The following is a 133,838-nucleotide window of genomic DNA, read 5'->3' on the forward strand; positions in this document are numbered from 1 at the left end:
AGGTCTCCTCACACTCCTGCGGTTTTCCATTTTGTCATAGGTTGCTGGCAGATTACGGGCCTTCCATAGGTGCCACCAGGCCCCAAATCGTCCATGGGCCCCCGTACCGCCTGGTCACGCTGCTGCTGGTCCCACAGTGTGACCTGGGTCCCTGTACGGCCTCCCATTGCTTCCACTCTGCCATGTGCCACTTTGAGGTCTCCTCACACTCCTGCGGTTTTCCATTTTGTCATAGGTTGCTGGCAGATTAGCGGCCTTCCATAGGTGCCGCCAGGCCCCATATCGGCCATGGGCCCCCGTACCGCCTGGTCACGCTGCTGGTCCCACAGTGTGACCTGGGTCCCTGTACGGCCTCCCATTGCTTCCACTCTGCCATGTGCCACTTTGAGGTCTCCTCACACTCCTGCGGTTTTCCATTTTGTCATAGGTTGCTGGCAGATTAGCGGCCTTCCATAGGTGCCGCCAGGCCCCATATCGGCCATGGGCCCCCGTACCGCCTGGTCACGCTGCTGCTGGTCCCACAGTGTGACCTGGGTTCCTGTACGGCCTCCCATTGCTTCCACTCTGCCATGTGCCACTTTGAGGTCTCCTCACACTCCTGCGGTTTTCCATTTTGTCATAGGTTGCTGGCAGATTACAGGCCTTCCATAGGTGCCACCAGGCCCCAAATCGGCCATGGGCCCCCGTACCGCCTGGTCACGCTGCTGCTGGGCCCACAGTGTGACCTGGGTCCCTGTACCGCCTCCCATTGCTCCCACTCTGCCATGTGCCACTTTCAGGTCTCCTCACACTCCTGCTGGTTTCCATTTTGTCATAGGTTGCTGTATGGCCTCCCATTGCTGCTGGCTCCACCGCCACACTGTGGCTCCACACTCTGGTTTTGGCCCCGTGACTGCCCAAATGAGTGAAGTGTGCGGTGATTCTAAGATCGACGGCACTCATCTGCATGTCATACTGACTGACAGTATTATTTCTCTTCCCCAGCAGACTCCAAGGGCATTTAAATTAAAGGTACAGTGTTCTGCACTAATATTAAGTCTCTCTGAAGCCTAGAAACACCCTTTTTTAAGTTAAATTCACAGCGAATTTATTCGACTCGAATCGAATATTGTCCACGAATTCGCCGAATCAGTCGAATCAAATTTTTCATTTCTTCGCTCATCTCTAATAACAAGCATAGGAGAGCAAAACCTACACATAGAAACTACTGTAAATTGCCATATTATATGGCACAGTTTCCACACCAGGGGTGTATGTCCGCATAGCAGTACTTCTGACAAGGAGAGGGGGTACTTTTCTAAATGACATAACTATAGCTAAAACGTTTTTTTTTTTCTTTCATTGTGGACATAGTGAGGGAGGATTATAATCCGTCAGTTTTTTTTTTTTTTTTTGCCATCTGTGTCCCATTGGGAAGATTTACCTTCACTTCCTGTCTCATCGCCAACACAGGAAGTGAGAGATAATCCCTGTAAATTAACCTCCTTAGCGGTATTCCCGAGTGTAGCTCGGGGTAAAGTTTCAGTACCACAAGCGGTAACCCCGAGGTACACTCGGGCTTACCATGCGGCGCTGCTCCGGCATCTGTTCTTCACTTACCTTGTCCTGCGCTCCCGCGATGTCCCTCTTGCAGTGTCCCCGGCAATGTAATCCGGCGGATGCCGGCATCTGTCATCTGGGTTCCGTCCCCTGCGAGCGTCGGGACGTACGGGGGATGGAACGGCGGGAATTTGAAAATGACAAAAAGTGACATTCACTAAATACACTAAAATCACATAGTATAACATTCCTGTATCAAACCATTTCACATACATTTTGTCCCGAGTGCTTTGTCCGGCGCCCTGCCTGCATTTTGACTGTTCTTTCTGCCTGGAAACTTAGAAAAGTCCATGGCGTCCAAAAAGCGTCCCTTTAGGTCAAAAGCGGTTTTAGACCGGCTAGAGAACAGCGATAGTAAATCAGAACCACTTGCAGAATTGAGTGATAATGATTCGTGGGGGAAATTCATCATCAGACACTGAAAACGATTTTGCGACTTTGCTCAGTGATGTGCGAACTTGGCGCTATATTTCACATTTCAGTGTTTTTGGTTTGATATTATGGAATTAAATTTATTATTTTTTATGATTATTTATTATATTATAATTTATGATTTTGTGTTTCAGATTTTATCATATCCGGGATGTTTACTAGACTCTTGTTCGGACAGATTTCAGTGAGTTATTCCTAAAAATTACAGCCTACAATAAAAAAAATACATATTTCCATGCAAAAAAATGTACTGCTTTGAGTCCAGAAATATGGACATAATCAGACCGCTAGGGAGGTTAAGGAGATTCCTTGGGGACCCTCTGGTCACCAGAACTAGTGTCTCCCATGCAAAAATGTCCCCTCTATTACTTTTTGGGGACAACCCAAAATTTAGGGTTTCTTTTACTTTCAATAATGGTAAACAGAACAAATCGAGAGGGTGAGTCTCCATAACGGGGGGCACAGACAGCAATAACAACCTGACATGGGTTCTAATCCATTTTCCACTCTTTCCAAGTCTACAAAAAAAAATTTGCCTTTAGTTATACTTTAAAGTAAACATATCAATAAAAGAGATATGGGGGTGCCATTACTGACTGTTTAAATACTGGTTTCCTAGCTGTTATGCTGACCTTCGAGTTTGAAAAATTCCCGTCACTGACCTTTAACGAGTGTACAGAGAAGGAAAGTCAGACTGAATAGTGATCTAGAACAAGTATGCAGATTCTAGCATTAAAGTATTTGTGGAAGAGGCTCAGCATGACAGTATGAAATACGCAGCATGGTGTACACTATTTTGCCAAAAGTATTGGGGCGCCTGCCTTTACACACACTTGAACTTTAATGGCATCCCAGTCTTAGTCTGTAGAGTTCAATATTGAGTTGGCCCCGCCCTTTGCAGCCATAACAGCTTCAACTCTTCTGGGAAGGCCGTCCACAAAGTTTAGGAGGGTGTCTATGGGAAGGCTGGACCATTCTTCCAGAAGCGCATTTGTGAGGTCAGGCACTGATGTCGGACGAGAAGTCCTGGCTCACAGTCTCCGCTCTAATTCATCCCAAAGGTGTTCTATTGGGTTGAGGCCAGGACTCTGTGCAGGCCAGTCAAGTTCCTCCACCCCAAACTCACTCATCCATGTCTTTATGGACCTTGCTTTGTGCACTGGTGCGTAGTCATGTTGGAACAGGAAGGGGCCACCCCCAAACTGTTCCTACAAAGTTGGATGCATGAAATTGTCCAAAATATCTTGGTATGCTGACGCCTTAAGAGTTCCCTTCACTGTAACTAAGGGGCCAAGCCCAACCCCTTAAAGACAACCCCACACCATAATCCCCCCTCCACCAAACTTTACACTTGACACAATGCAGTCAGGAAAGTACCATTCTCCTTTCACAAGGAGTGGACTGAGGCTGGAGTCAGTGCATCAAGAGCCAGTGCAGCAAGAGCCAGCACACACAGACGGATCCTGGACATTGGCTTCAAATGTCGTATTCCTCTTGTCAAGCCGCTCCTGAACAACAAACAACGTCAGAAGCGTCTTACCTGGGCTAAAGAAAAACAGACCTGGTCTGTTGCTCAGTGGTCCAAAGTCCTCTTTTCTGATGAGAGCAACTTTTGCATCTCATTTGGAAGCCAAGGACCCCGAGTATGGAGGAAGAATGGAGAGGCACAAGGACCCAGAGTATGGAGGAAGAATGGAGAGGCACACACTGCAAGATGCTTGAAGTCCAGTGTGAAGTTTCCACAGTCTGTGTTGATTTGGGGAGCCATGTCATCTGCTGGTGTTGGTCCACTGTGCTTCATTAAGTCCAGGGTCAATGCAGCCGTCTACCAGGAGATTTTGGAGCACTTCATGCTTCCTTCCGCAGACGAGCTTTATGGGGATGCTGACTTCATTTTCCAGCAGGACTTGGCACCTGTCCACACTGCCAAAAGCACCAAAACCTGGTTCAATGACCGTGGGATTATTGTGCTTGATTGGCCAGAAAACTCGCCTGACCTGAACCCCATAGAGAATCTATGGGGCATTGCTAAGAGAAAGATGAGAGACATGAGACCGAACAATGCAGAAGAGCTGAAGGCCGCTATTGAAGCATCCCGGTCTTCCATAACACCTCAGCAGTGCCACAGGCTGATAGCTTCCATGCTACGCCGCATTGAGGCAGTAATTGCTGCAAAAGGGGCCCAAACCAAGTACTGAGCACATATGCAGCTTCTACTTTTCAGAGGTCCGATATTGTTCTATGTACAATCCTTGTTTTATTGATTGCATGGAATATTCTCATTTTCTGAGATTGTGGATTTGGGGTTTTCATGAGCTGTAAGCCATAATCATCACAATGATGACAAATCACGGCTTGAACTATCTTGCTTTGCATGTAATGAGTCTATCTCATATATTAGTTTCACCTTTTAAGTTGCTGCACTGAAAAAATTAACTTTTCAACGATATTCTAATTTTTCGATCTTCACCTGTATATTGGGAAGACCAAGCAACAGCTCTGAATAGGTATTGGAGATCACATCTGTAGTATCAAAAACATTAAAAAGAGTAAAAAAAGATGAAGATAGCCCGATAGTGATGCATTTTGCTGAATTTCATAATGGAAATCCAGATGGCCTGAAGGTAAAGGGAATCTTTCTACTTCATCTTTCAAAAAGACGTGGGAACACTGTCCTTTTGCAGAAAGAAAAAAATGCACATATGTATCGAGTATGAGTTTCGGTGACCACACCCACCAGTTTTCACTTATATTTGTTATGGGTGAGTCAGCAATCATATGGTAGCCGATATTAATATTGGGTGATTTTGAATTTATTCCCTCCTATATCGTCTGTTCAGGCCCTTGGTTAACCTGGTTTACAGACCAGGTCACCAGATGAAAACAGAATGAAGAAAACCAAAAAAAGAAGTCTAATGCAACCACGTTTAGGAATTGGTAAGCTGCAATAGAATTTTTATTTTTATGTTTAATACAACTTCAAATGGATTTGGATGCTCTGGATAGATCACTATCTCCCATCTAATTTTGATTGCACACTGTTGGAACTTTGACAAAGTTGTCATTAATCCCAACATTAAGGCTCTGAGGACCTAACCCGACCCCAACCCCCCACCCTACATGTCTCCAACACTACTTTCTAGAACCCTCTAGATCTCCCAGCTCTCTCCTATCCCTTTACTCTGACTTTCCACTTTTGCCTACCAGTGGTGTCTCACTCACAAGCTTTCCTTTCCTCCTACTTTTGTTTCATTTGGAAACCTCTGAACTTTCATATATTGATCATGTGTCTTCCAGGTTTCAAATATCAGTTCAGCAGAAGCTGTCTTGTTCCGTTACGTGTCTTTGAGGAACAGAGAGGTAATATGCCTGTAATTGGAACAAGGCAGCTTCTGATGAACTGTTATTTGAAACCTCTGACACCGCGTGCATCTCCCAGAAGTCACTAGCTGCTCCAAGTACATCACACTTCCATCCTTAGAAAAAGAGGGGAGCGGCTCACCATAATAAATACCAAAGTGCAAGTTCAATCAGTAATCTGATGCATAACTATGCCACCTGGTACAATGAACGTACACCATGGCTTTTGTTATAGTATGCAGCTTCCTTTTTTTTCTAATGATCTGAGTGCGATATACTTGATCACTGATAATGGTTTTACTTTTGAGGAGTGGGATTTTGTAACCATTTTGAAATGGTTCCCAAAACATTGGAATAGTGGATCGTGGTCTTGTACTGCTCTGTCTCTTTAACCACTTCCTGTCCGGACACTTTCACCCCCTGCCTGACCAAGGCAATTTTCAGCTTTCAGCGCTATCACACTTTGAATGACAATTGCGCGGTCATGCAACACTGTACCCAAATGAATTTTTTACCATTTTTTTTTAGACAGATAAAGCTTTATTTTGGTGGTATTTATTCACCACTGGGATTTGAATTTTTTTTGCTATGTAAATAAAATTTTCAAAAATTTTGAAAAAAAGTGTTTTTTTAAAAAAAATTTGCAAATAAATAATATTTCATCATAAATCTTAGCCAAAATTTATTCCGTTATCTTTTTAGTAAAAAAAATCCAAATTAGTTTATAACCAAAAATTATAATTTTTAAACCTTTTTATTTTTTTATTTTTACATACTGTCACCCTAGCAGTACAGTGTCACCATGGTGACACTGTACTACTTGTGGGGGGTGATGAAGATTTTTTTTTTTTTTTTTACACTGATTGCTTTTATACCCATATAGGATGTAAAAGCAATCATTTCTCTTTCTGTCTGCATTCTTGCACTCATTGAGAAGTACTGAGTGAGCTGTGATTGGTCACAGCTTGTCACATGGTACAAGGCTATTCACAAAAGCCTTGTACCATGTGATCTCTGTGATCATTCACAGATTTCACAGGTAGTAAGCAATGATGTCACAAGTGACATCTTGCTTACTACTTTGCATGTGATCACTGATTGGCCAATCAGTGATCACATGATGAGGTCCCGTCCGACGATCGGTGTTTCACTGTGTCCGGAGGACACAGCGGGCACTGGATCGCGGTGCTGCGCGCTCCCAGGGAGTGCGCACAAGCAGGGGGCGGGGAGGCCGTTTATAAACGGCCACCTGACCCTGCAGTGCCATCGTCCGGCCGTTTATATGCAACGGCCGGTCGGGAAGTGGTTAATGTCTCTAATAAAAATGTATTGAAGCAAAGTAAGATATCCAAAATTTTAGAAGACAGTTTCACTTTATTATTTTGTCAGTATCCGTTCTCGTGTATACAAAATTATACAATTGAAAAAAAGAAAATATACAAAGAAATATATAGTCCAATAATCCATGACTTGCTGCATAGTTCAGAGCGTTAGCATCTTTCAAACACTTTGTACAAGTCTGAAAGGTTAGCAAGCTGCAAAATGCATCGATCTTCTGCAAAGTGTTTTGGAGGCTGCAAATGAGTCCTGAAGGCCTTGTACAAGACATGTTCAGTTGTCCATCTCCAGGAAGGCGCATCTTGTGCCAAATCATCATCCTGCAGATAATAAAGTCTACAAGTTAGGAGATTGGTTTCGTGAGTAAATTTACATGTTGTGACCGGATAATGTGTTTGTTGTATGATTAAAGTATAACTGCAGTTACACCCTACATTTCTCTGAACTTTTCCAAAGTAGACTTCTGCATCTGAGACTTAATCCTACTTCATTGTCGGGCTTGGCCTGTACATTACCAATCATAAAGCACAGATTCCACACTTCCATTCTCCAAACATGTAAACATACAACATCAGCAGTTTCTTTCAAATATGCAGCTCAACTAGTACAGCTCTATCTACACATGACATATGTACAAAGAGTGAGCTGTGGAAGTGATGTGGCAGTTGCATAGCCACCAAACACTTTCACAGAGCGAGCAAGTGGGCGGGCAGTGCGATAATGTTCTGGTGGTTTAATTTTTTTTTTTTGCCAAAAATTAAGATTGTTTTATGTGTGCAAAAAATAAAAAAACTGCCCTAGAGCTGAACTGTTAACCATTTCAATACCGGGCAATTTTACACCTTCCTGCCCAGGCCAGTTTTCAGGTTTCAGCGCTCTCACACTTTGAATGACAATTGCGTGGTCATACAACATTGTACCCAAACTAAAATTTTATCATTTTCTTCACACAACTAGAGCTTTCTTTTGGTGGTATTTAATCACCACCGGGGTTTTTATTTTTTGCTAAATTAACAAAAAAAAGACCAAAAATTTTGAAAAAAAAAAAAAAAGTTTTTCTTTGTTTCTGTTATAAAAGTTTGCAAATAAATAATTGTTCTTCATAGATTTAGGCCGAGATGTATTCTGCTACATGTCTTTGGTGAAAATAACCCAAATTAGGATGTATTTTTTAGTTTGTAGGAAAGTTATAGAGTTCACAAACTATGGTATAGATCTGAATATTGATCAATCCTGAAGTACTGACAGCCAATCTAATTTCTTGAGGTCCAAGAATGTCAGAACAGTACAGATATCCCCCAAATGTCAGGACAGTACAGATATCCCCAAATGTCAGAACAGTACAGATATCCCCCAAATGTCAGGATAGTACAGATATCCCCCAAATGTCAGGACAGTACAGATATCCCCCAAATGTCAGGACAGTACAGATATCCCCCAAATGTCAGAACAGTACAGATATCCCCCAAATGACCCCTTTTTGCAGAGTAGAGAGTCTGACGTACTTCATAAGAGGAATGGCGAGTTTTTTGAAGTTGTATTTTTTTTGTCCTAATTTTTCGGAAAATGAAAAAAATGTAAAAAATTAGTTTCACTATTTTTTTTTACATACTGTCACCAGTGCAGTACAGCGTCATCATATAACTGGCATGGCGGTGATCAGGGACACTGACTGGTGACAGTATGAAGTAAAAAAATATATATATATATATTTTTTTTTATTACATTTTTTTTCTTTTTCATATTTCTCTATGACCAAAGTAGTACAATGTTACCATAGTAACATTGTACTACTTTGGGGAAGTGATCAGTATTTTTTTTTTTACACAATTTGCTTATAGCAAAGAATTACTTTGCTATAAGCAAGCATTTACCTGAATGACATCGATTCATACAGGTTTTTTTTTTTTTTTTTTGTACTTAGCTGTGATTTGACCTCTTTCCTGCATAGTTGGTGCAGAATTCACAACATTTTTCCCCAGAGTTGGGCATTAATATTTGTGTAAGAGGCAGGAAGCAAGTCTGCAGAAAATAAGTCAGAATGACTTCTGTTTAAATTCTATTCAGGTCAATAATTATAGAAACCATTGAATGCAAAAGTATTCTAATGACAGCCAGAATATCAGCAATAGCAGCCTGAACACTTCCTAATACAAGAACAAATATGGTGCAGGATTCAGATTTACTAAAAGGTCAATGAAATGGTCACTGGCTCCAATTCAGCATCACTCCACAAGACGACAGGGGTGGGGCGGTTTGAGGATGGGGTAAGACTCCCCTCAGGAACAGGTAAAGAACCCAGAGTCAATAATCCACATACCTACAATCCATTGAGTCAAACTTCCAAGAGTCACTGATTCACAGCAGAACAAAAATGCGTTTCGTTTCGTAAGCCAAATATTCCCCCACCCCTTCCTCCATTAGGACTTAGGATTTGTTTTACACTTAAGTATTTTGACTGTGCTTAACCCCTTCATGCCTAATGCCTAAGTACAATCTAGCAACTTTGACATGTGTTAGTAAAACCGTACATATCACAACTATCGTATTTTTCGCTCCATAAGACGCACCTGACCCTAAGACACACCTAGGTTTTAGAGGAGAAAAACAAGAAAAAAATATTCTGAACCAATGGACTGCGAACACAGTACGGGGGAATGACCAGAGACTGCGGACACAGTACGGGGGAATGACCAGAGACTGCGGACACAGTACGGGGGAATGACCAGAGACTGCGGACACAGTACGGGGGAATGACCAGAGACTGCGGACACAGTACGGGGGAATGACCAGAGACTGCGGACACAGTACGGGGGAATGACCAGAGACTGCGGACACAGTACGGGGGAATGACCAGAGACTGCGGACACAGTACAGGGGAATGACCAGAGACTGCGGACATAGTACAGATGACCAGAGACTGTGGACACAGTACAGATGACCAGAGACTGCGGACAGTACAGGGGATGACCAGAGACTGTAGACAGTAAAGGAGATTACCAGAGACTGCGGACCTTTGGGGAGGGAGGGGGAACGGGTACCTGAATTTGACAGGTACCCGCTCCCCCTTCCACGGAGTTGTCCTTCCTTCTTCCTGCGGCGGCTTCTGTGACAGCTGGGTGCCTACTGCGCATGCGTGAGAAGCGCTGCACTTTGTGAATGGCCCGGAGCCTTCTGGGACCTGTCATGTGTCCCAGAAGACACCGGACCATTCACAAAGCGCAGCGCTTCTCGCACATGCGCAGTGGGCACCCGGCTGTCACAGAAGCCGCCGCGGGAAGACTGCAGCGCTGGAGCGAGGAACAGGTAAGGTCCTGCAGGAGAGAAGAGCTGAGCGGCTGGCCCGATATTCTGACATGGTGGCGGCAGAAATACCGGACCGGCCGCTTTACATTCGCTCCATAAGACGCACTGACATTTCCCCCCCTTTTTTTGGGGGGAAAAAGTGCGTCTTATGGAGTGAAAAATACGGTACTTTGTACATCCAGGTGAATCATACCTTGTTTTTTTTTCAGGAAAAATTGGGCTTTCATTTAGTGGTAAATGGTAATGGATTTCTCCAGATTTTTTTTTTTATCATCAAAGGAAAACTGGTCCAAAATAGAAAAAAAAAATCATTTAAATGTAGCTATTTGTTACTACCATAACCTACCACCAAAGAACAACCCAAAATAAATTGTCCAGCTCTTGATGATCGCAGCGATACCATACATGTGTTTATTGTTTCTGGAATGTACTGTGGGTACAAACAACAAATAACAGTGTGCATTTTGGATTTTTTTGCCGCAACTGTCCTCTCAGACTAGCTTATAATACTTTACTCAAACGTATCCTTTAAGCTGTTTTTTTTTGCATCTTATAACCACAAAGCAGTATGAACAAAAACAAGCAAACAAAAAAACGAAACAACCCCCCCAGGCAACAACCTTTTGACCATTACCATGTATAACTAACAAATAACACATTCATACTGAGTTTTATCTTTTTCTTGCTATACTGCACCAGAGACATTTTACCTTTAATGAAGAGTGTCCTACATCAAAACTGGCTGCCTTATTGTATAAATCTCTCCTGTTGGATCCTCTGATCAGCTGAAAACGTCTGGCACTGCATAGGTTAAAAGCAGCTGTCTCCCATCGCCTGCCCACCCCTTCCTTCTGTGAAAAACAATACAAGGAGTTTTCTAATGAATGCAACAGGTTTGGTGAATGTGGTGGATGCATGACAGGATACCCTCTTCCACTCAAGAGAATGTGTTGCATTCTGTGAAAACAATACAAAGCGTTTTCTTAATGAAGGAGGGGTAGAAGGGGACGGAAGAGTATGGAGAGGCTTTTACAGTTGCTGTGCGTAACTCATGCTGCGCCAGAGGTTCACAGCTGTGAGGAGGATCCAACATCAATGAAGAGTACCTGTAGCAGTATACAAAAAAAAGAAATGTAACTAAACTTGAACTTTACTGGATATTTTGGGACTATTAATTAATCTAATCATCTTAATACACAAAATCAAACATACCATTGTGAAGGGCCAGAAATAAAAACCTATATACCTCAGGACTAGAAGACTCCTCTAAGATATACTGCTTCCTGATAGAGTAAAACATGGAGCATTCCTTACTAAAACTTCCAAAGCATTCCTTTTCATCATCCCAGTTTACCTGCAAAGGAAATAAATAGGAAGGAAAAAAATTATTTGTAAAATGTACAGTACATTCTATTTTTCATCTCTATACTATCTGTATATTAACTATTATTTGTTTTTTTTTTTAATTTAAATTTTTATTCATTTTCCATATATAATATATTTTTCATCATTATTCTCATACAAGAAAAAAAACCCATTTCCATATCATTAATAACATTTCTTACTATCTTTATTCCCATTTACCTCCCCCCCTCTATCTAATTTCCCCTCCTCCCTTAAGTAAAAACCTCCCTCCCCCCCCTATGAACCCACCCACTCTGCATTATTCTATTATCTCTTTTCCCAACTAGAATATGGGGTATGTAAGTCCTTTCATCTTTCTCACATTACTACTTCATATATTTCACCATAAATTCTTCCCATTTTCTCCACCTCCTAGAGAACAACCCCATCCTGTCTTCCTGCATATAACACAATCTCTCCATCTTGCAAATTTGATTCGTTCTTTCCACCCAGTCCTCTATCTTCGGCACCTCTGGTCTATACCAAAACTTAGGTTATCAAGCCCTTCGCCGCATTCAGGTAGCACCACATACCCGAGTCCTTATATTTATTTACTGATAACTCTGTACTATGTAGTAGACATACATCTGGGTCCAGTCCTAGCTTTATCCCAGAGATATTCTCAATTAGTTGGACAATTTTTTCCCAGAAACCTTGGATCTTCGGGCACTCCCACCATATATGATATAACGTGCCTATTTTTCCACAACCCCTCCAGCACTCTTGTGAATTTTCCCCACATATCTTATACTCAATGTTCGGTGTAATGTGCCATCTCGTTAAACACTTATAATTTACCTCCACCTCTCTCATACTTCTATTCTCGTGTATTAATCTATATATTTTCCTTTGTTTGTCTTCATCTATCTCTATTCCCAAATCTCTTTCCCATTTTATTATATACATTGGCTTTGTGAAAGTGTCTAACTCAGTGAGGGTCTTATAAATCTTTGCCGTGCCCCGCCTCCTGTCACCTCGTGTTTCCAACAACCTCTCAAACAGATTCCAATCCTTTCTCGATCTCAAAGGTTTTGGAAGGTTTCTGACAAAGTGTTTTAATTGGTGATATTTCCATTCATCTATTTTAATGAAAAGTTCCCTTTTATCTTTTTTCAAATCCTTAAGTGTTCTCAATTCCTGTCCTTCCATTATATTTCTCAATTGGATATCTTCTTTTTTAAACCATTTTCCTGTGCTCTCCTCCTTACCTGGAGGAAAATAATCCGTGTTCCTCAGTGATATTAATTGTGAATTAAAATCCCATTTCATAAATTTATGCAACTTATCCCAAACCTTAAAAACATTTAATGTAAAAACACTCGTGGTATCTTTTAACCCTCTATATTGTGCTGGTGCCCATATAATTCTACTCAAGGTAACTCCACTTAATTCATTCTCGATCTGAACCCACCTTTTCCTCGCTTGGTTATGTGTCCAATCATAAATTCTCGCTAGGACTGCTGCTCTATAATACCTCTTAATATCTGGTACTCCCAAACCTCCCTTCTCCTTTTTTCTACTTAACAAGTCATATGATATTCTAGGTTTTTTATTTTTCCATTTGTATGCCTTTCACAAGTAGGACGATCATATTGGTACAAGCATGTTCTGCATTCTTAACAAGCCTCTTGTAATATGTGGCTTCAATCTTTCACTTTGGTGGTTTGAAATAGCCATTTAGGATTAATGCACCAGAGGTTTCTTGAATGTAGCAGTGTGTCATGGAAATGTTCTATTACAGGTTGAACTTTAAATGTGTCATATATTAGTGTTATTCATATGTCTCTCGTGTGGCTTAATTAAAGCTCTGAAGGCTGCAATTGGGCCACGCGCATTTAGAATGTATATATTGCAGTACTCAGCTCGGTAATGGATGAGATGGCAGATCTGCGCTTATAGACTGGCATGTATGCCACCACGGCATTCGATGCAAATGCCGCCGGCCTGTATCCACATATCAGCAGCATAGTACCACATGGACTTCGTATGGCCGGGCAGTGCGCACTCCGCGTGTAGGCTCATGTATATCTCTACAAGCCCCTACCGACCTGAACTGTATCTGGATGGATGTGTTTTAATAAAGATCGTATCGGGCCCATTCAGATACAGACTGGCACTGTTTAATCTAGGGGATGCTTGTACAAACAATGAACATACTGCTGGGAGCTGATAGCATGTAAATAATGGGAAACTTGCTCTCCAGAGAGAGCTTATGGGGGAGGGCAGGAGAACTGGTTTAACTAGTTTTCAGTATAGGTAAGAGGGAACGTTACACTCCGAGCAGGATGGACATTCTCGTATATGGACACTCCCTATACATTGTTCTGTGGGAGGGGATTGACCTGACCCCCGTGCGGGGGGGCGTGTGTTTTTGTAAGATAATAAAACAGGAGTCTGGGGTTAGAGCCAGGCAGAGTGGATTCAAACTCCAACCTGAGAGTGTTGTCTGATCATTCCTGGGTCACGGGAGCTCCATTTTCCCCACATCTCAAGAGAGCTAAACCTTTGCACACCAGTTGGAGGCGCAGGAATCGTGGAGTTAAGCTGCAGTCGCGGTAAGCGAAGTTCGCACAGCTTTATGGGGGATTGCTGCGCATCCAACTGCGGGTACTCACAGTAAGGAGAAATTCGTTGAAAGCGAATTTTCAAGACAAGTGTTAATAGCAGTCTTAAAAATTCAGAAAATGTATTAAAAATTAACCCAGTGTGCATATCAATTGGGAATCCTAAAACACTGCAAATATTGCATGTAGGTACTGCTGCTCCACAAATGCATTACAATTAAAACTTGGTCAATGGGGCCAACCACATTAAAAACGGTCAATGAGCAAAGACCAAGTAGTAGAAAGTATAGGCCATGCTTTACTTTTACAGAAAACCACTTAATATATTCCAAACATATTTAAATCCAATAATCAAAACCACAATATAATCCAAAATAATGCATTAAGCCTGTGTAAAGCTCCACTCCCAACCTACTGATCCTTCTGCCATATCAACCAGCACAAAAACACCCGGCCGATGGAGCCCAGGGTAAGAGGTGATGTCACTTCCTTTGTCCAGAAGCGCCAGATATATTGTGTAGGTTGCAAAGAGGGAAGGAACACCAGGGGACTTGCTGGAGAACGGAATATTGGTAGGACCTGTGTTGACTTGTCAAAGGCAGATTTGTTAATAGTTTATAGTAAAAAAGTTATCAATTAATGGAGGAAAGGGCTTAACAATTCTAAGGTTTTCCTTGAAAATGCTTAAAATCAAAAAGTGTTTGTGATATACCCATTTTTTTCCTTACTAAGGTGTGGAGGAAGCGGAGTAGTTGATTAGACAGAGGATGAAACTGCTAAAATGTTGAGAGAAATAAAGTATAGAGTATATGGATAAATTAACTTACAACTTAGGACCAATGAGTGTATACTGTATAAAGATAAAACACAATATTTTGCCAAAAAGTATTGGGACGCCTGCCTTTACACGCACATGAACTTTAATGGCATCCCAGTTTTAGTCCGTAGGGTTCAATATTTACTTGGCCCACCCTTTGCAGCTATAACAGCTTCAACTCCTCTGGGAAAGCTGTCCACAAGGTTTAGGCGTCATCTATTATCTATCTATGGGAATGTTTGACCATTCTTCCAGAAGCACATTTGTGAGGTCAGGCACTGATGTCGGGGGAGGAGGCCTGGCTCACAGTCTCCACTCTAATTTATCCCAAAGGTGTTCTATCTTGTTGTGGTCAGGACTCTGGGGTGGAGGAACTTAACTGACCTGAACAAACTCTCTCATCCATGTCTTTGTGGGAACAGTTTGGGGTTGCGCCCCCCCCCCTTCCTATTCCAACATGACTATGGACTTTGCTTTGTGCACTGGTGAGGAAAGTTGGGAGCATGAAATCGTCCAAAATGTCTTGCCATGCTGACGCCTTAAGAGTTCCCTTCACTGGAACTAAGGGGCCAAACCCAACTCCTGAATAACAACCCCTCACCATAATCCCCCCTCCACCAAACTTTACACTTGGCACAATGAAGTCCGGCAAGTACTATTCTACTGGTAACCACGAAACCCAGAGTCATCTATTGGATTGCCAGACAGAAGCACGATCGTCACTCCAGAGAACCCATCTCCACTGCTCTAGAGTCCAGTGGCAGTGTGCTTTGCACAACGGCATCCCAGTGGTATATTTTGCCAAATCCTAAATCAGCTGCCCCCATCCCCTGGGAGAGAGCCTGACACCGACCAACACCACCATCCAAACCCCCCTTGCAGAGAGCCTGACATTGACCAACACCACCACCACCCCAAACCCCCCCCCCCCACCTGTGGAGAGAGCCTGACACTGACCAACACCACCACCCCCCAACCCCCAGATCCAATCTGGTCCCCATGCTGCGTGTGCCCCCTCTTCCTCCCTTCTTCCTGGAGTCAGTGCTGCCCCCCCTGAAAAATGCTGCCCTAGGCAAACACCTTGTTTGCCTTGTGGTAAATATGCCCCTGCTGCATCCGACGCTTTCCATTGCACTTGGTGATGGAAGGCTTGGATGCAGCTGCTCAGCCATGGAAACACATTGCATGAAGCTCTCTACACACTGTTGTTGTGCTAAGCTGAAGGCCACATGAAGTTTGGTCTTTAGCTATTGACTCTGCAGACAGTTGGCGACTTCTGAGTACATCAGCATGCGCTGTACCTGCTCTGTCATTTTACTGAGCTGCTGTTCCCAGTTGCTTCCACTTTGTTATAATACCACTAACAGTTGGCCGTGGAATATTTAGTAGCCAGGAAATTTCATGAATGGACTTATTGCACAGGTGGCAACCTATCACGATACCACGCTTGAATTTTTCGAGCTCCTGCGACCCATTCTTTCACAAAAGTTTGTAGAAGAAGTCTGCATGCCTAGGTGCTTGATTTTATATACCTGTGGCCATGGAACTGATTGGAACACCTAAATCCAATGGATTTGGAGGGGTGTCCCAATACTTTTGTCAATATAGTGTATATGCTGGATGTGTGGAGTGTATACTGTGAATAGTATATATTCTTGCCAAATTCATGAACAGAAGAACCTAATATTCTGAGGGGACTTATGAGACTTCTGAACATTGTATTTTGTATATACTCTGCTAGATTTTTCATTTGTTGCTGGGACCCAATAAATGCTTCACTCTGGAAAAGAACCAAAGTTGCCTGGACTTTGCTTGATATAGATTTACCTCTGTAGCTAATCGCAAAATAAACATTGGTAACCCCTCCAGGGGAGGAATGTAGTTGTCTAGTAAGAGTGGTAGTCCTGTAAGATTCCCATCCTGTGATGGATAAAAAAAAAATAGATAAATATTACACAGCCATTTACACAAATGAATTAATTAGTTTACAGCAGCAACTGAACAGGCCATTAGGCAGCTGAGATAACCGGCATAAATCTGTAAAACAAGCAAAGATTTCCAGCACACTTACCAGCTAGCCTGCAAAACACCTAATTGACCTTGTCTAGAAATGTATGTTAAAATCAGAAGGGCTTGCTGGCATGTGCACACACACGCACACACACACACACGTATACGCACACACATATATATATACATACACACACGTATACATAGACACATATACAGTTGCAAGAAAAAGTATGTGAACCCCTTGGGATTATGTGGAGTTTTGCATGAATTGGGCATAAAATGTGCTCTCAATGTCATCTAAGTCACAACAATAGAAGAACACAGTCTGCTGAACATAATACTACACAAACATTAGATGTTGCCATGGTTTAATTGCACATAACATGTAAACATTCACAGTGCAGGGAGGAAAAAGTATGTGAGGCCCTAGCTTAATGACTTCTCCCAGAGCTAATTGGAGCCAGGAGTGAGCCAACCTTGACTCCAATCAGTGTGATGATATTGGATGTGTTGCTGACAGCTGTCCTGCCCTTAAAAAACACACGCCTGTTTTGGGTTTACTGGTTTCAAGAAGCACTGTCTGATGTGAACCATGCCTCGCAGAAAAGAGCTCTCAGAAGACCTACGATCAAGAATTGTTTACTTGCATGAAGCTGGAAAGGGTTACAAAAGTATCTCCAAAAGCCTTGATGTTCATTGTCGTCTGCAACTTTAATTGGCAGTAGCTGATGCTGCTACATCCACCTTGTAAAACTTAGTGAATGTATCAACCCAAAACCAAGAGACCACCTTACAGACCTGTGAAACTGATGCTCGATGGAGGACAGTCCATGGTTCACTTACTGCTCTGGTACAGTACATGGTTACCACAAACAGTGTTTCTTGGCATATGCCTGTACAATGGTTTTCCGGATCCAGCATGAGATTGCAGCAGTCAAAGCTGCAAAGCCCTTACAACTATGAACAGGGCGTCTGTCCTGCTGTGGTATGTTTAGAGCCACTTACATAGTAACACAGGTAATCAGGTTGAAAAAAAGAGACAAGTCCATTTAGTTCAACCAATAGAAAAAAAAAAAAACAAACTTCCTAATGGTGGACTGGTTTAGGTCACATTGATGGACGCACAGGGGTTTATTTACTAAAGCTGGAGAGTCCAAAATCAGACTCCCTTCTGCATAGAAACCAATGAGCTTCCAGGTTTCATTGCCAAAGCTTCATTGAACAAGCTGAGGTTAGAAGCTGATTGGTTTCTATTCAGAAGGGAGTCTGATTTTGGACTCTCCAGCTTTAGTAAATAAACCCCACAGTGTCCTTATTCAGGTGAAAGGCTAATACCACTTTCAGTTAACAGGAGGAGTATTAGACACAGGATGACATTATCCTTGAGACACCAAATGTGGAGGCTTGCAGGACAATACTGCCAGTTCAAATACCCTGCATGTCAAAAATCCCGCCACCTAGAAATGCCACTTTCTGAAATAATGTCAGCAGTGTGATCTCTCGGGTGTTCTCGAAGGGCAGTTTTTAAAAAAATACTAAAGGTCCCACAGTGACAACGGTGGTCTTTCAGGAAGGATAACATGCATAACTCCCTCAAGGCTCTGTCCTCGGGCCCCTTCTCTTCTCCATCTACACCTCCTCCCTTGGCCAACTCATACACTCTCATGGCTTCAACTACCATCTCTATGCCGACGACACGCAAATCTATCTCTGTACCCCTTACCTCACTCCTTCAGTCTCCGCCCATATATCAAGCCTACTGAACGACATATTGGATTGGATGTCACTCCACTTCCTCAAACTAAATCTTTCCAAAACCGAGCTCCTAGTTTTCCCCCCAGCCTGGAAGTCACCCTGATGAAAGAACACCATCCCCAACTGAATCAACTCCATACTAAACTTCTGAATTTGATATAAAATATTCAAGGCTTTGAGATCCAAGCCAGATGATTCGATAGCCAGATGCAAGCTTTTTCACGAAAAGATGAAGATCCTCTATGGGAAAGGGGGGGGTGAATGAAATTTAAATTTGTATCCCAAGGATACCAATTCGCAAACCCAATTGTATGATACATGACCAAGATGGTAGTCTGCAAATGCCAGAAGTCAGTCCCCCACCTTGAGCTGGAGAGGTGGGGGCAAAAAACTGAACTGCCAGCACTTAATGGGCTGAAAATGTAGGCCCAGATTTGAGACAGTTGTTGGCTCTCTTAAAAATGATCCTAAAGTCCTTTTTTTTTTTTTCCCCAACCTCTTCCCATCCGACCCATGCCAATAAATGGCTGAACGGGAGCATTGCCGATGCGGGGGGGACTTCTCTAAACATCCCCCTGCATCCATGGCCTATGCGCACTCCCTGGGAGCATGCAGTGCTGCGATCTGTGCCCACCAGACACAATGGAACACAGATCGTTGTGCGGGGCCGCTGCCTGAGGTCCCAATTCATGTGATCACGGATTGGCCAATCCGTGATCACATGAACAGTAGTAAACAAGATGTCACTTCCTGACATTGTTTACTATTTGTGAATTCTGTGAATGATCACAGAGGTCACATGGTACAAGGCCATTGTACCATGTGATAAGCTGTGACCAATTACAGCTCTCACAGTATTTCTTAATGGCTGCAGGCATGCAGCCAGAGAGAAGGAGAAATTATTGTATTTACAGCCTTTATGGGTGTAAAAGCAAATCAAAGTTTTTGTTTTTTTACACTGATCATCCCCCACAAGTAGTATAGTGGTGACACTATACTGCTAGGGTGATTTTTTTTTTACAAACACATATTTATAATTTTTTTTATATTAAGAACTTTTCTTTACATTTTTATTTTATACTTTAAACGGATTTGATTTTTGTTTTTAACCAAAAAAAGTAGCAGAATACATTTTGGCCAAGATTTAGGAATAAGAATTTTACAAATAAATAATCTAAGAAATCCATGTTTTTTTTTTGTTAATTTTTGGTCTTCCATTTATATATCAAAAAGCGAAAAATCCCAGTAGTGAAAAAAATGCTAAAAATTTAATTTGGGTACAGTGTTTCATAACCGCGCAATTGTCAAATTGTGACAGCGCTGAAGTCTGAAAATTGGCCTGGACTGTAAGGGGGTGAATGTGTCCAGACTTGAAGTGGTTAAACACCACAACATGTTATACTTACCTGCTCTGTGCATTGGTTTTGCATAGAGCAGCCCGATCCTCCTCTTCTCGGGTCTCCCACCGGCGCTCCTGGTCTCTCCCTCCTGTCAGGCGCTCTCCTGACCCACGGCTCTGCATGTTCATTCACACAGAGCTGCTGCTTGGCCCTGCTCCCTCCTAATTGGCTCATTGGCTGTGATTGACAGCAGTGGGAGCCAATGGCCTCAGCCAATTAGGAGTACCGAGGCTTTCATGAACATGGCTGGATCGGGATGGGGATCAGGTAAGTGTTAGGGGGGCTGTTCTACACACAGAAGGAATCATTGGAATCAGAGTGCACTGAGGGAGGATAAGGCAGACATTTTTTACCTGGTCATATCTAGGCACAGCAGTAGTCCAACCACAAAAAGAAATCCTTCCAACATGGTGACAGGAAATCTAGGGATGAGTATGGTAATAAAATGCCAGAGGGTCACAGAGCTGCCCAAGAACAGGAATGATACTGTAGATAACAGCTTGCAGGAATTGCAGAATGGTCATCCTTGCATTGATATACACATGAAACAAAAAAGGTGATCCTTGTTCTGCAGGCCCCAAGGGAGCCCTAATGCCTGCTCTTTGATACCTCACTCCTCAGTGCCACTAAGCCACCAAAATGCATGATTCAGTACCTAGCAGAGGTATACTCAAAGAGCCATAGATCTGGCCCCAGTAGATGGTGACCAGCTGACCAGTAGAGTAAGATAGCAGATGCTACAGTCCTAGACAGGAAAACAGTGGATGTAGTTTCGCCCTTTAAAAACTCTGATTTAAGAAAAAAAAAAAAAAACAAAACAGAAAAGAAAAAAAACTTGGCTTCATTTTAATGTATTCTTAACTCAGAATAGCACGTGTTATTCTCAGCCTCCTCCAAATCTCTGAATTCCTTTTTATTTGCTCTTGTGATCTGACTTCTTGTTAGAGGGTGGCTACATTCTTGTGCTCCTTCCTGAGATGGACTAGGGCAGGCATGTCCAAAGTCCGGCCCGCGGGCCAATTGCGGCCCGCGTTCCAGATTGAAACGGCCCCACAGGTGAGCTACCCAAATATATAACTTACGGCCCCCAGTAGTGATTCCCTGAAAGCTACTGAGGACTCCAGCGATCTCTTGACATCATCAGCTGGCGCAGGAAGGAGAGCCCAAACCTCGCGACGTCCGAGATCTCGTGAGATTTGGGCTTTCCTTCTCTGTGTGCCGGCTGATGACGTAAATTCCCGCTCGACAGATCTCTGGAGTCCTCAGTGGCGTTCGCAGAATCACTAGTGGAGGGCCGTAAGTTATATATTGGGCAGCTCATCTGTGGGGTCCGGAACGTGGGCCGAGGGATCCCAGGTGGTGCGCAGGGAATTACTACTGGGGCTACCATTTACCGTATTTTTTGCTCCATAAGACGCACTTTTTCCCCCCCAAAAAAGGGGGGAAAATGTCAGTGCGTCTTATGGAGCGAATATAAAGCGGCCGGTCCGGTATTTCTGCCGCCACCATGTCAGAATACCGGGCCGGCCGCTCAGCTGTTGTCTCCTGCAGGGCCTTACCTGTTCCTCGCTCCAGCGCTGCACAGTCTTCCCGCGCTGGCTTCTGTGACAGCCGGGTGCCCACTGCGCATGCGCTTCGCTTTGTGAATGGTCATCGCAGTCTCTGGTCATCTCCTGTACTGTGTCCGCAGTCTCTGGTCATCTCCTGTAGTATGTCCGCAGTCTCTGGTCATCTCCTGTACTGTGTCCTCAGTCTCTGGTCATCTCCTGTACTGTGTCCGCAGTCTCTGGTCATCTCCTGTACTGTGTCCGCAGTCTCTGGCCATATCCTGTACTATGTCCGCAGTCTCTGGCCATCTCCTTTACTGTCCGCAGTCTCTGGCCATCTCCTGTACTATGTCCGCAGTCTCTGGCCATCTCCTGTACTATGTCCGCAGTCTCTGGCCATCTCCTGTACTATGTCCGCAGTCTCTGGCCATCTCCTGTACTATATCCGCAGTCTCTGGTCATCTCTTGTACTATGTCTGCAGTCTCTGGTCATCTCCTGTACTGTGTCCGCATTCTCTGGTCATCTCCTGTACTGTGCCCTCAGTCTCTGGTCATCTCCTGTACTGTATCCGCAGTCTCTGGTCATCTCCTGTACTATGTCTGCAGTCCATTGGTTCAGAATTTTTTTTTTCCTGTTTTTCGCCTCTAAAACCTAGGTGCGTCTTATGGTCAGGTGCGTCTTATGGAGCGAAAAATACGGTATAAATTTGGGCTATAATGGATTGGTGCTCAGGATCGCTTGACGTCATCAGACAGTGCAAGGAGAAACAAAGCCCAAATCTCGCGACCTCTGAGATCTCGCGAGATTTGGGCTTTCCTTCTCCCTGTGCTGGCAGAGTGATTTAACACCTGTTTAGATTTGTCATCCAAGTCACAAAATGAAAAGTATGCCGTTTTCAATAAACTTTTGCATAAAATAGTTCATTTGCATTTCATTTTAATGGTTCATCAGAATGTCGGGCAAAATGGTCGGCCCTCGCACATGTTCACTTCATCAAATCTGGCACTCTTCCAAAAACGTTTGGACACCCCTGGACTAGGGACTACATCATGTACAATAGGGACACACTGGCTCTGAAGAAGAGGCGCTTCCTCGAAACGCATCAACCACCAACTATATAGAGGCTCCCAGTCCCCCACCAGACCACCCACAGGGGTTCCTGTACCACTCTGCATCCCTTGTGACATGCTTCCCATGTATATATCTGATTTTACATCACTTTATCTTGTATTTTACTTTTTATCAATAAATCCTATTTTTAAGGTAATGCACTAGGCCTGTGCACCCTCTTTTTGTCTTCTAAACACAGTTTAATTGGATTTCCCTGGTCCGTTGAGGGCAGCAAGGCCTGCATTTCTCTAATCCATGTGGGAATGCCAATAGCGGGGAGTCCACAGTTCAGCGCAGGAGTACATGCATTAGGTTGCTCTTCCTTCCAGTACAATAGCGTGTGCATAGAACAGCACACAGAACCACAACTAATGTGCACTGCTTGTTCCAAACGAACAGAAAAAGGAGAGACTCAGGAGCTCACGGAAGATGTTACGGGGACACGGTAAGAAATGATTTAATGAAAAACAGATGTCAGGGTCATTAAGTAGTGCATGAGTATGGATTATTTTTTAACTACTTGCCAACCGCAGATAGCCGAATGACGGCTACACTGCCCCAGGGGGCGCGCACATGGCGATCTCAGTGATTGCTGTGTCCTACGGACACAGCTGACCACGTGATATGGTAAAAGGCCAATGACACGCTGATCACCGGGACATGCAATTGCCGGTTCTCGGCTGCACTTTCCTAACGCTGTCAGATCGTGAGGAAAGTACTGCCGAGAACCGGCAGTTGTCAGAGCGGGGATCGGCACCGATCATTAGTGCCCTGATGATCGGTGCCCAGCAGTGCCACCCACCTGTGCCCAGCAGTGCGCCCACCTGTGCCCAGCAGTGTGCCCACCTGTGCCACCCACCTGTGCAGCCAGTCAGTGCCCAGCGGTTGTGCCAGTCAGTGTCCAGCAGTTGCGCCAGTCAATGCCCAGCAGTGATGCCAGTCAGTGCCACCTCATTAGTGCCGCCTATCCATGCCACCTCATAGTGCTGCCTATCAGTGCCCATCAGTGCTGCCTCATCAACACACATCAGTGAAGGAGAAAAATTACCTGTTTGAAAAATTTTATAATAGAAACAAAGAAACTTTTTTTTTCAAATTTTTTGCAATTTTTGTTTATAGCACAAAAAGTAAAGCGCCCAGCGGCGATTAAATACCACCAAAAGAAATCTCTATTTGTGAGAAAAAAATTATAAAAATTTCATATGGGTACAGTGTTGCATGACCGTGCAATTGTCATTCAAAGTGCGACAGCGCTGAAAGCTGAAAATTGGCCTGGTAAAGAAGGGGGTAGAAGCGCCCGGTAGGCAGGAAGGGGGTAGAAGCGCCCGGTAGGCAGGAAGGGGGTAGAAGCGCCCGGTAGGCAGGAAGGGGGTAGAAGCGCCCGGTAGGCAGGAAGGGGGTAGAAGCGCCCGGTAGGCAGGAAGGGGGTAGAAGCGTCCTGTAGGCAGGAAGGGGGTAGGAGTGCCCGGTAGGCAGGAAGGGGGTAGAAGTGCCCGGTAGGCAGGAAGGGGGTAGAAGTGCCCGGTAGGCAGGAAGGGGGTAGAAGTGCCCGGTAGGCAGGAAGGGGGTATAAGTGCCCGGTAGGCAGGAAGGGGGTAGAAGTGCCCGGTAGGCAGGAAGGGGGTAGAAGTGCCCGGTAGGCAGGAAGGGGGTATGAGCGCCCGGTAGGCAGGAAGGGGGTATGAGCGCCCGGTAGGCAGGAAGGGGGTATGAGCGCCCGATAGGCAGGAAGGGGGTATGAGCGCCCGGTAGGCAGGAAGGGGGTATGAGCGCCCGGTAGGCAGGAATGGGGTAAAAGTGCCCGGTAGGCAGGAATGGGGTAGAAGTGCCCGGTAGGCAGGAATGGGGTAGAAGTGCCCGGTAGGCGAGGGGTTAAAGAATAAGGATATTGTTTAATGCCACTTTAAGTCTGCAACGTTCTTTATAAAGCCTGGGAAGAAGGCAGTTTGCAGAAACGGTCATGTTGATCACACACATTGGAGAGGCAGTCATATAAAGCCATAGGACCGCCTCTTCCTCCATTCAGTGTTTTCTTTTCCTCTTACGCAGAAACCCTTAACTAACTGGCCACCACAACTCCTACAGGAACCAAACACACAGAACAGGAAACCACTTGCCATAATGTGTACCTTAAAAAGGGACAGATGTCCCAGAAGAACAATGGCCAAACACCAAGCCCAGCAGTAACTCCACACTAAGAGCAGCCCAGAAGCAACCATACAGCCCATGTGGAAGAAGGGGAGGGGAGTATGGGACACAGCCATTATCTGCCATGGTACTGCAGACCATCACCGCTCAGAACCATGGAGCTCCATAGCTGGAACAATGTGGGAACAATGTGACCAATCAGTAGTTTGGCAGCTCATGCATGCCCCCCAGGGCAAAAACCACACCGGCTGACTTAAGAAAAGGACTGTCACAGCCAAACCCACATGGAGCAACTACTGCATGCACTTCATGGTTGCAACAGGATCTTTTTTTATCCAGCCTGTCACCCCGTCAACAACTTGTTTGAAGAAAAGCAAAGGATCTTGGGATTTCCAGGAGGAAACTTTCATGTCCTAACTCTTAGGACATCAAGCTAATATTGGAGTTGTCCATAGCTGTAGAGGGGTTTGGGCCAATATTGGAGTTGTCCATAGCTGTAGAGGGGTTTGGGCCAATATTGGAGTTGTCCATAGCTGTAGAGGGGTTTGGGCCATCAGAAGAGCCCAGCCACAGGCTTGCTTTTATTTTTTAGTGCACCTAGTGTCCTACTTTTGCAGGTAGCAGTATACTGCAGTTGGTGATTATCTAAAGCAGAGCTGTGTCCTCCAATGAACAAAAGAGAAATATATATTCTAGCTACTGGGAGAAATATACAGAATGCAAGCAAGCAAAAATATTTGCTAACTCATAATAAAGAACACACACACCTCTGTACATAGGTAGCAGGATGAAATTATATATTACTAATGCAAATTATGGTTTCACCTTGCCGTTTGTACACTGCTCGGCGGTCTATAAATAATCCTATACAGCTTTCTGTAGCTGTAAGAATATCACATTAACAGCACCGAATGACAGAAGAAAGCCTAACCGGTTCAAATTTCTGCTATGCATGAATGTGGGTTGAAATACTTCAACTGTCACTGTGGAGCGATTCACTAAATAGTGAAGCCAGGATTAAAATGACAACCTTAGAGAGCCTGTGCCTTTAAAAAGTCAGTAGTGACAGCTCTCATATTTTCCATACTAACATGTCTGACTTCATTATTGCTCACCTCAATTTCAAGGGAGAAGTAATCTTTCAACATTTCTGACTTTTTTTGAAGAAACTGAACAATGTATTCAGCAAGACCTTCTTTGGGGCCATCTTCTTCTGTCCACCCACTCTCAGGGCTGTCAAAGGCCAACATCGCCAGATCATATATTGGTGCGGACTCCTAGCAGATACAAAAGATATAAGTAAGTACCCTTCCCATTTACCAAACAATTTTGTCTGTTACATGGTAAATAAATACACATTTTGCCATGCTGATAAATGGTTTCAGTTTACGAATACAAGCATAGAGTCAGCTGTCTACACAAACTAACTGATGCACTACTGTAAAATGAGCTTTTTTTAAAGCAGTATTAACCTCCCTGGCGGTATGATTCTTTCCGACTTTTTGTGCTGAAAGCGGTACCATTTTTTTGCATGGAAATATGTCGTTTTTTATTGTAGGCTGTAATTTTTAGGAATAACTCACTGAAATCTGTACGAACAAGAGTCTATTAAACATTCCGGATATGTTAAAATTTGAAACACGAAATCATAAATTATAATTTAATAAATAATCATAAAAAATATTATAATATAATAATAATACATTTAATTCAATAATATAATCAAACCAAAAACACTAAAATTTGAAATACAGAGGCAAATTCGCACATCGCTGAGCAAAGTCGCAAAATTGTTTTCAGTGTCTGATGACGAATTTCCCCCACGAATCATTATCACTCAATTCTGCAAGTGGTTCTGATTTACTATCGCTGTTCCCTAGCTGATCTAAAACCGCTTTTGATGTAAAGGGACGCTTTTTGGATGCCATGGACTTTTCTAAGTTTCCAGGCAGAAAGAACAGACAAAATGCAGACGAGACAGGACAAAGCACTCGGGACAAAATATATGTGAAATGCATTGAAACGGCAATGACAGCAAAAATGACATTTTTTAAAAATTTCAAATTTCCCGCCGGTTCCGGCACCCGTACATCCCGACGTCACAGGGACCGGAACACAGAAGCCGGATGCCGGCATCAGCCGGAGGAGATGGCCGGGGATGCTGCAGGGGACACATCGCAGGCGCGAAGGACAAGGTAAGTGCTGCAGGGACCCCCAGAGAACGCCGCATGGTAAGCCCGAGTGTAGCTCGGGGTTACCGCTTTTGGTATAGAAATTTTACCCCGTGCTACACTTGGGAATACCGCTAAGGAGGTTAAACCCAAAAACAAAATTATATTGCAGCTTACCATTTCTTAGATGTGACAGATGCATTTGTTTTCTTTTTTAGACTTATTTTCTTCTATTTTCATCTGTTAATTCAGCCAGTAAGTCTTTTGTATTTTAAACAGAACAAGCTCTCCAGCATAATCTATCAGTTACAGAGATGACACAAACCATTTAAACACTGACAGGGGTGATTACAATGATCAGCTTTCATGCAAAACACTTTCCACTTTTTACAATTCTGCTGTCCAAAAGGTGCCCCCTGTGCTCCTTTATCCAGAGTGGAAGCAAATCTAACACAGGTGATGTGTTACTGGCCAGATCACCAGGTTAAATCAGAGGGGAAGAAAGGCATAAGAAAAGAAAAGTGATGCACATCTAATGTTTGGTAAGCTGCAATCTATTACATTTTTGTTTTGGGTTTAATACAACTTTAAAGTGGCAGAAACTTAACCTCCCTGGCGGTATTCCCCAGTGCAGCTCGGGGTTAATTATCAGTGCCAAAAGCGGTAACCCCGACCTACACTCGGGAATACACTGCAGCGTTGCTCCGGGATCCCTCCAGCACTTACCTTGTCCTTCACTCCTGCGATGTCCCCCCTTCAGCGTCCCCGGCCATCTCCTCTGGCCAATGCCGACATCCGTCTTCCGGGTTCTGGTCCCTGCGAGCGTCAGGACGTTCGGGGGGCCGGAACCGGCGGGAAATTTAAAAGGTTTAAAAAGTGACATTCACTAAATACACTAAAATCACAGAGTATAACATTCCTGTATCCAACCATTTCACATACATTTTGTCCCGAGTGCTTTGTCCGGCGCCCTGCCTGCATTTTGACTGTTCTTTCTGCCTGGAAACTTAAAAAAGTCCATGGCGTCCAAAAAGCATCCATTTAGGTCAAAAGCGGTTTTAGACCGGCTAGAGAACAGCGATAGTAAATCAGAACCACTTGCAGAATTGAGTGATAATGATTTGTGGGGAAATTAGTCAGAAAACGATTCTCCGACTTTGCTCAGTGATGTGCGAATTTGGCGCTCTATTTCAAATTTCAGTGTTTTTGGTTTGATTTTATTATTGAATTAAATTTATTATATTATTTTTTATGATTATTTATTATATTATAAGTTATAATTTCGTGTTTCAAATTTTATCCTACCCGGGATGTTTACTAGACTCTTGTTCGGACAGATTTCAGGGAGTTATTCCTAAATTACAGGCCTACAATAAAAAAATACATATTTCCATACAAAAAAAATGTACCGCTTTGAGCACAGAAATATGGACATAATCAGACCGCTAGGGAGGTTAAGAGAGAAAAGATTGGCAGGACACGTATTAAGTCTACACTTTGCAGACTGTTTTTATAGGTTTTTAATCTAGTGAGTTGTTTAAATGTAGCTCTCACTTTCCTGATAGAAAAGGACCAAAAGGATAATGTTTGTTTTCATTTTTTTTTTTTTTTTCTTCAGAACTGCATTCCAGGAATTCAGTCCAGCCCATACTTCGTGGTACATTATGAAAATTGTCATGAATAAGTCCAATAACACAACTTAGGAGGAATTCTGCCCATAAGAAACAAAACACCAAGATCACTGCCCTGCAGCTTCCAAAGCAGGGTGAATAAAAATCAATGATTAAAAAAAAAAAAAAAAAAAAAAAAAAAAAAAAAAAAATCGATTTTTTTTTATTTAAATCGGATTTTTTTTTAAAATAAAATGCTTTTTTGAGGAAAATATATTACCATCCAAAGGTTATTCCATCATGAAATAAAGATTAGTTTTTTAATTATGTAGAATAATGCTGTATATGTTTAATTTTTTTGGTGAATAAATTCCATGAATCCATTCACAATGTCGCTCTCCAGAGGTTTCTGTAAGATTATTGGGCAGTTTCTCTGCCTACAAGATATTATCACAGATGATTGCTTTACTTTTGTAGTTCTCAAAACTGAATTTGACTCAGCGGAGATCACATGCCTCTTCTTCACAGCAAAAATGTTATAACATAAACAGAGTTAAGAAAAAGACCTTCATCCTAACTTCTACAAACCTATGAATACAGAATCAACCCCTTCAGTGCTAAGTTTCAAGAAGTTCAGTGAATAGAATAGAAACAATATTTTTCTGATTGTTTGGAGTGGAATAGATCTGCACAAGAAGAAAGTGAAACTAAGTGTGAGGAGGAAGGGGCTGACAGTGTGAGGAGGGAGGGGCTGACAGTGTGAGGAGGGAGGGGCTGACAGTGTGAGGAGGGAGGGGCTGACAGTGTGAGGAGGGAGGGGCCGACAGTGTGAGGAGGGAGGGGCCGACAGTGTGAGGAGGAAGGGGCCGACAGTGTGAGGAGGAAGGGGCTGACAGTGCGAGGAGGGAGGGGCCGACAGTGTGAGGAGGAAGGGGCTGACAGTGTGAGGAGGAAGGGGCTGACAGTGTGAGGAGGGAGGGGCCGACAGTGCGAGGAGGGAGGGGCTGACAGTGTGAGGAGGAAGGGGCTGACAGTCTAAGTTTCTTCAAATATATATATTTTGTTTAGCCAAATTAGTTACCAAACATGGATGTTTAAGCAAATCACATATGCTGGAATGTTATTGTTTCAGATGAATAAATCTATTTAAATTGTTATTATTAAGGTAATGATTATTTTTCTCCTTCCTGAGTACAACAGAAAAGTTGTCCAAATATGAATGATTAACCTATTAAACTGGGGATAAAAAAACTAATATGAAAAGTTGTTATTCTAAAAATCTTCATCTACTTGCATATTAAAGTTATACCAGCAAGAATTAGTCTTTATGTAGAAAACTAGAATTTACATCAAACCTTACTGACTAGTGATTTAAATCGTGATTTCAATCAAATCCACCCTGTTCCAAAGCCAATACAAACTGATCCCAAAACAGATAAATCCAGTTGTTCAAAATGTAAAATAAGATCTAGCACTTCTGCAAACAGCACAATTCATTTTTTTCTATTTTTCTAGTACAAGATACAGTTTCTGGGTGTGACATCACTATGTATGGTTTTACCATCGGAATCTTCTTCCCTTTGGAGTGACTGGGGCAGGTGCAAAGCAAGGATGTAACATATCATACTTGCAGCTTTGTTGAAAGACATATTGGCATTTGACAGAAAATACTTACAGATAATTTCATAATACCAAAGTTTCCAAAATCATAAACAAGTATTTGATAGAAGAGTTCTTGGCTATTGAAAAAGAAAAAAAAAAAATTACAAACAGCACAAAAAGAAGGTTTATATATTTCCATATTTCTTATATATACATGCAGTGGCAGTGCAGTTTTCAGAAACACTGGATATGCATTGGAGAGTTTCTGGTAATTTTCAGCAGGTACCTTTAGTGACTTGTGAAAGTATTCATCCCCTCTGGTGTTTTTCCCCTTTTGTTGCATTACAACCTGAAATTGAAATGGATTTTGAGGGGCTTTGTACCATGTGATGTACAGTTAGGTCCATATATATTTGGCAACAGGCACAATTTTAGTTTTTTTCAGGTATTTACCAAAACATATTCAATCTATAGTTACAGTATATAATGGATATGGGCTGAAAGTGTACACTCCCAGGTTTAATTTGAGGGTATGTACATCCATATTGAAGGAATTACAGCTCTTAAGAGTAGCCACCCCCCCTTTTTCAAGGGAACAAATCTAATTGGACAAATGAATATAATCATAAATAAAATGTTCATTTGTAATATTTTGTTGAGAATTCTTTACTGGCAATGACTGCCGGAAGTCTGGAACCCAGGGACATTACCAAAGACTGGGTTTCCTCCTTTCTGATGCTCTGCCAGGCTCCAACTGCAGCTGTCTTCAGTTCTTTGTTTGTGGGTCTTTCTGCCTTTAGTTTTGCCTTCAGCAAGTGAAATGCATGCTCAATTGGGTTGAGATCAGGTGACTGACTCGGCCATTGCAGAATATTCCACTTGTCCTTCAAAAGCTCCTGGGTTGCTTTTGCAGTGTGTTTTGGATCGTTGTCCATCTGTACTGTGAAGCACTGTCCAATCAACTTTAGAGCAATACTGTCAGCCCAGATTCAGCCAAATGCAGCAAACACTGCAGAATTCATCTGCCTGTCACATCATCAATAGACACCAATGACCTAGTGCCACTGGAAGCCATCACACTGCCTCCACCATGCTTTACAGATGACTTGTGTTTTGAATCATGAGCTGTTCCAAGCCTTCTCCACACTTTTTTCTTCCAGTCATTGCTTTTTCAGAACTGGTCTGGCTTTTTTAGATGTTTTTTGGCAAAGTCTAATCTGGCTTTTCTATTCTTATGAATGGTTTACACCTTGTGGTGACCCCTCTATTTGCTCTCATGAAGTCTTCTCTTGATTGTAGACTTTGACAATGATACACCCACCTCCTGGAGAGTGTCCTTCACTTGTCTGGATGGGTTTTTCATTACCATAGAGAGGATCCTGCAATCATCCACCACTGTTGTCTTCCGTGAACATCCATGCCTTTTTATGTTGCTGAGCTCACCAGTGCGTTCTTCTTTCCTCAGAATGTACCAGACTGTTGATTTGTTGACATGGCCATTTCTAATGTTACTACTATCTCTCTGATGGATTTGTTTCATTTTTGAAGCCTTACAATGGCCTGTTTTACTTGCATGGATAGCTGCTTTGAACGCATGATTCCAAATGCAAATACCACACTTAGAATCAACTCCAGACCTTTTACCTGCTTAATTGATGAAGAAATATCGGAGTAGCCCACACCTGGCCATGAAACAGCTTTTGATTCAATTGTTCAATTACGTTTGGTCCCTTGAAAAAGGGGGGATGGCTACTCTTAAGAGCTGTAATTCCTAAGCCCTTCCTTTAATTTGGATGTACATACCCTCAAAATTAAACCTGTGCACTTGCAGCCCATATCCATTATATAAATATAGCTGGAATAGGTTTTGGTAAATACCTGAAAAATACTAAAATTGTGCCTGTGTCCAAATATATATGGACCTAACTGTACATGGCATGCCTATGACTTGAAGGTGCACAAATAGGAATTTTGACATACCCGTAAACACCATCTTGGAGTACAGTACAGGATAAACCAAGGGTTATATACCACTACCTTCATGCGACTGGACACTGGCAAAAGCTTTCCTGGGAACTGCACCCCCCCCCCCCCCCCCAGTGTACCCATATAAACACAGAGATCAAGAAGGGAGGGACCTGTGTTCTGTTATGGAATTTATAGATTTGTACAAATTTCTATTACCTTAAAACGTACAGTACAGGTCACAGGAACCAATTCTTAGACCAGAGCAATACATCAAGGGGTGCGCAAAAAACAGCAGCAACAGGCTGACAGGAAAAAGCAAGAAGGGTCAATGGACCCTAACAGACATCTGACAACAGAAGCACCTTGCAGACAAAGCACAGGTCAGGAGAATCTCAAACTACGTATAAAAGACTGTTTTGAAATGTGAACAGAAGAAAACAAAAGACAAAAAAAAAACAAACAAAAAAAAAAAAAAAAGGTAGTGGTGACTTAGAAGGACAGATGCTGGGTGCAAAAAAGCCCAAGAACTATCTTTTTTTTCCCTCTTTGGGAGAATAAGCTAACATAGGAAAAGAGGGACCCGCTCCCTGAGGGCAGAAACCCTAAAAACAAACAGGGTGTAAAATAGCCAGCCAGGGGAGTTAGAGGAGGGAGAGATCCCGTAGAGCACACGTGGCAAACACAAGACCACAGCCTGAATCTGGCCCACCTGGCCTTGTCACGTGGCTCATGCAGTGGTCACCACCACTTTGCTCTCATCCTCTATCCCTGTTGCCCAGATAACTTGTTCTGTGACAGTGGGAACCAAACACTTCCCTCTTCTTGCTCTCAGTGTCTCTCCTCTGTCCTGCCAGCGGTGCCGGCCTTGTGTGTAGCGGTGAGCATGTTCGGTTAGAAACAGAACGGGTCAGTTTGCAAGGATGACGACAGTCCCTATGTTTAATGCTTGCTTACCTGCCTGTCCTCACTGTCCACTGAGCTGAGCAGAATTTCAGCAATGCTGGAATGACTGAACTCCTGCACTTGCACAGAGTAACGTCATCTCAGTCCAGGCGATTACAACAGCCAAGGACCAATACCTGGAAGATGCCAGGCTGAAGATGTCAGCAGAAGTCCCGGGACATTCCTGCGCTGGAGAGAAGCAGAGTATAGCTCCGCTATAAGGAAATGGGGATGCACTTCAACTGCATGCAATAATGTGATAATGTGGGCTAATAGAGATTAACCACTTGCCCTCCTGAAGATTTACCCCCCTTAATGACCACGCCTCTTTTTGCTACTCGGTGCTGCACTAATTCAACTGATAATTGCGCGGTCATGCAATGCTGCACCCAAACGAAATTTACGTCCTTTTTTTCACACAAATAGAGCTTTCTTTTGGTGGTATTTGATCACCTGTGCGCTTTTTATTTTTCACGCTATAAACATAAAAAGGCCAAAAATTTTGAAGAAAAACGATATTTTTTACTTTCAGCTATAAAAAATATATAGTAAACTCAAAGTTGGTTATAAATTTAGGCCAAAATGTATTCTGCTCCATGTTTTTGGTAAAAAAAATCCCAATAAGTGTATATTGATTGCTTTGTGTGAATGTTATAGCGTCTACAAACTATGGTATAGATACTGCAATTTACGCCATTTTTTTGCTATACAGCGCTGCACTAGTTTAACAGACAATTGCGCGGTCATGCAACACGGTACAAAAATGAAAGTTATGTCCTTTTTTTCACACAAATAGAGCTTTCTTTAGGTGGTATTTGATCGCCTGTGCGGTTTTTATTTTTTGCACTATAAAAAAAAAGGCTGACAATTTTGAGAAAAAAAAAAAATATTTTGGACTTTTTGCTATAAAAACATGTCCAGTAAAAAAAATTTTTTACAATCAAATTTCGTCATAAATTTTGGCCAAAATGCATTCTGCGACATGTCTTTGCTTAAAAAAACCACAATACGTGTAAATGAATTGGTTTACGTGAAAGTTATAGCGCCTACAAATGGCGGGAAAGATACTGGAATTTTTAATCTTTTTTTATACTAATAATGGCGGCGATCAGCGACTTACGGCGGGACTGCGGCGGACATTCTGACATGGGGGGGGGGGGGGGGACTGACTTGACATCCCCAGTGACACCAATACAGTGATCAGTGCAAAAAAAAAAAAAACTGACACTGTACTAATGGCACTGGGGAGGAAGGGGTTAACTTTTATTTACTGAAAGGGTTAACTGTGTGAGGGGAGTGTTTTACTAGGGGGTGGGGGTGGGTACTGCAGGGAAGACCACTGATCGGGAGAGATGCACTCTTCTCTCCGGCTCAGCATGTCAGGAGCTGTCAGGGAACTGACAGAAAGCACAGCTACTGCAGCCCTGCTCTCTGTCGGTGATTGCCGCTAATCGGCGAGACACAGCCGGTAACGACCGGCTGTGACCCGGCGACTGACATCTGCGGCTGTGATCGGCGGGCCAGGTAGGGCGGTGGCACGCCTCGCGCGAGCCCCCCTACCTGTTTTGCAAACACACGTTTTAAACCGTGGTTTTGCCCAGCCGTGCCGCCCTTCCAACGTATTTCTACAGTGGCTGGGCGGCATGTGGTTAAAACAAGCAGTGATGTTGCTACATAACACTTCCTCACCCTGTCAAACATGCTTTCAAAAGCAGTCAGCCACTCGATTGCTTCTTCTTAACAGAAAAACTCTGCTACAAAACGTTTGCTAAAATCCTTGTAATGTACATAGATCACCTAAAAGGAAATGTTTTTTTAAACAAAAGTGGAGTTGCATTTTAAATATGTTTCCCTTTAAACCCTTTCACCTTCTAGCCATGCAATGACCCTAAGTATACTGCTAAAGCTGAACTGAATTTTTGTCCCAGTCTCAAATTCTGGAAGACCGAAAACAGGTTTTCTTCAAGAATTTAATGCAGTCTATCTTCAACCAAGACCAGTTTTCCAGCCCCTGCCAATGAAAGGCATCTCTACAGCACAGTAAGATTTTGCCTCCTAACACTTCCACCTTCATAGTAGTGTCAGCCCAACCCCCTGCCCAAATGGCAGTGTCAACCCCTCCCCCCTTAACCTCATCTTCATTGCAGTGTCTACTTAGCCCTCTTTCACCAACTTCGTTAACAAGCTGATAATTGGTTGCTAGGACCAACGTTCTCTCCATTGATGGTCACATGACCTTGGTCATAGGACCTCTTTTGAAGAGGAGCATCAGGAGTTCATGCTGAGCGATCCTTCCCTTCGGCAGAAATCATGTGACCAAGTGCCTAGTCTTTTAAAGGATGCAAGCAGCACTGGAATCCTGGAGTTTACTGCTTATAATTTTGTTATTACTCCAAGTTAGACAAATCCCACATTTTTCAAAAGTGACATTTTCCAAAATTATGTCCACTGGTGCAAGTCCCAGAGTTCTGCCCGCAAATGTTATAAGATCATAAAAACCATCCTGGATCGTTTGCGATCCTGTAATAGCAGAAAGTGGCTCACAAGTTACAACTTTGTTTTTATTTATATGTTATAAGTTTGTACCTCAGCTTTGTAGTGTTAAGCAGATAGAGTTTTGTTTGATATTGAGCCAGTGCCCACTGTGGACCAACACAGCCTACAAAAGAGTGATGACGCAGCATGTCCTGCAGATCTGTAAAACGATCAAAACGTAAAGAAAAGAATATAAGTACAGGCTAGTATAGAGCAATTCAATGACACATTCTGAAGACACTTCATAACAATCAGGAAGAAATAAAAAAAAAAAAAACTGCTGTGGGTGGGAAGCTTTCAAAGAGGGCAATACAAACTAGAAAAGCTACAATTTCTGGGGAAATTGTGTGAAGTGTTCTTGCCTCCACCAGTAGTCTACAACTGGAGTGGGCGGAGTAACTGGGTGGAGTGGGCGGAGTAACTGCTGTGTGGTTGGAGTGGCTGGAGTAACTGTGAAAAGGTTGGACTGGGCAGAGTAACTTTATGGAGTGGGCGGAGTAACTGGGTGGAGTGGGCGGAGTAACTGCTGTGTGGTTGGACTGGGCAGAGTAACTTTATGGAGTGGGCAGAGTAACTGTATGGAGTGTTTGGAGTGAGTAAAGATAGTAAACATGACACTAACCAATTGATTGATCAAATGTAAAGAGTGCCCATGGCAAGCTTGATAGAGTGAGAAATGCATTTCAACTTTTAATTATTTATATAGCACATTTAATTGCAATGTTGTTGCCCAAAGTGCTTCACAGTTACATTAAAACATACATTTATAAAAACATTAGCAGCATTATCAAGCATAGCAGATGAAGGTATGACCACATGCATTTGGGGGGTCTCAGCATCTTGATGTAGAATGGAGGTGAAGGTGTGCTATCTGTTTGATGATAATCAGTATTCACAAGTGATGGCAGTTTAGAAATCATGTCCTGATTTTTCAGCTCCCACTCTAGTTTTGAACATTCCGCCATTCATTCCTATGGAAAAAGTTCACCACAAAAACGGCGATATTTCGTGAACCATTCGGGGAAACGTTCCACAAAGTAATAGCACACCAATCGGGAACAATCCGCACGTTTCGGTATATTACTGTCTATGTAGTGTAAAAACTGTGGGAGGAGTTAGGGGGGTAAATTTGGTTAAAATAATAAGAATATATATGTGAGATAACAGGAAGTGGTCGCCATGCAGGAACACTTAATTATAAGTTGATAAAAAATAAAATTTTGTATATGCCATTGACAAGAGTTCCACAGCTACTCAGATGCCTTCATTAGATTCTGCAGTTATAGAAAAGCAGCGTGTGACCTATATTTTGACCTACAGTCTGCTTGGTTGGGAAAAAAAAAAGTGTAAAAAAATCAGACCATGTGGGAATAAAAAGAAGAAAAAAATGTCAAAGATGAACCCAGGTAAAAGCTAAAGACACAGATGAAGGGTAATACACAAAATCGGGAACTCTGCAGTTAGGCAGAATTTTTGTAGGCCAAGTTTTGACTAGCGACAGTCCTTGACGTCCCCTTTGATCACAGTTGATCGCTTTTCAGAGGTAGTTGACAGACGATGAGGGAGTGATATGTTGCTTCCTCACCACCTGTTTTAACCCCGTATATGCCACACCACCACACTGCACTGCACTTTAGGTACCCGCTCCCCCTCCCTTCCCAAAAGGTCCGCAGTCTCTGGTCATCCCCTGTACCGTGTCCGCAGTCTCTGGTCGTCTCCCGTACCGTGTCCGCAGTCTCTGGTCGTCTCCCGTACCGTGTCCGCAGTCTCTGGTCGTCTCCCGTACCGTGTCCGCAGTCTCTGGTCGTCTCCCGTACCGTGTCCGCAGTCTCTGGTCGTCTCCCGTACCGTGTCCGCAGTCTCTGGTCGTCTCCCGTACCGTGTCCGCAGTCTCTGGTCGTCTCCCGTACCGTGTCCGCAGTCTCTGGTCGTCTCCCGTACCGTGTCCGCAGTCTCTGGTCGTCTCCCGTACCGTGTCCGCAGTCTCTGGTCGTCTCCCGTACCGTGTCCGCAGTCTCTGGTCGTCTCCCGTACCGTGTCCGCAGTCTCTGGTCGTCTCCCGTACCGTGTCCGCAGTCTCTGGTCGTCTCCCGTACCGTGTCCGCAGTCTCTGGTCGTCTCCCGTACCGTGTCCGCAGTCTCTGGTCGTCTCCCGTACCGTGTCCGCAGTCTCTGGTCGTCTCCCGTACCGTGTCCGCAGTCTCTGGTCGTCTCCCGTACCGTGTCCGCAGTCTCTGGTCGTCTCCCGTACCGTGTCCGCAGTCTCTGGTCGTCTCCCGTACCGTGTCCGCAGTCTCTGGTCGTCTCCCGTACCGTGTCCGCAGTCTCTGGTCGTCTCCCGTACCGTGTCCGCAGTCTCTGGTCGTCTCCCGTACCGTGTCCGCAGTCTCTGGTCGTCTCCCGTACCGTGTCCGCAGTCTCTGGTCGTCTCCCGTACCGTGTCCGCAGTCTCTGGTCGTCTCCCGTACCGTGTCCGCAGTCTCTGGTCGTCTCCCGTACCGTGTCCGCAGTCTCTGGTCGTCTCCCGTACCGTGTCCGCAGTCTCTGGTCGTCTCCCGTACCGTGTCCGCAGTCTCTGGTCGTCTCCCGTACCGTGTCCGCAGTCTCTGGTCGTCTCCCGTACCGTGTCCGCAGTCTCTGGTCGTCTCCCGTACCGTGTCCGCAGTCTCTGGTCGTCTCCCGTACCGTGTCCGCAGTCTCTGGTCGTCTCCCGTACCGTGTCCGCAGTCTCTGGTCGTCTCCCGTACCGTGTCCGCAGTCTCTGGTCGTCTCCCGTACCGTGTCCGCAGTCTCTGGTCGTCTCCCGTACCGTGTCCGCAGTCTCTGGTCGTCTCCCGTACCGTGTCCGCAGTCTCTGGTCGTCTCCCGTACCGTGTCCGCAGTCTCTGGTCGTCTCCCGTACCGTGTCCGCAGTCGCTGGTCATCTCCTGTACCGTGTCCGCAGTCGCTGGTCATCTCCTGTACCGTGTCCGCAGTCTCTGGTCATCCCTGTACCGTGTCCGCAGTCTCTGGTCATCTCCTGTACTATGTCCGCAGTCTCTGGTCATCTCCTGTACTGTGTCCGCAGTCTCTGGTCATCTCCTGTACCGTGTCCGCAGTCTCTGGTCATCTCCTGTACTGTGTCTGCAGTCTCTGGTCATCCCTGTACTGTGTCCGCAGTCTCTGGTCATCTCCTGTACTATGTCTGCAGTCCATTGGTTCAGAATATTTTTTTTCTTGTTTTTCACCTCTAAAACCTAGGCGCGTCTTATTATCAGGTGCATCTTATGGAGCGAAAAATACGGTAATCTGTGAAAACCTAGTAAACCAATCCTTTAAAATATTCAAAGAAATATGCCTTGTTTTCCCTAACAAAAATAAAATGGTCTAAAACAAAAAAAAAAAAAAAAAAAAAAAAAAAAAAAAGTGCATACCTTTGTGAGCACGGTCCTCTATTTCCTTCTGCAAGGTCAGTACACTAGTTAGACTGATAACCCTCCTCCTTGGTGTAGAAGCCGCTGTCACAGTTTTATCTGCTTCATCTTCTGCCATCGCAGTGTCAGAATCTCTACGTGGTCTCTTCTTTCTGTCAGAACACATAGAATGCAGATACAGCTGAAGTTGAATTAGGAGCAAAATATACTAAACACCGAACACAATCTGTGCGCTAAGAGCTGAAGTAGAGAACTGGCTAAATTCACAAAGCTTTAACACCAGGATAAGGCTCTTTGACACATACTTGCAATTTTCAGATTTCATTGGACTTAACTGAAATGAACTTACTTTTTTTTTTTTTTTTTTTAATATATTTTAGCCAAATGACTTCAAAACAGCAATACAAATCGTAAACGTGTGCTTCTGGTGAGTGGGCAATCTTTCTATTTCCACACTTGATCGTACGCCACCGGATTTCAAGATCCATACACACGGGGAGATATTTATATTGATCCATTGTTCACCAGTGGGATTAATCACTATCATCTGATTAGCTATTTGGACACTTATTGCATATTGAATTTGAATCTTTTTATGAACTGTTTATTATTTTTATATTATATTGGAGATTATTTGTTTAGCACTGCACTACGTTTATGATTGGTTTATCTGAGAAAGTTTGTTGTTACTTTTTGGTGCATTGGCTGCTACAGTAAGCGCTCGCTTTACACTCTTAAAACAGCAATACAGATTGTAGAAGGAGGAATTTTCTTTCTGCTCTAGCAGGATGCAGAACCCCTGACCTCTGTTTGCATGTGATCAGCACAGGGACAGACAGCCATGTCCACTCACAAAACCCCCCCAAAAAACTCTCTAGCAATACACACCAAACTGAGCATGTGCAGTGTGACTCCACACGATATGCCATATCTGGAGATAAGAGGGGGGCACTGGAAGAAGGGGAGGATCAGAGAAGTCAGGATAAAACCGCACTTACACAAGGCAGAGAACTAACCCCTTAGGTTCCACAGTAAGTATATCAAGCATGCTTTACTTCATATACAGACAGATTTTACTGTTGTGGGTGCAGTAACACTTTAAACAAACATACACATTTCCAACCTGAATATAGAGCAAATATAACCAGAAGGCAACAGCCCTAAAGGGACCAGAAAGCGGACAAACACTGCAGACATATTATAGCAGTTATTAGAAATTGAGGGCATGATGCAAGAGACCGTCAAAGCCTAGAGACATGTTACAGGAGAATGCTAGAGATCACTGCTATTACAGACTCTACAAATCAATGCTTTCACAATAATGCCCCAATGAAATGTACTTGTGCCACATTTAAAAGTTCTCCGAAGATCCATTAAAAAAAAAAAAAAAAAAAAAAAAAGGGAAAGACAGAAGTTGGGGTGTTCTCTCAAACTACCTCAGTTCTCACCTCTGGCTGGAAATCTGCAAGAAAAAAAATTTTAAAAGATAGGACAGGTATCACCTGCTATCCTAGAAATATAATTGCTGGTCTATCTTACATTTTCCAAAATAATTTTTCCATCGATTAGCTGCAGGAGGCAGTGCCATTGAAAGCAATGGGAGGCTGCTGGCTCAAACAGCCAACTGCTACTGTAATTATCCATGCAGCGATCATATGCGAGTGATCGGTCCTGAACACAGACTGCCAGAGTCCAGAGCCGATCACTCGCATATAATTGCATAAGAAATGACATGCGAGGGACTGTGATTAGCTGCAGGAGCTGGCTGCCTCCTGCACATAATTGCAGGAAAGACAACTTATTAGATTAGTTAAAAGGCTTGACCACATGGCCATTCTCCATATCTGCTCCAGCGTACCACCAGCTCTCTGTCCATCTCCTGGATCTAGTTGAATGAAATTAGAGACGTAGAGGGCACTATAAATGTATTGGCAAACATGCCATCTTCCAACAGAATTCCTTGAAGCATTCTGGCTTTTTACTCCTACATACTGGAGTAGCATTTGACTTCCTGAAGCTGCTGGACTGATCAAGTAATTCCAGCAAACGTCTTCGCACATCCACAATATGGTAGGATTCTTCCTCTTAATGGAGGAATTTGTGCACAAGGTTCCCAGGATAATAGCCTGGGAACGGCGAAAATAAGGTGAAAATGGAATTCTAGGTAAGCCATAGTTTAACCGTTTGTGACTGTTGATGGGAGAATGCCTCCCGCAGCTGTATTTTGCCAGCTGTGAAAGCTCCCTGCGGGCAGTAATCACATGCTAAAAATCCAACGGGATGGTTGTACCAAAGTCCGACTTGAGAATAATCAGCCGGGCCAAAGATGGATCTAATCTCGACCATCCGCCGCTGAACTGGACGAGATTTGTTCCATCTATGGCCAGATTAAAGTAAGAGCCTGGGTATGGATTTAGGACTACCCGGTCCACAAATATAGAAAGATAGGGCTCTGGGATGGAAAGCCCCTACAAAGCAGTAACTCGATGGGTCGATTTTACAGCAATTAAAATACTGACTTGAGAAAAAGAAATTTGGTAGATAAGGGCTTGAAAGGCTTTCCTGATAAGAGACTGAAAGAAAAAACGGAGAGATCCCATTTAGGAAAATGCTGGATCTAGACTGGCCTTCATACTTGCCTTCAAGAATCTGGCAATTAGCCAATCTTTTTTTTAAGAAAAAGATCAGAGGGCTGTGGTTTGTACCTGTAAGGTACTGATAAGCAAGGCATTTACCAACCCCATCTTGTAAGAATTTCAGTACTGAAGCAGTGGTAAGAAGGCTGTAGTTTCTCTCACATCAAGATGAAAAACTTAGTTAGACTTACTGGAGACAATACTTCTAGGAGCCTTTCAGGACACCACCTGGAGAGAGCACAGCTTCACCCATAATCACAGGAAACACCGCAATTACAAGTTTGCCGCTTCCACCATGCCTTCAGTTATAGCCGAGTAACCTCTGACATGCTGGAAAACAAACACCATGCCAACCACAGAATTACAGACATAAGATACAGAGAAGGGGGTTAGATGCTGCTGTCTTGAAAGGCTCCATAAATACCGTCACCGGTAAGTCTAAGGTTTTCTCCCCTCGCTTTCAGAAGAGCACATGGAGAAGATAACCCTAGGGTGGGAACACCGCTTGCAGGACCTTCCTACCAAAATACTGGTCTTCCGCAGCCAACAAGTCCACTCTATAATGGCGTATAAATTTGGAAAAGCTGGACCACGTAGCTGCTTTGAAAATCTGTTCCAGAGATGTACCAGCCTTTTCAGCCCAAGAGGCTCTTTTAGAGTGTGCTGCAAGCCCTTCCGGAGAGACTTTGCCTAATGCCCCGTAGGCTTCTTTGATGGCATAATGCCCCGTAGGCCTCTTTGATGGCCTGTCAGAGCCACCTGCTTAGAGTACTCTTGGAGGCTCTCTCCCCTTTGCAATTACCCATAAAGAGTATGAACAAGGAGTTTGACTTTCTAAATTCCTTCGACACCACTAAAGATCGCAAAAGACATCTTCTCACGTCCAGCATATTATTATTATTATACAGTATTTATAAAGCGCCAATAGTTCGCTCAGCGCTGTACATTACAAAGGGAGACAGAACATGTGACAGAACAATACCAATACAATGCAAAACATGAGGGGATCGAGGGCCCTGCTCTTTCGAGCTTACAATCTAGGAGGGAGGGGGTGGTGGCACAGGAGGAGATAGCTGTGGGGGATGGAGTGGTAGGAAGAGTGGAGGAGGGAGGCAAGTTAGCAGGGGGTGGGGTAGGCTTCCCTGAAGAGATGGGTTTTCAGGGTGCGCCTAAAGGAGAGGAGAGTAGGTGATAATCTGATGGGTTGGGGCAGGGAGTTCCAGAGGATAGGTGACACCCTGGAGAAGTCCTGGAGGCGGGCATGGGAGGAGGAGACCAGGGAACTAGAGAGAAGGAGGTCTTGTGAGGAGCGGAGTGTGCGTGCTGGGCGGTACTTGGATATTAGGTCAGTGATGTAGTTCGGGGCAGTATGGTGGACAGCTTTGTACGTCAGCGTTAGGATTTTGAATTTGATCCGTTGCGCAATCGGAAGCCAGTGGAGGGATTGGCAGAGGGGGGTGGCGGAGACAGAGCGGTTGGAAAGGTGAATGAGTCTGGCAGCCGTGTTCAGGATGGACTGAAGAGGGGATAGCCAGCGGCGAGGCAGGCCAGTGAGGAGGGAGTTGCAGTAGTCGAGTCGTGATATGATGAGGGAGTGGATGAGCTGTTTAGTGGTTTCTGGGGTTAGGAACGTGCGGATTTTGGCGATGTTGCGGAGGTGGAGTCTGCACGAGTTTGTTAAAGATTGGACTTGGGGCTGGAAGGATAGGTTGGAGTCCAGAATGACACCCAGTACTCTGGCCTGCAGGGCGGGTTTGATGGTAGCGTTGTTGGACGTGACGGAGAAATCAATGGGGGGTGGTGTCCGGGCATATGCAACGCCTCTTCCCCCAGATTAGCTGGAGCTGTACAGAAACGCCTCTTCCCCCGGATTAGCTGGAGCTGTACAGAAGGTAGGCAATACTATTTCCTGAGTATGATGAAAGGATGAGATCTTTGGAAGAAAATTGGGATCTATTCTAAAAAGGACCACCCGATCCAGAATAACTAAATTAGGTTCAGAAAATCGCCAGCGCCTGGATCTCACTTATCCTTAGAGCTGACATAATGGCAAATAGGAAAATGGTTTTTAGAACTAAATTTCAAACGGAAGCTTCCTCTAGGGGCTCAAATGGTTTCTTTGTGAGGCCTTGTAAAACTAAAGACAAATCCCATTTGGGAAATATTTTAACTGAAACTGGTCTGGTCCTGGTCAAAGTTTAAAAATAAAAAAAAAACAAAAACTAATTAGCGCCTCGTGGGATAACCTGCTCTCCAGGAATGCAGATGAAGCTGCTACTCGAGATTTAAGGGTACTTGCCGCTAGCCCCTTCTCCATGCCTTCATGGGGAAATGCCAGGACTGACAAAACTGTTTACCTGGAAACCCTTCTCTGAATACTAGGAATTATACCTCTTCCATACTTTGATATATCGTTTTGATAGTTACTTCTTTCCTGCTTGAGAGTAAGGTGAGAATAAACGTATCCAATAACCTTTCTCCTTAGGAGATCTTCCTCAAGAACCACGCTGTTAGGTTGAATCACCCCACTTCTGGATGCAGAACAGGCCACTGAACTAGCAAATCTTTCCTGATCGACAGTTTCCAGGGGGGTCTGGAGGATAGGTTCAGAAGCGTCGAGAACCAAGGCCTTTTTGGCCAGTAGGGTGCTATCAGGATTAGATTTGTTGTATCCTGCTTGAACTTTTGAAGTACTAGAGCACAGGTGTCAAATTGGCGGCCTTCCGGCTGTTTCCAAACTACAAGTCCCATGAGGTATTGCAAGATTGACAGTTACAAGCATGTCTCCCAAAGGCAGAGGCATGATGGGACTTGTAGTTTTGCAGCAGCTGGAGGGCCACCAGTTTGACACCCCTGTACTAGAGGAATGAGCTGAAATGGAGGGAACGCGTAGAACAAAGGGTAATTCCAGGGATGAACTAACGCGACCAGGCCCACTGATTGGTCCTCCCTGTGTAGGGAAAAGAACACTGGTGACTTTGAATTTAACCACTAGCCTACCGGGCACTTATACCCCCTTCGTGCCCAGGCCAATTTTCAGCTTTTAGTGCTATCGCACTTTGAATGTCAATTGCGCGGTCATGCAACACTGTACCCATATGAAATTTTTATCAATTTTTTGAGACAGCTAGAGCTTTATTTTGGTGGTATTTAATCACCTCTCGGTTTTTCATTTTTTGCTAAACAAAAAAAAAACCTGAAAATTTTGAAGAAAAAAAAACAAACAAAAAAAAAAAACACGTTTTCTTAGTTTGTTATAAAATTTTGTAAATAAGTGATTTTTCTCCTTCACTGATGTGCACTAATGTGGCTGCAGTGATGGGCACTGATAGGCGGCACTGATGGGCATTGACAGGCATCACTGTTGGGCACTGAAAGACAGCACTGATAGGTGGCACTGAAAGGCAGCTCAGATGGGAACGGATGTGGCATTGATGTGCACTGGTAGGCACAGATCCTGGCAGGTGGCATTGATGGACACTGACAGGTGCCACTGATGGGGCTACACTGATCATCATGGCACACTGATCATCAGTGCCCTGATGATCAGTGTACATGTCCCCTCTGAGTAATGCCGATTACCAGCTCTCCTCACGAGCTGTCAGCGTGACAGCTCGTGAGGAGAGGAATGCCGATAACCAGCATTTCCTTATTTACATACGATCAGCTGTGATTGCACACAGCTGATCACATGACAGAGCCGACGTCTGCGCACCACCGATCACCGCACACACGTGGTTAGAGTGGGAGGACGTCATATGACGTCCTCCCAGATCGAGAGAACCACTTTGTGCCAGACATTACATTATATGGCGAGCAGGAGGCAGTTAAAACAGGTCGACCTGAGGGACATCCTATGATCAGCTGGAACACTTCTTGATTCAATCCCCACTCGGACTCTACTACCTTTCTTCTGCTCAAAAAATCCGCTAGCCGATTCTGCAAGACCTTTAAGTGAATGGCTGAGAGGGAGGCCAAATTCTATTCTGCCCAAGACAGGATCTCTAGTGCCAACTCCAGCAGTCCCCTGCTCCTTGTGCCCCCCTGCCTTGAAATGTAAGCCACAGCTGTTGTATCGTCCGAGAGGACCTGAATGTGTTGCCCCTTCACCGACTGATGAAAGAAAAGAAAACCCAGTTGGATGGCTTTCAACTCTCTCGTTGAGGTCTTCCTGGCCTCCGCTTTGGACCACGAGCCCTATGCCGTCCGATTTCTGAAATGTGCTCCGCAAACCCATGCACTTGCATCTGTAGTTAGGTGTTCAGCCTTCGGAAATGACCATGGCAGACCTCTCCCTAAGTTGGTTGGATCTCGCCACCACCAAAGTGCCCTCTTCACCTTTGGCTTTATAGGCCTGTCCAGCGGATCTTTGTGTGTCCACTTTCGCAGGATGTCCACTTGGAGAGGGTGGGAATGAAACCTGGCCCATGAACTGCCAGGATGGAGGTGGTAAGCAGTCCCAGAGCTGACATAGCCACCCACTCGGACCGACACCAACAGGTTGCACTGAATCCAACTCAGGGCCGAGTGAATCTTTTCTATTTTCTCCTCCAGAAGGAATATCCTCTGTTGTACGGAATCTATGGTATATCTCAAGAACCTTACCCTCTGGGCTGGAATCAAGTTGGACTTCTCTGGATTTAACAGCCATCCCAAGCTTCTCATATGAGCCTCAGTCGCCTGAAGATTTAACAGCACCTGCGCCGTTTTCCGCAAACACGAGTAGGTCGTCCAAATATGACACTACCGAAATCCCACTCAACCTCAGAGGCTCTAGTGCTTCTGCCATGACTTTGGTGAACACCCTTGGAGAAGATGACAGGCCAAAGGCTAGCGCCTTGAACTGCAGATGCCAGATGGATGTTCCCAGATTGACCGCCAGTCGGAGGAACTTCTGAGAAGACTGTGCTATCAGAATATGCAGGTAAGCATCCCACAGATTGATGGTCGTCAAAGCATCCAGGGGATAGCTTCCTCATGGAAAAAATTGTATCGATGCGAAAGTGCTTGTACTGAATGGACTTGTTCAGCATTTTCAGATTCAAAATTAAACGGAACGTTTGAGGGCTTTTGGGACTAAAAAAGGTGTGCAAGTAGAACCCCCGACCTTCTTGTCCCTTGGCACCTGAATGATGACCTCCTGCTGCATCAGTTCCTTCAAAAGGGACATCATTGCGAAGGCCATCTCCTAACTCCTTGGGAGACCGGTTGCATAAAATCTGGTCGGGAGAGTACAGGAGAACGCCAGGCCGTATTGGGCCACAATTTTTATGACAAATGCACTTGATGAAGTTTCTTTCCATTGTAAAAAGAAGGCCGGAAGCCTCCCTCCCACCAGAAGATAAATATCATTGGCTCTTGGCCACTCTCTCGGGGCTTCTGAAGAGCGCCCCCACCCTTTACACCTATTCTTTTGAAAACTCCAATTCTTTTTCTGGGTCTGCTCCTTACTTCTCTGGGTTTGTGAAAAAAGACGAATATTTTTCCTGACTGCCTGTTTCTTATTTTTCAATTGGAAAGCTTTCTTATCCGCCGTTCTATCCAGCACGGTTTCCAGATCTGGGCCAAACAGCAGGTATCTCGAAAAGGGAATCCCACATAACTTCACTTTGGATACAGAGTCCCCCGACCAGGTCTTGAGCCAGATGGCTCTCCTTGCTGAGTTGACCAACGCCGAGGACATGGCTGTCATTCTAATAGACTCCGTCGATGAGTCAGACATATAATTTACGGCCTTTCGAAGGACCGGGAACGACTCCTGGAGGTCCTGGCCTCAACATGATCCCTTAGCTGAACTAACCAGCACTCCAAATTTTTCGCCACCACTGTGAAGGCCATTGCCGGCTTGAGGTTGATCAGGGCAGAGTCCCACGCTTTTTTTTGAAAGAAGAGAGTCTGCCTTCTTATCCATTGCATCCTTCAGGATGCCCATATCCTCAAAAGCCAAGTCAGTGCACCTCGAAACTTGCAAAAAGGCCGCATCCAACCTCATTTTTTTTGTTCCATACAAGCGACTCGTCTTCCTCGAAGGGGAACCTTCTTCTTAGGGATTTGGAAAAGAAAGGGCCCCTTTCTGGATCCTTTCATTCCTTCCTTATCGAGTCTGACAATACTTGATGGACCGGGAAGACTGTTTAGCTTGTCCTAGGTCTTGGTACATTTTGCCGTGTTTCTCTTCCTGAATTTCCAGCGTCATATATATTGCTTTCAGCAAGTTATCCACCTCCTCCAACAATAGCTTATATCTGACGAACGTTCAACCTGCTCTTCACCCTCTTCTTCCGAATCTGAGGGATAGAAGGACGCTCTCTCGCTCTTCTGAGTCACTGAATTCAACCTGGCCTGAGACGGATGGCAGAGGCCTGGACGAGATGCTCTGTTGAAAGCTTGGCTGGAGCATCAGCAGTTTATCTAACAAAGATCGAAACGACCCCAACGTCTCCGACAATTCCTTTTTGACAGAAGCAAACATATCTCTGCATTGCTGCGAAGATTCCTCTTTCACTAAATCCGCTACACAGGCTCTACATAGTGGTTTTGGCCACTTCACATAGTGGTTTTGACCCCCTTCACCTTGACAGTGGCCTTGGCGTGAAATATAACAAGGGAACAGGACAAGAAAAAAACAGCATCAGGCTCTCACCCAGCTGGACCCTGACCTCCCCTCCCTCCTTACCAGATGACAGCTGTAAACGTAAGGGCGAGGGCATGAAAGAGGGCGAGAAAGGAGACTCAGTCCACAATACTCCTCTGGTTTCTGCCAGCTCTTCATCAGCAGCATCTGATTCAGGGCTCCTGAAGTCAAAGAGGAGGTTGAGGAGGAAGATGACAGTTGTCCTAGTCTAACCTTGGAGGTAGAAACTGATGTGGAAGGCTGAACCCAGGCTGGCTAGGTGGTGGCAGATTGTTAGGCATGGTTCAGAAGGACTGAAATGTTGTACAAAGCTTTTAAATGAAGCAAACACATCCAAGCTGTAGAAGATTCATCCTTAAAACAGAATTTTAATCAACAAAGTAACTTTAGGTCCATGGTTCCGCAATAAAAATAGCGTGAATTATTTTGGGAGGGGGAGGGAAGATGTTTTTGCGGGGGGGTTTTTGTTTAATTTATTTTCCCAGTGACCTGCCCCTGCCACCATTCTTGCCTATATAATACAATATATATATTTTATATATATTTTTTTTTAAAAGAATCCAGTAAAAGAGATTAGGGCGGATCAGGGGGGCACCTGAGTGAAGTTCCTCTTTAACTATTGTACATGATTAATACAAGAATGCCAAATGGGTATTTTCCAAGATTCGTTCATTTTAGTATTACAGCCTGCACATCAGGAGGTACAGGTATTTTGTTCCAATGGTTTGGCCTGCATATAAAAAATGGACACTAGTCACACCCTGAAGTGCTACAGCAACGTCTAGCAGTGCATATATTTATAACCAGTCACCAAAAAGTGGTCCATTATGAAAATGAGTAGGAACTCCAGTGGCTGGAGAATAAAGTAATACAAATAAAGTCAAAATAGACAGGTGCAGACAGACAGGTACACCTAAATTAATGTTGCTGGTGCATGGAGTGCCTGCCGCCTTGAAACCCACTATGACCTCAGTACTCAATCTTGCAGAGAGCGCAGCAAGAGGAACATGCTAGTACTGGAATGGCCCAGCGCTCTACCCCTGTATTCCACAGGCTGGAATCGTTATTGCCGTGTTCCAGTGTTTCCTGTGTTTTGTGTGCTGTCCTGAAAGCACCTAGGCAAGGAAAACAGACAGAAGGTTGAGTAACAGGGATCTAAACACACTGGACTGTAAATAAGCATCATTCACTTTGCCACTGATCATGTAGATTTTTTTAAAAAATGGTCTTCTTTCCAATGCTGGCATGGGGACGACATGAAAAACAAACCATAAAAAAAAACTGCAGAAGAAACTAAAAAGAGCAAATGAAATCAGATTTAAGAAGTTGCTGAATTACCTTGGTGGTTCACAAGCGAATGATGTACTAGCTACAGCATCATCTTTTGGAGTTTCATATTCCTTGGTATTAGCTGCATCCTCACAAGCATCGAGCATTTCACAATCGTTAATCTCTTCCATGGAAGCATTCTGTGACTGTCCTGTGTCCTCTTGCTGATCTTCAACAACTTTAGATACACCACTTTCTAGCACACTAGGTGGCTGTGGTTTGGCTAAGGGCTGAAGAAAGGCATCCAGTTTCTGCTCTCTGGCATCGGTGCGTACCATTTGATGAGCATACACTTTATCTCCTGACTTTTGAGATGTAGAAGATGTGCTGGATGTAGGCTTCACAACTTCACTAGCACAAATAGATGCTCCGGGCAACAGTGTCTATGGCAAAAATAAGCAGGACAATAAAGACACATTGAAACAGTTTGTACAAAACAAGACATCTCATGATGTAGTACAGAATGAATGTCACTAAATTCGTGTACAAAACAAACTCGCGGTGAAAAGAATTCACTGGACGTCAGCTGATGAAAAAAAGATAAGGCATGTTACAGGTATTCTTAAAAGAAGGGTTCCCCCCCCCCATTTTTACTTACCTAGATGGCTGCAGCATCGCTTCGATGCTACATCTGTCCCCCACCGGCTCTAAGGGTGAGAACTCAGCAATTACAGTGGGAATCGGACGTTTGGGCACCCCAGCTAAAAATTTGTATTAATGTGCATAAAGAAGCCAAGGAAAGATGGAAAAATCTCCAAAAGGCATCAAATTACAGATTAGACATTCTTATAATATGTCAACAAAAGTTAGATTTTATTTCCATCATTTACACTTTCAAAATAACAGAAAACAAAAAAAATGGTGTCTGCAAAAGTTTGGGCACCCTGCAGAATTTATAGCATGCACTGCCCCCTTTGCCAAGCTGAGACCTGCCAGTGTCATGGATTGTTCTCAATCATTGTCTGGGAAGACCAGGTGATGTCAATCTCAAAGGTTTTAAATGCCCAGACTCATCTGACCTTGCCCCAACAATCAGCACCATGGGTTCTTCTAAGCAGTTGTCTAGAAAACTGAAACTGAAAATAGTTGACGCTCACAAAGCTGGAGAAGGCTATAAGAAGATAGCAAAGCGTTTTCAGATGTCAATATCCTCTGTTCGGAATGTAATTAAGAAATGGCAGTCATCAGGAACAGTGGAAGTTAAAGCAAGATCTGGAAGACCAAGAAAAATATCAGACAGAACAACTCACAGGATTGTGAGAAAAACAATTCAAAACCCACGTTTGACTGCACGATCCCTCCAGAAAGATCTTGCAGACACTGGAGTTTCCATCTTTCCTTGGCTTCTTTATGCACATTAATACAAATCTTTAGCTGGGGTGCCCAAACTTTCGATCTCCACTGTACATGACTGCTGAGTTCTCCTCTTTGCTCTGAGCAGAGAGCGGGACTGTCAGTCACCACTGTCTGCTCAGCTCCCCACCCCGCGCTCACTGGAGTGCTGGGCTGGGGAGGAGAGGGAGCAGCTGGCTCAGGCTCTCAGCGCTTAGAGCCTGAGCCAGCTGAACTCGAGATCTTTCCCCAGCCTACACCGGCTGAGTGGCGTCAGCCAACTTCAGTTGAAAACGGGTCACAGGAGTGCAGAGCGAACTCTACTCCTGTGATCCACATAAGAAGTACAGCCAAAAAAGCTTTGGCTGTACTTCTTTAACCATTTAACGCCCGGCCAATAGCTGTATGGCGTCCTAAAAAATGTACTAGCTTTCCGGGAGGCTGCCATATGGCGTCCTCCCGCACATGCGCAGTTCACGCGCTTGCAGAGCCGCGCAGCGGTGCGATCTGTCACCAGCCGTGTACCTCGGACACGGCCGATGACAGATCTGAGTACCGGCCCCCGTTGCCGGTACCATGTGACCTGCTGTGACCAATATCGGAATATTAACATAAAAAAATAGATGTTAATGATTCCATACACACTGAAAGAAATATACATATTAATAGGATAATGCACACAGGGCTAAAAAATAAATCCACCTTCAACCCTCAAATTGGGAACAATAAACACGTATATGTATTCAAAACGTATGGTACTGGAAGATCTCAATAACCTCAATATAAAAAAATACAATGGCCCAGAGAACATAAGGAGAGGCATTAAGGAGATATAAAAAAGAAATGAAGTAGTCATACACCCAGCTGATAAGGGAGGAGGCATAGTGGTCTTATCGAAAGAAAAATATAAAGCAGAAATGGAGAGGCTGGTGAAAGAAAAGAATACATATTCCAGATTACCGAATAATCCTACAAAAGAATATAAAAAAGAACTAAAAGAATGGATTAAAAAAGGATACAAAAAAGGCATATTAAATACCTAAGAAGAAAAATATCTAGTACCGACAGCCTGTAGAATACCAATAATATATTGCGTTCCAAAGATACACAAAAATAAGGAGAACCCTCCTGGGAGACCAATAGATAACGGCATAGGCTCAATAACAGAAAGAATAGGACAGTATGTGGATACATTTTAACAACCATAAGTACTAAATACAAAAGCCTTTTTAACCACTTCCTGACCGGCCGTTGTATATAAACGGCCGGACGGTGGCAGTGCAGGGTCGGGTGGCCATCTATAAACGGCCTCCCCGCACCCTGCTTGTGCGCGCTCCCTGGGAGCGCGCAGCACCGCGATCCGGTGCCCGCTGTGTCCTCCGGACACAGTGAAACACCGATCGTCGGACGGGACCTCTGTACGAGGTGCCGATCATGTGATCACTGATTGGCCAATCAGTGATCACATGCAAAGTAGTAAGCAAGAGGTCACTTCTGACATCATTGTTTACTATGTGTGAAATCTGTGAATGATCACAGAGGTCACATGGTACAAGGCTATTCACAAAAGCCTTGTACCATGTGACAAGCTGTGACCAATCACAGCTCATTCAGTTCTTCTCAATGAGTGCAAGAATGCACACAGAGAGAAAGAGAAATGATTGGTTTTACATCCTATATGGATGTAAAAGCAATCAGTGAAAAAAAAAAAAAATCTTCATCACCCCTCACAAGTAGTACAGTGTCACCATGGTGACACTGTACTGCTAGGGTGACAGTATGTAAAAAAATAAAATAAAAATAAAAAATATAAAAAAATAAAATAAAAATGTAAAAAAAAATGTTTAAAAATTATAATTTTTGCTTATAAACTAATTTGTTTTTGTTTTTTTTTACTAAAAAGATAACGGAATAAATTTTGGCTAAGATTTATGATGAAATATTATTTATTTGCAAAATTTTATTAAAAAAAACACTTTTTTTCTAAATTTTTGGACATTTCATTTACATAGCAAAAAAAAATACAAATCCCAGTGGTGAATAAATAGCACCAAAATAAAGCTTTATCTATCTCAAAAAAATGGTAAAAAATTCATTTGGGTACAGTGTTGCATGACCGCGCAATTGTCATTCAAAGTGTGATAGCGCTAAAAGCTGAAAATTGCCCTGAACAGGAAGGGGGTAAAAGTGTCCGGTCTGGAAGTGGTTAAAAGATACCAAACATGTTTTGCAATTTTGGAGGAAATGGAGAATACTGAAAATCTAATAATGGCCACGGCAGATGTAAGATCGCTATATACGATCATTGATCATAGGAAGCAGTCAAATGGGCGCTCGACAGGAATACTCATATGGATAACAAACAAAAGAAATACAAAGAAGATGCCTAGGATTTTGTTTAGAACACAATTTTTGTTACGATGAAGTCACGACATGTGACGTAACGCATAGAGTACGCTGGTAATGTCAAGCCGCAATACACGGGCCGCCATCTTGGTATAGGAAAACAGCATTCAAACACACAGGAGTTTATTTTTGTATTTATTTGTATTTTAATAAAGGTGTTTTATTCACAATACTACACTCTGAGGAGTATTTTTTTCATATGTATGGAGTGGAGTTGGAGGAGATAGTAAGCTGATGGTGGAAGAGCAGTTACATCTATATACCTATCTGGTCGAAAGGGAAAAGCGTAGTTTGACCTGGGATACAGGTCAGACATTAAGATGAGCGCAATAGTGTGTCGGGGGTGTGTGGACACTGAAGAGGGACACTACTGCACTTTGGTTGGATTTGAATATCACATGAAGCACGGCAGTACTAACCGCTCCAGAGGATTTACCCCCCTTAATGACCACGCCTCTTTTTGCTACTCGGCGCTGCACTAATTCAACTGATAATTGCGCGGTCATGCAATGCTGCACCCAAACGAAATTTACGTCCTTTTTTTTCACACAAATAGAGCTTTCTTTCGGTGGTATTTGATCACCTGTGCGCTTTTTATTTTTCACGCTATACACAAAAAAAGGCCAAAAATTTTGAAGAAAAACAATATTTTTTACTTTCAGCTATAAAAAATATATAGTAAACTCAAAGTTGGTTATAAATTTAGGCCAAAATGTATTCTGCTCCATGTTTTTGGTAAAAAAAAATCCCAATAAGTGTATATTGATTGCTTTGTATGAAAGTTATAGCGTCTACAAACTATGGTATAGATACTGCAATTTACGCCATTTTTCTGCTATACAGCGCTGCGCTAGTTTAACGGACAATTGTGCGGTCATGCAATACGGCACATAAATGAAATTTACATCCTTTTTTTCCCCACAAATTGAGCTTTCTTTCGGTGGTATTTGATCGCCTGTGCGTTTTTTTTTTTTGCGCTATATAAAAAAAAAGGCTGACAATTTTGAGGAAAAAAAAAACAATATTTTGGACTTTTTGCTATAAAACATGTCCAGTAAAAAATGTCTTTGCTAAAAAAAAAAAAACCCCAATACGTGTAAATTAATTGGTTTACGTGAAAGTTATAGCGTTTACAAATGGCGGGAAAGATACTGGGATTTTTAATTTTTATTTATACTAATAATGGCGCCGATCAGCGACATATAGCGGCAATCAGCGACATATGACAGCGACCAGCGACTTATGGCGGGACTGCGGCGGACATTTTGACACTGGGGGGGGGGGGGAGCTGACTTGGGGTCACTGACATCCCCAGTGACACCAATACAGTGATCAGTGAAAAAAACCCACTGAAACTGTACTAATGTCACTGGGGAGGAAGGGGTTAACATTTTTAGTGTTCACTGTGTGAGGGGAGTGTTTTACTAAGGGGCGGGGGTGTGTACTGAACGGGGGGAGGGAGGGGGGAGCTGATCGAGGGAGAGAAACTGTATTCTCCCTCTGCAGCTTGGCGGCGAACTGTCACAGAGCAGGGCTGTGTGTAAACAATGCAGCCCTGCTCTGTTTCAGTGTTCACCGCTCATCGCCGGAAAACGGCCGGTAAAAACCGGCCGTGACCCGGCGGCGGGGACCCGCTGCTGACACCCGCGGGACAGGTAGGGCGGGCGCGTGCCTCGCGCGCGCCCCCTGCCTGTTTTGTAGGCACACGTTTTAAAACGTGCTTTTGCCTACGAGCGCCGCCCTGCCACCGTTTATATGCGGTGGCTGGGCGGCATGTGGTTAAAGAGGCACAATTCACTATAAAAACTTTGTTTACTAGCGTATGGTGAATTTCAATCACAGCATACAGCAAGTTCACCACGTGGATGTATGAGCGATTTATGATGAATTAGGAACTCAATATACTTCAATTTTTTTGATGGACATATGTTTAATCCTGGATAATTTCAACGCATGTTTGGGCACATGCATTTGTAACTTGACACAAGGATCTGCACGGTTTTGTATGTATATTTGGTATTTATTGGAGTATTTGTTCACTACGCACAATGATATATGTTTACGGTTTTTTTCTATATAGTCACATAGTACAGACAGGGCCAATCACAGCCCATCGGTATCATGTGATGAGCTTTGCCCAATCACAGCTAATTAACAAAAGACTGAATGAATTAGTTTCATTCAGTAACAATGATTGCAAATATCAATTAAATACATCGGTATTAGTAATCATGTGAAAAAATAAAAAAAATCCTGATCACTTGCCCAGAGTAGTTCAACGTTACTATGGTAACATTGTATTGCTTTGGTCAGTGTGTTAAAAAAAAAAAAAAAAAAATGTAATAAAATACCTGTCACAAGTCAGTGTCCTTGATCACCGCCTCACCAATTATATAATAACACTGTACTGGACTGTTGACAATATGTAAAAAAAAAAAAAAAGTGTTTTTTTTTTAATTTCTACATTTTTTAAAAAACATTTCTAGAAAAAATTGTAACAAAAATTTACAACCTCCAAAAAACTCACCGTGCTTCTTACTAAATACCTTGGACTGTCCAAAAATGGGTAATTTGGGGGGAATTTGTACTAGCCTGGTGTTTTTGGGCCTCAAGAAATAAGATTGCCGTCAGTACATCAGGATTGATCAATTGTCAGATATATACACCATGGTTTGTGGACTCCAACTTTCCTACAGACTAAATAATATACACTAATTTGCGGTATTTCCACCAAAGAAATGTAGCAGAATACATTTTGACCTAAATTAATGAAGAAATGATATTTGCTAAATTTTATAAACAGAAAAAGAAGAAAAATGTGTTTTTTCCCCCCAAAAGTTTCAGGTTTTTTTTTGTTTATTTAGCAAAAAAGAAAAAAAAAAAAAAAAAAAACTTAGTGGTGATTAAGTATTACCAAAAAAAAGCTCAATTTGTGTGGAAAAAAAAAGATTTTTTTTTTGTTGCATGACCACACAATTGTCAAAAAGTACGACAACACTGAAAGCTGAAAATGGCCTGGGCAGGAAGGAGGTAAAAGTGCCCGGTGTTGAAGTGGTTAACCATTTGCCGCCCGCCCTATAGCCGAATGGCGGGCGGCAAATGTCATCAGCGTTCCGGGTGGACGCCATATGGCGTCCTCCCGCACATGCGCAGATTGCGCGCCTGCAGAGCGGCGCGATCTGTCACCGGCCGTGTACCTCGTTGCCGGTACCATGTGACCTGCTGTGACCAATTGCAGCAGGTCACATGACAGTTGTATACAATGGATGGCTTCATTCATGCCATCCATTGTATACTACTGCCTAGCTGTGAATGGTCACAGCAGGTCACATGCACATCATGTGATTAGCTGTGGCTAAATCACAGCTAAGCACAAAAAAACAAAAAAAACAAAACCTGAATGAATCGATGTAATTCAGGTAAATGCTTGCTTATAGCAAAGAAGTAATTCTTTGCTATAAGCAAATTGTGTAAAAAAACAAAACAAAAAACAATACTGATCACTTCCCCAAAGTAGTACAATGTTACTATGGTAACATTGTACTACTTTGGTCATAGTGAAATATGAAAAAAAAATCTTAAAGAAAAAGAAAAAAAAGTAATAAAAAAAATAAATAATATATATATTTTTTTTTTTTCTATACTGTCACCAGTCAGTGTCCCTGATCACCGCCATGCCAGTTATATGATGACGCTGTACTGCACTGGTGACAGTATGTAAAAAAAGAATAGTGAAACTAATTTTAATTTTTTCATTTTCCGAAAAATGACAAAAAAAATTACAGCTTCAAAAAACTCGCCATTCCTCTTATGAAGTACATCGGACTGTCTACTCTGCAAAAAGGGGTCATTTGGGGATATCTGTACTATTCTGACATTCTTGGACCTCCAGAAATTAGATTGGCTGTCAGTACTTCAGGATTGATCAATATTCAGATCTATACCATAGTTTGTGAACTCTATAACTTTCCTACAAACTAAATAATACATCCTAATTTGGGTTATTTTCACCAAAGACATGTAGCAGAATACATCTCGGCCTAAATTTATGAAGAACAATTATTTGCAAACTTATAACAGAAACAAAGAAAAACTTTTTTTTTTTTCAAACTTTTTGGTCTTTTTTTTGTTAATTTAGCAAAAATAAAAACCCCAGCGGTGATTAAATACCACCAAAAGAAAGCTCTAGTTGTGTGAAGGAAATTATAAAATTTTAGTTTGGGTACAATGTTGTATGACTGCGCAATTGTCATTCAAAGTGTGAGAGCGCTGAAACGTGAAAACTGGCCTGGGCAGGAAGGGGTAAAAGTGCCCGGTATTGAAATGGTTAAACAGAGGATTACAAACAAACCCCCATTTAGGAGCACACACAGTGCATTAAATATATTGTTGATTTATAACTGTAAAAACATGCAGATTTATCTAAAGTCAACTCTTAATTAGTTTGGCATAAAGTGAGGAAGAGTTAGAATCAAATGTCAGGTCTTTTTTTTTGCTGATTTGCACAACATTCCTGTATGGGATGTGTTTATAGTCTTGTTGGCATCACAGCTGCTTTTCCCTCCAAACAGGTCAATAAAAAAGCAGAAGCAAATTTGATATAAGTCAGGAGAACCTGTAAAGTAAAAAGCATCTCTAAATGCAAGTTAGAAGCAACTAAAACCATGCTGCATGTGCCCTGGCAAAGGACCTTTAGCCACAATTGAGGACTCAAAAGCAAACATTAACATGAGTTACCTGGGTAAAGAACATCCTTGAAGAATTTGATCCCAACAATTTGCTCTCTATGTGTTGCTGAACTTTCTCGATAATGCTTTCTTCGTGTAGAAAATGAACTTCATGCTTTGTTGGATGAACATTGACATCAACATTCTGTGGCGATATATCCAAACTGGGAATGTAATAGAAAAGAAAAAAGTGAACACTTGCTACAGCACAGTGGTTAGCACTTCTGCCTAGCAGCACCGGGGTCATCTGTTCAAATCTCAACCATGACACTACCTGCCTAGAGTTTGCATGTTTTCCCTGTGCTTTGTGTAGGTTTCCTCCCGCATTCCAAAGACATGCTGGTAGGTTAATTGTCTCCTGTCTAAATTGGCCTTAGTATGTACCAGGGGTGGACTGACCATTTGGAAACTCGGGCACTGCCCGAGGGCCCGGGGTCAGTAGGGGGCCCCATGAGATGCCCCTGGTACCTTTTTCATAGGCTTTTTTGAGTTTGGGCAAGGACACAGGGGCCCCATGATCCCCTATTGCCCGGGGGCCCCATGAGTTGTCAGTCCGCCCCTGGTATGTACTACATATATATGAATGCGAGTTGGAGACCTTAGATTGTAAACTCCTTGAGGGTTAGGGATTGATGTGAATGTACAAATGTGTAAAGGTCTGCATAAACAGGCGACGCTATATAAGTACCTGTAATAATGATAACAGAATAACTAGAAAAGCTAAAATTTCTGGGGAAATTGTGTGAAGTGTTCTTGCCTCCACCAGTAGTCTACAACTGGAGTGGGCGGAGTAACTGGGTGGAGTGGGCGGAGTAACTGTTGTGTGGTTGGAGTGGCTGGAGTAAATGTGAAAAGGTCAATGGGCGGCATGAGTTGCAAACAAATGGTCATATTGTGAAAACTATCAGGACTGTGGCTTAGCCGTGGACATTTTTAGTGGCAGCAGGGATAGCTGAACATTTTGATCTAAGATTTGTGTAGGTGGGCTTGAAAATGAGGGAGTGATGGCAGTTTAGAAATCATGTCCTGATTTTTCAGCTCACACTCTAGCTTTTGTCAGCTCCCACTCTAGTTTTGAACATTCCGCCATTCATTCCTATGGGACCAATTTCACCACAAAAACGGCAATATTTCGTGAACCATTCAGCGAAACGTTCCACAAAGTAATAGCACACCAATCGGGAACAATCCGCACGTTTCGGTATATTACTGTCTATGTGGTGTAAAAACTGTGGGAGGAGTTAGGGTGGTAAATTTGGCTATAATAATAAGAATATATATGTGAGATAACAGGAAGTGGTCGCCATGCAACAACACTTAACTATTGTTGTCTCTACAAAAATACAACAACATAAAAAAGGGGTTTTGTATTGACTGTAAAATCTCTCCCTCAGTTCTTGGGGGAAGGGGGAGCCACCAGATCCCTGGTTATAAGCCCTACTCTTGCCATGGTGTAGCTATAAATTTTAAGAGAAAGATGCAGCCAATTGCAGAAAATATGAAGGGCAGAAAATTATGTGGGTTCTGTGAATCCAACGGATTCAAGAAAACAATCATTCATACAAAATACAACTTACTGGTAACAGTATTTCTATGAACCTTCCAGGACGGCACACCTGAAAGATGAGAGGCTCCTCCCTACAGGAAACACAATCGAATTGACAGCTGTTAACCTTTCCACTTGATCCTCAGTTTGTAATAAAGTAGCTCCCGAAATAGGGAATATTTCTACATAGGTACTCTCAACTTTCCACTTTTAGGAGTTTTTCGCAACTCTTAATAGGGTGGGAAGTTGGCCTGCCGTCCTGGAAGGTTCATAGAAATACCATTACCAGTAAGTCTAACAGTTGTATTTATTCTCACCTTCCAGGACAGCACACCTGAGAGTATAATCAAGTATTCGCAGGCCTGCCTTATGATGGGACCACTGCCTGCAGGACCTTCCTGCCAAATGCCAGGTCCTGCTTTGAGCGTATCTTCGCTATATAAACATCCGATGAAGGCATCTTGGCTGGACTCTATGGCTAATCTGCTCTACTGATGTCCTGCCTTCTTTGCCCCGATGCTGGATCTAGTGGAGTGTGCTCTTACTTATAAAGCTGATGGAATCAGAAGAAACTGTGCTAGATGGTTCCGACAGGGGACCTCTCCAATCTACAAAATTCATTCATGGCTTTTCCTGCCTGTAACCACTTCTTAGGACCCCTTAACCTCCTTAGCGGTATTCCTGAGTGTAGCTCGGGGTAAAATTTGAGTACCAAAAGCGGTAACCCCGAGCTACACTCGGGCTTACCATGCGGCGTTGCTCAGGGAGTCCCTGCAGCACTTACCTTGTCCTTCGCTCCCACGATGTGTCCCCTGCAGCGTCCCCGGCCATCTCCTCTGGCCGATGCCGGCATCCGGCTTCCGTGTTCCGGTCCCTGTGACGTCGAGACGTACGGGCGCCGGAACCGGCGGCAAATTTGAAATTTTTAAAAATGTCATTTTTTTTAAATGATTATTTCATAGTAAAACATTGCTGATTCAATGAATTTCACATACATTTTGTCCCGAGTGCTTTGTCCGGCGCCCTGCCTGCATTTTTACTGTTCTTTCTGCCTGGAAACTTAGAAAAGTCCATGGTGTCCAAAAAGCGTCCCTTTACGTCAAAAGCGGTTTTAGACCGGCTAGAGAACAGCGATAGTAAATCAGAACCACTTGCAGAATTGAGTGATAATGATTTGTGGGGAAATTCGTCATCAGACACTGAAAACGATTTTGCGACTTTGCTCAGCGATGTGCGAATTTGCCTCTGTATTTCAAATTTCAGTGTTTTTGCTTTGATTAAATTATTGAATTAAATTTATTATATTATTATTTTTTATGATTATTTATTAAATTATAATTTATGATTTCTTGTTTCAAATTTTATCCTACCCGGGATGTTTACTAGACTCTTGTTCGGACAGATTTCAGGGAGTTATTCCTAAAAATTACAGCCTACAATAAAAAAACTACATATTTCCATGCAAACAAATGGTACCGCTTTCAGCACCAAAAATCTGAAATAATCAAACCGCTAGGGAGGTTAAAGGACTAAGCGGTAACTTGTCCTGTGAAACAAGGACACTACTAGGGCAAACAAACAGGATCCTGCTAAACGCTACTCTGTACACACAAATTATTTAGGAAAGGCTCCCTGACACTTTGTGGAACCTTTTTTTTTTGTCATAGTGATGGCTAAAAAGGCAGCCCACTTATGGAGTGCTCCACACACAAACACCAAAGATCCCTATACACCTGCAGTAGAATGCAGATAAATTAAGCAGAAAGGAGCTTGGTACATAAATGACTGGAACTATTCCACAAATATTGGGTGTCCTGCCAGATGTCTGAAACCTGATTCCATTCCAACACCATTGGGTGCCTACTGGTACCGGTGAATGTTAAATTAAGCAGATCCCCGCTTCCAGAGATTAACCACTTCCCGACCAGCAGTTGCATATAACGGCCGGATGGTGGCAGTGCAGGGTCAGGTGGCTGTTTATAAACTGTCTCCCCGCACCCTGCTTGTGTGCGCTCCCTGGGAGCGCGCAGCACTGCGATCCGGTGCCCGCTGTGTCCTCCAGACACAGTGAAACACCGATCGTCGGACGGGACCTCTGTACGAGGTCCTGATCATGTGATCACTGATTGGCCAATCAGTGATCATATGCAAAGTAGTAAGCAAGATGTCACTTGTGACATCATTGCTTACTACGTGTGAAATCTGTGAATGATCACAGAGGTCACATGGTACAAGGCTATTCACAACAGCCTTGTACTATGTGACAAGCTCTGACCAATCACAGCTCACTCAGTACTTCTCAATGAGTGCAAGAATGCAGACAGAGAGAAAGAGAAAATGATTGCTTTTACATCCTATATGGGTGTAAAAGCAATCAGTGTAAAAAAAAAAAAAAAAGAAAATCTTCATCACCCCCCACAAGTAGTACAGTGTCACCATGGTGACACTGTACTGCTAGGGTGACAGTATGTAAAAAAATAATAATAATAATAATAAAAAATAAAATAAAAATGTAAAAAAAAAAATGTTTAAAAATTATAATTTTTGGTTATAAACTAATTTGGATTTTTTTTTTACTAAAAAGATAACGGAATAAATTTTGGCAAAGATTTATGATGAAATATTATTTATTTGCAAAATTTTATACAAAAAAACACTTTTTTCCAAAATGTTTGGACTTTTTCATTTACATAGCAAAAAAAATAAAAATCCCAGTGGTGAATAAATACCACCAAAATAAAGCTTCATCTGTCTCAAACAAATGGTAAAAAATCCATTTGGGTACAGTGTTGCATGACCGCGCAATTGTCATTCAAAGTGTGATAGCGCTGAAAGCTGAAAAGTGCCCTGGACAGGAAGGGGGTAAAAGTGTCCGGACTGGAAGGAGAGGAAAGTGTCCGGTCTGGAAGGGGGGGAAAGTGTCCGGACTGGAAGGGGGGGAAAGTGTCCAGACTGGAAGGAGGGGAAAGTGTCCGGACTGGAAGGAGGGGAAAGTGTCCGGACTGGAAGGAGGGGAAAGTGTCCGGACTGGAAGGAGGGGAAAGTGTCCGGACTGGAAGGAGGGGAAAGTGTCCGGACTGGAAGGAGGGGAAAGTGTCCGGACTGGAAGGAGGGGAAAGTGTCCGGACTGGAAGGAGGGGAAAGTGTCCGGACTGGAAGGAGGGGAAAGTGTCCGGACTGGAAGGAGGGGAAAGTGTCCGGACTGGAAGGAGGGGAAAGTGTCCAGACTGGAAGGGGGGGAAAGTGTCCAGACTGGAAGGAGGGGAAAGTGTCCAGACTGGAAGGAGGGGAAAGTGTCCAGACTGGAAGGAGGGGAAAGTGCCCTGGACTGGAAGTAGTTAAGTCCATAGCAGCAACTGGACATTCATATTAGCTTGCTACATCATGTTCTGCACCACGGTCACATCTAGAACTGTAACCTATCAGACCAGTTATACGGGTCGGATTGGTAAATTCTTATACTTCGGGTCATAATACTTCTGTGGGAAAAACTACAAAAACGCCCATAAAGTCATAAATTCTGAAGTTACCCAATGAAGTAAATTCTTACTAAGAAAGGTGCTACATGACTTAAATTATGTCCTATATCAGCTTTCAAAAAAACCAGAGTGATATGTATAGTTAGCATCACAAACATAAAGGTCATAGATTGTGCGTTTCTGGTGCACAGCACAAGACAACAGATTTACCCGAAAGGACACAAGCAGCGACTCCAACGTTGTGTTTTCTGATGTGACACACCAGAAATACACATCGACTGAAAGTACCCACGAACTCCCATGTGGTGTATTTCTGATGTACTGCAAGATAAGCCAACAAATAGAAAAGATCCAACTCTAGCTTCCATGTTGTATGCTTCTGATGCGCGGCTAGCCAGGCAATCTAACTAGCGTAAAACAAAAAATACACAAGATAAACCTCATTGTTGTGTACTTTTAACCTCCTTGGCGGTATGATTCCTTCTGATTTTTTGTGCTGAAAGCGGTACCATTTTTTCGCATGGAAATAGTTTTTTATTGTAGGCTGTAATTTTTAGGAAAATTTCCCCACAAATCATTATCACTCAATTCTGTAAGTGGTTCTGATTTACTATCGCTGTTCTCTAGCCGGTCTAAAACCGCTTTTGACGTAAATGGACGCTTTTTGGACGCCATGGACTTTTCTAAGTTTCCAGGCAGAAAGAACAGACAAAATGCAGACAGGGCACAGGGCAAAGCACTCGGGACAAAATGTATGTGAAATGGGATGAAACAGCAATGTTTTACTATTTAAAATTGAAAAAAAAAAAAGACATTTTTTAAATTTTTTAAATTTCCCGCCGCCGGCGGCGCCCGTACGTCCCGACGTCACGGGGACCGGAACACAGAAGCCGGATGCCGGCATCGGCCGGAGGAGATGGCCGGGGACGCTGCAGGGGACACATCGTGGGAACGAAGGACAAGGTAAGTGCTGCAGGGACCCCCAGAGCAGCGCCGCATGGTAAGCCCGAGTGTAGCTCGGGGTTACCGCTTGTGGTATAGAAATTCTACCCCGAGCTACACTCGGGAATACCGCTAAGGAGGTTAATGTGCAGATGTCGGTTACAGATCAGAGAGACATAAGCATAACATTCCATGCTGTGCCTTAACCACTTCCAGTCCGGACACTTTTACCCCCTTCCTGTCCAGGGCAATTTTCAGCTTTCAGCGCTATCACACTTTGAATGACAATTGCGCGGTCATGCAACACTGTACCCGTATGAATTTTTTACCATTTTTTTGAGACAGATAAAGCTTTATTTTGGTGGTATTTATTCACTGCTGGGATTTTTATTTTTTTTGCTATATAAATGAAAAAGTCCAAAAATGTAGAAAAAAAGTGTTTTTCTTATAAAAATTTTGCAAATAAATAATATTTCATCATGAATCTTGTCCAAAATTGATTCCGTTATCTTTTTAGTAAAAAAAAAAAAAAAATTTTTACGCCAAATTAGTTATAACCAAAAATAATTTTTAAACATTTTTTTTACATTTTTATTTTTTAATATTTATGTTTTTTTTTTTTTACATACCGTCACCCTAGCAGTACAGTGTCACTATGGTGACACTGTACTACTTGTGGGGGGTGATGAAGATTTTTTTTTTTTTTTTACAGTGATTGCTTTTACACCCATATAGGATGTAAAAACAATCATTTCTCTTAATCTCTGTCTGCATTCTTGCAGCCATTGATTCTGGTGGAAAGCTGTCTAGTAGAGCTCCCTATATATACAGCTCACACAGTATTTCTCAGAGAACATAATAACAATATCAAAAAGGGTTACAAAAGGCAGTTTGTCAAGACACTTTAGGGAATTACATTAAAAAAATCCTAGCAAAATGACCTTCTATGGCAGTGGTTCTCAACCTTTCTAATGCCGCGACCCCTTAATACAGTTCCTCATGTTGTGGTGACCCCCAACCATAAAATTATTTTCGTTGCTACTTCATAACTGTAATTTTGCAGTGGGAGGAGCAGTGCCCCATCATTGGTGTCAGTGGGAGGACTAGTGCCACATCATTGGTGTCAGTGGAAGGAGTAGTGCCCCATCACTGATGTCAGTGGGATGAATAGTGTCCCATCGTTGGTGTCAGTGGGAGGAATAGTGCCCCATCGTTGGTGTCAGTGGGAGGAATAGTGCCCCATCGTTGGTGTCAGTGGGAGGAATAGTGCCCCATCGTTGGTGCCAGTGGGAGGAATAGTGCCCCATCCTTGGTGCCAGTGGGAGGAATAGTGCCCCATCCTTGGTGCCAGTGGGAGGAATAGTGCCCCATCCTTGGTGCCAGTGGGAGGAATAGTGCCCCATCCTTGGTGCCAGTGGGAGGAATAGTGCCCCATCCTTGGTGCCAGTGGGAGGAATAGTGCCCCATCCTTGGTGCCAGTGGGAGGAATAGTGCCCCATCGTTGGTGCCAGTGGGGGGAATAGTGCCCCATCGTTGGTGCCAGTGGGGGGAATAGAGCCCCATCGTTGGTGCCAGTGGGGGGAATAGAGCCCCATCGCTGGTGCCAGTGGGGGGAATAGAGCCCCATCGCTGGTGCCAGTGGGGGGAATAGAGCCCCATCGCTGGTGCCAGTGGGGGGAATAGAGCCCCATCGTTGGTGTCAGTGGGGGGAATAGAGCCCCATCGTTGGTGTCAGTGGGGGGAATAGAGCCCCATCATTGGTGTCAGTGGGGGGAATAGTGCCCCATCATTGGTGTCAGTGGGAGGAATAGTGTCCCATCACTGGTGTCAGTGGGGGAAATAGTGCCCCATCGTTGGGGTCAGGGGGGGGAGGAATAGTGCCCCATCGTTGGGGTCAGGGGGGGGGGGGAATAGTGCCCCATCGTTGGTGCCAGTGGGAGGAATAGTGCCCCATCCTTGGTGCCAGTGGGAGGAATAGTGCCCCATCCTTGGTGCCAGTGGGAGGAATAGTGCCCCATCCTTGGTGCCAGTGGGGGGAATAGTGCCCCATCGTTGGTGTCAGTGGGGGGAGGAATAGTGCCCCATCATTGATGTCAGTGTGGTGGAGGGGGAAATAGTGCCCCATCGTTGGGGTCAGGGGGGGGAATAGTGCCCCATCGTTGGTGTCAGTGGGGGGAGGAATAGTGCCCCATCGTTGGTGTCAGTGGGGGGAGGAATAGTGCCCCATCGTTGGTGTCAGTGGGGGGAGGAATAGTGCCCCATCGTTGGTGTCAGTGGGGGGAGGAATAGTGCCCCATCGTTGGTGTCAGTGGGGGGAGGAATAGTGCCCCATCGTTGGTGTCAGTGGGGGGAGGAATAGTGCCCCATCGTTGGTGTCAGTGGGGGGAATAGTGCCCCATCATTGGTGTCAGTGGGGGGAATAGAGCCCCATCATTGGTGTCAGTGGGGGGAATAGAGCCCCATCATTGGTGTCAGTGGGGGGAATAGAGCCCCATCATTGGTGTCAGTGGGAGGAATAGTGTCCCATCACTGGTGTCAGTGGGGGGAATAGTGCCCCATCATTGATGTCAGTGTGGTGGAGGGGGAAATAGTGCCCCATCGTTGGGGTCAGGGGGGGGAATAGTGCCCCATCGTTGGTGTCAGTGGGGGGAGGAATAGTGCCCCATCGTTGGTGTCAGTGGGGGGAGGAATAGTACCCCATCGTTGGTGTCAGTGGGAGGAATAGTGCCCCATCGTTGGTGTCAGTGGGGGGAGGAACAGTGCCCCATCGTTGGTGTCAGTGGGGGGAGGAACAGTGCCCCATCGTTGGTGTCAGTGGGGGGAGGAACAGTGCCCCATCGTTGGTGTCAGTGGGGGGAGGAACAGTGCCCCATCGTTGGTGTCAGTGGGGGGAGGAACAGTGCCCCATCGTTGGTGTCAGTGGGGGGAGGAACCGTGCCCCATCGTTGGTGTCAGTGGGGGGAGGAACCGTGCCCCATCGTTGGTGTCAGTGGGGGGAGAAATAGTGCCCCATTGTTGGTGTCAGTGGTGGGAGAAATAGTGCCCCATCGTTGGTATTAGTGACACAAATGATGGGGCACTATTCCTCCCACTGACACCAATGATACTTACCTTGCTGACCCCTGCTCCAGCCTGGGCTCGCTCTCTCACTTACCTGTCAGCTGTCTTCCTTCTCTGGCCGCTCTCCTCTTCACTTACTCCGGCAGTTCCCTCGATCTTCTTAGATCTACGCGCGCTGCCGCTCGGCTCCTCCTCTCCAAGCTCCACCTCCTCGCCGGTGATTGGCCGCCTGTGTGCCTCTCCTGAGCTACAGTTCCGGTGGCCAATCAGCGGCGAGGAGGCGCAGCTGTTGTGATCCAGGTGACAGGGCAGCGTATCATCCCGCCCACACATCGACTGAGTCAGAGGAGCGGTGTCTCGGTTCCTAAGACCATCGGAAATATGTGTTTTCCGATGGTCTTAGGCGACCCCAGTGAAATGGTCGTTCGACCCCCAAAGGGGTCGCGACCCCCAGGTTGAGAACCGCTGTTCTATGGTATTGACAGGGTCACATCACATTGGAGGGGAAGCAATATGAGCATTCTAGTTTTCCGGGAACAAAACCAAGTAGATACATGAAATGGGATCTATGGTGTCAAGAGGCCTTAATGTGGATTTTGACCTTAATTGTTTCATTTCCAATTATGGACTTGATTCTTGGTACCAGGGAATCCCACTGATATGCCATCTAGTTTTCACAAATGTAACCAATTATATTATGAAGGGTCTGTTTTTTTCAGGTCCATGCATCTACAGTTGTGTCCAAAATTATTCAACCCCCAATGCTGTAAAGGGGTTTAGGGACTATAGTGTACATTTGGAATTGTATTCAGAATCAAATCCTACAAGGACGTTGTAACTACCCAAATGCAACTAAAATGACATCAATTGTTTATGTAATACAGTAGTAAATGGTTCTTATGTGGTTTCTTCATTGCCACAATTATTCAACCCCTTAAAGACTACCACTCTGAAGAACAGAGGTTCATACAGGTGCTTTCCATCAGGTATTGAAAACACCTGTGGATGTCACCGAGCAGCAATCAAGCATAATAAGCACCAATTAGGCAGCTTTAAAATGACTGTGATACTCAGCTCCTTCTAGACATTTACTGGTGTGGTTACAAACATGGTGAAGGCAAGAGAATGGTCCAGGAAGACAAGAGAAGAGGTGATTTCTCTTCACAGGAAGGGCAATGGCTATAAGAAGATTGCAAAGATGTTAAACATACCAAGAGACACCTTAGGAAGCATCATTCGCAAATTCAAGGCAAAGGGCACTGTTGAAACGCTACCTGGTCGTGGCAGAAAGAAGATGCTGACTTCGACTGCTGTGCGCTACCTGAAGCGTAGAGTGGAGAGAAGTCCCCGTGTGACTGCTGAGGAACTGAGAAAAGATTTGTCAGATGTGGGTACAGAAGTTTCAGCCCAGACAATAAGACGCACACTGCGTAATGAAGGCCTCCGTGCCAGAACTCCCAGGCGTACCCCCTTGCTGTCTCCAAAGAATAAGAAGAGTCGACTGCAGTATGCCAAAAGCCATGTGGACAAACCACAAAAGTTGTGGGATAGTGTTCTGTGGACTGATGAAACAAAATTAGAACTGTTTGGGCCCATGGATCAACGCTATGTTTGGAGGAGGAAGAACAAGGCCTATGATGAAAAGAACACCTTGCCTACTGTGAAGCATGGTGGAGGGTCAATCATGCTTTGGGGCTGTTTTGCTTCTGCAGGTACAGGGAAGCTTCAGCGTGTGCAAGGTACCATGAATTCTCTTCAGTACCAGGAGATATTGGATGGAAACGTGATGCAGTCCGTCACACACCTGAGGCTTGGGAGACGTTGGACCTTTCAACAGGACAATGATCCCAAGCATACCTCCAAGTCCACTAGAGCATGGTTGCAGAGGAAAGGCTGGAACATTTTGGAGTGGCCATCGCAGTCACCAGACTTAAATCCGATTGAGAACCTCTGGTGGGACTTAAAGAAAGCAGTTGCAGTGCGCAAGCCTAAGAATGTGACTGAACTGGAGGCCTTTGCCCATGAAGAATGGGCGAAGATACCCGTAGATCGCTGCAAGACACTTGTGTCAAGCTATGCTTCACGTTTAAAAGCTGTTATAACTGTAAAAGGATGCTGTACTAAGTACTAAGATTGAATGTCACTTGGGGGTTGAATAAAACTGATAATGCTGTGAGCACAGAAAAGACATTTGTGGTTATTTCATTATAACTGTTATGTTATATTTGTCTGACCTACAAGTGCCTCTTTAATGTAAATGTAAGCAAGATGACTGAATGATCAAAAGCAATGTCAAACTGGCCAAAACACTCAATTTCAGTGGGGGTTGAATAATTTTGGACACAACTGTACATATGGTTGCCCACATATTTTGGTGGACATGTCTATTTCTATATCCAAGGGCATATTTCACCCTTGTATAGTCTCAACCAATGTATTAAACATATGTGTTATATGCTATTTTAATCATATTTTATTGATATTTTTCATGGAATTAGAGACCTCACCGTTGCACGAGGGGTATCTATTGTATTTTTTATGGGATATTTAAATACAGCTCCCTCCCCCTTATTTTCCATCAAGGCAATTGGTAGATTGGCAACCTGGAAGTTTGGGGATGGACATTGCTCTGGTGTGGGACACGTCAAAGCGGTGTTCAAAAGTATTGTTGGCTCATTGGGTGTGCGTTGTTTTCCTCAATACGCCATATTAATTTTAGTCATATGGTGCCCAGAATCCTATGGAGTGGGTGTCATAATTAACATACCAAAGTTCTATGTTGAGGGCTGTGTAACACACCGGGACATTTGATGATCCCAGGGATACATATATGTTTGGGCCAGTTAGGGATGGGAAGTTTTACCCTCTAGCAATAGGTCTTCCAACATTTGCACTAAGGTATATGGACAGACCATTATATCATGGCAACTGCTATAAGAACATGGCGGCCGCCAGGACTACAATATCATGGTTGTCTTTAGGAAATTATTTTTCTTGCTAGGAGTGCCATGATTTACATGATTTACATATTAGCGCCGCATTGGTCTGAGGATGAACTATCAGGATATCTGCCCCACCTGCTTTATTTGCCCGGGTTTAAGCACGTTTTGGCCAGCTAGGGATATGAAAGTTATTCCCCAGCAACATGGTTTTTAGTATCCGGATTAAGATGTATAGGCAGACTAACACATCATAGCAGCCGCTACAACAACGGCTGACCAGGACTACAACATCATGGCAGCTATTAGGTATTTTACTTGTTGCTATAAGACTAGTCTGCAAATATAGAACTCCAGTGGGGCGATCTAGCTCCACTCCTGATGACGTCAAGACAAATCGCATTGGGCGGGGATAGCAGCGGCACATCCGGTCTACGTAAGCATCCTGGGACACATTTTTTTTAAAGTGCCATATATATGGGCTACATGTAAGTGCATTTTTAAGTGGTTTTATGCAATAAATATGGTATAACACTACGGAAGTCTTCCTTTGATTGCTTTACTGCGGATTAGGAGTATTGTGACCGTTTTAAGTGTTTTCTTACAAGAGGACTCAAGGTTCAGAGGGCAGTGGCAGTTTAGGGTACAGGACACAATCACCCTAGGGGCTGGTTAAAGCACCCAAAAGCGTCTTTTGATCTACCTTTACACAGGTGGTCAATGCCTTGCGGTGAGTGGGGCTCTGGAGGGGGAGCACGAGTGGAGCACCGTTGTCTGCTGGCAAGATCACCAAATTGCCACTATATCACGTTGATCATTTTGTTTTGGAAGGTGTTTTATAGCACCTGGACTTTATTTTCATGAACTGATTTGTGCATTCAATTTTGTATGTTTTCAGGATTATTAAGCTTGTCTGCACTAGTAGGTTTGCACACAGGTGTTCACAACACCGTGCACTAGGTTCATAGTAACTTAGGGGGATGTGTATTGTAGTCCCCGTTATTTTTATATAATTTTCATGGTTTAAGGGTATTTGTATGCACAAATCACCATAAGCAACAAAAAACTTTATTAGAGGTATACCCCCTTTAGAGGGTAGTGTATCATAGTACCTATTAGGTTAAAGTCACACAGACACATTGAAAATAGGTATTTATTATTTTTACAAGCACAATAGAAAGTGGAACACATTAGAACACATTGATTAGGGAGGTGCATTGTAGCATTACACAACACTCCCACAGTAATAGCACGGCAGCGCAGCAAATCTAATTTTTATATAGCCGAATGATGGCTACAGCACGGTTGTCCTGTTCTGGGAGGGCATCATGACGTCCTCTCAGAACGTGCCCCCAGCGACGCGCAATCCCCATGCTGTCTGTGATCGCTGTGTCCTACCAGACAAGGTAAAAGGTAAAGATCCTTTATCCATCCATCCAGTGGACGGTCCTGGGTGATGGAAATCTAAGGTGAATGCACCATTGTAGTAGCTGTTGGCAACCAGCAATAGATATAGTTTCCACCACTAGGCTTGAACCGTACCGAAGAGTTTGGTTTGGAATAGGTGCAAACTAGGAGTCATCCTAATGCTGCATATTTAGTCGTGCATCTCAGTGAATTCCCCCACCCACTGACATAAGGAGTAGGTTTATAGCTAGTAGGAGCAAGTCCAAGCATTCCCTGTGGTAAATGTAGGCTGCTGCTGTCCAAGAGGCAAACACCATTTGCTTAAGGCCTGCTGGTTACACCCTCCAAGCAATCATTAGGTACATGTAAATAAAAGTGCAGCGCTAGAAAAATAACAAAAAATCAAAAATCAACGCACATAAAGTCAATAAAAATAAGTCCACAAAAAAGGGGGGGGAGGGGGGGGAGGGAGGGGAAAGGCCCTAGGCCAAAAAAAGTCTCAAAAAAGAAGGACGACTTCAAATGCCCATACACACTGATCAGAGGTGTATGCACTGTGGTAGAGATGGAGTTGAAGATGTAGTCAGGGAACAGAGGTAGATGTAATCCCCTGGATCAGTGAAGATCCCCAGATCAAGGAAGCACACGTTCCACAAGACAGCAAGGAAGCAGTCACAGCTCCACCAAAGAATACCACCACTCCTTCACTTCATATCAGCGGCATCTAGGAGGAGATACTTAACCATGCGATCCCTAAGGGCCACAATGCTTTAAGTAATAATGCTCTACCAGACTGGGGATTCCTGTTATAATACTCCTGTAGTACCGGTCAGTCTCCTCTGCCAGGTCACTTATGCCCTCAGATGGTGATACCCCCAGGATTATCACAAGGCCATAGAGAGGTAGACAAAGAGAGCCTCCATAGTGAAATACTGTTTATTCCATATAGCAGAGGAAAACAAGCCAACAGAGAACACTCACAGTACTGCAAATCTCATACAGCAGGTCTCCCATGTGCTGTGGGTGTACTGCAAGGTGCTGGGTGTCCACAGATGTCGTCTGCTGGATGTGCGTAACCTGACGTACGTCACCGCACTCTACATCACATAGCTACATAGTTACAGTACATAGTTCATCTGGCTTTTCTTGTAGGTATAGTCCATACACACAGCTCTCTCAGAACACCTCTCTGAGTCCCAGGCCACGTGGCTACATCTTCAACTCCATCTCTACCACAGTGCATACACCTCTGATCAGTGTGTATGGGCATTTGAAGTCGTCCTTTTTTGAGACTTTTTTTTGGCCTAGGGCCTTTCCCCTCCCTCCCCCCCCTCCCCCCCCTTTTTTGTGGACTTATTTTTATTGACTTTATGTGCGTTGATTTTTGATTTTTTGTTATTTTTCTAGCGCTGCACTTTTATTTACATTTATGTGAGGAACTTTTTGGTTGTCCTATGTGTTTCAGCTGCTCGTCCTTTAAAGCGCTCACTTATTTTCATTGATTTAATCATTAGGTACAGGTTTATGTAGTTAACTCCTGCATGGAGGTTTGCACCAGGAATCCCAACAATTAAGGGCTGCAGTATAACCTTTTATGGTTCTAGTTCAGGGTAGGCTGCAGCCCAAAAACCAACACAACCTGTCCTAACACACCACAAAGTAGAACAGCAGTGCAAGAAAGATAGAATAGGTTTGCGTATGCACATCTGAGCTGCTCCACAGCCTGAAAAGATGTTACCTACAGCAAACAACCTGAAAAAGAGGACATGCTCTTAGGGGCACACAATACTGTGCCTCCCCTCCATATGGAAGGAAGATGTCTAGCAACCCATGTTGGAGGAATCTTGACAGATCCATAGCAGCTGGCATAATAGATTCAGATTGCCTGGTGTAGCACTGTTGACGAGGAAAAAAGCTGCTGGAATACTCCTGGAATATACAGGTTCCTACCCTCCACTGAACCTCTCATCTTTTTAGGTGTCAGGAGTTTGTTCAGTGGCCAAAATAGTCTGTAAAAGACTCTCTCAGGGGAGCTAGTGTCTAACCGGCCTTAGCACTTCACTAAAGCCACCACTCAATTTACCACAGTAGGGCTTACAGTGAGAGGATAGACACTATCTTTTGCAAAGACCACAGCATCTACTGAAGAGGAAGCTGGTGTAGCTGAAACTTCTGGGCTATCTCCACACCATTAGAGAAAAGGATAGTAGCACCTTGCACCAAGATATCTCAATGCCCAGAAACCACCAGGCTGCGATTAGGGATATTGCCGTTAAGCTCCCAAGGCAAAGGGAAGTACTCACCACCTGTTTTCTTCCCCATTTTTGCCACAGGGCTTGCTTTCCTAGTCTCAGGGTCCACATGAGGAGGATAGCGGCCAAATTCACCCCTAATTTACCACAGTAGGGATAAATGAGGCTGGCAACTTTATGTTGCAATAACCACAGCATCTACCAAAGTAAAAGGAAGCTGTGGAAGGTGGTTTAGTAGCAGCTTCTAGGCTATTTGTCTCCACACCATTAGGGAGAAGGATAGTAGCACCCCGCATTTAGGAAAGGTTTCCATTAATGCCTGTAAACCACCTGGCTGTTATTAGGGATTCTGCTGTTAAGCTCCCAAAGGCAAGTACTCACCGCCTGTTGTCTTCTGCCTTTTGCCACAGGGCTTGCTTACCCATCCGTGGGGTCACAAGAGGTGAATAGTGGCCATTTTAACCCCTCCAAGTTGCTGTCCTTCCTGGAAGGCTGCAAAGTTAGGCTGTGTCTCCCACACTATACCTGCAACACACACCTCCAGGAACCCAAACTTTCCCAAAAGAAAGGAAGGGAAGGACATATCCATGTAATCTAGGGGGTGGCTAGAAGATTGCCTCTCCCTCCCTTGTGCGGCCCTATGAGAGACACTTGGCCTTCGGGATAGATCAGCCCCCGGCCTCCCTACGCCTGCCTCACAGAAGTACCATCTGACCCTCCCCGGTTTTCTGGTCATTGAACACAATCAATACTGAGGATCAAGGGGAAGGGTGGGGACTGTCAACAGCTGTCAATTGATTGTGTTTTCTGTAGGGAGGAGCCTCTCATCTCTCAGGATGTGCCGTCCTGGAAGGTGAGAGGAGAAAATGCATTTTCCCAGAATGTTCATTGGGAACATGAGACCTGGGTTAAAACCAATCCTCCAATTTTACACGCATAAAATCCTTTTCTTCTTCCATTGAGGAACACAGGAAGACTAACGTTCAGGTTACACAGCTGCTGACATGAGGACTAGACAATGGAAAACAAACTGCAGACAAAATAAACCTTCTTTCTACAATATGCTTCAGTTTTGTAGCAAAGCAGTAGCGGCAACATGATCAATAACACAATGGGACAGGACCGGTGTTTCTCAATTAACTCCAAGAAAAGGATTTTAGAGTGAGTACAAAAATCCTATTTTCTCTCTCATCCATTAAGGAACATTAAATCTTTAACCTCCGGAAGGGCAAAAAGCAGTCTGAGGGATGGACACCACAGCAAACAAATGCTAAGAGACCCATGAAAGAAAAGAGAACCAAGAACTGCCTGCAGTGCAAAAAGCCATCTGAAAGACTTTACACCTAAAGCTGTCAATAGATTAAGAGGAAGCCTCCACCTGCTTGGAAATGTATGAACATGAAATCAGGTGGTGCCTTAAAAATTTGGTAAAGAGATAATTGATGCTGAAAAGCCCAAGCAGCATTCCCAGATCTAGTAGAGTGTGCCTTGACAGGAAAGGGTGGAATCCAGTCCTTGAGACCGTAAGCTTGGAAGATGGACTCTCAGCCACCTATAAATAGTGGAAAAGTTGGCGTACCCTTTTGGGAGTGTATCCAAAAATGGAATCTGTAATTTTAAAGCAAGCCGTGGCTGAGTGAGGTGCCCTCGCAGCACAAACCACATCCAGACAATGAAGGAAGAGTTTTTTGCTGAAGTGGAGCTAGACAGAGAGGAACAGAAGAACAAGGTCAGAAATACCTTAGACAAGAAGTCTTAAAGTCTCAGGCCTCACCACTACCTTGTCCTTATGTAAAACCCAAAAATTGTTCCTTGCAGGAGAAGATCACCAATTCAGGAAGACACATGCATTGCAGAAGTGATGGATACAGAAAAACCACACTGTGAGTGAATGCAAGTAGAAAGGAATCTCTTTAATGGGTTAAAAACAACCATTTCTGAAGCGCAAAGTTAAACACATTCAGATCCCACAGAGTCATATGGTAATGAGACAGGCGTGATGGAGCTACACAAGAGATACCCTATACAAAGGTCTTAAAAGACTGAGAGGCCAACAATCTCTGAACAGGATAGAAATGACAGAAACCTGACCCTTGATAAACGCTAAGAGCCAAATACCAAAAGGAGAGAATTTGTCCCACAGAGAAAAATTGTCAGGGCGATAGCACCAAAACTCGTACCGAGTGATGTATGGCTTGAGGAAAGACCTGGTGGGAAGTAGCCTTCCAAGCTTTTAGCAAAGTAAGAATCACAGATTCAGAGATGCTCTGGTCTCAAAACCTCGGCTTTAAAAGTCAAGTCATTACAGCAAGCAATGTGGATGTAGAGCAAGTCTGGAGTAATGAGGATTACCAGAGTACTCATCATCTCAATCCAGATGTCGAATACTTTTCAGGGGATGAAAGGCATAGATCACTGTTGTCACTGAGCAAGAGTACCCACTGCTTTCACTGGAGGACCACTGAATCTGTAGATAAAACCTGTCCAGTTTGTTAAAACATGGAGCCCAGGAGATCTATATCCAACATCCCCTGCTTGCAACACAGGTCCTGAACCACTCCAGATGTGGGAACCTCTTCCACAGGTACAGGCACCGACACCTGAGGAAGTCCATCAGCCTATTGTCTTTGCTTTGGATGTTGGCTTAAAGGATTATTTCACATTTGGGAACATGTTACATGTTCCACCCGTTTTTAGGGTGGAACATGTAGCATGTTCCCATAGCTTCAGCCACGTCCACCGCCCAGCCTGCCCCTCTGACAGATAGTACTGGGAAACTTCTTCCCAAACTATCTGTCAGGTTTGAGAACAGTGGGGGGCTCCGCCCACACGACCACATCACTCAGAGTTCTATAAATGAGTGCCTACAAGTCCTGGCAGCCTTAGCAGCTGTTGGCTTGTAGTTTTCAATGAACTACCACGGTGCTGTGGAGTGCCATGGTAGTTCATTGAAGCTTCCTGTCAGAATATCTGCTTGCTCATACATCCTGTACAGCAAGCAGATATTCTGACAGGTCTGCAGGAGACCTGCATGGCATCAGCAATCTATTGATCGCTGGTGCAATGCTTTCTAGGCTCCTGCAGACAAAAGTAATAAATGTACATTTTTATACCTGCAAAAAAAATGTGTATTTATTATTTTTGTCAAAAATATGAACTTCACCTTTAAAAGAAGATATTCAAAACTTTGAGATCCAAGATAGGGCAGATTGGTTGGTTTTGGGAATGGTAAACAGGTTGAAGTAAAACCCTTGAAACCATTCTGTCATAGAACTAGGGCAATGATACCTATGTATAGAAGACCCAGGAGGGCTCATTGGAGATGGCGGGGGCATTTTGAAGCTCTGGGAATCCACCTTCTGCCTCCAAGCATCTGAAATGAAAGTTATCCCAGCAACTGCAAAGGTGAACAAATATCCCCTCAGTCTGGAAAGAGGGTGGGCACCTCGATGCAGAGGAGGAGTGCCAGACCTTGTGGGTGAACTGGAAACCAGGCTTGGAGGGTCTCCACAAAGATGTCGACAGAGTGGAGAAACAAGAAGTTTAATAGTCAGAGAGGGAGAAGACTTCACGGTCTGTTCCTTAGGCTTCTTTCATGGAGGAAGATGGGTGCTCCTGGCCCCAATAGTCTGTCTGAAGAGACATTGTTCCTTGAGAGCTATGTGGATCAAAACACTTCCTACACAAGGGCTCCATTGGCCAGTACTTCGACTAAAGTGCTCTACGCATCTGTACTCAAACAGATTAACCGCTCCAGGTCACTGTGTGGACAATCTGCCCTTCTCGCCATCAAACAGGTGCTGGACCAATCTTTGGTTGCAGCATAGAACTAGGAAAAATAGAGGTCGATCAAACAACAACAATGTACCAGATAAATGGCTTATTGAAATCTTCACAATAAAAATTGCATGACTCAACTCCATACATGGACAGAGGACAGTCAGCAAAAGCTTTGCACACACAATCGTGCCTACTCATAGCATTGTGAAGATTTCAATAAACTATTTTTTTATCTGGTATATAGTTGGAGTGTGGTCAACCTCTAATTTTCCAGTTCTACCCATCTGTACTGACATAAGACCCATGCAAGAAATGCGAGAGCTTCCAAAAAGACCATCACAGCTGAAATTTAAAGCTAATGCTGCTTGCTCCATCCGTTCAACTATCAAAGGGATCTCTTGAGGGATTTGGACCAGACAGACATGGTTTGAAAAGAAAAGTCATAGTCAGGATGGGATGAATGGCAGGGCCTGCTATCAAAAATAGAGAGGGCTTCTCATCGCTTACCAGTAGGGTTCTAGAACTCCAGGAGAAAAGCGTTTAGAAGAGCCTCAGTATGCAAGAAGCCTAAAGAACCCAGCACTGGTAGCAGCAGAAGGCTGATAGTACAGTTTCAGAGTGGTGTACACAGCATTAGAGTTAAAAAAGGTCTCCTTTAATTTGGCAGTGATAGGAGTAGGCTGCAACTCCTTATGGGCAAGCGTCTCAGTCAGGAACTGAAGAGACTCAAAATCAGACAGTCTCTGCAGCAGAGGCAGAGGGGCTGGAGATGGGTTAGGAAGTGGGAGGGATAAGGGTGAGAGGACAAGCCACTGATTCTACAACAGAGGAAAGAGTGGAGTTTTTAAATATTCCTCAGCATTAGGGCCATCCGCTCTTATGAGAAAGTAAAGTAATTCCAGTAAAACCATGTTTGATGATATAGGTCTCCTGTTTCGAGAGATAAGAATGAAGTCTTCCATCTTTCAGATCTCCTCTACCTTTTTGAGCCACATTGGTATTGTGGGTGGCAAAGTGTTTTTCCATTTTGCTTGGATGCAGGCCTTTGCTGCATTCAATAAAACCCACAATTTTCTGACCTGGCAAAGAAAATCCTGGAAGCCAAGGTACCCAAACTTTGAACCGCTGCACCATCAGTGCAGACTCCAAAGATAACATAGGGAAAAAAAAAAGGCAAAATTCCAGGCCTTCTGTGTCAGGCACACTGCAGACAGCATTGTAACCGTTAATGGATCATCAGTGAGAGTGGGACTGTTCCTTATAGGTTTAGGATCTGGTGTGTTGAACCGCAACGTGGGGGCAACAGAACTCTGGGTACAAGGCTAGGCCTCAACTTCTTAGGAATCTGGCTACTATTAGCAGGAGTGGGTCAGGCAGCCGAAAGGTGACCAAGTCACTGTAGACAGGCAACACAGACAAACCAAACAGTTTCCGTTGTCACCAGCAGTCAGAAGCAGCAGCACTTCCTCAACACGGAATTCTGGGAAGGAGAGGAGCACTAGTGTGCAACACTCCACATAGCAAATTACATCAGCACTTTATACTTCAACCTTGCCTCTAAGTCGACAGAAAGCATGAATTTTAAATTGAGCCCAGAGGTCCTAGTAACAACATTCTTTTGGAGCTTGACCTGCATGACCTACTTGCAAAGACAAGTAGGTCATTCAAGGTCTTCAGAGACGGATCAAGCTTAAGGCTGGGTTATGGTTTTGGACCTGGAGAGAGCTTTGCGGCTAAGTCAACAGTACTTTTAGGTCTGGAAAGCATCACAATGCAGAATCCAGTGCAGGAAGATCACATTCCAGACTAGCTCTGCATGTCCAGTGCAGCATGGTCTGGTTTAGGAAAGGCCGGTCTTGATAGCTGCATAGAAAGACCTACTCAGCAATGATGTATTAATCATGATTGAAGAAAAAAATAGAAAGGTAGGTAGCCATTAGAAAAAAAAAAAAAAAAAAACCCAAAACATCCACCCACCTAGGAGAATTGCAGTAAAAAAAACCAAAAAACACAAAAACGTACGCATTCTGGGAACAGGAGGGGTTAAACACGACTCGCCCATAATCTGTTTGTCAGTGTCCTCCTGTTGGCAGCAGTATAACCAACAGTTTCTGATTTTCTGTGTTCCTCAATGGACGGGAAAAAAAAAAAAAAAAAAGTATTCTTAGGTGTGAGTTTAGTCTTTAGGCTAGTATTACTCCAGCTGTATTTTGACTGCGTAATTAGATGTTTGGAGTTCTTTAATGTACTTGGATTCAAGCAGACCCCAATTGTCATCTTCCATCTCTTCTATTTACTGCATTACAGTGAGTTCATTGCTGGAGAATAAGCAGCAAGTTGAATCAAACTTTTTGTTTACATATTAAATGGATCGCTTTCCTTTAGCATCAGAATGTTACACCAGCCTAACACACGAACAGGAACATTTTATTACATTTACAACGCTTACCTCAGATACAAGAATGGATGGGTGTTCTTTGGTAAATAAGCAGCATAAACAGTTTCTATAGCTTTCTTCAAAGCAGTTGATTCTACAAGCCTTGCTGCAATTTAAATAAAAAAATAAAATAAATACACAACGAAAGAACTAAAGCTTGACCAATAAGATTACATTATTATTTAACAGATAAAAAGGATAAACATGTAAATGAAGATATAAATAACTATTAAAATGCATATAAAAAGATCTATAACTTCAATTTAGAAATTACACTAATTATATAAAAATACACACATACAGTGGGGCAAAAAAGTATATAGTCAGCCACCAATTGTGCAAGTTCTCCCACTTACAAAGATGAGAGAGGCCTGTAATTGGCATCATAGGGAGACCTCAACTATGAGAGACAAAATGAGAAAACAAATCCAGACAATCACTTTGGCTGATTTGGAAAGAATTTATTTGCAAATTATGGTGGAAAATAAGTATTTTGTCACCTACAAACAAGCAAGATTTCTGGCTCTCACAGACCTGTACCTTCTTCTTTAAGAGGCTCCTCTGTCCTGCACTCATTACCTGTATCAATGGCACCTGTTTGAACTTGTTATCAGTATAAAAGACACCTGTCCACAACCTCAAACAGTCACACTCCAAACTCCACTATGGTGAAGACCAAAGAGCTGTCGAAGGACACCAGAAACAAAATTGTAGACCTGCACCAGGCTGGGAAGGCTGAATCTGCAATAGGCAAGCAGCTTGGTGTGAACAAATCAACTGTGGGAGCAATAATTAGAAAATGGAAGACATACAAGACCACTGATAATCTCCCTCGATCTGGGGCTCCACACAAGATCTCATCCCGTGGGGTCAAAATGATCACAAGAACAGTGAGCAAAAATCCCAGGACCACACGGGGGGACCTAGTGAATGACCTGCAGAGAGCTGGGACCAACGTAACAAAGGCTACTATCAGTAACACGCTACGCCGCCAGGGACTCAGATCCTGCAGTGCCAGACGTGTCCCCCTGCTTAAGCCAGTACATGTCCAGGCCCGTCTGAAGTTTGCTAGAGAGCATTTGGATGATCCAGAAGAGAATTGGGAGAATGTCATATGGTCAGATGAAACCAAAATAGAACTGTTTGGTAGAAATACAACTCGTCATGTTTGGAGGAGAGAGAATGCTGAGTTGCATCCAAAGAACACCATACCTACTGTGAAGCATGGGGGTGGCAACATCATGCTATGGGGCTGTTTCTCCGCAAAGGGACCAGGACGACTGATCCATGTACAGGACAGAATGAATGGGGCCATGTATCGTGAGATTTTGAGTGCAAACCTCCTTCCATCAGCAAGGGCATTGAAGATGAAACGTGGCTGAGTCTTCCAACATGACAATGATCCCAAACATACCGCCCGTGCAACGAAGGAGTGGCTTCGTAAGAAGCATTTCAAGGTCCTGGAGTGGCCTAGCCAGTCTCCAGATCTCAACCCCATAGAAAACCTTTGGAGGGAGTTGAAAGTCCGTGTTGCCCAGCGACAGCCCCAAAACATCACTGCTCTAGAGGAGATCTGCATGGAGGATGGGCCAACATACCAGCAACAGTGTGTGCCAACCTTGTGAAGACTTAGGAAACATTTGACCTCTGTCATTGCCAACAAAGGATATATAACAAAGTATTGAGATGAACTTTTGATATTGATCAAATACTTATTTTCCACCATAATTTGCATATAAATTCTTTCCAAATCAGCCAATGTGATTGTCTGGATTTGTTTTCTCATTTTGTCTCTCATAGTTGAGGTCTACCTATGATGCCAATTACAGGCCTCTCTCATCTTTTGTAAGTGGGAGAACTTGCACAAATTGGTGGCTGACTAAATACTTTTTTGCCCCACTGTATATAAAAAATACACACCTATATAAAAAAAAACAAACACCACTCACATACTATAAATACTAAATGATTTTCTAATAAAAAGTGGATATTAAAGTAAATTACTCGTGAGCAATACTCTTTGTACATAGTCTCCATAACAGTATGCCAGAGGACGTATAATCCTGTATATCTATTAAATTTCAATCACCAATTTCCCAGTGTATAAAAATTAAAAATACTATGCAATATTATGCAAGTGTTGTGCTATGAATTATGTGAAGAGACGACAATCCACATGCTTGTAAACTGGTAAAGCAATCCTAAAACGAATTCGCTACCAATCAGCATACTTTGGAGTGCAGTTTACCAATGAATCCTTGTTGACTTCTGGGCACAATGGAATAAGTAAAATAGTAAACGAGCGCTAGAAATGTACGTATGGATAGCAGCTTGCATAAAAAGGTAAAACCTCCTACCCTCTTAAACAATAATTCACAAAAAGGCAGCGCTAAAATAGACAAACTGAAATTTCACCACACAAACATAGGTGCATCACTCAATGGCGTATTGAAAACGCATATAAATATATGATAAAAATTATCAGTCCAATAAATCATGAAACATAAAATAAAGTGCAAATGCGTGTAAAAAATATCCAGAAGTGTATTAGTGATACAATAAATCTTCTATAGGTGCAAATCCGTGTCTCAGGTGTGCGTGGAAAAGAGAGTAAGTTGCACTAACCAGATAGCGCAAATTATAACACTTTTGAGTAATCAGGACCACTCCTGGTCATCATCATCCTGGGATGCATGGAACATCACTGGCACCAGGTCTGCATATAGCCTCTCCTCCACTGACACTCTCTGGATTAATGGGAAGATTCTCTTCACTAATACGCACCCACTGGTCAGCACTCCACCTTAGTGGCTCAAAATAAATGAGTCAAATGTCCACTTGATCAAAGCTCCAGCAAGCCCAAGAATGTCCAAGATTTTGGGCTAAGAGTCAAACATGATTTTTTAGGTGATGCAGTTATGGACGGAAGCTAGTAAGAAGGCCAAAAGAACTTCTAGGATAAACATATCTAAAAAGGCAAAACTTTTTTTTTGAGGGGAAATGTAAAATTTCAAGTAACCACCAGAACATGAATAGCAGACACACTTTATACTTTAATGCCAGTAATATGTTGCACAAATTAGAACTGGAAAATGGAATGGGAGTAGCATCCACTGCCTCCAAGGAGCAGCTGTGTAAATGCAAAGTCTATTTATTTTTTTAAGGTTGTGAATAACTAACCTAGTTTGCATAAGCAGTTATAATGAAACATCCATATCTAGAACTACCTACAAGGGCTTTCAGCAGAAATAAATTAAATACTTTGCACATTCAAGGATCAATGGCTAGGTCAAACAGCAATTCTCCAAAGTGTACAATATACAAAAAAAAAAAAAAAAGTTTACACGCACGCCAAGTATTGGAACTCCTGCCTTTACAAGCGCGTGAACTTTAATGGCATCCCAGTCTTAGTCCTTAGGGTTCAATATTGAGTTGGCCCCGCCCTTTGCAGCTATAACAGCTTCAACTCTTCTGGGAAGGCTGTCTACAAGGTTTAGGAGGGTGTCTATGGGAATGTTTGACCATTCTTCCAGAAGCACATTTGTGAGGTCAGGTACTGATGTCGGGGGAGGAGGCCTGGCTCATAGTCTCCGCTCTAATTCATCCCAAAGGTGTTATATCGGGTTGAGGTCAGGACTTTGTGCAGGCCAGTCAAGTTCCTCCACCCCAAACTCGCTCATCCATGTCTTTATGGCCCTTGCTTTGTGCACTGGTGCACAGTCATTTTGGAACAGAAGGGGCAATCCCCGAACGGTTCCCACAAAGTTGGGAGCATGGAATTGTCCAAAATGTATTTGCATGCTGATGCCTTAAGAGTTCCCTTCACTGGAACTAAGCGTCCAAGCCCAACTCCTGAAAAACAATCCCACACCATAATCCCCCCTCCACCAAAAACTTTACACTTGGCACAATGCAGTCAAACAAGTACCGTTCTGGCAACTGCCAAACCCAGACATGTCCATCAGATTGCCAGAAAGAGAAAAGTGATTGGTCACTCCCGAGAACACGTCTCCACTGCTCTAGAGTCCAGTGGCAGCATGCTTTACTCCACTGCATCCGACACTTTGCCTTGCACATGGTGATGTAAGGCTTGGAGGCAGCTCCTGGGCCATAGAAACTCATTCCATGAAGCTCTCTACTCACTGTTGTGCTAATCAGAAGGCCACACAAAGTTTGGAGGTCTTTAGCTATTGACTCTGCAGACAGTTGGTGACTTTTGCATACGTCAGTATGTGCTGACCTTGCTCTGTCATTTTACATGACCTACTACTTCGTGGCTGAGTTATGTTGTTCCCAGTTGCTTCCACTTTGTTATAATACCACTAACAGTTGAGCGTGGAATATTTAGTAGCAAGAACATTTCACAGATTGACTTATTGCACAGGTGGGAACCTATTACGGCACCACGCTTGAATTCACTGAGCTCCTGAGAGTGACCCATTCTTTCACAAATGTTTGTAGAAGCAGTCTGCATGCCTAGGTGCTTGATTTTATACACCCGTGGCCATGGAGGTGATTGGAACACCGGAATCAAATGATTTGGAGGGGTGTTCCAATAGAGCAGGGGTATTGAATTAAGATTCAAGGAGGTCCGGTCACTAAAATTTTCTTTTAGCCGAGGTCTGAATAGGGTGTGCCCATCAGTGTGCCCCCTTACATTAGGGTGTCCCCATCAGAGTGCCCCTTTCCACAGTATGTGGCCATTCACGCTCCCTAACATAAAATGTGCCCATTCGTGCCCCTTATTTTATGTTAAGGGTCACTCTGATGGGCACATGTATGTTAAGGGGCACTCTGTTGTGCCTATCAGAGTGCCCCTGTAAGACTACACCCTACTTTGAGGGCAGACAGGAGCTGTGCCGGGATTCTTGCTGGACGCTTGCGTACAGGCAGGGATCGGGAACCAAAGAGACCGTGAGCCGAAAGGGTTTCACACACACACACCTCTATCAAATCCCTGAGACAAAAATCTTCAAAAGGCTATTTTGCCTTGGTCAGGCAAATCCTGAGCCATCAAACATTATGTCAACTATATAAAAGCATGAAGCACACATGCCGTGAACAACCACAAAATCACTGTTCAGTATGGAAAACATGTCAACCCCTCCTGCTCTTTGGTAGGGACAAGAACCTGCTAAAAAAAAAAATAAAAGGGTGGGCGACTGCAATCGAAATGCTATTCAAAAGTGTGCCATTATGAAGTGTATTGGAATCACAAATAAAATATCTACTTTTTAATGCATGAAAATAATATCCCTTACAATAATACAAATATGTAAACTTACCATTAATGAAAAGCAATAAAATGCATTTTTTCATTGAATAGTTGGCATTTGTCACATAACCTTTAAGTTTAAATGCCAGTTTTGCATCTTCACAGCAAACTTCAATTAGCTCCCTGTAGGTAATAGAAAATACAATTAAAATAAAAAGCACATATCTGCAACAATTCGGCACAAAAACAAATTATTTTATACCTGTGCAAAATGGCACATACCAATATGTTATCTTAACCACTTCCCGACCGGCCGTTGCATATAAACGGCCGGATGGTGGCACTGCAGGGTCGGGTGGCCGTTTATGAACGGCCTCCCCGCACCCTGCTTGTGCGCGCTCCCTGGGAGCACGCTCCCTCCGGACACAGTGAAACACCGATCGTCGGACGGGACCTCTGTATGAGGTCCCGATCATGTGATCACTGATTGGCCAATCAGTGATCACATGCAAAGTAGTAAGCAAGATGTCACTTGTGACATCATTGCTTACTACGTGTGAAATCTGTGAATGATCACAGAGGTCACATGGTACAAGGCTATTCACAACAGCCTTGTACCATGTGACAAGCTGTGACCAATCACAGCTCACTCAGTACTTCTCAATGAGTGCAGGAATGTAGACAGAGAGAAAGAGAAATGATTGCTTTTACATCCCATATGGGTGTAAAAGCAATCAGTGTAAAAAAGAAAAAAAAAAAAAAAATCTTCATCACCCCCCACAAGTAGTATAGTGTCACCATGGTGACACTGTACTGCTAGGGTGACAGTATGTAAAAAAAATAAAAAATAATATAAAAAATAAAATAAAAATGTAAAAAAATGTTTAAAAATTATAATTTTTGGCTATAAACTAATTTGTTTTGTTTTTTTTTATACTAAAAAGATAAAAACGGAATAAATTTTGGCAAAGATTTATGATGAAATATTATTTATTTGCAAAATTTTATTAAAAAAAACACTTTTGTTCAAAATTTGTGGACTTTTTCATTTACATAGCAAAAAAAATAAAAATCCCAGCGGTGAATAAATACCACCAAAATAAAGCTTTATCTGTCTCAAAAAAATGGTAAAAAATTAATTTGGGTACAGTGTTGCATGACCGCGCAATTGTCATTCAAAGTGTGATAGCGCTGAAAGCTGAAAATTGCCCTGGACAGGAAGGGGGTAAAAGTGTCCGGTCTGGAAGTGGTTAAAAGCATATAAAAAGCCATATAGAAGTACTAGTCATCTTGAAAGCTATACATTGATTAAAATTAGATAAACCTTAAACTAAACTCAGAAATCATTTATGGCAATGTACAGTATCTCACATTTGTGTAAATATTTATTATATCTTTTCATGTGGCAACACTGAAGAAATGACACTTTGCTACAATGTAAAGTAGTGAGTGCACAGCTTGTATAACATATAAATTTGTGGTCCCTTCAAAATAACTCAACACACAGCCGTTAATGTCTAAACCACTGGCAACAAAAGTGAGTACACCCCTAAGTGAAAAAGTCCAAAGTGGGCCCAAAATGTCAATATTTTGTGTGGCCCCCATTATTTTCCAGCACTGCCTTAACCCTCTTGGGCATGGAGGTCACCAGAGCTTCACAGGTTGCCACTGGAGTCCTCTTCCACTCCTCCATGACGACATCACGGAGCTGGTGGATGTTAGAGACCTTGCGTTTCTCCACTTTCCATTTGAGGATGCCCCACAGATGCTCAATAGGGTTTAGGTCTGGAGACATGCTTGGCCAAGTCCATCACCTTTACCCCCAGCTTCTTTAGCAAGGCAATGGTCATCTTGGAGGTGTGTTTTGGGGTCATTATGTTGGAATACCTCCTGCGGCCCAGTCTCCGAACAGATGGGATCATGCTCTGCTTCAGTATATCACAGCACATGTTGGCATTCATGGTTCCCTCAATGAACTGTAGCTCCCCAGTACCGGCAGCACTCATGCAGTCCCAGACCATGACACTCCCACCACCATGCTGGACTGTAGGCAAGACACACTTGTCTTTGTACTCCTCACCTGGTTTCCGTCACACACGCTTGACGCCATCTGAACTAAATAAGTTTATCTTGGTCTCATCAGACCACAGGACATGGTTCCAGTAATCCATGTCCTTAGTCTGCTTGCCTTCAGCAAACTGTTCGCAGGCTTTCTTTTGCATCATCTTTGGAAGAGGCTTCCTTCTGGGATGACAGCCATGCAGACCAATTTGATGCAGTGTGCGGTGTATGGTCTGAGCACTGACAGGCTGACCCCCCTCCCCCACCCCCACCCCTTCAACCTCTGCAGAAATGCTGGCAGCACTCAAACGTCTTTTTCCCAAAGACAACCTCGGGATATGACGCTGAGCACGTGCACTCAACGTCTTTGGTTGAACCTGTCCTGTTAAACCGCTGTATGGTCTTGGCCACTATGCTGCAGCTCAGTTTCAGGTCTTGGCAATCTCCTTATAGCCTAGGACATCTTTCGGCAGAGCAACAATTCTTTTTTTCAGATCCTCAGAGAGTTCTTTGGCATGAGGTGCCATGTTGAACTTCCAGTGACCAGTATGAGAGAGTGAGAGCGATAACACCAACATTTAACACACCTGCTCCCCATTCACACCTGAGACCTTGTAACACTAAGGAGTCACATGACACCGGGGAGGGAAAATGGTTAATTGGGCTCAATTTGGACATTTTCATTTAGGGGTGTACTCACTTTTGTTGCCAGCGGTTTAGACATTAATGGCTGTGTGTTGAGTTATTTTGAGGGGACAGCAAATTTACACTGTTATACAAGCTGTACACTGACTACGTCACATTGTAGCAAAGTGTCATTTCTTCAGTGTTGTCATCTGAAAAGATAAAATATTTACAAAAATGTGAGGGGTGTACTCACTTCTGCAAGATACTGTATATCAATGCAACTGTTCTATCATATTGCATGTTTTATGTATTATAAGTTAATACATAATACTGTTTTCATACAGACTGAACGAGTAAACTTCTATACTGCAGGTTGCAGAACTGTACAAGAAAAAAAGCTTTAAAATGGAAAGTTACTTAAAAAGTAGAATTATAGGCAAAAACTTTTTCTTCATTTTGGATGGAGTAAGGGAGGGTTATAACCCCTGTCAAATTTGTTTGCCATCTATATCCAGGCAAACCAAGGGAATCCCTTGGGGACCCCATTCCCCACTGGAAGATTTCCACTCTATTGCTTTTCTAGGGACAATCTAAAGTTTGGGATTTCTTTTACTTTTATTTAAAACAGGAAAAATAGAGAGGGTAAATCTCCATAATGAGGATATAGACCAGTGATGGCGAACCTTTTTGAGCCCGAGTGCCCAAACTGCAACCCAAAACCAACTTATTTCTTTCAAAGTGCCAACACTGCAATGAAACCTGAATATCGAGCTTTTGGTTTAGAAAAAACAACTCGTACAGTAGTGCAAACTAATTAACAGTACAGGGATGACCAGAGACTGCGGACACAGTACAGGGATGACCAGAGACTGCGGACACAGTACAGGGATGACCAGAGACTGCGGACACAGTACAGGGATGACCAGAGACTGCGGACACAGTACAGGGATGACCAGAGACTGCAGACACAGTACAGGGGATGACCAGAGACTGCAGACACAGTACAGGGGATGACCAGAGACTGCAGACACAGTACAGGGGATGACCAGAGACTGCAGACACAGTACAGGGGATGACCAGAGACTGCAGACACAGTACAGGGGATGACCAGAGACTGCGGACACAGTACAGGAGATGACCAGAGACTGGGGACACAGCACAGGAGATGACCAGAGACTGCAGACACAGCACAGGAGATGACCAGAGACTGCGGACACAGCACAGGAGATGACCAGAGACTGGGGACACAGCACAGGAGATGACCAGAGACTGGGGACACAGCACAGGAGATGACCAGAGACTGGGGACACAGCACAGGAGATGACCAGAGACTGGGGACACAGCACAGGAGATGACCAGAGACTGGGGACACAGCACAGGAGATGACCAGAGACTGGGGACACAGCACAGGAGATGACCAGAGACTGGGGACACAGCACAGGGATGACCAGAGACTGGGGACACAGCACAGGGATGACCAGAGACTGGGGACACAGCACAGGGATGACCAGAGACTGGGGACACAGCACAGGGATGACCAGAGACTGGGGACACAGCACAGGGATGACCAGAGACTGGGGACACAGCACAGGGATGACCAGAGACTGGGGACACAGCACAGGGATGACCAGAGACTGGGGACACAGCACAGGGATGACCAGAGACTGGGGACACAGCACAGGGATGACCAGAGACTGGGGACACAGCACAGGGATGACCAGAGACTGGGGACACAGCACAGGGATGACCAGAGACTGGGGACACAGCACAGGGATGACCAGAGACTGGGGACACAGCACAGGGATGACCAGAGACTGGGGACACAGCACAGGGATGACCAGAGACTGGGGACACAGCACAGGGATGACCAGAGACTGGGGACACAGCACAGGGATGACCAGAGACTGGGGACACAGCACAGGGATGACCAGAGACTGGGGACACAGCACAGGGATGACCAGAGACTGGGGACACAGCACAGGGATGACCAGAGACTGGGGACACAGCACAGGGATGACCAGAGACTGGGGACACAGCACAGGGATGACCAGAGACTGGGGACACAGCACAGGGATGACCAGAGACTGGGGACACAGCACAGGGATGACTGCTGACCTTTGGGGAGGGAGGGGGAGCGGGTACCTGAATTTGACAGGTACCCGCTCTTACTTCCGCAGAGTTTTTTTTTTTTATCTTACCTGTTCCTCGATCCAGCCGCGCGCTGTCTTCCCGGCTTCTGTAGTGTGGGCGCTCGTCGGACAGCCGGATGCCCAGTGCGCATGCGCGAGAAGCGCTGCGCTTTGTGATTGGTCCGGCGGCTTCTGGGATCTGTCATGTGTCCCAGGTACCGCCTTACCATTCACAAGGAGCACTGCTTCTTGTGCATGCGCACTTGGGACCCGGCTGTCACGCACACTACAGCCGGGAAGACAGCGCGCCGCTGGATTCTCCTGGCGTGCCCACAGATAAGGCTCGGCGTGCCGGCTGTGGCACGCGTGCCACGGGTTCGCCACCACTGATATAGACAATAAAATAAATAAATAAAAAAAATTAAATTGTCTTTAGTTATACTTTTAATATAAACAAATTGTTTTCCTGAGATTTATCATGAAGGAGACAACCATTTGGAAGATTAGTAAAAGGGGAAGACCATTAACGCAATTATAAATGAACAAAGCATTCGAAAAAAAACCCCCAAAAATACTCTACCTGCTTACAGCATTCCCAAATATAGTCCGGATGTTGTCCACGGTTGTTGCATTTGATAAAGTTCGTACATCTGCCATGGTCTCTCCTTGCTGAGCATATGAAAAATAAAATTTTAGCATAAAAAAAAAAAAAAAAACATTGCATGTTTGTACAGTTTACAAGAGTAAAGGGCATACTGGAAAGCCTGGTGAAGCAAGCATATCCAAGGGACTGAGACCATGCTTTTACAAAATCTATTTGGCAGCAGTAATGCATGTTAGGATGTCCCACGCTAAGGTTTCTGGTTACATTTCATAAAAAGTATACGCCTAATCTAGAGCAACCTGGAGGATATCGGTTTCATGAGAGTCTTAAGAGGCCATATTTTTTTAAGAAATAGGAAGAGTATGTGGGGGATGTATTGGGTAGGATGAAGTAGGTGGGGTAGGATACAGTAGGTTGGAAAAGGGGCCTTCTTTGTCAATAAAAGGGATGTGGATACCCTGTAGTGGTGGTGACGGTAGCGGGTCTGGTCACCAGAGGAGGGGACAACCAAAAAAGTGGCGCTGAATATGAAATCTGGGCCCTTAAATCTGATGGTGAGCAGAGATGGGTTATGGCATTCTCCAAACCCATCTCTAACTACAAATCCTGACTCCAGCTTTTTGTATCACAATGAACTGTGGGCCAGGTCATTCCTCACCCCACAGCTTATGGAGGCTGCAGGCTGGGGAATGATTTGACCTTTAGCTCATTGGAGTACAAATGAGTGAGAGCTCAGAATTCAGTTTGACCCCAAAGAAACCCATGGTGCTCCACTCTGATCACCAATATATGCAGGTCCAGTGACTCCATTGCTAGCATGTGCCAACAACCAGTAAGAGCTTGCCCAAAGTCACTAGAACTATGGAAAATGTAGACAACAGCACACCAACAAACAACCCAGTCTTAGGCTGGCCATACATTATACAATTATCTTCCAATTTGCTGCCCAATTTCCTTTAGATTTACCTTCAAATGTGTAGTGCAAGGGCCTGCCTAATTGGATACAACTGAAAGTGTTGTTTAGGTTTGTCCTCCTATTATATGGTTTTTGGTAAATCTAAACCAAAAATCTCCAGATAATTGTATGTTTGGCCAGCCTTAGTGGAAAAGATCAGCTTCAGGGAGCTTTGATAGGCATATATAGAAAGTTCAGAGTTCAGGGTAGAGATAAGTTTGGAGGATGCCCAAGCTCATCTATACTTGTGAGGTTTTCCAGAAGTTTGATTCCATTGATTTTGTTGAACCACTACTGTATTGTAAGAGGATAAGGTGTTCGCCAAAGGGCCAGAACACGAGTGAGCTGTATTAAAACCTATGGATTATGACCAAATTTTTTTTTTAAGCGCTTAAGAGGGATCTTGTTGTAGTGGAGAAGAAAAAATGAGAGCTGCTTAGAAATTGGACACTTATAAACTTTTTCCCAGAAGTTTCTCAGGAATGGGTGAAATAGATGTGAAGAATGTCCCCTGGAGAAGGTCCATATCTCTATCAGGTATCAGAGACCAAAAGGATATAGCGTGTAGGAGCTCTGTACTAGAGTGTTTAACGGAATTTGTAAAAAGACATTCTTCAGTCTAGAAAGAAACCTAGAAAGGAAATCTGGGTCTTGGAGCACTTGTGTGGTGAACAATTATGTTTCTTAAGTGGGGTCAGCCCTGATATTCCCAATTGGTTTCTAGAGAGAAAAGTGGACATCACGAAAAAGGGTAGGGGGTGAGGTTCTGTATGATGGGTAAAAGGGGTGATGGGGAATCAGATCAGAACATTTGTGAATGCCTTTTGACACATGTTCCAGATGGCTGCAATCATACATGTTTGGAGAGTGAGTAGGGAAAGGTTTTGGCACCTGGGTAGTGCTTCCAACGGGGTAGCAGAAACCGCCTGCTCTATGGGTATCCATGGTTTAATTTTTGGATGTGTTTTTACAATAGGTCCTATTAACCACTTAACCTCCGGAAGTTTTTACCCCCTTCATGACCAGGGCATTTTCTGCTATTCATTAAACAAATTAACTTGTGAGCCACTGCGGTAAACAAACAAATGAGTGTATTAAATCGCTGGTTAACTTGCCCACTTTCAAAAAATGTGCGCTTAATATCAACTGGTTAAAGGATTGCCGCGCTCCAATACTAACCTAAAAAGTGCATAGTGCTTATGAGAAAAAATATATAATTTGAATTAATAAGCAATAAATAACATATAAAATAAAATTAAATAGTGATACCATAAAAAAAAAAAAAAAAAAAAAAAAAAAAAAAAATCACTCAATGTGCAATACTCATATAAATGTGCAAATATTCCATCAGTGAACCAAATTGAAATTCATGGTGAGATAAATAAGATAAAAAATTGTGATATAAAATAATAGATAAAGTCCCAAGTGCAAATGTGCAGGAATGTTCCAACTACATAAAATATACTCTCCTTCCAATGAATAGTATGCTTTGATCTTGCAGCTTCACTATGAGCCTGTGTGCCTGTGAGGGATACTCCCTCCTTTGATCCACTCCTTATTCCAATGCCTGAATGTTCCTCATATGACTCATGCAAGAAAAAACAGAAGCTATGGTGCCTTATCCCAAAGGTAAAACAAGCTTTAATCTGCTTCCATATTGCACTCACATGTCATAAATATCATATCGCTTTTAAATGAATAATAAGCCGCTGCTTGCGGTGAAGATCGGACAAGAGGGTGTGTTACCCCACGCCATCAGTACTCGCCGTATCGTAGATCAGATGCGCGGTGACGTCACTGCCCCTCCCCAACGCGTTGCGCTACAGGGATTGCGTAGCTTCGTCCGGGGGATGATGTAACACACCATGTTTTCTCTTGCATGAGTCATACGAGGAACATTCAGGCATTGGAATAAGGAGTGGATCAAAGGAGGGAGTATCCCTCACAGGCACACAGGCTCATAGTGAAGCTGCAAGATCAAAGCATACTATTCATTGGAAGGAGAGTATAATTTGATTTAGTTGGAACATTCCTGCACATTTGCACTTGGGACTTTATCTATTATTTTATATCACAATTTTTTATCTTATTTATCTCACCATGAATTTCAATTTGGTTCACTGATGGAATATTTGCACATTTATATGAGTATTGCACAATGAGTGATTTTTTATGGTATCACTAATTTTATTTTATATGTTATTATCTATTGCTTATTAATTCAAATTATATATTTTTCTCATAAGCACTATGCACTTTTTAAGTTAGTATTAGAGCGCGGCAATCATTTTTTGCTATTCAGCACTGTGCCAATTTACCGTATTTTTAGCTCTATAAGACGCACTTTCCTCCCCCCCCAAAAAAGGAGGGAAAATGTCAGTGGGTCTTATGGAGCGGCCAGTCTGGTATTCCCGTCGCTGCCATGTGAGAAATTTAAAAAAATTAAGGTTTCTTTTTTTTTTCAACTACTTGCCAACCGCTTACCCGCATTTTGCGGGCGAGCAGCAGCTCTTGGCAAAGCGACGTAATCTTGCGTCCAGGGAGAGAAGAGAGAACAAGGCACCAAGTAAAAGCGCACACACACAATTAGCACATTTAACCCTTTGATTGCCACTAATAACCCTTTGATCGCCCTGTCACCCAGCCAGTGCCATTAGTAAGGTGTCAGTATATAGAATTTTTCACTGATCACTGCATTCCTGCCACTAACGACATCAGATAACGTCAGGGTCAGTAAGCGCCCCACCCAGGCAGAGTCAGCTAGCATTAGATTGCACGCACACAATTGCACTCACGTTATAGGTTGCTGATCACCACCATTACTAGTACAGTGTTTGCACAGATCAATATATTGATCATGAACAGAGCTATACTAGTGCCTGCTTTGTATAGTGTCCCCAAAAACGCAGTGTTAGCAGGATCAGCCCCGTTCGCTGCCAGCACTAGCATTTAGCCCTTCCGTTATTTTTCATGGAAGATTTGTACTAACGGATTGTGGGCCAAAGCAATTTATATGCACATCATTACATTGCTGCCCTATCCAATTCAGCTCTTGCCAGAAAATTTGCATGGAAACCTATGACAGTTTCTGAATTTCAAAAACTTTTTTGGGCCTAACCCTCAACATGGGCATTACAAAAAAAAAAAAAAAGAATGAATTGTGGTCATATTTATCCACAGACCTGATTCATCATATGCCCGTATTCTCTGCTGTTACATATATGCCCAACATGGACCAGCAATGTACTGGTACGTCGATGGACTTTGAGTGGTTATACCAGGATGATACCTGCAGCTATCGGCATCATTCTGGTATCTTTTTCAGCTGATGGTCGGCTTTCATATAAAATCAATCCTAGTGGCCAATTACCTGAATTGTTTTTATGAGCAACGGGAAGGGACACCCCCCCCCCCCTCCTGCCGCCTTCCACAGGTTTCTTGGGTTCTCTTGACCCATAGGGGAATCTGAGAATGCAGCTGGCAGTTCCGCTGGCTGACCATAGAGCTGATCAGAGACCAGAATGGCTCCAATCATCTCTATAGTCTAAGACAGTGTTTCTCAACCTTTTCTCAGTCAAAGCACCCTTTAAAATTATGGACAGTCTTGAGGCACCCCATTCTAATTCTGCATTTTGCTGAATCCGGGCTGCAAATATATCTCTAAACACTGCAGAATTCATCCAGCTGCTTCTGACACATCATCAATAAACACCAATGAACAAGTACCACTGGAAGCCATGCATGCCCATGCTATCACACTGCATCCACCTAGTTTTACAGATGACGTTGTGTGCTTTGGATCATGAGCTGTTTCAAGCCTTCTCCACACTTTTTTCTTCCCGTCATTCTGGTATTAATCTTAGTTTCATCCGTCCAAAGAATGATTTTCCAGAACTGGTCTGGCTTTTTAGATATTTTTTGGCAAAGTCTAATCTGGCTTTTCTATTCTTCAGGCTTATAGTTTGCACCTTGTGGTGAACCCTGTGTATTTGCTCTCCTGAATTCTTCTCTTGATTGTAGACTGACAATGATACACCCACCTCCTGGAGAGTGTCCCTCACTTGTCTGGATGATGTGAATGGGTTTTTCTTTCCATAAAGTGGATCCTGTGATCATCCACCACTGTTGTCTTCCATGGACGTCCATGCCTTTTTATGTTGCTGAGCTCACCAGTGCGTTGTTCTTTCCTCAGAATATACCAAACTGTTGATTTGGCCACTCCTAATGTTGCTGCTATCTCTCTGATGGATTTGTTTAATTTTTGAAGCCTTACAATGGCCTGTTTCATTTGCAGGAACAGCTCCTTTGAATGCATGATGTAGGTTCACAGCAATAGCTTCCAAATCCAAATACCAAACTTAGAATCAACTCTAGACCTTTTACCTGCTTAATTGGTGAAGAAATGTGGAAGGGGTAGCCCACACCGGGCCATGAAACAGCTTTTGATTCAATTGTCCAATTACTTTTGGTCCCTTGAAAAAGGGGGGGGGGCTACTCGAAAGAGCTGTAATTCTTAACCCCTTCCTCCAATTTGGATGTACATATCCTCAAATTAAACCTGAGAGTGCGCACTTTCAGCCCATATCCATTATATAGCTATAGCTTGAATGTGTTTTGGTAAATACCTGAAAAAAATTAAAAATTACAAATATATATGGACCTAATTGTATATACCATAGTTTGTAAACGCTATAACTTTCACACAAACCAGTTAATATACATTTATTGAGATTTTTTTTTTACCAAAGACATGTAGCAGAATACATTTTGGCCTACATTTTTGACTGAGTTTATTGGAAAGTTTTTATAACAAAAGTGAAAAATTGCGGTTTTTTCAAAATTTTAAGTCTTTTTTTGTTTATAGCGCAAAAAGTAAAAAAACAGCAGAGGTGATCAAATACCACCAAAAGACAGCTCTATTTGTGTGAAAAAAGGACATAAATTTAGTTTCGGTATAACATTGCACGGCCGCGCAATTACCAGTTGAAACAGCGCAGTGCTGAACAGCAAAAAATGGCCTGGTCATGAAGGGGGGTAAATCCTCTGAAGGGCAAGTGGTTAAATATGGCAGCAAGTGAGAGTATCCAAATGGTTTAGTTAAAGAGTAGGTTTCCCTTTAGGGAATAAAGAATACATGCACTTTTTTCTGCAAAATTGTGTGCATTTACTATTTTTTCCTAAAGAAGGCTGCAAAGCAATGCAGGCTCCTGTACTCTCTCCCTCCAGCTTTCTGCTCTACCTCTGTACGGGTTTCCAGGTGGAAAGCTGAATGATCTACACGCAAGTTGATCAGCACACTCCTAGACCATTGTGAACTACAGGTCCACCTGCCACAGTGGCAGATAGGACTTCGTTTATTTCATTCATAGATCTCCGTCTGCACAGTTGTGATGATTTTAAATGTGACAGCAGCTGCAGGGGGGATAAGAACCCCCATCTGCTGTCATGGGGAAAGAAGATGAGGGGGTAGCAGGAACATGTTACACCCTAAAAAACAGGTGTAGCATGTAACATGTTCTGATTGTAAACCTAGCCTTTAAAATAAACATCAGACAGGGAGGAAATACAGGCACAGGAGATTGAGAGTCTGGGTGTCCAATCAGCAAAAGTGAGGACCCAAAAAACAGATATAAACAAACATATTGAAAGTCTAAACACTCCAAAACCATGAGAAATATTCTTCTCACAATAACCAGTACAAAACTAAAATGTCATGTTTGAAAAACAAAAAATCTTCAGAAAAGTATACTACAAAAGTAGACATTATTAACTACATGCCGCCCAGCCACTGTATAAATACGGCGGCAGGGCGGCACGGCTGGGCAAAAGCACGTTTTAAAACGTATGTTTTGTAAGCAGGTAGGGGGCGCGCGCCCCCTAGTAAAACTCTCCCCTCACACAGTTAACCCTTTCCCTGAAAAATAAACTTAACCCCTTCCTCCCCAGTGCCATTAGTACAGTGTCAGTGTTTTTTTTTTTTGCACTGATTACTGTATTGGTGTCACTGGGGATGTCAGTGACCCCAAGTCAGTACCCCCCAATGTCAGAATGTCCGCCGCAGTCCCGCCATAAGTCACTGATCGCCGCCATAAGTCACTGATCGCCGCCATAAGTCGCTGATCGCCGCCATTATTAGTATAAAAAAAAAACTAAAAAAAACTAAAAATCCCAGTATCTTTCCCGCCATTTGTAAATGCTATAACTTTCATGTAAATCAATTAATTTACACGTATTGGGTTTTTTTTTTTTTTTTTAGCAAAGACATGTCGTAGAATGCATTTTGGCAGAAATTTATGACTAAATTTGATTTTTAAATTTTTTTTTACTGGACATGTTTTATAGCAAAAAGTCCAAAATATTGTTGTTTTTTTTTCCTCAAAATTGTCAGCCTTTTTTTTTATAGCGCAAAAAATAAAAACCGCACAGGCGATCAAATACCACCGAAAGAAAGCTCAATTTGTAGGAAAAAAAAAGGATGTAAATTTCATTTATGTACCGTATTGCATGACCGCGCAATTGTCCGTTAAACTAGCGCAGCGCTGTATAGCAAACAAATGGTGTAAATTGCAGTATCTATACCATAGTTTGTAGACGCTATAACTTCCACACAAAGCAATCAATATACACTTATTGGGATTTTTTTTACCAAAAACTTATCAGTTGAATACATTTTGGCCTAAATTTATAACCAACTTTGAGTTTACTACATATATTTTTATAGCTGAAAGTAAAAAATATTGTTTTTCTTCAAAATTTTTGGTCTTTTTTTGTTTATAGCGTGAAAAATAAAAAGCGCACAGGTGATCAAATACCACCGAAAGAAAGCTCTATTTGTGTGAAAAAAAGGACGTAAATTTCGTTTGGGTGCAGCATTGCATGACCGCGCAATTACCAGTTGAATTAGTGCAGCGCCGAGTAGCAAAAAGAGGCGTGGTCATTAAGGGGGGTAAATCCTCAGGAGGGCAAGGGGTTAATAATTGCTTAAATAAAACTTCCAATATACCGCATATCTCCAGGATGTTGATCAGCTGTAAAATCCTGGGTATGCTTAATCATTTTTGTGAAGCCAGCGTCATTTATTTAGGTATTATTGTCTAATCCACTTTGAAACAAATCTACAGTCATATGTAAACTAAAGCATTTTAGAAGTGTACAATCACCAACCTTCTTAACAGAGAAGCTGATGCCAGAGTTGTGGATGGCATACCTTCAGAAAAAGACAAAAACAAAAAAACAAAAAAAAAAAAAAACACAAACCAGAATTAAATATAATTTTAAAAATATTAATATCAAAAAACACACACCAACCCCAAATAATTTACTTGATCATTAAATGTATTATTTATTGCGTTACCTGCTAATGACCTCTACTATCCTAGCATGCTCCTCACTTGGATTCTTTAGGGCTTTCCTTCTGGTTGACACATTATAAAACAAATCTTCAACCTAAAAAACACAACATTCCATTGCTTGAAAATGCACTCATCAATGTACTGCCAAGCATAAATCAAACCTGAAAATGCATAGCATATGAATACAAGAAATTGCACTACTCCTCAGTACGCTGGTTAAAGGCAAGGCGCTGTTTGTTAATACAGTAATTTAGACAGATGGGCAGCACAGTGGCTAAATGGTTAGCACTTCCGCCTGGCAGTACTAGGGTCGTTGGTTCGAATCCCAGCCACGGCACCACCTGCCTGGAGTTTGCACGTTCTCCCTGTGCCTGCGTGGGTTTCCTCCGGGTACTCTGGTTTCCTCCCACACTCCAAAGACATGCTGGTAGGTTAATTGGTTCCTGTCTAAACTGTCCCTAGTATGTGTATGTATGAATGTAAGTTAGGGACCTTAGACTGTACGCCCCTTGAGGGTTAGGGACTGATGTGAATGTACAATATATATGTAAAGCGCTGCGTAAATTGACAGCGCTCTATAAGTACCTGAAATAAATAAAATAAACTGACCCGATACCCAAATACTACCCTACCCGTGCCCTCCGCTCCTCACAGGATCTCCTACTCTCTAGCTACCTGGTCTCCTCCTCCCACGCCCGATTGCAGGACTTCTCCAGGACTTCCCCCATCCTCTGGAACTCCCTACCCCAATCCATCAGACTGTCACCTACCGTCCTCACCTTCAGGCGCACCCTGAAAACCCTCCTCTTCAGTGAACTGGAAAAAAAAGGCGCTGTGAAAAATGCTCTCAGACAAGCACCTTAGTGAAGGTGCATCTTTATTGGGTGAGACAAAGTAGCAAATATAATAAAATTGACCAGCCTGAAGTGGACAGTGTGACTCCAATGGACGGCCCGTCCGCTCTGAGGGGAGCTGAGATCAGAGAATGCTCCTGTCGGCTTCAAATCACGTGGTGTCAGCGTACCAGCGTCCTGGGTGGTGTCACCATGGCAAGCGACGGCAGTGTCCGGCGTTGGCTTCAGCTGGGAGCATATGTAGGGTTACCAAGACGACATGTTTCGCGCAGTTGCGCTTTGTCAAGAGACTTATATTTGCTACTTTGTCTCACCCTTTCTCTTCACTAAGGTGCTTGTCTGAGAGCATTTTCCACAGCGCCTTTTTTTTCCAGTTCTCTTCATCATGCATATGATTAACACGGCAGCAGTGGTGAGCTCATGACTAACTGTTCACATGTTTCCACCTGGAGTGGCCTCTCTGCGCTCATTTGTATGAGTTTTCCTCTTCAGGGAAGCCTACCCCAACCTCACCTAACACCCGACCTCACCTAACAACTAACCTCCTCCACCCCATCCCCCACATCCATCTCCTCCTGTACCACCTTCCCCTCCCTCCTAGATTGTAAGCTCGAAAGAGCAGGGCCCTCGAACCCCTCGTGTAGTGTATTGTTACTGTCTTGTCTCATGTTCTGTCCCCCACTATAATGTACAGCGCCGAGCATACCCTTTGGCGCTATATACTGTATAATAATAATAAATACTATTTACAACACACAATGGCAGGGGACAGAACACTCCTTTAAGGCCGCCAAAAATATCACTGCCACTGTGGCCATGGCAAAAGGGATGAACAAATTCAAGCAGGTTTACACTTGGTAAAGCAGTATATAACAGCAAAACATTTAAGACTATATCCAGATTTGAAATTGCAAAAGTATGCAGTTTTCAATACCAAATAAGATAAAGTTAGTGCTTTTTTTTTTTTTTTTTTTTTTTTTTTAACATGGATGATTTTCAGCAAGGACCCCTGCAGCCAAAGAAGAGGAAGGATTCTGCAAATCATGTGAACAGAAGATAGCTGAAACTAAAGGATACATTTCTCAGCAGATTATAGCATAGGCTTGGAAGTTTAATTCTCTTAATACAACAGACACTAAAAATAGGGTGACCCAGGCCATAATAAATGCAAAAATTGAAGCGGTCTTGCAAGATATGGTGAGAACAATCCCCTGCGCTTAAATAAATACCGTATATACTCGAGTATAAGCCGACCCAAATATAAGCCGAGGTACCTAATTTTACCACAAAAAACTGGGAAAAACTATTGACTCGAGTATAAGCCGAGGGGGGAGGAATAGTGCCCCATCGTTGGTGTCAGTGGGGGGGAGGAATAGTGCCCCATCGTTGGTGTCAGTGGGGGGGAGGAATAGTGCCCCATCGTTGGTGTCAGTGGGGGGGAGGAATAGTGCCCCATCGTTGGTGTCAGTGGGGGGGAGGAATAGTGCCCCATCGTTGGTGTCAGTGGGGGGGAGGAATAGTGCCCCATCGTTGGTGTCAGTGGGGGGGAGGAATAGTGCCCCATCGTTGGTGACCCCTGCTCCAGCCTGGGCTCGCTCGCTCCCTCCCTCTCCCATGGTACACACTTACCGGTCAGATGTCTTCTTTCTCCGGCCGCTCTCCTCCTCTTCACTCGCTCGATCTTCGCGGTGCCGCTCGGCTCCTCCTCTCCAAGCTCCACCTCCTCGCAGGTGATTGGCCGCCGGAACTGTAGCTCAGGAGAGGCACACAGGCGCCCAATCACCAGCGAGGAGGTGGAGCTTGGAGAGGAGGAGCCGAGCGGCACCGCGAAGATCGAGCAAGTGAAGAGGAGGAGAGCGGCCGGAGAAGGAAGATATCTGACCGGTAAGTGTGTACCATGGGAGAGGGAGGGAGCGGCGAGGATTGATCCCGGGGGGGTGTCCAGATGACAGGGACGGCATGTCATCTGCAGACGTTGACTCGAGTATAAGCCGAGGGGGCAGTTTTTCAGCACAAAAAAATGTGCTGAAAAACTCGGCTTATACTCGAGTATATACGGTAATCCCTACCCTAAGCTGCTAAACACCTTCCTTCAACCACAAAGTGTAATTAAATGAATAAATAAAATGGTGTAGCGCTAAATAAATACTACCATGTGCAAAAATTATAAATAAATAAATACTACTAATTATACCGTGTTAACATACAAAGTATAAAAGTCATATATAATAGTGCAACAACACTGCCAAAAATAGGTTAGTCTTAAAGCGGAGCTCCACCCAAACGGGGACGTTCTGCTTCAAGGACTAGTCCCCTGCTCCCCGTTAAGGATTGGCACCTTTGGGGAGTGAGGGGGGGAAGTGGGTACCTGAAATTCACAGATATTCGCTCCCACTACCTCTGCGATCACCTAGGCATTCGGAAGCAGAAGTTGTTCTCCCCACCTCCCCGATGTCTTCTGGGACACGCGACAGGTCCCAGAAGACTATGGGACCATTAACCTCCCTGGCGATATTCCCGAGTGTAGCTCGGGGTAAAGTTTCAGTACCAAAAGCGATAACCCCGAGCTACACTCGGGCTTACCATGCGGCGTTGCACAGGGATTCCCTACAGTGCTTACCTTGTCCTTCGCTCCCGCGATGCGTCCCCTGCAGCGTCCCCGGCCATCTCCTCCGGCCGATGCCGGCATCTGCCTTCTGTGTTCCTGTCCCTGTGACGTCAGCGGCGAATTTGAAAAATTAAAAAAAAATGACATTTTTTTAAAAACGATTATTACATAGTATAACATTCCTGTATCAAAGCATTTCACATACATTGTGTCCCGAGTGCTTTGTCCGGCGCCCTGCCTGCATTTTGTCTGTTCTTTCTGCCTGGAAACTTAGAAAAGTCCATGGCGTCCAAAAAGTGTCCCTTTAGGTCAAAAGCGGTTTTAGACCGGCTAGAGAACAGCGATAATAAATCAGAACCACTTGCAGAATTGAGGGATAATGATTCGTGGGGGAAATTCATCATCAGACACTGAAAACGATTCTGCGACTTTGCTCAGTGATGTGCAAACTTGGCGCTCTATTTCAAATTTCAGTGTTTTTGGTTTGATTGTATTATTGAATAAAATTTATTATTATTATATTATTATTTTTTGAGTATTTATTAAATTATAATTTATGATTTCGTGTTTCAAGTTTTATCATATCCGGAATGTTTACTAGACTCTTGTTCGGACAGATTTCAGTGAGTTATTCCTAAATTACAGGCCTACAATAAAAAAAAATACATATTTCCATGCAAAAAAATGGTACCGCTTTCAGCACCACAAATCTGAAATAATCATACCGCTAGGGAGGTTAAGAAAGCGCAGCATTACCCGTGAAAGCGCAATGGGCATACCGCTGTGAAGCCGCAAGCTGTCACAGCCGGGTGCCCATACTGAAGATGCCGGCACTGGGAACATAGGATGCAGGTGAAACTGGCTGTGGGGAGTACACCGCAAGATCGAGGGACAGGTGAGTGGCTGTTTTTCAAAAAGTCAGCATCTACAGTATTTGTAGCTACGGACTTATTTTTATATTTTCACTGGAACTCTGCTTTAACAGCAGAGTTGGGAAAAAAAATAAAAAATTAAGATAAGAAGAAGGGGAGTAGTAGGACAACAAACCAGACTTTGCCTTTGCAATGAAAAAAGTTCAATCTACTATGTAAAGAGGATATCAATGTGGAATACGGCATACTGTTATCTGGGTTCCTTGATTGCCGGCACATGGTTTCGGTGGAGATTTAAGTTTTCCATCTGCATAGCTTGCTCTACAATAAAGAAAACAAAAAATCCTTAAGATGTAGTAAATATATGACAGAAATCAAAAGAATATGCGTCAATACAGGGTTTTGGGCTTTCATAGTGTCTTTGGTTTATTCTTTCAAGTAATATTCAGCTTTCATTCTAAAGCAGTCACAAAAAATGAATGAAGCAGATTAACCTGCCCTTCTATGAAATTGCTTAACCCCCCTGGCGGTATTCCCGAGTGTAGCTCGGGGTAAAGTTTCAGTACCAAAAGCGGTAACCCCAAGCTACACTGGGACTTACCATGCAGCGCTGCTCCGCGATCCCTCGATCACTTACCTTGTCCTTCGCTCCTGCGATGTCCCTCCTGCAGTGTCCCCGGCGGATGCCGGCATCTGTCATCTGGGTTCCGTTCCCTGCGAGCGCCGGGACGTCCGGGGGACGGAACGGCGGGAAATTTGAAAATTACAAAAAGTGACATTCACAAAAATCACTAAAATCACATAGTATAACATTCCTGTATCAAACCATTTCACATACATTGTGTCCCGAGTGCTTTGTCCGGCGCCCTGCCTGCATTTGTACTGTTCTTTCTGCCTGGAAACTTAGAAAAGTCCATGGCGTCCAAAAAGCGTCCCTTTAGGTCAAAAGCGGTTTTAGACCGGCTAGAGAACAGCGATAGTAAATCAGAACCACTTGCAGAATTGAGTGATAATGATTCGTGGGGGAAATTCGTCATCAGACACTGAAAACGATTCTGCGACTTTGCTCAGTGATGTGCGAACTTGGCGCTCTATTTCAAATTTCAGTGTTTTTGGTTTGATTATATTATTGAATTAAATTTATTATTATTATATTATTTATTAAAATTTATTAAATTATAATTTACGATTTCGTGTTTCAAATTTTATCATACCCGGGATGTTTATTAGAGACTCTTGTTCGGACAGATTTCAGTGAGTTATTCCTAAGAATTACAGGCCTACAATATAAAACGCCAAATTTCCATGCAAAATAATGGTACCGCTTTCAGCACCAAAAATCTGAAATAATCATACCGCCAGGGAGGTTAAAGGACAATTCAAAAAAAATAATCATGATTCTGTGGCATACAGGACAAGTAAAGCCTTGTCCTGTAGGGTCTAGAAATATATATGCAAGCTACTTATGGTAACAAGTTTTGAAAATGCTAACTGCCAGACTGTCATGTTGATCCAACAGCTTCAACCGTTTGCATCAGTGACCTAATAGATGAATGCAAGACTGCGTTTTGACTTAAACAAGGTCAGTGGTTTTGAAAGCACAGATGACAGCTAAGTAACCTGCATACAACATGACCATAAAGCTGTAGCCAGGAATGTGTATCATTTTATGTAGTATTCATTTTCCAATAGGACACATTCGCCCTTACAGCTTATAAAATGGGTGTCATGGGCAAAAGCGTACAGCCCTCTGGCAGCATCCTGCCAAAATCAATGATGGCCTGAAATATGCAGCAGCTGTAAGCACATCAGAGTGGTAGCCATGTACAAGATCACAGGTATTTGCATACCCCGAAGCAGACTTTTTGCGTTTGGGGCCTGTATGCGAGTATTATTATTAGACAGGATTTATGGCGCCAACTGTTTGTTCAGCACTTTACAATATAATGGGAGACAATACAGCAACAATACAAGAGGGATAGGAGGGCCCTGCTCCTCGGAGTACTGTTCAGATGTACATATAGTCACTGCATATTTCAGTCTGCCATTGATTTTTACAGCCTGCGGGCTGTATACAACACCTGAGATTCCCAGGCACGTCTTTTACATTGTACAGACAAATGTGTCCATGTGCACAAGCCCCTACACAGCTACACTTGGGTACAGATTACTTTCTATATAAAGTATATGAAAGCTTTTAAGATTTGCAAGGTTCGTTTTGCGCCTGTCTGCTCTGGTGCATTTAGATTGTGTTAATGCAGTGAACATGAATGTGAAACCAATCCATTCATTTACATGGGCAATTTACAAAACAAAGAATGGAAAAAAAACAAAAAAACCAAAACAAAAAAAAAGAAAAAACAAACACATTCCCAGAGTATTTTCCTGCATCACAACGTATGTTCATGAGTTAGTGAGTGTTGCGATGTGCTGCAAAGCCTGCGAATTGTGAAAATGCATTGGGAACAACACCAATGCACAGAGCGTGCTGCATTACTGCAACACAATGGTGTGGAGTGGCCCCTAAAGATAGGAGGTAGCAATTTCTTACCTGTAAGCACATTTTCCATCTGCTGTCTTTGTTGTGATTGTTACATGGGCCACGTGACTTACGCTTGCTAACGCCTGTTCAAAATAGGAGCAAAGTAAGAAGAAGGAAACAACAACATCAAAAAAGTAAAAAGTGACTTAACCACTTGCTCTCCTGAGGATTTACCCCCCTTCCAGACCAGGCCATTTTTTGTGTTATGGCACTGCGTTACTTTAACTCACAATTGCACAGTCGTGCAACGGTGTACCAAAATCAAATTTACATCTTTTTATCCCACAAATTGGTATTTGATCGCCTGTGCGGGTTATATTTTTAGCGCTATTTAAAAAAAAAAAAAAAAAACCCAAAAAAAAAAAAAAAAAAAAAAAAACACCGAAAATTGAGAAAAACAATATTTTTTACTATTTGCTATTAAACATGTTCAGTAAAAAAAAAAAAAAAATCAAACTTTGTTATAAATTTAGGCCAAAATGTATTCTGCTACGTCTTTGAGAGTTATAGTGTTTACAAAACAGCGGTATACATAATGGATTTTTTTTTTTTTTTTTACTAGAAATGGTGGCGATCAGCAACTTAACATGAGGGTAGGTCAAAGGGTTAACTGTGTGCAGGGAGTGTTTTACTAGGGGGGATTGATGTGTCTCTGTGCTTCACTGTAATAATCACACTGCTCTGGATGGCTGTGCACAGCCATCCAGAGCAGTGTACCCGAGCTGACAAGGAGGAGGACTATTAGTAAACAAAAAACAGTCCTCCTCCCCATCGGAGATGCTAGGTAATCACCGGCTGGGACCCAGTGACTGACCGCAGCCGCTGCGAACACACACACACACACACACACACACACACACACACACACACACACACGATTTTGCGCACCCCTGCCACCCTGTAGCATTATATCTGCTATAGGGCGGCAGAAAAGCAGTCAATATAAATACTTCCAATATACAATGACCATTTCAGTCATACTTCTCTCCATGTTTTTGCATTCCATTGGTTTGTTCTTTGCTACAGAACAAGAGGGCTCAATGAGCCTGCTTAAATGCCTGCAGTTGTGGCATGCCATGTGCAATATCAAAAGTTCTTTGATATAGCGGTTCACTAAACTCAGCGTAGTGAATGCAAATAATATTGAGGCTTCTACAAACATTTGTGAAAGAATGGGTCGCTCTCAGGAGCTCAGTGACTCCAAGCGTGGTCCCGTGATATGTTGCCACCTGGGCAATAAGTCCATCCGTGACATTTCCTGGCTACTAAATATTCCACACTCAACTGTTAGTGGTATTATAACAAAGTGGAAGCAACTGGGAACAACAGCAACTCAGCCATGAAGTTGTAGGCCACGTAAAAATGGCAGAGCGGGGTCAGCGCATAGTGCGCAAACATCACCAACTGTCTGCAGAGTCAATAGCTAAGGACCTCCAAACTTTGTATGGCCTTCAGATGAGCACAACAGTGCATAAAAAGCTTCATGGAAAGTAATGCCCGTAGCGTAAAAGAAAGAAAAGAAGTAGCGCAGGGCAGGCATGACTAGGCCTAGAGTGGGAAGGTAGATTAGAAAAGGGTTAAGTTAGTGCCAAGGGGTTTGAAAATATAGCGGGGGAGCTGGTTGGTAGAGAGAGAGCGTGGGTGGTCTCTTTGGCACCTTTGGGTGGGGTGTCCTGGGTGGGGGGGCAGTCATTCGGAGCTGAACGCTGGTGAGTGAGCTTCCTTGCACACCAGCTGTACAGTGTGGGCCTGTTTATGGGGGATTCGGCTAGCGGGCAGTATGGAGGACCTGGTAGCCCAGCTGCGTGAGGCTGTAGCCTCAAAAGGGATGGACTGACTGCAGAGCAGGGTCTCTGCCTTATTGCAGGACCCTGCCTTATCAGGTGACAGGGGGCGGGAGCGCCCACGTGCTCGGAGGTCAAGGCCTCCGGAGCGCTTTAGTCCGGGCTCCCCATCCCCCAGAGCTCAGCGCCACAGTGGGAGCCCCGCTCGGGACCCTCCGGCCCCACAGGCAAGGCACTCTCTTGCCTCTGCTCGTGGGTGAGCCGGGAGGAATCCCCATCAACGGCGGAGCTCGGTGGGCGGGGCCTCGCACGGAGGAAGCCCCTCCCCCCCGCCCACACGGCAACGGAGACGGGATGGCAACGGCTCCTCCACTGAAGAGGTGCCTGTCAGGGAGGGAGCCCAACGTGGGAGAAGGAGTGCTGCGGCTGCCGGGCTGTCCACTGCAACAGCCGGCGGGCCCCCTGTGAAGCATGGAGCGGCGGCTCCGAAGAGTCACCAGAAGAAGGGCAGCGCTGGGCAGAGTGCTGCAGCGAGTGGGACAGGACGGAGACCAGGGACGTCGATGGGCGTGGCTGGTGCCGGGAGGCGGAGGCGGCAGCGGCACGGCTCGGAGGGACCCGTGGCTCCTGGGACGGGGAGGCCATGCAGCCGTCAGGAAGAGGACGAATGGGTTTTCATGTCCGAGCAGCTGCATCCAAGCCTTACATCACCAAGTGCAATGCAAAGCGTTAGATGCAATGGTGTAAAGCACACAGTCACTGGACTCTAGAGCAGTGGAGACGTGTTCTCTGGAGTGACGAATTACGCTTCTATGTCTGGCAATCCAATGGACGTGTTTGGGGGGTTGGCAGGAGAGCAGTACTTGCCTGACTGCATTGTGCCATGTGTAAAGTTTGGTGGAGGGGGGATTGTGCTAGTAAGGTACTATGAGGGGAAATTGAGCTAGGAGGGGGCATTTGTGTTGTGGGGAGGACTTATGCTCACATGGGAAATTTTGAGAGGAGGATAATTTGTGCTAGGAGGAGGGATTTGGGAGGATTAGTGCTAGGAGGGGCTGTTTGCTAGGAAGATTTCTTTTTGGGGGGGGGGTTGCCACCTGTGCAGTAAGGCAAGTCCATCCGTGAAATTTCCTTGCTACTAAATATTCAAATGTTAGTGGTATAACACAGTGGAAGCAACTGGGAACTCACGTAGGTAGGCCACATAAAATGAGAGCGGGGTCAGCGCATTCTGAAGTTTACAGTAGTCGTCAACTGTCTGCAGTCAATAGCTAAAGACCTAAATCCAACTGAGTCGATAGCTAAAGACTTCCAAACTTCAGGTGGCCTTCAGATTAGCACATCAAGAGTGCGTACAGAGCTTCGTGGAATGGGTTTCTATGGCTGAGCAGCTGCATCCAAGCCTTACATCACCAAGTGCAATGCAACGTGTTGGATGCAGTGGTGTAAAGCACGCCGCCACTGGACTCTAGAGAAGTGGAGATGTGTCCTCTGGAGTGACGAATCATGCTTCTCTGTCTTGCAATTTGATGGACGTGTTTGGGGCTTGGCAGGAGAACAGTACTTGCCTGACTGTATTGTGCCATGTGTAAAGTTTGGTGGAGGGAGGAACAGAAACAAAAATTATAGTTTAAGATTTATTTGTTAGAGGGACTAAATAACTACCTGTTAGCCAGTCTCTTTCTGTACCCCCACCTCCAGGAAGGCGTCTCATTTCCAAACCACGTAAGCTTTGAATGCTCCAATATTACTTGCATTTACTACACTGATTTTAGTTAACCGCTATATCAAAAGTACTTGAGTATTTTTATTTAATAAGTACTTTGAACAATAAAAAATTACATACATACACACTATATTGCCAAAAGTGTTGGGACACCTGCCTTTACACACACACGGGCACAGCATCCCACTCTTAGTTGTAGGGTTCAATATTGAGTTGGCCCATCTTCTGCAGCTATAACAGCTTCAACTCTTCTGGGAAGGCCGTCCACAAGATTTAGGAGGGTCTCTATGGGAATGTTGGATCATTCTTCCAGAAGTGCATTTGTGAGGTCAGACACTGATGTCAGATGAGAAGGCCTGGCTCGCAGTCTCCACTCTAATTCACCCCAAAGATGTTCTATGGGGTTGAGGTCAGGACTCTGTGCAGGCCAGTCACGTTCTTACTCCCCACAATTTTCTCATCCATGTCTTTATGGACCTTGTCATGTAGGAACATAATGAAAGGGGCCATCCCCAAACTGTTCCCACAAAGTTGGGAGCATGAAATTGTCCAAAATGTCTTGGTAAGCTGACACCTTAAGAGTTTCCTTCACAGGAACTAGGGGGCCAAGCCCAACACCTGCAAAGCAACCCCACACCATAATCCCCACTCCACCAAACTTTACACATGGCACAATGCAGTCAGGCAAGAACTGTTCTCATGGGAACTGCCAAACCCAGACACGTCCATCGGATTGCCAGACAGAAGTGCGATTCGTCACTCCAGAGAACACACATCTCCACTGCTCTAGAGTCCAGTGGCGGCGTGCTTTACAACACTGCATCCGACGCTTTGCATTGCATTTGGTGATGTAAGGCATGAATGCAACTGCTCGGCCATGGAAACTCATTCTATGAAGCGCTTTACACACGGTTTTGCTAATTTGAAGGCCACATGAAGTTTGGAGGTTTTTAGCTATTGACTCTGCAGACAGTTGGTGATTTCAGCATGCAATGACCCTGCTGTGCCATTTTACGTGGCCTACCACTTCGTTGTTCCCAGTTCCTGCCACTTGGTTATAATACCACTAACAGTTGACTGTGGAATATTTAGTAGCAATGAAATTTTACGGATGGACTTGCTTGATTCTTTTGGCAACATAGTGTATTTCAAAAAACACTGCAGCCCGCACACCCGGTCTGGTCATTAAAAGGGGTTCCTACCAAATACATACACACACACACACACACACACACACACACATATAAATATATACACACACACACACACACACACATACATATATATATACACACATACATATACACACACACACAAATATATACAACCTTGCCTCCTCCCCCCCACCCTGTACCCAAAACTAACTAAGTTTTGCCTCTATATACACATTACAGAGAATGCAGCAGGAGATGCAGGGACATGCAAAGGCAGGTGGCAGTTCAAACTCAAAAAGTGGACAGGATAATAATTTGGAATTATGGCAGTGAGATCTTGCAGCTAAAATCTCCATGGACTTACTCAGCCTACCATGCTTTACCTTTAACGAATATTTACATTTTAAGTGGTGCAAGATACCAGAGAGTTTTAATCACTTAGAAGACAATTTGTTTTCACCTGTTGAGCTAGCGGGTGTGGAGTCTCTCATACCCTCATAATTCACTTATTTCTGGATTAAGCCAAAAACAACCTGCACCCCTATATTGCTGCGATACACTGGATTTGTCAGAGCACCTTTAGCAGTACTATAAGTGGTAGAGAGTATTGTGAGCATTTAGAAGACAAATTTAAATAGTTTTCGAATAAGCAGATGGGACAAAAATGGGTGAGGTTTGAGTTTGCTTTAAGAAAATCTAGATCATGTATGTATGTATGTATGTATGTATGTATGTATGTATGTATATTTATGTATTAACACTTACTTCACCACGGAAGCCATAAGTGGCAATACTGGACAAATCTTCAAATGTCTGCAGTTTGCTTGTAGTAAATCTCTCACACACTATCTCAAGGTCTTCTTTCTGCAAGGATAATATATTTTATTACAAAAACTGTTTAATTCTAGGAGACAAAAAGCAAACAATGCCCTTTGCAATATCTGGAAAACAGGTGAATGGAAACATAGGCCAATCAAATGCCTGGGCCACAGACACCCTGAACGGTCATGGAGCGTTACATACAGAAATAAAATACAACAAACTATCTCCAAATACATGTTTTAATATCTGTAGTTGTAATAATAAATCATAATTTTTGGAAGCATGTGATAGTAAGAATGTTCTAGTTAAAAAACCAACATCCATACATCTAGGCGAGTACGGATGTTTGATTTTAGATTACCACATCTTCGCTTTTAAAGAAGCATTCCATATTACATTTTCAACATCGTTACATTGGTCGAGCTTGGACTAAATGCAATACTTGGATTAATAAAGCGGTTTACCTTGGGTAATATATGATTGGAGCGGATATTTTTTTTCTCTTTCCATGTCATGGTGGAGTGGAGCGTTTTATTATGATCCTGGCAACCATTCATAATAAGGGTGATTCTTGGGGGATCCTCTTGATCCCAACAGTAGATATCCTCTTGATTATGCTATAAAAAGGCTATGTTCTGGTGAGTGCACACCTGAGTGGGGGGTGGCACAGCATGGATTTTCAACACGTATATATTCTTTTCATCACTGAAATTCATTTCAACACTGGACTTTTATTTGTAATTTTTTTAATACTGGACTTTTGGTTTCCTTTTTATCACAGGACTTTTTTTGTATTTTATATTCTTTTGGAATATATGGAATATCACTATAGTATGTTATAGTCACTATATATTTTTACTATATTTGTAATTTTTATATATTATGTTTGTGTTGCAGGGGTAATGATGAAGACAGAGAGTGACACAATATACGAATGTTAATTAGGGTTTATTGCTAATACTATACAAAGTATGCGCTGCTTGTGGTCACTGGAGTAGGGGTGATACTATATCGTTGATGTCTTGTATTTGGAGGAAAAGTGGCAGCAATATAACACATTCAATTTAAATTGTTTGCACCAAATAGTGACTTTTGGATAGCACTCAGGTTGGTTACTTGGAAAACTCTCATCTTGAGATGGCTCTACCGGTCCTTCCATCCACAGCTCCAACCGCGGACCTCTTGAGGTGAGTCTTGAGTACGGTAAAAGCGTCCTTTCATATTACCGGCTCTTTCTTTCTTGTACTCCCTTTTGGAATAATCCACAATATATAGAACTGGCTAAACTGGAGGTTTTTCACAACTGGAGGGATCGAGGCCTGAAATTGATATCTCAACTGTATTCAGGGGCAATCCTAAAGGCCTTTTCACAACGGCAAATGGAATTCACATTTACGCATAAGCATTTTTATCGTTATCTTCAGCTATTCCATGCGGTACAGGCTCAGTCTTCGCTCTCTAATCTCACATTGACAGGCTCAGTCTTCGCTCTCTAATCTCACATTGACAGGCTCAGTCTTCGCTCTCTAATCTCACATTGACAGGCTCAGTCTTCGCTCTCTAATCTCACATTGACAGACTCCGTTTTTCTTAAGGATGTAACTCAGGCAACCCATAAGAAGGGCATGATTTCCCATGTATACTCCCAGCTGTTGTCACAGTACAGGATCAAGCTAGTCTCCGGAGTAGGGCGCAGTGGTCCCGAGATATTGGAGAGTTTGCTGGAGATGTCTGAGATGCTGCCTTGGAATCTGTTCCAGTGATTTCTCTTTCTCCCTCTCATAAATCGTCTCAATTGTTTATTCTCCATGGAGCGTATAGAACCCCTGTGCAACTGTACTGGTGGGGCAGGCGTGATTCACCTGATTGTCCGAGGTGTAGGGTCCAACAGGGCAATTTCATTCATATGCTCTGGAGCTGCCCCAAGTTACATAGCTTTAGAGTGAGGTTCTCCAATTTCTCTAGTATCGCAATATACTGTTCCCCAGGATCCCTTGCAATGTCTGCTGGGACCAAGAACTGTTCCAACCAGGAGTGTATATTATTATGGTATCTAGACTTTTATATCTGCTTGGAAGTTGATATCAAGGTACTGGTTATCATCGGTTCCCCCGACTAGTAAGCAATGGATGGATGTTAATTCTTCACTCCTGTGGGAAAAACTCACGTACCAACATCGCAATGCTTATCGGAAATTCCAGCAGGTATGGCGGAGTTGGCTGGATACACCTGGGCTCGCCCCTCCTCAATTGATAGTGGACTGACATTTGCAGGTGTGACATTTTATATCAGGTGTGTGGCTCCACTCCTCCCCTTGGGGGAGATCATGTGCATCTCCCATTTTTTTCTGATGAGGTTATTGTGTTTTTTTAAATTGTTTGTAGGCATGTTTTAGGCTTTGTTCCACCCCCCCCATTTCTGTTTACACCTTGACGAGAAGGAATAAAAAAGGAAAAAGCAAGGTATTGTCAAAAAAGTTTTGGATTCTGGTGGTCTCTGTCTTGTTTGATTATTATTTCTGTTATTCTGTCCATTACGGGATCTGCGTATCCATATTGCTTTATTTATGTGTAATCCTGCTGATGCAGTAATTTCATTGTGGATTCTGTAAATACTGTGCCATTTTTTCTATTATCTTGACAATAAAAGTTGTTTGTATTAAACAAAAACAAAAAACAAAACAAAACAAAACAAAAAAAAAAAAAAAAAAACACACAGGCACCTTTCCAGCTGGGTTAGATAATCTGCTGACCCACTGTGCATGTACTGCCAGGGTAACACCCAGCTGAGCCAATATTTCCCCCTTGACCATCCTTGGACTTTCAAACTCAAGTAAGTACTGCACTTTGCTTTTTAGAAAGTGTCCAACAGTCCTGCCTATATGTCTTAGGCCAGCCTTCCCTGTAGGAGCACCTGAAGTTTTTCCTGTGAGAACTCGAAAAGTGTCTGCACCTCCTTTGTCAGTTTCCCAGTTCATTTCCATAGTACCTGCATTTGTTCCTACACAACACTGATAATTCTGTTTGTTCATTTGTTGCAATTGTTCCAGCAGTTCCTGCTTTTGCACGTAGCATTTGTCGTGTCCCAATACTAGGTGTTTCTGCTCTGCTGCTTAATGTTTGCTTCTTTAGACGCCACCAACTCCATGTATATATATACACATCAAATTTGTACCAATTCATCCATTTTCCGTCACTGCAGGTGTTGACCTTTTAGACAGCAGTCTTGCTATAACTGCCCACATCCTCCACCATTTGTGAGCAGTGGGTAGGTGACAGTTTAAATGCTCCCTGGAATGGGCAAACTTTTTAGGCACAAAGACCAGTCCAGTGGTTATCATATCACACGATGAGGAGTGATGATTATAAATTGTTGAGGCAAGAGTTCACTAGCCGATATGGAATGCATAACACCTCTATCAAAAAAAAAAAAAGTTTTTCCTGTAGCAACTTTCTGTGCTGGGACCCAATAAATGCAAGCCTGTCTGGAGAACAGAGTCCAGAATGTTTGTAAATAACACAATGATCAGACGCCTTCACCATACCCAGTCCTGCTCCGATATGTTAGCAGGCATAGAGATCTTCTACCTTTCCAACATAATTTTACAATCTAATGTGCCTATGTATCGTCCATGAGTGCAATAATGTATGCTCTCTTTTAGACCTGTGCTTCCATGTCATGTATGCGCTCAAAAAAAATCTTTTCGTGATATACAGCTTCCACTCCCCCATCTAAAAACAGCTGATAGGGTCTTTTCATGTTGAGATTAATAGTGCTTGACCAACCTGATTGTATAAAGCAACAATTAACCTCCCTGGCGGTATTCCCGAGTGTAGCTCGGGGTAAAGTCTCTGTACCAAAAGCGGTAACCCCGAGCTACACTCGGGCTTACCATGCGGCGCTGCATAGGGAGTCCCTGCAGCACTTACCTTGTCCTTCGCTCCCACGATGTGTCCCCTGCAGCGTCCCCGGCCATCTCCTCCGGCCGATGCCGGCATCCGCCTCCTGTGTTCCGGCCCCTGTGACGTCGGGACGTACGGGCGCCGCCGGCGGCAGGAAATTTGAAAATTTTAAAAAAATTTCATTTTTTTCAAAACGATTTTACATAGTAAAACATTGCTGTTTCAACCCATTTCACATACATTTTGTCCCGAGTGCTTTGTCCTGTCCCCTGTCTGCATTTTGTCTGTTCTTTCTGCCTGGAAACTTATAAAAGTCCATGGCGTCCAAAAAGTGTCCCTTTAGGTCAAAAGCGGTTTTAGACCGGCTAGAGAACAGCGATAGTAAATCAGAACCACTTGCAGAATTGAGTGATAATGATTCGTGGGGGAAATTCCTCATCAGACACTGAAAACGATTTTGCGACTTTGCTCAGCGATGTGTGAACTTGGCGCTATATTTCACATTTCAGTGTTTTTGATTTGATTATATTATTGAATTAAATGTATTATTTAGACTCTTGTTCAGACAGATTTCAGTGAGTTATTCCTAAAAATTACAGCCTACAATAAAAAAAACTACATATTTCCATGCACAATAATGGTACCGCTTTCAGCACCAAAAATATGAAATAATCATACCGCCAGGGAGGTTAAGACACTTTTGCACATCACCTTGACATACATACATTCGTAAATTTGCAGAGAAAGACCAAAGTGACTCATCGATGATAATATATTCATAAATTAGCGAGTAAAGCAAGTAAAAAGGCAGATATGCCATCAATCCAAATGATCACAGATAACAAATCATACCGTATTTGCATAACACTCCGCTTATTATATTCACATTAGGTCCGAATAAACGGGTCCACCTGAACCAGACTTCCAAAACATAGACTTAGAGATATAATAAGAAAAAGAAGAAGTAAAACAAAACCAAGATAAGGCAGGAAGTAAAAAGGAAGAGAAGGAGAATTGAAGAAAAGGTAATGAAGAAAACCGAGCTCTCATATTGTTAGTTATGATTATCTCGCATTCAATTCTATATAGTAATAATAAATGGCATAGATATTTCTTTCCAACGAAACCACTTCACATCAAACTTCTCCATAGATTGGTGACTAAACGCCAGAGCCCTCTCACACACAGTGTGTCTGTGTCTTCCTCTTCCAAAGTGGAAGGAGAATTTGTCGATTTCCATCTACTAGTTATAGCCAATTTAGCAGCAATAAGGATGTGGCCAATTGTTCTATATTTACCAGGGAAAAGGATTAACGAAAGGTTAAGTAGGGCCAAAGAGGGTTCCGGAGTGGAAACTGTACCTGACACTTGAAATAAGTGTGAAGATGTCCCGCCAGAATTGCAAACGTGGACACTTCCACAGAATGTGAAGTATATTCCCCTCACCACAATTCCTCCAGCATAATGATGGTGTGTTGGGGTACATTTTAGATCATTTGTATGGGGTAAAGTAGCTACGGTGCAATATCTTCAAGGAACAATCCCAACTAGAAAAGCTCCAATTTCTGCGGAAATCTCTAGTGTTCTTGCCTCCACCAGTAGTCTAGAACTGGAGTGGGTAGGGTAACTGGGTGGAGTGGGCGGAGTAACTGGGTGGAGTGGCTTGTCCTGGCTGCCTGCTCACACACCTGGGTTCCTATGGCAACTCACTCTACAGCAAGGGCAGAGAAGAGTGGTTAAAAACAAACTGCTCCAACTTGCTCACTTCACTGGCGGTTGCCATCTTCATACGGTTGTAGTTTAAAAATTATAAATCCTACACTGAAGAGCTTTATATTGTGAGAATCACAAGACTCAGACCTACATTTTGATGCATAGTATGTCTCTGAAATATTAAAAATGAAGGCACAGTCACAGTTTAGAAATTGCCCTTCACATTTTAGGTGGCGTTTCAATGAATGTCAATGGGCGGCGTGAGTTGCAAACAAATGGTCATATTGTGAAAACTATCAGGACTATGGTTTAGCCGTGGACATTTTTAGTGGCAGGAGGGATAGCTGAACGTTTTGATATAAGATTTGTGTAGGTGGGCTTGAAAATGAGGGAGTGATGGCAGTTTAGAAATCACGTCCTGATTTTTCAGCTCACACTCTAGCTTTTGTCAGCTCCCACTCTAGTTTTGAACATTCCGCCATTCATTCCTATGGGACCAATTTCACCACAAAAACGCCGATATTTCGTGAACCATTCGGGGAAACGTTCCACAAAGTAATAGCGCACCAATCGGGAACAATCCGCACGTTTCAGTATATTACTGTCTATGTAGTGTAAAAACTGTGGGAGGAGTTAGGGTGGTAAATTTGGCTATAATAATAAGAATATATATGTGAGATAACAGGAAGTGGTCGCCGTGCAACAACACTTAACTATATTTATTTCTATAAATAAGCTTTCATACAAGACAAGTACATACACAGGATATTTAACATAACTTTTCCTTCATGAAATTAGAAAGCTTACCCTAATTCCACAACCATTGTCCTGAATCTGAATGAACTTCAGCCCACCTTCTTTGACCGTCACTTGAATACTGGTTGATTTAGCATCTAAACTGTAACAAAAAAGAGATACAATGAAAAGAAGGCATGTGTAATAAAAGATTAAAACACATCTCATTCATATTCTGAAGAACTGGAAGCATTTTCCAGTGTTACGCCAGCCTAAAGTGAAATTACACTTTGTCACTGCAGTGTCCTGGAGCTCCCTCACCAGCAAGTCTTCTCCTGGGTTCTGATCAGCCATTTTGATTGGCTGGGCCGAGAAGACGTCACGCATGCCCAGGAGTGCATTCATCTTGACAGTCCGAAATTGCGGACCAAGCTGTTTGTATGCAGCTTGGTGTATAGCATGGACATACAGGTGAGAAACTATAATGCAGACATTGGGGTTGCTTTACTAAAGGCAAAGTCTGCACTGCAAGTGGAGTTGCTCTAGACCTGAGGAGAAGCTCTCCAATCATGTTATTTGTATTTTCCTGCATGTGATTGGGTGATCTCTGCAAAGTGAAGCTCTCACGTACTGCATGTGATCGGGTAATCTCTGCAAAGTGAAGCTCTCACGTACTGCATGTGATCGGGTAATCTCTGCAAAGTGAAGCTCTCACGTACTGCATGTGATTGGGTAATCTCTGCAAAGTGAAGCTCTCACGTACTGCATGTGATTGGGTAATCTCTGCAAAGTGAAGCTCTCACGTACTGCATGTGATTGGGTAATCTCTGCAAAGTGAAGCTCTCACGTACTGCATGTGATTGGGTAATCTCTGCAAAGTGAAGCTCTCACGTACTGCATGTGATTGGGTAATCTCTGCAAAGTGAAGCTCTCACGTACTGCATGTGATTGGGTAATCTCTGCAAAGTGAAGCTCTCACGTACTGCATGTGATTGGGTAATCTCTGCAAAGTGAAGCTCTCACGTACTGCATGTGATTGGGTAATCTCTGCAAAGTGAAGCTCTCACGTACTGCATGTGATTGGGTAATCTCTGCAAAGTGAAGCTCTCACGTACTGCATGTGATTGGGTAATCTCTGCAAAGTGAAGCTCTCACGTACTGCATGTGATTGGGTAATCTCTGCAAAGTGAAGCTCTCACGTACTGCATGTGATTGGGTAATCTCTGCAAAGTGAAGCTCTCATTTACTGCATGTCATCGGGTAATCTCTGCAAAGTGAAGCTCTCCTGTACTGCATGTCATCGGGTAATCTCTGCAAAGTGAAGCTCTCCTGTACTGCATGTGATCGGGTAATCTCTGCAAAGTGAAGCTCTCACGTACTGCATGTGATCGGGTAATCTCTGCAAAGTGAAGCTCTCACGTACTGCATGTGATTGGGTAATCTCTGCAAAGTGAAGCTCTCATTTACTGCATGTGATTGGGTAATCTCTGCAAAGTGAAGCTCTCACGTACTGCATGTGATTGGGTAATCTCTGCAAAGTGAAGCTCTCACGTACTGCATATGATTGGGTAATCTCTGCAAAGTGAAGCTTTCATTTCCTGCATGTGATTGGGTAATCTCTGCAAAGTGAGGCTCTCATGTACTAAACTCTGGAGCAACTACACTTGCAGTGCACAGTAGGTTTGCCTTTAGTAAATAAACCGCATAGTATACCTCTTCTGCCTGCCTGGTTTTTTTTTATACTAAAGTTCCACAAAAAAAAAAAAAAAAAAAACACACACAACCACAATTTGATATCCAATAATTTATACACAAAAAATAAAATCAATACATCAGAAAAAAAAAAAAATGACAAAAGCAGCAACAGATACAAGCACGGCACAATGTACTTTTCTCTAACGTTATGTTTCAACTCTGTAGTAATGTGGACCTGTTACCACGCAATTTTTTATAGAAAAGGTAGTAAGGTGTTCTGGACAATAAAATTTTTTTTTTTGTAAACACAAAGGGGGAGGGCACAACTCTAGAGCTTGGAGGGGGCCCAAACTCATCTCCAGTCTGAAGGAATGGATGGGGCCCGAAGCAACAGGCAGCTATAAAAAAAAAAAAAGGTACATTGTCTATTGTCAGCATTGCAATGATTATGTCCCATTTATGTGGTTCGTTGTACTGCAGTGCAACAGTTATACATTATTCCAAATACTTTTATTCTTACAATCGGCTACTCTACTTGGGGGATCACCTGCGGGAAAAGTTACATTACAATGTTTCTCTGATTTCCCTGCAAATTAGTTTATATTTTCCTATTATATGCTATGGGCATTCACCATTATCATTACATAGAAAACAATGAATCCCAATTTTAAGTGACAGTTGGAAAATGACCGTTGGAAACAGGGTCCAGTGATGTGCTCACCTGAGCCGTCCTCTCTCCCTCACATCTCAACTGTGGGCACCAGGCTGTGACAGCTTGCAGCTTCACAACCGAGGTGCCCACAATGCATGTGTGAGCTGTGCATCCTGGGATCTGTGAAGCGTCCCAGAAGACTGCAGGAGGGAGGAAGGGGGCAAACTTCTGGTTTACATTGCCACAGTGAACTGAGCCGGAGGTGGGAAAGAGTACCTGCCAAAACCAGGTATCCTCTGCCCCCTCCCCCCAAAAAATAGCAAATATGGCAGTAAAGGGGGAAATAAGCAGAACTCCACTTCATCACCGCTGAATTTGCAGATGTCTAAGGGATTCATGTGAAGGTCTAATACAGGGTGTCAAACTCCATTCCATCGCGGGCCGTATCAGCATTATGGTTGGCTTCAAAGGTTCGGTTGTATCTGTAAGACTAGATGTCCAGATCACCCCACCCCCCATTACATCAGATGTCAAGAATCCCACACCCTCCCCAACATCACCATGCACCCCCTTTGGGGGCAGAGCTGGAACGCAGAAAGTGCAGGGTCTGGAGGAGGACCCGAGGAGGAGTGGAGTGCAGGGTCTGGAAGAGGAGTGGAGTGCAGGGTCTGGAAGAGGTCTGGAGGAGGAGTGGAGTGCAGGGTCTGGAAGAGGACCAGAAGGGAGGAGTGGAGTGCAGGGTCTGGAGGAGGACCCGAGGAGGAGTGGAGTGCAGGGTCTGGAGGAGGACCCGAGGAGGAGTGGAGTGCAGGGTCTGGAGGAGGACCCGAGGAGGAGTGGAGTGCAGGGTCTGGAGGAGGACCCGAGGAGTGGAGTGCAGGGTCTGGAGGAGGACCCGAGGAGGAGTGGAGTGCAGGGTCTGGAGGAGGACCCGAGGAGGAGTGGATTCAGTTACCAGGGTCTGCTGAATGCTGAGACCAGGGGAGGTAGAGATGAGGAGGTGCTACAGCTGCACTGAGAAGTGCAGGATTTGGCAGGAGTTCAATTCTCCTCTCTGCTGAGACAAGAACGGAGACACGCAGGTACCTGCAGGCGACCACGTGAAATGACCTGGTGTTTGACACCTGCGGTCTAATGGTTCTGACTCCATTACTCTCTATGGCATTCCCTTCTCTCTATGGACACACAAGGATTACCAGTTCTCGATCATCTCCTTGATTGCATTAGCAGGTCTCTGGATCACTTCCCCCGCTGCAATGCGATTGACCACCGTGTCATCCAGCCGGCGGATCACCCCAGCAGTGAGCGGCATGACTGCACTAGTAGGGACACCAGCGGATCACAGTGCTACAGGCAGTACCGCCTCCTGCCGGACACCGCACGCCGAGCCTATGGGCACATTCCTATGTACTACACGCTGAACACAGAAACTTGGCGCCCTGTTAGACTTCTGACCACATACAGCCAACTTCCGGCATCAGTCACAGAACCAATCATCGTCTGCTATTTCCAGTCGCTGCACCTCCATTTCTTATAGAAATTTAGTGGGTTTACGGCGGCCATTTTATTGAAGACCAAAATGCAATTTGAGTTATAGCAAGAAAAACTACCTGCATTGGGGTCCTGTTGGATGCTGAAATGAGCTGATAAATTAGCGTTTGTTTGAAAACTGAAAACTAACTTTATCAAAAAGGGAACTCCTGTTGAAGAGCAATTCAATGTTCTCTTCTTGTCCTATGCAGTTATTGTGGGGGAATTGTATAGGTTAGTAGCTGTCAAAAAAACAAAATAGCTGTTACCGTGACAACTGCTCTGATGGGGTCCAGTGGACTTCTGCAGTAAAATGGGACTTTTACTGCAATGCATGGTACAGCGCATCCTGCTGTATATTGCACCCCAACGTGCAACAAGCCTGGTGTACAACACCATATACCAACATATACCATGCTTTATGCAAGTGAAAACAGAAACCCTGGTCACATCAGGTGCCATTTGCATGCCATGCGACTTGCAAATCGTATGCCAAGTCGCACCCTATTGTTCACAATTAGAGCAGTCAAATCAGTGCGGTTCTGACTTGGTCGGAGCCACACCAATTTCTAAAGTAGTACATGTAATACTTTTGGTGCAATTTGCAGATATCTGTGTCCGATGTCTTGCAAATCGCATCTGAAATCGGCGTCTCAACTGACTTTGAAATAGTGCGACTTACAGTGCAGTAGCACAATTTCAAAGTTGGGATTGATTTGACCGGGGGGGGGGGGGTTAAAGAATGATAATAGGGCTCCCCCCCCGCCTCGGAATAGGTGCAGGTACTCCCCCCTTCTGATTTACCCATTGTTTCCACCCACTACGCACCTCCAAGCATGGTCCCTTGGTTCTGCCCACCTCCCTGTACTGCTCCTTTTTTGGAGAATAGAACCAAGGATCATTTTGTGTTGCCAAGTAATTTGTTAATGAGAAGAAAAACAGTAAAATCAATCCCCTGCAGCAAGCAACTACAGACCCCCAGCAACCATAGATCCATCCCAGCAACAATAGAAACCCCATAACAAAATAATTCCCTCCAGCTTCAATAGACCCTCCAGCAGCCAGCAACAATAGACCCTCCAGCAGCCAGCGACAATGGACCCTCCAGCAGCCAGCAACAATGGACCCTCCAGCAGCCAGCAACAATGGACCCTCCAGCAGCCAGCAACAATGGACCCTCCAGCAGCCAGCAACAATGGACCCTCCAGCAGCCAGCAACAATGGACCCTCCAGCAGCCAGCAACAATAGACCCTCCAGCAGCCAGCGACAATGGACCCTCCAGCAGCCAGCGACAATGGACCCTCCAGCAGCCAGCGACAATGGACCCTCCAGCAGTCAGTGACAATGGTCCCCTCCAACAGCCAGCAACAATGGTCCCCTCCAGCAGCCAGCGACAATGGACCCTCCAGCAGCCAGCAACAATGGACCCTCCAGCAGCCAGCAACAATGGACCCTCCAGCAGCCAGCAACAATGGACCCTCCAGCAGCCAGCAACAATAGACCCTCCAGCAGCCAGCAACAATGGACCCTCTTTCTGAGAGATATGGGAATATGTGAGAATATGGCGGAGTGCCCCCTTACATGAGAATGTGGCAGAATGCTCCCTTACATGAAAATGTGTCGGAGTGCCCCCTTATGTGGCAGAGTGCCCCCGTTTGTCAGAGTTCAGTGGATTGCCCCAGTTTGTCAGAGGTCAGTTGCTAACTGGACATGAAATGGTTAAGTGTTTGAAGCTCCTGGAAGAACAGAGAGTGGGTTTTTGCACTATAAACATAAAATTGGAAAAAAAAGTTTTTCTTTGTTTCTATTATAACATTTTGCAAACGGGTAATTTTTCTCCTTCACTGATGTGCGTTGGCGAGGCTGCACTTATAGGCAGCACTGATGGGCACTGATAGGCTGCACTGATGAGGTGGCACTGGTGGACATTGATGTAGAGGCACTGATGATGCTGCAGTGATATGCATTAATGATGGTCACTGATAGGCGGTACTGATGGGCACCGATAGGTGGCAGTGATGAGCGACACTGATGGGCGGTGATGACTGGCAGCATTGACTGATGCCACTGACTGGCGGTACTGATGGGCACTAATAGGTGGCACTGATGAGCGACACTGATAGGTGGTGATTACTGGCAGCATTGACTGATGGCACTGACTGGCGGCACTGATGGGCGCAATTGCTGGAGGCCCCTGATAGGTGGCACTGCTGGGCACTGCTGGGTGGCGCTGTAGGGCACTGATCATTAAGGTTCACACCTAAGCGTTTTCTACAGCAGAAACGCAGTACAGTCCATTTAACATGATTTCCTATGGGACATGTTCACATCTGTGCGTTTTCACCCGGTGCGGTTTTTGAAAAGGGTCAGGGACTTTTTTGAACGCACAAAGTTGCATTTTTGGTTCTATAGACTTTAATGGAAATGCTGCAGAAAAGCAGAAAATGCGTTTTTTGTTTTAAATCTGCCTAGCAATATAAAAAAATAAAAAAAAAGTAAAACACATGAAAAACGCAGGTGCAATATTGCAAAACGCAATGCAGAAACGGCTGAAACGCAGCCTGCATAGGTGTGAACCTAGCCTTGTGCTGAAGAAACAAAAGCATCCTCTGTTTTAGTTTTGTTTCCTGTTATGTCAGTCCATGTCCACATATTTGCAGAGATTAGAGTTCAGTTTTGTTTCTTGCTGTTTTAGTCATCATGTTGTTTTGAATAATAGGGCGTGGCATACGGAAAACAATCTATTTCATGGTCATCTACACTGTGTGCACAGTTATTAGGCAAGTCAGTTTATTTTTAACAAATCCTCATTTTAAGGCTACTTTCACACTGATCTGCTGCAAAAACACAGCAGAAACGCATACACATTTTTACCTCACTTTTGCCGTGCTTTCTGAGCGTTTTTAAATGACATGTGACTTAAAAATTGCACCAAAGATGCTTCTCAGAGGCGTTTTTGAGACGCTTTTTAGGTGTTTTTGAGGCACTTTTCAGGCGTTTTCCATTGATTTCAATAGGAAGAGGCATTTTGAGGTGTTTTTTTTAACTCTCCAAAAATGCCCCAAAGATGCTGCAGGCAGGAGTTTTTACACCGCACCGCAAGGGCAACACCTCAGTATGAAAACATACATAGATATACATTCACATACATAGGGAAGCTTTTTTTTAATGCAAAAACGGTTCAAAAACTCAGTGTGAAAGTAGCCTTATGCATATCGTCCAACTCCAAGCTGCAGAAACTTGAATTCCTTTTTAGATTTTAGCATATCAGCTGATGGGAATTTGTTTAACCCCTCGCCTACAGGGCACTTCTACCCCCTTCCTGCCTACAGGGCACTTCTACCCCCTTCCTGCCTACCGGGCACTTCTACCCCCTTCCTGCCTACAGGGCACTTCTACCCCCTTCCTGCCTACCGGGCACTTCTACCCCCTTCCTGCCTACCGGGCACTTCTACCCCCTTCCTGCCTACCGGGCACTTCTACCCCCTTCCTGCCTACAGGGCACTTCTACCCCCTTCCTGCCTACAGGGCACTTCTACCCCCTTCCTGCCTACAGGGCACTTCTACCCCCTTCCTGCCTACAGGGCACTTATACCCCCTTCTTTACCAGGCCAATTTTCAGCTTTCAGCGCTGTCGTACTTTGATTGACAATTGCGCGGTCATGCAAGATTGTACCCATATGAAATTTTTATAATTTTTTTTTCACAAATAGAGCTTTCTTTTGGTGGTATTTAATCGCCGCTGGGCGCTTTACTTTTTGCGCTATAAACAAAAAAAGTGCAAAAAGTTTGAAAAAAAAAAGTTTCTTTGTTTCTATTATAAAAGTTTTCAAACAGGTAATTTTTCTCCTTCACTGATGTGCGTTGATGAGGCGGCACTGATAGGCGGCACTGATGGGCACTGATAGGCAGCACTAATGAGGTGGCACGGATAGGCAGAACTAATGAGGTGGCACTGATAGGCGGCACTGATAGGTGACACTGATGATGGGTACTGATAGCACTGATAGGTGGCACTGACTGGCATCACTGCTGGGCACTGACTGGCGTCACTGCTGGGCACTGACTGGCACAACCGCTGGGCACTAACTGGTAGCACTGAGTGGCAGCACTGTGGGGCTGCACTGATGGGCACTGGTGGGTGGCAGTGGTGGGCACAGGTGGGTGGGCACAGGTGTGTGACACTGCTGGGTGGCACTGGTGGGAACTGCTGGGCACAGGTGGGTGCACGGCTGGGCACAGGTGGGCGGAGCTAGTGGGCGCACTGCTGGGCACAGGTGGGCGGAACTGGTGGGTGGCACTGCTGGACATCAGTGCCCTGATGATCAGTGCCGATCCCCGCTCTGACAACTGCCGGTTCTCGGCAGTACTTTCCTCACGATCTGACAGCGTGAGGAAAGTGCAGCCGAGAACTGGCAATTGCATTTCCCGGTGATCAGCGTGTCATTGGACACGGCTGATCACGTGGTAAAAGGCCGCTGTGATTGGCCTTTTACCACATCACGTGATCAGCTGTGTCCATAGGACACAGGAATCACGGAGATCGCCGGGTGCACGCCCCCGGGGGCGCGCAGGAGAGCGCATTCTGGGAGGACATCATATGACGCCCACCCAGAACTGGCCAGCCGCAGTGCAGCTGTCATTCGGCTATCTGCGGTCGGCAAGTAGTTAATGAGGGAGGGTGTAGCCTAAAGATGGGAATACACGATTAGAAAATCGACCGATCAGTCATCCGAAGACCAAAAGGCGTTTGTTCGTTGTTCAAAATCATGGCCCACATTAACCAATCTACAAAAAAATTATTCGTCGGGCAATACATAGTGTTGACGTCTTCCGTACAAGTGGAAGTGATGCAGTGTGCGTGTGACCTTGTAGCCACGCCCTTCCGGCCAGAACGAGCGATATACACAACAATTACCAGCAATGAGTATAATATAGTTTATTACATTAACTAGATACAGTTGTGTTCAAAATAATAGCAGTGTGTTGAAAAAAGTGAATACAGCTCAAAATCCTTTTAATAGATTTTATTTCCATCCACACAAATGCATTGGGAACACGACACATTCTATTCCAAATCAAAACATGAAGAAAAATACATCAAATTTGTGTTGTTCCTCTAAAAAAATAGAAGAAAAGTGAATATTAGACGGTTCAAAAAAATCGCAGTGTTTGTATTCTTCTTTACAAACTCAAACATTCATTATATAAACTGAGAAATGTTTGAAGATTTTGCTTTCCTTTGAATGACTTCATGAATATTTGGTTGTAGTCGCACTGTTTCTGAGAACTGCTGTACATCTGTGTTGCATGGAGTCCCCCAACTTTTGGCCCCTGTGATCAGGTATTCCAGCCCAGGATGATTGGACCACATTCCACAGTTCTTCTCTATTTCTTGGTTTTGCCTCAGAAACGGCATATTTGATGTCACCCCACAAGTTTTCTGTTGGATTAAGATCCGGGGATTGGGCTGGCCACTCCATAACGTCCATCTTGTTGGTCTGGAACCAAGATGTTGCACGTTTACTGGTGTGTTTGGGGTCGTTTTCTTGTTGGAACACCCATTTCAAGGGCATTTCCTCTTCAGCATAAGGCAGCATGACCTCTTCAAGTATTCTGATGTCTTCAAACTGATCCATGATCCCTGGTATGTGATAAATAGGCCCAACACCGTAGTATGAGAAACATCCCCATATCATGATGCCTGCACCACCATGCTTCACTGTCTTCACAGTGTACTGTGGCTTGAATTCAGTGTTTGGGGGTCGTCTGACAAACTGTCTCTGGCCAATAGACCCAAAAAGAACAATCTTACTTTCATCAGTCCACAAAATGTTGCGCCATTTCTCTTTAGGCCAGTCAATGTGCTCTTTGGCAGATTATAACCTCTTCAGCACATGTCTTTTTTCCAACAGTGGGACTTTGCGGGGGCTTCTTGCAGATAGCTTGGCTTCACATAGGCGTCTTCTAATTGTAACAGTCCTCACAGGGAACGTCACACCTTCTTTCATCTTCCTGGAGCTGATTGTTGGCTGAGTCCGCGCCATTTTGGCTATTCTTCTATCCATTCGAATGGTATTTTTTCACTTTCTTCCACGTCTTTCAGGTTTTGATTGCCATTTTAAAGCATTTGCGATAATTTTAGCTGATCAGCCGATCATTTTCTGCACTTCTTTATATGTTTTTCCCCTCTCCAATCAACTTTTTAATCAATGTACGCTGTTCTTCTGAACAATGTCAGGAACGACCCATTTTCCTCAGAATTTCATAGAGAAATGCACTGTAACCAGCATGTACAACATTTGCTGCCTTCCTTCCTTAAATAAGGGCAATAATTGCCACCTGAATGAATGACCTCACTAATAGAACTCCACACTGCTATTATATTGAACATGCCCCTTTCAATGAGTGATTCAATGACACAGAATCAGCAGCATGCATGTCATGACTGTTGGGTCTGTTGGATTTCTATTACTCTACTACACCTGCTAGGAAATAATTTGCCATGTAGAAATATCATTTCCACCAAAACCAGTGATTGATCCGGTTAGTGATGTCTGACTGCTATTATTTTGAACACAACTGTACATATCTGCCTGTTTGTAAAACTTTTTTGGTTTTGACAAATAAAGAATGCAAAAAGAAAAAAATATTAAAGCTGAAGTTCACCTAACACTTTTTAAAGTAGAACTAAAGCTAAACTTCTTTGTTTCAGATATGGTAAGGGAGGGTTATGACCCGTCAGATTTATTTTTGCCATCGGTATCCCATTGAGGAGATTTCTCTTCATTTCCTGTCCCATAGCCAAATTAGGAAGTGAAAAGAAATCGCTCCAAACTGAGGGAATCCCTGATAGTCAAGAAGGTCACCAGAACTAATGTCCCTATTGGTAGGTTAACCCTTTATTCCAGTTATGTTGACAACAGGGGTGGACTGACCATTTGGAAACTCGGGCACTGCCAGTAGGGGGCCCCATGAGATGCCCCTGGTACCTTTTTCATAGGCTTTTTTGAGTTTGGGCAAGGACACAGGGGCCCCATGGTCCCCTATTGCCCAGGGGCCCCATGAGTTGTCAGTCCGCCCCTGGTTGACAACCCAAAATTTGGGATTTTCTGTCACTTTCACTCATAATGGTAAACAGGACAAAAGGAGAGGGTGAATCTCCTAAATGGGGACACAGAGCAAAAAAAGCCAACAGGTATACTAATCCCTCTTCACTCTATCTAAAACGAAGAAAAAAGTTTGACCTTCAGCTATACTAGAGAAGTATGGGGTTTACAACAAAAACATTTCTACTCACCTAACATACTCTACTTTCCCTAACAAGCTGGGCCTCTCTCCCTACACCAGACACTTGCAAAATGCGCGCCAAACCACGGGGTATATAGATCTTGCTTACCCAAGATGACCACCATGGATCACATGGCTGCAGCGTATCCAACCAGACACTGCTCCATTGACCCAGGAAACCACTTAGGCTGAGCACCACTCAGTAAATAGACTGCACCTGCCTGCATGGAATTCTGTGTGGCTCAAGTCACAACCAGGGGCGGACTGACAACTCATGGGGCCCCTGGGCAATAGGGGATCACGGGGCCCCTGTGTCCTTGCCCAAACTCAAAAAAGCCTATGAAAAAGGTACCAGGGGCATCTCATGGGGCCCCCTACTGACCCTGGGCCCTCGGGCAGCGCCCGAGTTTCCAAATGGTCGGTCCGCCCCTGGTCACAACTGTCATTGCACTAGTGTGAACTGGGTCTAACCAAATTAATAAAAGCTAACTGTTTTTGTTTTTTAACCACTTGCCTACCGGGCACTTTCACCCCCTTCCTGCCCAGGCCAATTTTCAGCTTTCAGTGCTGACAGGCCACACTGATGGGCACCAATAGGCGGTAAACATCGTTACATACTGTATATTGCGTAATCTAATGGCTGAACTAATACAGCTGGGCTGCTCAGCCTGAGAATTTCTGTACGCTTTATCGGAAAAGCAAATTAAAAAAATTCTAAAGAAAAAAAGTGACAGTTAATTCCAGATGATACCTGTAAGGAGATATATCTTTAAACTGGCATCGATTTTATATAATGCCTCCATGTTAGATATGTAACAGCTCAAGTTTCATTTCTCAAGAATTGCTTTCTTTTTTGTGTAAACGTAAATACCTTATATGGTGCTCCTCAGCTTTAAGTTTCTTTTTTCATGTAACTATACTGACAAGAGTGTGATGTTTTATTGGTTATCCTGATTAACCCCTCGCCTACCGGGCACTTGTACCCCCTTCCTGTCCAGGCCAATTTCCAGCTTTCAGCGCTGTCACACTTTGAATGATAATGGCGCGGTCATGCAACATTGTACCCATATTAAATTATTAGCATTTTTTCACACAAATAGAGCTTTTTTGGTGGTATTTACTTGCTGTTGGGTGTTTTATTTTTTGGGCTATAAACAAAAAAATAGCAAAAAATTAGCAAAAAAAAAAAGTTTTTCTTTGTTTCTATTATAAAATTTTGAGAACAGGTAATTTTTTTCCTTCACTGATGTGCGTTGATGAGGCTACACTGATAGGCGGCACTGATGAGGTGGCACAGATAGGCAGCACTGATGGGCACTGATGCTGCTGCACTGATACTGTATATGCAATGCATGAGGGGGTTGTCTGCAAATGCAGACCTAATAGAGGAAATGAGGGCTAGAGAATATGGGCATGCTACATTTTTGGGTGGGGATAGGCTGCAGAAGACAATAAAAACTGGAAACATGTTACATGATGTTAGTAGAGATCAATACTATTAGCCTAATCCAGGGGTGCTCAAACGTTTAAGGAGCAAGGGCCACTTACAGTGGTTCTAAAGGCTCAAGGTTTTTACCTTCATGCATTCTATGCATGAAAGTAAAAAACCTTCTCTATGCAGCATCCCCCCAGCCCCCTCTAATACTCAGCTAAGCCCCTTCTTGATCCAGTGATGTGCACTGGAGTCTCGGCTATCCCGGGACTCCCTCTCCTCATTGGCTCAGACAGAAGTGGGAACCATTGGCTCCCAGTGCTCTCAATCACAACCAGTGAGCCAATGAGGAGAGAGGGGGCGGGACAGAGCCATGGCTCCGTGTGTGAATGGATACACGGAGCATCGGGTGCCCCTATAGCAAGCTGCTTAATGTGGGGCACCTGACAAGAGGGAGGGGCCAGGAGCACCGGCGGGGGATCTGGCCTGCTCTGTGGAGGAATTATACTATATGGACGAGGACAAAAATTAAAAATGTAAAAAGACTTGGGGTAGCTGGTATGATTTGAAAAGATCAAAAAGATATTTATAAGATGTTGGAGAGTAAAGAAAGGGAAGTAATAGAAATAAGAATATGGAGTAGGGTAGGAGGGAAGGAACAAGGATAAGAGAATGGATAAGTTTAGTATGAGGATACCAGAAGACTAAGAAGTAAATGGAAAGAACAGGGGAATAAGTGGATAATGGGATGAAGGAGGGGGTGGGTGGGGGAGGGGATAAATGTAGGAAGAAAGTGTATTATATGATGTTTTGTTTTAAAGTGGATTCTGTATTAACCGCTTCCCGTCCGCCCTATAGCAGAAATACTGCTACAGGGCGGTACGGGTGTGCAAAATCATGTATATACAGTCAGGTCCATAAATATTGGGACATCGACACAATTCTAACATTTTTGGCTCTATAATGAGGGAATAACACACACCTGGCCATGGAACAGCTGAGAAGCCAATTGTCCCATTACTTTTGGTCCCTTAACAAGTGGGAAGCACATATGCAAACTGTTGTAATTCCTACACCGTTCACCTGATTTGGATGTAAATACCCTCAAATTAAAGCTGACAGTCTGCAGTTAAAGCACATCTTGTTCGTTTCATTTCAAATCCATTGTGGTGGTGTATAGAGCCAAAAATGTTAGAATTGTGTCCATGTCCCAATATTTATGGACCTGACTGTATACGTGATTCACGCTCCTGTGGTATTCGTGGACCGGGGGGCACGCGCTTGCCCCCGCCGACCAGCAGGTGCAGTGATTTGATCCTTTAGGCCAGTGATGTTCGGCCTAATCAGGGATCTTCCTTTACCTGTGTTTACACTTACACAGGTACAGGAAATGATGAAATCTTCCCTCTCTGGGCACATTCCGTCCCAGAGAGAGAAGAAAGAAGAAAAAGTGAGTACAAGCAGCACACTTTTACAGTTTAGAACAGTTTCGGACACATTTAACCCTTTGATTGCCCACCCCCCCCAGTTAACTCCTTCACTGCCCTGTCAACAGTGTCATTAATACAGTGTACAGATTTTTTGCTGATCACTGTATTAGTGTCGCCGGTGACTTCAGATAGCGTCAGCGTCAGTTAGCATCCCTCTCAGATAGCGTCAGATTGCCCGTCAGTACACCAGTAATCACATTTAACCCCTTGATTGCCAGGAACATGCTCATGCACAATAAACCTCCATTACTAGTATAGTATCTGAACAGATCAATATCTTTGATCAGATCAGCACTATAGCAGCGTTCACATTAGTATAGTGTCCCCAAAAATGCAGCATTAGTGGGATCAGCCCCGACACCTGCCAACACCTTTGTTTAGCCCCTACGCTTACTCTCCCCCCTCTCCCACAACAAGTACAGTGCCAGTAGGTCACTGTCACTTGATACATTACGCACAAAACTGCAGTGTTTGCAGAATCAGGCCTGATCTCTGTTAGCACTAGCAGGTAAATTTTTTTTTGTGGCGGTTCAAACAGTCCCTGACAGCCAGGTGCTCTTTTTCCCCGCACTAGGTACCTATACATTTAGTGGCCAAAATGTCAATGGAAAGGTACTTTTCTGAATAAGTCTGCACTGATTGGCGGACAAAACGCGTCAATGTAACGTACTGAAGTCATCACATCTGGAAGCAACGTCCCACGTGGACAACACCATGGACTGGTGAGAGCGGCCTTGTTATTGCGCCATGAGATATGCCTCATGATCTGGCAGGAACTCTGCACAAGGAATACTCGTGATATGGGGTTTGACCATTACCCTAACGGGAACTGTGTGAATAATCCACTCTATATCCACAACATGACAATCAAGTCTCATCTATTTCCTGGAAAACGCCTAGGTCATTAGCCAGTATAACGGTGGTGAGTGGGGTGCATTGTTCAAACATCGTTAAATGTTACTGCACACCTCATCGGAAGTTTTGCAATTTATTTTCAGCTTCACAATACATTTGCTATGATGTTTATCTGGAGGAATACCCAGAAGGGATAAAGATATCTACATATTTTCACGATATATGGAGGCTTAAATCACACAGTTTTCAAGCTACGAAGGAACATGGGACAGTATGAATCTCTCAACACTATAATTCCATGGGAACTCCTTCCTGCACTCTGCAAATGGACATACTCATTTCTTTTTTCAACTTGCATTTGCAGTTCTCACGCATCTAATGATCATGCATATCTAGCTATATACCGTATTTTTCGCTCCATAAGACGCACTTTTTCCCCCCCAAAAAAGGGGGGAAAATGTCAGTGTGTCTTATGGAGCGAATGTCATAATATCGGGCCGGCCGCTCAGCTCTTCTCTCCTGCAGAACCTCACCGGTTCCTCGCTCCAGCGCTGCAGTCTTCCCGCGGCGGCTTCTGTGACAGCCGGGTGCCCACTGCGCATGCGCGAGAAGGACACATGAGAGGTCCCAGAAGGCTCCAGCCATTCACAAAGCGCAGCGCTTCTCGCGCATGCGCAGTAGGCACCCGGCTGTCACAGAAGCCGGTGCGGGAAGAAGAGGGAAGGACAACTCCGTGGAAGTGGGAGCGGGTACCTGTCAAATTCAGGTAACCGTTCCCCCTCCCTCCCCAAAGGTCAGCAGTCTCTGGTAATCTCCTTTACTGTCTGCAGTCTCTGGTAATCTCCTGTACCGTGTCCGCAGTCTCTGGTCATCTCCTGTACCGTGTCCGCAGTCTCTGGTCATCTCCTGTACTGTGTCCGCAGTCTCTGGTCATCCCCTGACCTGTACCGTGTCCGCAGTCTCTGGTCATCTCCTGTACCGTGTCCGCAGTCTCTGGTCATCCCCTGTACCGTGTCCGCAGTCTCTGGTCATCTCCTGTACCGTGTCCGCAGTCTCTGGTCATCTCCTGTACTGTGTCCGCAGTCTCTGGTCATCTCCTGTACCGTATCCGCAGTCTCTGGTCATCTCCTGTACCGTGTCCGCAGTCTCTGGTCATTTCCTGTACCGTGTCTGTACTATGTCTGCAGTCTCTGGTCATCTCCTGTAATATGTCTGCAGTCTCTGGTCATCTCCTGTACCGTGTCCGCAGTCTCTGGTCATCTCCTGTACCGTGTCCGCAGTCTCTGGTCATCTCCTG

General features: G+C 43.9%; 1 protein-coding gene across 1 annotated transcript; it reads right to left on the reverse strand.

Annotated features, from left to right (window-relative positions):
- Positions 1-6,745: 6,745 nt before the first annotated feature.
- On the reverse strand, positions 6,746-121,411 carry MLH1 (mutL homolog 1). The gene is made up of 19 exons (XM_089678253.1): positions 121,140-121,411; positions 117,669-117,759; positions 111,190-111,288; positions 105,770-105,843; positions 103,467-103,539; positions 98,887-98,978; positions 98,697-98,739; positions 90,554-90,642; positions 85,227-85,339; positions 79,954-80,047; positions 58,110-58,263; positions 49,644-50,017; positions 39,036-39,187; positions 35,674-35,782; positions 30,251-30,314; positions 25,910-26,071; positions 16,648-16,740; positions 11,282-11,389; positions 6,746-7,049 (listed from the first exon to the last, which is right to left on the reverse strand). The coding sequence occupies exons 1-19, from the start codon at positions 121,253-121,255 to the stop codon at positions 6,882-6,884; spliced, it is 2,268 nt and encodes a 755-aa protein (XP_089534379.1). The 5' UTR covers positions 121,256-121,411; the 3' UTR covers positions 6,746-6,881.
- Positions 121,412-133,838: the final 12,427 nt, after the last annotated feature.

The sequence above is a fragment of the Staurois parvus genome, unplaced genomic scaffold (assembly GCF_062004578.1).
Source record: "Staurois parvus isolate SC_StPar_1 unplaced genomic scaffold, SC_StPar_1.0 ptg000201l, whole genome shotgun sequence".
NCBI lineage: Eukaryota > Metazoa > Chordata > Amphibia > Anura > Ranidae > Staurois > Staurois parvus.

Excerpts from the sequence above, each read along its gene's own strand:
- MLH1 (XM_089678253.1), bottom strand. The coding sequence starts at position 121,255 with ATGCCGCTCACTGCTGGGGTGATCCGCCGGCTGGATGACACGGTGGTC. Across the intron at positions 85,340-90,553 it reads TTTGGGAATGCTGTAAGCAG|GGAGCTAATTGAAGTTTGCT; the intron begins GTAGAGTATTTT and ends TATTACCTACAG. Across the intron at positions 16,741-25,909 it reads ACTTCTCCCTTGAAATTGAG|GATGGGAATCTTACAGGACT; the intron begins GTGAGCAATAAT and ends TATCCATCACAG.